This window comes from Neocloeon triangulifer, unplaced genomic scaffold (genome assembly GCF_031216515.1).
Source record: "Neocloeon triangulifer isolate White Clay Creek 2 clone unplaced genomic scaffold, ASM3121651v1 ptg000015l, whole genome shotgun sequence".
Taxonomy (NCBI): domain Eukaryota; kingdom Metazoa; phylum Arthropoda; class Insecta; order Ephemeroptera; family Baetidae; genus Neocloeon; species Neocloeon triangulifer.
The window spans coordinates 17,986-162,164 of NW_026775557.1; the positions used below are offsets into that span (position 1 = coordinate 17,986).

Below are 144,179 nucleotides of genomic sequence, written 5' to 3' on the forward strand. Positions count from 1 at the left end.
CTGTGAGGCTTTCAAAGGTGATGAAATATGACACATTTTTGTAGAAGCAACTCGCTTTTGTTGAGTGCAAAGAAATTGTGTACATATTTGAGGCGTTATTCGAATGTGCTTGCAATCGGAGGGAAAAATTTAGCATTCGGGTAGCGGTAAGATTTGTGTGCGGTCCAGTCCATATTGATCGGGCTGCAGGCATTGGTCGGTCCGAGCGTATCCTCCACACACTCGCACGCACACATATCGGCCGGTGGGTGTGATGAATGGCCACCGGGGGCCCGGGAAACGTTGCAAAAGTCCTTCCTTTTGACTTTCGCACGCATCGGGGAAATATTTTATAAAAGAGCGGCCTGGGCCGGTCTGGCTGCCGTCGGCATTAATCCGCGCGCTGATTAAAAGAACTCAAACTTTTGCTCCCTTAGCATATAAGAACAAAAGTAAGTCCCGAGGGAGACGTGGCTGATGGAATCGGCGGCCCTGGAACATTTTTCCCTTATCCTCCGAGAGAGACAAGAGGCGGCAGTTTCAAATCTTTTGATCTAGAGTGGCTAAATCCGGCCTCCTGTCGGCGACAAGAAAGAAAGAAAGAAAGCAGCGCTGTAACTCTTTTTGTGTCGGCCGTCAATTTATTGCCCGAGATCCTGCTCGGCACAATGGCTTCCTTCTGTTCGCAATCATCAAATGAAATTGCAACAGCGCATTTTAAGACCCACTGCACTTTTCTATAGAAACACGCCTTTGTTTAGTTTTCCACGACTTTGAAAATAAACATTTATTTAATAATGCATTTTCAAAACCAATCATATTATATATTTTAAAAAAAATTTCAGGTGGAAATATTACATGAAAAAAATGGTGACCACTGCAACAAAGAAATGTTTTTAAATTTTAAATAGTCAAATTCAAGATGAAATCTGCTGAGAAAATGAACTTCTATTTTAATTTTAATCGATCTTCAAAGATTTTTTTAAACTCAGCCTCTCTAAACTTTGCCACTCACATTATTAAGAACAGAAGAGTTTAGCTCAGAAAGGGTAGCTTTGAAGAAGTGATTGGTATGTAAATCTTTTTCTTTCTTAGCCACCAGTGATTTGATGTTAACGAGATTACGGCAGCGCTCCCCTTTTCGTCACACCATCAGCGGCAGATGGTAAAAGTGCGCCAACGGCGAATTACTCAGTCGCGCTATTAGAATATTAAACGAGGCTGCGCGGAATCGAAGAGTGGGTGCGGATGAGAATAATTAGATGGAAATTGGAGCAGACAAGTTGATCGTTGATCCAATTTCTTCGCGGCGAGCAAACGAGTTCGTTTTCTCCATGAAACAGAATAAAAAGGCAAAAGCTAGCAATGAAAATTTTGGCTGCACGCAAAGCCCCTCGTTTTAATTCAATTTACACCTCTTGCGAGGGTAGAAAAATATTTAACCAGAGAGAATATCTGCAGCGCCCATGTCTGTTTTCTTTTGAAAAAAAAAAATTGTTGTTGTTTTATTAGCAAACAGAATGCACAAGGGGATGCTCTGGGCAGCAAGCTAATTTATCCGCGCTCCAAAAACTTGGGGAGCGCTCTGGAATAAATTCCAATTCTTTGGCCTTTGAAACTTTGCACTTCATATTCAGGCGCTGAGGAAGGAAGTGAAACTTTGCATTTGAAGAAAGAGCGGCAGGCACTTTGTTTTTATTTTTATTGGCGAATTCATTATTCCCTCAAACACTTTGTACTACGGTTCACTTAAAATTCAAGCCAGCTCAAAGCCGACCACGAACTTCTTCTGTCAAATACATATGAAACGGGCCGACGCCACTGTGGCCATCTCTAGAAACTTTCCCGAGACAGTTTGTTGTCAAGCGGGCTGCATTGTACAGAGTAAAATCGAAGCACTGTTTTATTTTTACAAAGCATAGAGTTGAGACGTTTGTCGATTATTTGCTACCAAGTTAACTATTTATAAAAAAAAAACAATATTAAAAGAAAATAAACAACAATTTAAAATGTATTATAAATTGAATAATTTGGAAGAAAATTGTTTAGAAAAATAAATTTTTTGATATTATTACCGCTTCTGGGTATTAATTAAATTAAGCCTCCAGCATATCTTTGATGGCGCTTGAATTATAAATAAAATATTATGATTTTCCTTTTTTTTTTACATTTGGTAAAAACCAAAAAAATCATCATGAATATTTAATAGAAACGTTCAACGTTTATTTTTACCATTTGCCTTTGTACTAAATAAACACGTACTTTGCTCGTGCCAACAACGCAGTAAACTTGGCGCTGAGGATCCATTTATTGTTAGATTAAGCACACCTTTGTGGAAGTTTTCCCTCATCCACCCTAGAACAACAGAGTCAACAAAAGTTGCGAAATCTTGAGTTGTGCGGGGTCGTCGGAGAGAAAGACAGTTTTTTGCAGTGGCGAGAAAAAATAAGCCGGCCACAAGAGGGCCGAGTACAGTTGAAAGGCCCTTGCAAGAACTTGTCTACATCTGCTTTATTTACAACTTGGTTACGGCGGTGAGAAGAAGAGAGGCTGCAGGGTGGATGCACGGCTGAGGGTGGGTGATGACGTTCTCAGCTCTTTCATACCTCGGGCAGGCATTTTGCTTTTACGAGAGGCCTCAGCTGAATCGGTGAGCGTGCGACCATTACAGGGACGCTATTTCTCTGTATTAGGAGCTGATTAGGGTGCAGCTGCTTTCGAGGGCCAATAATTATCATTACCCGGCGCAGGGAGGTCGCTTTTTGGCTCAATACACAGGCTCTCATTAAAACGAGAGGAAAATAAACACAAAATAAACCAGCAGCAAAATATAATTGGATGTGACCTTGTTAAAAGAAAATGAGTTGCCAATTTGTACCATGCAGATTTAAAAAGTATACATATAAAATATACTTATTTTTTATGTTATTTTACTCAAAGGAGAAACACATTTTTTTTTTTTTTTAAATTCAATAATATATTTCATGGAGAAATGAAACCGGGCAATGAAAAAATAAAGGACAATAAAGGACTCCAAAGAGCGTCCTGCGGTCTGCTAGTACTTTAAAAAAAACCCTGAGGTTTATTATCTCTGAGCTAAAACTAATTGTAAGTGGGTAGAATTCATAAGAAAAAAATGGGGAGGATTTAATTTTAATAATAAACAAAAATTGCAGAAAATTAATTAGGTAAAGGAGTTAGTCAACAGCCCAGGAAGTTTCAAAGTCACAGTATGAAGCTATTGACTGTCTCCTTTGCTTTTAATTAATTTTCTGCAATTTTTGTTTACTAAAATTAAATTCTTAATTTTTTATTATTCCTCTCACTTAGTTTAAGTTTGGACACGACAAAACCCTAGGTTTTTAAAGTACCAGCAAGTTGCCATTTGAGGTCAGTTATCCTTTATTTTTTCATCTTTTCTTTGCAACGAGGTTCAACCGGTTTCAATTTTTCATAAATAAATGTAATTTTTATACAAGATTTATTAGAAAATTTATTCCAAGAAGCAATTTAATCAAATTTCAGATTTTTGTATGACCTTTTGATATAAAATTTTTTATTTGTCATATTATTAAAAGTTCAAATAATATTAACAGTAAATTGACCAAAGCAAATCAAAAGAATGTACCTTTTAGTACATAGGGATTTTATTTTCATTTTAATATAGTTATTCAGCATTAATCAGCAGTATTGCTTTTAAAGAAAGTAATATTGTATTTATTTATGAGGATAGTATGTATTTTAGCCATATTTTTATGATAACACGTAAACATGGGCGTTCAATGCCTTTATAAAATACTTCATACGTTAATTTCAAAGCAAATATATTTTAATGGAAATGAAATGAAACATATAATATATTGTATGGAAATATCAATTCAATCTCACCAAATGAAATAGCGAAAACAAATAACTCCACAATCAAGATTCGTTACAAATGCTGTACCATTCCACAAAGATATATTCAATCAGCGCTGCTAAAACAAACGAGTCGGGACGGCCGGACGGCTGGTGGCCTCAATTTGCGTCAAGAGCAGCACAAAAGCAATCAGAGTCGTGACAAACACAGCTGAATATAATCAAGTAAAGTGCACGTACGATTCCCGAGTATGATCTTTTCGAATATGCGAGAGCAGAAAATAATTTCTGGCTGGCTTCATTTCCATCCGCCAAATCCATGCAGTGCGGTGGCGGTCTTTTAAAACCGCACTGGCAAACAGAAATTATTTCAATCAACTGCAAATGTGGCAATCTGCCATTTCTGCTTCACATACTTTTCACCCTAGCAAAAGAGCGAGCGTTGACGGAGTTCGCCCTCCTCGGAGCCATCAAATTTAATATCCAGCTCGGCAGCTCGCGCGCGCAGCAACTTTTCGGTGGTGAAATGATACCCTTCTCGCAGCATATGCAGAGTTGTAGAATTTAATGCGGCAAAGGGGTCGTCTGGTGTGACATTTAGTGCCTGGTTAAATCAAGTTTTATGCTAGCGACGCTGTCAAACAAGGGCAGAGTCGAAAGAAATTGGTGCTCTGCTCACGCAAATAAATCAATTAACGTGCCAATAAGGAGAATGGCACAAAACGTGGCACGTTGCTCTGACGACGAGCTCAGCATTGTGTGCCTCCAGCACGCGTTAAACAAAGCGGAGCGACGAATTGGATTAGTGACGCGAGGCGTTGATCCGAAGAGAACAAGTCAACCTAAAGCACCCAATCCTTTCTCATAATGGCAGCCAGCGACCTTATGCCGAGCAGGCAAATGCAGAAAGTGAATCGTTCCGAATTTATCTAGATGCAAAAAATTTGAAATTAAAATATAATTCATTCTTAGGAGCAAAATATTCTAACTAATAATAAAATTTACCATCGGAAAAATAATTATTACAAAAAAAAATTGCAAGATATAGGAATTTAAAATATAATTTTTTTAAGGAATATAATTTTCTAATTAATAACATAATTAAGCGGAAATAATTATTGAAACAAAAATTGCAAAAAAATTCAAATTTAAATATAATTCTTTCTTAGGAATATATTCATGAAGTAATAATAAAATTTATTAGAAAAAAATTACAAAAAAAATTCAATTTAATATACAATTTTTTTTTTAGGAATATAATTTTCTAATTTATAATAAAATTTATTGGAAAATTGTAGTTTTTTGAAAAAAAAAAGATTATTTAAAATATAAGTTATGAATGATATTATAAATAGAAGGTTCTGTTTGTGATTTAAATGAATAGGCTTGATTTTATTGAACTTGCGTTTGATTATGATGTTGTCCCGAGTACTAGCCATTGATGTGGAACAGTGAATTTGGTCGTGCATTTGAAACATTTTGGACGCGCAGTAATTGAGTGATTTGGTTTTATTTGAGCGAGCTCTGGTAATGCTAATACCTCTCATTCGGAATTGTTGACATTATGCAACCATGAACATGCGTAAATACAAATCCAAACAAAGAACGCTTTAGGCTTTACTGCATCACAAATTCCAATCAAAAACGCAAACAGCGACCAACAAAATATTTTTCCTGAAAAATGATCAGATTATTTATGCGAGATGGGATGCTGAATAATTGTCAACGAAAATAAGTGGGAATTCCATTTTTATTAATCTTTTTTTACCAAATATACCAACACTATTTTGAAATTTCAATGTTGCTTACAGTCAAATGCTTTCAAATGATCTTTTCGCGCAATGGTGAATTATTAACTTCCGCCAGGAAATACCTAAACCGATTCAAGTTTTTTGCTTTTCGCGTTCCGAAAAGTGTACAAGTAAACACAGCAAATGAGAATGGAATCTCTCCTTCTTTTTATCCGTAAAGGACAGGGCTACAAAGTCATAAATGTATTCAGGTATATTTTACATTGTTGCAACTATACAGCAGGAGACTCCGGCAATTGAAGTTTGACATCTCAGTGATAATAAACACCATCCTTGAATATTATGTTTATTATGATCAATTTTTTTTAATGCTTTAGTTATACATTTGGGGGTTGACAATCAGTATCTTTGCTTTTTTTACACCAGGGAAAGGAATTATTTGATTTTACTTTTATTTAGATTGATTTATTTAAAGTAGCATTTTAACCATTTGTAACACGTCATTAAATTCATTCTCAGCCTCTTTTGAAATAACGCTTTACACATTTCTCTGATATTCAAAAATATCTGCCCCCGTGCAAGTCGACCCATCACTTCGTTAAAAATAGAGATATGCTGTACAGTAAAAATAACCACCAAGAATCACGTCTCATTCACTCTCGTCACACTGGTAACTGGTTTGCCATAAATATAAAACGTCAAGTTGTATGAATGTACAAATTGTTCGCATAATTTCGCACACTTTAAAAGGGCCATTCTATATTTACATAAATGTCGCACTAAAGACGAGAACAGTTCTCAAGGAGCCGAATTTATCGTGAGCATCGCAATTCATTTTCATTCACTAATTGAAAATAGGCAGTCCATTTTTTTTTTTAATTTACTTCTTGGAGGCTTCCACAGGCGCCCCCGCTTTTTTATGTCATATTTCGGTTCCGTCCTCGCCGAAGCCTTCGTCGGGGCTCTCATGTTGCGTGTTGGGCTGCCCGGTCACCATCGCGTTTATCGCGCTTTCAATTAAATTCTGCTGACTCTCGGAAGTCTTCGCCGAGCTCGATTGCGAATAGCCCGTCCAGGCTTTGTTCGGGCTAATTGGGGCGGCCGGCGATTCAGCTTTGATGCCGTCGGCGCTGCTTTCGGTGGTGTCGGATTTGTACGCGGCAGGTGGGGAGGGAATGAAATTGTTGATGGGATCGGGGAAAGTTTCGTTCGGAGCGAAAACGGGCGGAGCGGAGGTCGGATAGCCTTCGACCGAGTATCGCACGTCCGTGGGGGTGTCCGCGTACGCCTCGTACACCGGCGCCGGCAAATACTCGGCTTCTCGGGGGTAGCTTTTTTTGTGGCCGCGTTTGTACGGAAGGGTTCGATAATAGGCAGCGGGGGGCGGAGGAGGAACTATGGACAGCGCGATGGGCGGCTGCGAGGACATTTTCGGCAGGCCGTAGTCCGCAGGGTATCCGTCCTGGTCGAGGAACCTTCCCGGGGAAAGGTGCACGTCGGCCGACAACTGATAGGCCTGCTCCGGTTTGGCGATCATCCTGCGAGGAAGGGTGGAAAAAGTGCTGGGCGGCGCGTGCTCGCGCATCGGCGTCAGCACTTTGAGAGGAAAACCAGCTTCGTCTCGCCACGTGACTCCGGGTTTGCCCATTTTCTTAGGCTCGGCCGCCTCCAGAAATTCTTCTATCATGTTGTCCATCGCCTCTTGATAACTGTTGCCGCAGTTGTCTCGGTCCACCTCCTCGCCGTCGCCCTCCTCCCTCCGCCTGCCGCCCGCGGTCACCCTTTTGTCCTTGCCCACACTTTCAGTGTCGTTGATCAGGTCTGGATTTTGCTCTTGGTAGGCTCGATTGGGGCTGAGCTGGTAAGGGTCGAGGCGCCCAGGAACCTCGGCCGCGCCGCTCCGGATCAGCACTTCGTGGTGCCTCATCTGCACGTGCCGCTCCGTAATGATGGCGCCGTTCGATTTCGCTGGAACGGCCCCCGTGCTGATGAGCTTGTGCATTCGGGTAATCGCAATGTTCGCCTCAATTTCGTTGGATTTGTCCGCACCTTGCTCGGGCGACTGAAGCGCGACGGCCTTGCTGCGCTCTCTCTTGCGTTTGCGGCTTCGCTGGCGGCGACACCGAACCACGATCAAAACGAAAATAATGATCACCAGTATACCGAGAACTGCGATGGCAGACACAACGGCGACCATATACTCATAAGGGAGAACGACAGGAACGGCCACGTCTTCTCGCACGATAATCCGAATTGTAAAATTTGATTGCGATTTTCCGGCTGGATTTTCCGCCACGCAGATGAACGTGCCGTTGTCGTCGGTGTTAGTATTAAAAATAAATAATTCGCTTTTCTTGTCAACTGCTCCTTCCTCTATGTAATAATATAGGTGAACTCCGGGCGCGACCATGGTATCATTTTGTAAAACCCTTCCCTGAAACCACCAGGAAACTCGAGCCTCGGGAATGGCGGAAACTTGGCAGAGAAGGGAAACATTTTTGCCCTCTCCGATTTCGAGATACATGGTTGTCGGTGACACATCTGGTAAGCACGCGAAATCTTCCACATCCAGAGATTTAATTACCGCGTCCTGCAGCCTCTGCGGCGAGTTGCACTTTGGTTCGATAGACTGCGGAATGTTTTTGTAATTCAATAGCCACGCGTGCAGCTCTGTCAACTTGCAGTCGCAATGCCACGGATTATTATCAAGAGCGACGCCGCGTAATGAGGCTGGTAACAGATACGATCCGCGAATGGTTGACAACTTATTATTATCAAGTTTCAGCCACTCTAACCGTTCCAGGCCGTAAAACGCGTCATTCTCGATTGCCTCTATCTCGCATTTGCTCAGTTCCAGCGTTGTTAAAAAAGAGAGCGGCTGAAAGGATCGCGTGCGCAGCGTTTTAATTGGGTTTTCATTCACGGTCAGCCTCATTAAAAGCCGAAAGTCGCTGAAGGTCTCGGTCGGGATGCGAGTGAGCAGATTTTCGCTCAGATCAAGTTCCACCAAATTGGTCAACCCTTTAAACGACGTGTCGTCGATTTGAAACAGTTTGCATCTGGACAGGTAAATGCGCTGCAGGTTGACAAGATTGAGGCGCTCGAACCGTTCGCGTGGCAAAATCTGCAAATTGTTTCCGGCGAAATCGAGCACCTGCGTGCCCGCGTCCATGCCCTCGGGAATTGCGATCAGTCCTTTGTTGACGCACTCGACAGTTTGTTTGCCCCCCTTCCATTTGCACACGCACGCGGACGGACAGGCGACGCTGATGTGAAAACACCATTGCATGAGCAGGAAGGTGAGCCAGTGATGATGCAGCAGCATTTTGCTTTTCATGCCACTCTTTTGAAATACATTTTTCCAGAACCTCACAATGATTTCACTTTTAAATTAGATCTGACGAAAACAGAAGGGCGCTTTCATTGTTCTCCACTCGCTGGGCGCAGCGATCCAATTTTTGGTTCGGCGCTGATGTCTACTGCATAAATTGCTCCTTCGATGGGGTGGCAGGAACAGCAGCGGCGACGGACAATCGTGCAGTCATGCGTGCGCCCCGGCCGAAAAGGTCAAACGGCGTGCGGTGTTCTGGAACAAAAAAGAATTGGTCACACAAAATATATAAAATAAAAAGTATTTTATTTTCAAGCATTCAAATTATCTTAAGTTACAATCATTCACATTCATAAATTTATTTCATAAGCATAATTATCACCTCTTTTTGATAAACTCTAATTATCATTTAATGTTTCTCCGTTTGGGAAAATGATCAATCTGGTCTTTTATAAATTTTATAGTTTTAAAAACTGATTATCTGCTCAAATTATCTTGCTTCAGATTATTGTAAATAATTCAGCATGTTGTTGAGGATAATTTGTTATAATTGTTGTTTATTTAAATATTGATTGTTGTCAAAAAACTAAAAAGAAAGAATTGCACATGAAAATAGTAAAATATATAATGCAATTATAAATATTGCATATTATATTTTTATATATTATTAAATTCAAGTGATTATTTATGCTTTTCTAATTTCAATTTATGTTCATAATATTTTAAATAATTATTTTTTAAATAAAATTATTCTATTATTTATGAATTTTCAAATATCATGTAATGTAAAAAATTATTAAAAAAAATATATTTAAAGAAAGTTTCAAGTTTGTCATTTTAACCACTTTTTTCCGCAATACCTAGCGTAACTGAAACTAATAAACTTCTGAAAACTTTTGCTGGTGTTGACTGTAAACAGCAATGATTATTAATATGAAAGTTAACTCATATGTAAAATAATTCTTCTTTCTACACTGAACATATTGGTTAAAAAATATAAATTTATCCAGAATTACCAGATTGGCCATTTGTCCACGGACGCGACAAATTAATAAACTAGTGTCTTTAAGCCCAGTTTGCTTGTTTGAGGAAAACACCAAAATTATATCTATTGATGCTTCCAGCAGAAATCAATTATAAACTTCATCGGCACTCGACACCCAATCTAGGTTCTCATTAAAACTTTACGTTTCGAGACCACGTAGCAATTATTGCTCTTCCGCAACCCCAAATTTCGAGAGGTCACACTAGAGGCTGTGGGCATTAGTAAGCGTCGTTATGGAAATTCAGACTTTTATTTTAACCAATATTGATCGCTTTCAAATCAATCTGAAATATGGACACAAAATCCAAGCGTCACTAAATTTTATTTAGAGATGACGTACAGCATCTTTATAAAGTTGCTTCTTTTTTCGTAATGCGCGGCCGAAACTTTTTAGCATACTGCGTTCCAGAGATGTCTCGAAATTCACTAAGCCACGGGAGGAGAGCGAGATGTAACAAAGAGAGTTTTATATTCGCTGCTATGATGAAGTTCTTTGAATGGAACATTTTTAACATTATGTGCAGCACCGCCATCGTCGTAACAAAAGTATTTAACTAAAAGCAAGATTACCATCTCTTTGGAGAGGCGGCTTTGTGAAAGGGAATGCGGCTTCTCTCTCTCTCATTCTCTCTCTCTCGCGCGCTCATAAAAGTGGTTGAGAGGTGTGCACTGAATTTTGCAGATCACATCTCTCGATAACTTGTTAGCAAGCTCCAGTGATCAAACGCATTGCTCGAGTTATTTCTTATTCAGTTCATGTATCAAATGGCTTTGTACATTGATAAATGCAATCAAATACAAGCTCGGCGAGTAATTTTTAGTGCCGCAGCTGCCAGTCGTGGGGCGTCAGTGCCTTCGATAAACAAAAAGTGCCTGCTGGCGCGCACCGGGAGGAAAAGGGAGCACGACTGCATGTTTGCCCGCTTTTTATTGTCAGCACTAAATCAAGCGGCAATGTCAGTTGGCTGTATTTTACCTTTTTATTGAGACGGCGACGAATTGTAAAAATTACAGGGCATTATGCGCACTGGAGCGTGCTAGGAACACCATCAGCGCCGCTTCTAAGGGATTGACCCTGCCCCCCGCTTGAGTGCGAGCGATAAAACATACAATACGACTGCTTTGGTCGCTAAAAGCATTCCAGCATTATGTTTACAGCACGCATCAATTGTTCAAGGAGAACAAATAATCAGACCAATAATAATAATGCCTAAAGGCTAATTTAAGTTCAGGTGCCACCTTTATTTTTATTTTTATAATTTTTAGATATTTGGAGAACTTAGTAATGAATCGTCAAAAATTAAATAAATTCACCCATATTAGATGCGTACATTCTCAAAATAAATTTTTTGATCATGGAGTAAATGTGAAATATTCACGCTTTTCTTATAAAAAATCGAAAAAATCTAAATCCTGAAATTTTAATATTTTGATCCTACATGCTAGGATAATAGAAAAATGTTCCAGCCTAATCGAAGCCTAAATTAAATGATATGATAAATTTTATAAAGTTACATTTTTTCGCAAAACAAATTTTTCCACAAAATTTGACATGAAATTCAACATTAAGAAAAAATATGATTTCTTTAATAATTGTGGTCAGAAATTGATATGTTTGTTTTGAGCGTACCTTTTTCTCGTCGATGGCAATTTTTTTTTTAAATATTCAATGTCAAATTTTTGTGTGATAAAATTTGTTTTGTGAAAAAATACAATATAAAAATTTTAAACATAAATATATTTTTATTAAATTTATTCAAGAATTAAAATTTTGTGTATCAAATTTGGAATTAGTGCAGACCTGGTTCAAAAATCGTACGGAACTGGTGCAGAAGCGGGTCTCGCTGTCCTGCATCAGTTCTACACCAGTTCTGCACCAGATCTGAACCAGGGGTCTAATTCTGTCAGATAGAATGGTTCAATTACCATAAATATATCATTTTCATGGATATATATTAATATATAAAATTTCATTAGTTTTTCACAGAACATTTTTACTTTGAAAGAAAAATAAATTATAAAAAGATTTTTTTTGTACTACATAATTCTTGTCAAAATGATTCCACAGCTCATGAATTATGGGTGCAGCCAAAGCATGTAGAGCGATATATTTTTTTCTTAACAACTCACAAAAACTCATCGAGGAGAAGAAGTCTACTCTAAAATCAAATTACCACGAAGCAACCCTCAATCGTGAATTTATGCTACAAAAACTCTAATATTAAGTTTATAAGTTGAAACTATATTAACGGTTCTCTGGGAACGTTTTTGAATTTTCCAAGTTTTTTCACGCAAAATCCGGCAAATAATGTGTAATTTTTACATTATTTTTCTTAAATAAATCCACGACTAATTAAAATTCAGGATTTTTTTAATACAATTAAAAAAAAAAACTAATAATATATTTTTATTTCTATATATAAAAATGATAAATCAGTTCCACGCTTTAATAAGCATGAACTGTCTGCGAAATACATGACTGGCGGCAGGTGCATTTTAAAAGTTATTCTTCTTATGAGAAAAGTTGTGCTTAACTTTCTTTATACATTTCATGAAAATCATCAGCATACGCGAGAGGAGTGGCAAATGGAGTGTGAACGCGGCGGCTGCTCTCAAAGTATTTCAATTACTGTCACCACTCGGCTGAGTAGCCAAATAAAAATAATATTCATTTGAATTTATGGCTCGTTGCAGCAGCCGAGAGTTTGGTACGCGAGCCGAGAAAGTGGCCGAGAGCCCGGCCGGCGCCGCCTTTGCTGCCGCTTTTTCTCCAGGCAGTGTCGGCTGTCAGGGGATTGAAATGAACAATAGCTGGATGTGTCATTCGCACACACTGCAGCCCAGGCGTTATTATTTCTCCGAGTCTATGACAGCTCAAAGGCTTATTGCGGCTGAATTGATGATGCCTCCAGGTCTGCCTTTCTGCAAAGCCGCCAGACACGCCAAACCGCATCTGTCAAACTTCAATTTTTCTCCCGAAAAAAAAACTGCCACTTTGGCTTTTACGACGATTCAAACGGCAAAAAAATTAACTCCGAGTTTAAAACATTGGGCGAATTTCTGCACCGCACCAATATAACGACCGAACCACTCCAGTGGTTTTGGCCCCTCCGCACATAGGAAGTGCTTACGAAGCACAATAACTTCTCTGGTGCCAGGAAAACAAGGAAGCAAAAGAAAAAGACTTCTTTTTATTGTCTTCATTCCAAAATATAATGGCCATAAAGACATTATGGTGGTGGTCCAATTCAAAATAATGCGACCGCCTAGATGAATATCTCTCGCAGTCCGTTCCTAGTTCTGCTTTTTTCTTGTAACTGATTTGTAATGGGGGACTAAATGACGCTGGACGCCCCTTATAATGCTATTCGGCGGTTTTAATTTTGCATTTGTGTCATAAAAATTTGATTCAGTTAGTTTGGTGCATTATCTAAGCGTTTCAAAGGGCAAGGAAACTGAAAAGAAAGTGGCAAAAGGGGCCATCATATTGATTGCAGCTAAAATTTTATTGCGCGTCGTCGTTCTTTTTTTCTCTCTCCCCCGCATTTAGTTTCTTTTCACCCCAGTGGCTCCACGGGAGCGGAGTAACCGGAGAAGGAAAGTCGGCTGTGAAAAGATGTGAGCTGCTGGGGCTGCTGCCATTCTCGCATATAAAATGCAAAGTCAACTGTGAATGGTAGTGTTTGTTTTCCAGGCACTGCATTAGCAAGCAAAGCTCCTAGAAATTCCCTCTGACTTTTCTCCCTCAGATTTTCTTAACGTGACAAAAAAATGTTCTGCTCTCTTTTAGCCTGACTTTGCATTTTAATTTACCAATTTTTAAAGGTCTCCGTGGAATAACTATTTAATCAGCTAGACGAGGGGACTGGAATTATATCAATTTCCAAGCGCACCGCATCGTTGCTATCATCATCAACGTAGATACTCAAGCGGCCGTAACCGTTTAATTTTATGCAAACAGCAGAATCATATTTGGCGAGAGGGCCCGCGGGCTGAGCGTGCAATATTGGCTGCGCAGGCAACCCTCATCGCATCGCCGAAGGAGCGTGTTTGCAGCCAGCATTCCATCTTTTCATTATTTCGCGCCATCGACTCGCATTTTTATGAATGCGATTTGTGCTGATCGGTGCTGATTTTCGCACCTCATCACCGCCACAAGCGGCAAAATCAAACGCCCTCGCGTTGATTGGCTCGATCGCAGGGGCTCAAGCACAACCCTTTAAAATGGATCACCAGCAACCATGTGGGCGGGAATGGAACCGAGTTTCTCATCTCTGGCCCGACGACTACCACCGCTCCTTGTCGCAGTTTCTATCCTGCGACGAGCGTGTTTTTTCCAACGCTTATCTTTCCTTCCTGCAAACTCTCTTTATAATTTAATGTATCAAACGTGTGTTTTTGCTCCGTAGACTCCTCATTATTAAAAGGCAAAATACAAAGAAAAATGTTGAAAATGGTCAGATTTCGACGTTTTTTTCTTGGTATTTAACTTTTTTGTCGATTATATAGTCTTGTATAACAAGCAATATCTATTTTTAATAAACAACAAACGATTAAAAATTCACATCCAGGAATAGCTGTTTAGCAAAATCCACAATGAACTCCTGTTTATCAATATTTTAAGAATTATTAGAACAATTAACAAATTAAAGCTCAGCGCTGAATGAAACAATTTCTTCTGCAGAAAATTTGTTGACATATCATCCACCTTTCCTTAAATTTTTCTTGCTGAAGCCACTTCATAAAATTTATTTCATTTTATTAGTATATTATGTTAACCTTTTTTTATTGTAGAAGTCCAGACTTTTTTGTCGTTCAGAAGAAATAATTTTTTTTCTGCTTTGAATCATGGGTTTTGTGAGTTGTTATTTTTCAAAATAAAACAAAATGACCAAAATTAGAGCATAAATTAATTTTATAAAATAATTATCATCAAACCATTATTTTTTTTTCAAAAGATTGTTCAGTTCAAAAAATTTACTGAAAAGAATTTTTCTAATAAATTGCCAAACAATATTAGTTTTTTCAATTATAATAAATAAACAACTTCCAAAACAAATCGTGAACAAGCCATTTTTAAATTCAAATTTCATAATTATTTTTGTTTTGAAAATTTGAAGTATTTATAACAATATACAGTACATAAGTTCACTTCATTTAATTTTATTTTGAAAGTAAAAAAAGTAGCTGCTTTTTTCTGGGTAGTAAAAATTCATTGTTCTTAGCTGGAGAAGTATTGATTTGGCCTTTGGGGTGGGCTAAAGAGCGCAGCAGCAGTGTAAAAATGACCCCTGCCTGGCAACCTCTCTGCGAAACAAGTCAGGGAGTTAAGGTAATGGCTCTATTGAGACCTAGCATTAAAGAATTGAGTCGATGCTGAATAAATGGCGGGGCTGCAATAATGATCACAGAAGGGAAAGGCTGCTGATCCACTTCATTCAATTGTTCACGCTTTGGAATTCAATGGTGGAATTAAGTTCATGCTGCAGTGAAAAGGCAGTACAATGTGCACCATAATAGGACAATTATTCCGGATGGCACTCAATTAATTTATCAACGATGACAAAGCACAATCTTGAATTTGAAATTAATCAACAAATCTAGCAAAGAAAGTTTCAAACATATTTTTATGGATATTTGATGAGATTAATTCTCTGAATTAATATAAAAATTCCACATATTCATAACATATTTTTGTCCAATTTATTAATCGCTGTGTAGGAAAAATTGAAATAAATATTTTCTGAACCACGGAAGCAATCTATTTGCTTGATCAGCCGAAATTAATATTGGCAAACAAGCGAAATGACACGTTGTTTGATTGAAAAATCGTTCGGGCAATATTTGACTAAAAATTTCATCCATAATTAACTCGGGCGCGCACAAAATGATTTCAACCGGCACCGCGTGTCTGCTTTTTTGCAGGGAAACAAAGGCAACGCACAAAACCCCGGTTGATTGGCGTTTTAATGAAAAACAGAACGCGCGCCGTGCCTGGCACAATCAACGTCATTTGTGCGCGGGCAATTTTATTTTTGCAGTCCGAGTGTGCTAAAATTACATTCGGGCCGGCAAGTCTGACCGAAAAAAGCAGCGAGTCCATAATATATCGATAACCATGCAGTTCGTGAGTTCCATAAAACATGGCCCGGGCGCCGGTAATTTATCGCCGTCGGCGCAGCGCTCATTGAAGAGTGTGTTTGGCCTGCTGCGGACAATCATATCACGTAGCTTTATTCGGCTATCGACTTGCATTGTATGTGTTTGGGACGCGCGTGCAAACACAAATCGAGAGAAGAAAAAGCGAGGTTTGATTAGCAGCCCCGCTTTTGCGAAACCTCTGCTGACGAAGCGGCCGCAGATAAAAGTGGAATGAATGAAAAGCGCACAAAAAGCGTCAGCGGTGACATGGAAACTTTGATGGCGGCTCCTTGATAGCTTTTCAATGGGAACCAACCGCGAGCATTTTTCAATAACCGCTCTCGCATTTGCCCTGACAAAGTGACACCAGCGAGCAAAGAAAAGGCTGCCGGCAGGTGGCTGCTGGATTTCCAAGCGATTTCCATGAATGATATATTAAATGAGCCACTTATATTTGATATACCTTAAAAATGGAAGATGTGAATCATTTTAATGGGATATTTATAACAAAAAAATAGTTTTTTTTTTAACAAAACTTTTTAATGAAAAATAAGCATTTTTAATATTTAAATACCACCAACGCGACAAAACTTTTACTCGGATTTAGCAAAGTTAACTAATTGAAATTAATAATTTTTACTTATTTGATAAAAATAGTTTTAAGTTTTCTTAAGAAAAAATCTTAATATTTAAAAAAAATTTAATCCAAATAAATTAATGTAATCTTATAGTTTAATAATAATATAAATAGAATTATTTTAATTATAATAATTTAAAAACATATTTCTCATTTAAGTAAATTGTGAAAAATTATCTATTTTTTTTAAACCAAAATTTTTTTTATACAATTAAATTATATATTACGCAGCTTCAGCATCAATCATCAAAGAAATTCAAGCCATATGTTATTTCAATGTTCTTGACGTTGTTTAAAATTGACATAATATTTCCAGGCACGTCAGTTCACGTGTATCTCAGATAATCAGAATGAAAGACCAATCTTGAATTGCGAGAGTGGCAAAGGCCAAGGGGCGAGCCCGGAGGTGTGATCAAATTTCCATTTGCACTTGATTTATGCCGATCGAGATCGGTGTCAAACTAATTCCGTGAACGCAATGAGGGATGAGATTAAAAGTCGGCGGTGGCGGGCGGCGTTCCTGGAGCGATAAGACGTTCGTTCGTTCGTTCGCCAGCCTGGGCGACGCAATGGAGTAACAGAAAAAGGAGCCAATTCAAATTGGGATGGCAGTGGGGCCGAGATTAAAACGAATGCTGCGGGCGGCGAGACTCACTAACTGGCTGCCTCCTTTCTCTCCCTAGTTGTAAAACAATCGCAAGTCATAATGTAGAAGTTGGTTGTAAGGCAAAACTTTTTGACATGACTTCCAATTAGCGATAAAGCCAGCTTCGTCTAATTGCATCGGCAGGCGTAATAAAATTAAAGGCAATGATGCCGATGTGGGGAGAAATTTGGCCAAAGGATTAAAGGTTCGTCGATCATTTGATCAATAAATTTAAGAATAAGAAGAGTTTTCAAGTTTTTAAAGTTTAGTTCAAATTCTGGAATCTTTTAGAGGATATTTTTTATTTATTTATTTTTAAATTGCATTTATTTACAAATTCTCAAAGGATGAAAACCGCCCCCCAGGACCGAGGGGACTTGTTTTGGTAAAATGCTGTCTAAACAAACGGTCGTCCCTGTGCCACGAAGCAGATAAATCTTTGCCAGGAAATAAACAGCCAAATTAGACGAAGTCACCGAGGTGCTATTTATAACGGGGCCGCGAATCACACAGTAAGTATGGGAGTAATAATAATCTGCAGCTTCGGAACGGTGACAATGATAGATGAAATTAATTTATATTAAAAGTGTCGCGCGCTACAGGGGCAATTTATTTCCTCGCAGCGAAAGAGGGCGGACGGCCGAGCGCGCTGCAGATCTGTTGGCTGCTAAACGTTTTTGCGGCGCTGGTTAAACATGTAAAGCGACGGCTGCACGCCCCATGAATAAAAAGTATTGTGCGATTCCTTATCACTCTCCACAGAGTGCAGCATCTGCTCGGCGAAACTTATTAAAAGCAGGGCCTTGGTCGTGTTTAAATTTAATATTCGCCACAATTTTCATCAGTCTGATAAACATCAGGTGTCATTGCTCATTTTTTATGGTTCATTTTAGCGTAGCTGCTGCCCTTTTCAAATTTATTACAAGCCCATTGATGAGAATAAACAAAAGGTTATCTTGTTTTTTACTGTAAAAATTGTACGGAAATTGAGATTGGGTTATGAATATTTACTTTAAAATTAATTTTTTTTCCAAATTACTATTGTTGTTTAATCATCCTCATTGTTATGAATAAATTGGTTAAATGCAAACGATTTAATTAAAAAAAGGAATTGTTAGACAAAATGGCACCAACACTAGCAAAAATTTTGCCAAAACTTCCAAGATCAAAACGACTCCATCGGTTGACATGTTGATCCCAAAGATTTTTGTTTAGTAAAAATTATTTTCACAAAATTTATAGATTATTAATTTCTAAGTTTTCTGATACACTAAATAAATGCGAAAACCTTTTGAGTCATGGGCATGGAACTTTATTTCAGTGAATTATCCAGTAAGAAAAATTTTGCTTTTTAGCAGAAAAGAAACATTTTTTGTGGGATATTGAGCAAGAGGATGTGATGTTGAATGAATAAAACTTTTTCTCCTTTCTGAAAATTAAACATAAATAATAATTATCAACAAGTGGTATAAAATAAAAATATCTATCTTCCATTTAATTCATATTAAAGCATGATTTTTAAATTTTCCACTTTTTTACTGTTTTTTACAAGCTTTAATTCTACTTAGTTTACCTGCCGCAGCAAACACTCCCATTCATTCTGCTGGCATTCGTTGAAGCTGGAATTCACAAAGTGACCTTAGCACTCGAGGTTTGTTCCCTCTTCAGCATGGCTTAATAGAGTATTGCATTTCCGTCTCTCTCCATTTCTAGACGACTCATCGTTTCGCTGTTGGCCATGTGCTTATGCATTAGTTTCCATGGAAACCCTTTGGCCTGGCTTAATTACCATATATTGGAGGATAGGTTGCATAAGAGCGAGCGAGGGCGCGAGAGAGAGATCGTGTGTGTTGTGAGCACCTTTACCTACAAAGCCCCATATCGGCATGTACGAACTAAACCTGTTTGCACAGAGAAAAGCTGCTGTCGCTTTCCCTTTAGTGCCGGCGAAACGTGCTGATAAATGCAAATTCACTCCGGCAGTTTTTCACCCACATTAATTGCAAGCGGTGCTGCCAGTTATTTGGAGCGCGCGAGAAACGACGGAAGTGTTTAAATGAGCATAATTGCATGCTTAGCACCCCTGCCTCGTAAAAGCATTTTATTACAAAAGTGACCCCGCATGACCTCGTTGTAATTACTTAACAACTTTGTACACAAAATACTCTAAGCACACTGGACTGGTTGAAAAATTCCTTTATAAAATTGAGTTATGAGACAAAACCACTCAATATTTTAATTTCTAAATTTGGAATTGATGGCGAGCGTGTCTAAATCAAACGCTAAACTGCAGCTGGCCATAAATTATGGATCGTCAATTAGACTGGGCCGGCGGTGGCGACGGTCGCTGCTCTCAGTCAGCTCAGCATTTATAAACGTATTAAAACAAAGCCAAAGGGCGCAGCGGTTCGTGCAAATTGATAGGTTTATCGATGATTAACTTTTGTCAGTGCGCCAGCCCGGCGATCAGACCCCGTCACTGATCCTATTTTTCATCGGCCCGTCCGTTTTAATCAAGCTTATTCGAATGCAAATAATAATAATAGCCGTGGAAAAATGGCGTGTTTTTAAACGTCGGCCTGTGTTTGTCACGAACGAATTAGCAAACGGTGATCAAAATAAAGCGCGGTCACCGAGAGCAGGACTTTTTCCCACAGCCACCGACGCGGGGAAAATCGATAACAGGGCCGTTATCTGCCGCGGCAACATTGCTAGGCAATCCGCTGCACATCGACGTTCACCCAGTTGCATACTTGCATTCGTGCAGGCTGACGTTGTGCATGCATAACTTTGTTGGTGGAAATTAATTCTGAGAATTTATAGTATAGGGGCTGCGTAATAGACTAGAAGGTGTTGAGCTTCCATGATTAAACAGCAAGAAATGCAAAGAAAGTAGAACTCGAGCTTTTAAAACTTTTGCTGTAAGAAAGTGTTGGTGTTAAGTGCTGGATTATGTAAAAATTTATTAAATTTCAAAAAAAAAAAAATATTTAAATATTACTGTATATTTAGAAAATCTGAAGTATCTTGGCCATAGTGCATTTAACTGTTGGAACTGCCTTTAAAAGCCAATTCGTTCTTTTCGTGAAAAATGACAATAAAAATATGAATAAAAAAAAATGTATTAACTTTAATGTTAAATTTTAAGATGATTTGTATTTAAAATTGGCTTATCCTGCATGGATTTTGATGGTTGTTTATATTCTAAGAAAAACCCTCAAATCATGAAATTCTACCACAAAACTTAACTTTTTAAGCTTTGCAAATGCAGGAATGCATCTGCGTGTTGTATATAATTTGCCAAGAAACTTGCTGATTAGCTTGCTTCAACTCAGCTGGCCGTAAAGTGCCTATCTAAGTGTCAGCAGCAGGCGCTTGAATCTAATTACTGGCCCACCTGACCACTGGCCAACTGTCAGTAGCACGAAACCACACAATAAAGCGACTGCCAAACTCATTTTTTGCGTAATAAAATACATCGTGTGGCTGCGGCGTTACCTCCGGGGCCGAAAAATATCCTTTCGCCACAAAGGAAATAATTGAAAATTACGCACACATCCTACTTTTATCTCGCAATAAAAATGATAAAGATTCCGCACACAAAAAGCCGCTTTTTTGGTTTTACTGCAAAAATAATTTCTCGACATCGTGCGGTGGTTCTTCTCTGTGGCAAAGACTTTTGCTTTTTGCTGGGCGCAGCGACTTCCTTTTGCCGAAATCGTGCCAACAATTATCATTAAACTTTTGTGCGGCCCAAGTTAAAAAGTTCTGGCGGTGCCTTTTTTTATACCTCGCACGCAAAAAAAAAAGACAGAAAAAAAGTTTCTCGCACCGCACCGCTTGACAAATTGCACAAAAATAACCGCGTGCGCGACCTTCTTGTTATCCCGACCGAGCAAGGTGAGCGCCGCAAACCCAAGTGCTCGAAAAATTAACGACCTGGCAAATAAAAATAATAGCCGACGCAGCGCCACAAAAATTATTTCTGGTCGATAATCTCCCGCCATTTTCCGGCCAGGCGGCAAAACGGGCGTGTTTCGCAAAATTTTAGGCCGTGAAAAATAAATGACGAGCAACGCGTCAATTAATGGCAAAGTTCTGGTGACTCTGTGGACCGAATAAAAATTCAGCTAATGGCGCCGGCGTAATTATTAGAGTGCTTATTACGCACAACTTTTGCAAAGCATAAATAAATTGACAAAGCATGGACAAACAGTTGAAAATATCAGTAGAGACAGATAAAAAACTATTTAGAATAATATTCATTCATTTCATAATATAAATATAATATCCTTTTTTTTTGGAAAAATTTTGATTAAACAATTAAAATATTCAATTAGAACTCTAAAAAATTTCTGTTATTACAAGATTTCCTATCATATTTTGAAATTATAGTTCATTTTTCATAACGCATTGAAATTATGAAGATTGAAGGTTGGAAATAATTATTTTGTTCCGAGTTATGCAACCTGCTAGACGGGCCTGCCACGCCGGTTGCCCCCGTCTTGATAAAATGCTCACTTGGGTTTTGGGCCGAAACCGAAATCTCGTCGGCCGCGGTCGTTTACTTGTGTGCATGGTCACTGAGCTTTTTGTCGCCAAAAGAGTTAAAAAAAACTGGTCTTCTTGTTAAATTAAACATTTGACTGGAATTATTCACTATATAAATTTTTTGGTCCTCAAAGTTAAATGCGAAATTTATTTTCAGGAAGGAATTTACAGGATAAAATAAAATATATCAACGTAACAAAAGGGCAAGATTAATAAGGATTAAATTATGATAGATAAAGCTCAAGATATAATAACAAACAAATTAATGAAACTAAGGTATTTTTCTGACTTAGAGCTACAAATATAAATTTAATAAAAAAGGTTAAAAAAAATATGTTTCATAATTAATTTTTGTTTATTATTTCACCCTCCTTGATAATTTAACGTTTATATATTTCTTTATTTTGGAACCATATTATTAAAGAAAATAATTTAAAATTGATAAAATATCTGTAAAAAATATTCAGTATAGTTTAGTTTATTTCAAAAAAGTAAATTATTTGATCTGAAACTTGACAGTAAAAGTGTAAGGAAGAAGACAATCAGGTGTGAGAAAAACGCCCACCAACGTCATAGGTGGCATCATATTGCGTCAGTGTGAGGTTGGCCCTCGTCGTGGCCGGAGGTGTCGGTGTGGTCGTGTGTTAGTGTCCAGAGTCTTCGGATTGGATGCTGTCCAGGGCTTGCCAACATGCAGTGTCCAGGTGAGTGGGTCGCTTCTGGGGGTGGAGGGGGGCATCTGAGGGTCCTGAGGAGGGGTAACCGCTTGCGGATAGTAAATTCCGGTTCCTGAGAAGGACTGAGGGGTGCACCGCAAAGCCCCCTGGCCCGCAATGACCCTGGTCTCCTGCTTCGGCTCGGCGGGTGGTGGATTTTCGGGGGGGTGGAGGGATTGTGGTGGTGGTGGAGGGTATGCATGTGTGTGTGTGTGTGCGAGTGTGGATGTTTGGTGGTGGTGGTTACTAATAATTTTCTTTATGTATATTTTTATGATTTATGCTGTATTATATAATTAATCATGATGTAATTTTGTCAGTGTGCATTTTTAGGATATCATCGTGATTGGGGCCCCAAGAAGAAAGAAGATTGAAGAAAGAAGAGCGAAGAGAGAAGATGGAAGAGATCGCTTATTTATATGTATTTGTAAAAAAATCATCTATGTATATGTATTTTTGGTAATTTGATGACGATGTATTTGTAATCCACGCACTATTTAGGTTTCAAGAGGTAATTGGGTCGCGGCATCGGGGTTGGATGTCTCAAGGGTACCGTACACCCTGTCAGGTTTCCGGAAGTTGGTAGGGACGCGATTTTCCCGGTCTCTCAGAGTCGGATATCGCGGTGGCCCACTGCCCGGGTTCGAGCCCCGCGCCCCAGCAGGTCACGCTCAGGGTTCATCTCTGGGTCATCGTAAGCCCCCCACCGTTCACTGTTCCCCTAAAATCGGTTGTGCCAGTGTTTATTGTGTTTCTTGTTATTTAATGGTGATGTATTTGTAATCGATGCACTAATTAGGTATTTTCGGAATTTGAGGTAATTGGGTCGCGGCATCGGGGTTGGATGTCTCAAGGGTACCGTACGCCCTGAAAGGTCTCCGGAAGTTGGTAGGGACCCGATTTCGGTCTCGCATACAGTAGTAAACACTACTACAGAATTCGGTTATCGTGGTGGCCCACGGCTTGGGTTCGAGCCCCGCGCCCCAGCAGGTGACGCTCAGGGCCTCACCTCTGGGTCATCGTAAACCCCCCCACCGTTCACCGTTCCCCGTTAAATTCGGTTGTGCCAGTGTTAGTGTGTGCGTTATTTTACGTTTTTTTTACGAAGAAAGAAAAAAGAAGAAGAAGACAGCTGCAAAAGGTTATTGTGTTGAGAATTTGTAAGTAATTGTGTTTTAATTTTTGGTTTTTTGGTTGTAATTGGGTTGAGGTGTAGTTGTAGGTAGAAATAAAAACTAAAAAAAGTTCTTCTAGCTAGAGAACACCAGAAAAATTTTTCCCTGGTCAGGTCGCGGGCCTTGTCGAGGCGCCAGGGCTCAGTAGCTAGCTTCGTTGGCGGCTAGTGAAGCTAACACGCGACAACTTGAAAAAAAAAACTACTGTAGAAACTTTTTGTTTTAAATTTAAAATTCCAATAATCAAAATGTTAATGCTTAAATGATAATTTTACTTTTGGATTCAATTTCCAAGATTTGCAAATTGTTTTTTATTACTTGATTTATACGGTAAAAAAATTGTATATTCATCGGAAGAAGATTCATTCGTAGATAACTTAACCCCTTATAGAAAGAAAGGGCTTGAAAATTGGCATGGCCATGTGACTCTATAGGCTTCTTGGAAAGTTTTTATGTATTTCAATTCCTTCGTATATTTTTCCTGAATGGTTTTAACACTTTTTGCGTTGTGATTTTCAATGAATGTGAAATATATTTATGTAAATTTAATTTCCATAAAGCTCGAAGGAAATTCTGCACATTGTATATTTTTTTATTCTAATGAGAAAACAATTATCGTGTGGAAAACTGAAACAGCGTCGCCGTCACTTGCACGCAACCTTTTATTTTTGGCGGCTCATCGTTCTTTTTGTGTGTGACATTCCGGAGCTCCCTCGCCAATGACTAGACCAAATTATACACTTTTTTCTATGTAATTTAAGAAGCAACATAATAATTTTGTGTCTATTTTTAATCAAATAATTTATTTCTTCAGGTCAATGGCTGATTAAACAAAAAAATCTATTCCAATGTAAAGTTTGCGAAAAATTCGATAATTTTCCTTTTTTTATCAGTATCTGCCAGGTTAAATTTGAAGAAAGTTTCCTTGAATCAGCCTAATTAATGCAATAAAATTTCAATATCTGACATTACATTTTAGTCAAACATTTAATATAATATCTTGCATATTTATTTGGATATTTAATTTAATTATATGACCTTGGCACGAGCATATCCATTAACAATATTGTGTTAGAAATAAATTTTACAATACAAAACAATGGGACGCTGCAAACAATAAAATTTGCAGCAATTCTATTTTGTTAAATAATTGATGGCGGACAAAAGGTGGAAGCGATTTTATTAGGCACACTTGTTTTGTATTTATGGAATTCTCACTTGGCTGTGCGAAAGTTCTCCCAATTATACATATTCAGCCCACCTCGCCAATGAAATTTCTGGCTCTGAGCGTGTTGCGCGTTGTGCCCGCTATTTAACAACCGCCTCCAGAGATTTGTTGCGAGGAACAATCTGCAACTGCACACGATCAGACAGAACAATTATTTCCTGGGTTAACTTCACGTCCCAGGTTGGCACCGGACCGAATTGCATAGCCGAGCTGCTAAAACTTTACGTTTGCCACACTAAATTATTTATGGTGTTTGTTTGGGCTACAGATTTTTCAACGACCGCTTCCATTTCATATAATTTAGCTACAAATTTGAGTTCAGAGTCATTAAAGGCGAGTAATGTTAAATAGATTGGTATAATTAAATAAAATAAAAATCTTTTCCGCAGAGTTGTTAATATTAATGCACTGAAAAATAAATTGTTGCAGCAACATTTGAAACAGTGTAAGGCGAATTAATGAAATTTTTCTGAAAAATTTATAAAAATAGAATGTACTTGAACTGACTATAAGAACAAAAAAAAGCTGAAGTGCCAGGCTAAAAGAAAAGACGAAAATAAATCCTGATACAAAACATAATAAATAAGAGAGCTGCAGTTATTGTCACGAATAAGAGCAAAAACTAAAAATAAAAAGCGGCATTTGAAATTATCAGGCAACAGGCAGTCTAAATAAATGCAAGTCTTCAGCAAAAACCTTTTAATTGCTTATTTGGCTTAATTTACTTAAATTTAATAATGTTTAAACTTTGTAATTTCTCAAAATTTGAATTGCAAGGTAAAGATTTGTAATTTTTTTGTCTCTTGATAAGCATAAAATGTAATAACTTTGAATTTATCTCTGTAAAGGCCGCGATTGCTTTTAAGGTATATAATAATAAATATTATTTGCAACTTAAATTGGCAATTATTGCAAACTGGTCAAACTAGTAGTGCCTCAAAATTTAAAAATTGTTTTTAAATTTTTAGGCAACTTATATTTTATTTATTTATTTATTTTTTTTGTTATAAATAATTTAGCTTGTTAAAAGTGAAGTTAGTTTGAATGACAGCTGTCAGGAGGAAAATACAATATTATATCGATAACTCTCCGTGGCGTTGTTACGGCGCCAGCAATAAATAATGCCTCCCTTCAAAAAGGGTACGTCACGGTGAATGCAAGGAGAGTGACTGTGGGCTTCGCTTCGGCTCTAAAAGTATTGATCCGAGCGTCAAAAATCAAAAGCCACCGACAAAGTGAGAGATCAGAAAGAACGAACTCGTCTGCGGAATTTGCGAGAGAGACGAGCGTGGTAGGTGGGCGGGCGGAGGGAAGGTGGGTGAGGCAGCCACCCCCAGCATCTCTGCAAGCAACGAGGCACAAAACACATCTCGTCGCCGTACAATAGGCCGGAAGCATCGACGGCAGATAAAAATTGAATATTCGTAGATGTGTCAGATATAAACTGCTCGGCGGATCGAAGAAATTTCTCGCGCCCCAGCGAGGCACCCTCTCGCTCTAGGGGGATGAAATAATATAAAAAGCGTGCAATTCAAGTGGCGTGCACCGCATAACGAGCACTTGGCCAGTCAAACACTTTTTGCTGCAGCGCACGTGCAGCCGCCGCGTGTGTACATATTTATGGCAGGCCCATCCGTCGTCCCAGGGCTGGTTGGTTATTCGGCGGCGGGAGAATCTCACCCTCGGCCAGACAGACCGCCAATCAATTTGCAATTCTGCCAGAGTGCCTCTTCAGTCTCCACTCTTTTTTCGCAACATCAAGCACGTGACCGACGCGCTCACTCGCTTTCCAGGGGGCTTATTCTAATTAGGTTGTGGGCGGATAAGTGTGGCAAAACTTTTGAGGAAAAAGCGAGTTGCGCAGGAATGTAACGAAAAAAACGTATGGTCGGCGAAAAAATGCCAGAGGTGAAGTGCTGTTTGTGAAAGCCGACGTACAAATTAAAGAATTAACTTGGAAAAGTTTTGGAATCTTGTTGGAAAGAGGAGGAAAAAATTGGCAAACAGAAGCGCCCAAAACTTGATACCTTTGAACGATATTAGTTAATAAAAGAGAAAACCGTTTGCTTGAGTTGTTCAGGAACTTATTATGGTATTGATTTTTGATCTATTCATATTTCCCTGCACTAAAAGGACCAAATTGGAAGTGCGATCGCGAAAAGCGAAAGGAGACGCCGCTCAAAGAAACAAAAACTAGGAGGCCCTTCATAAATTGCATTTCTCAGCAGACAGTCGGCTTTTTATCTCTAACGGCTCTGATTTCACTCAAAGATTTTGCGCCCAACTTCTCTCTGCGTTTGTTTTCGCTCGCTCGAGAGAACGCAGAAGAAAGTCTCTTTGATATTTATCAGAGGCATCGCGACAGACCTTTTGAAGATGAGAAGCAGCCAATATTGCACTGCAAGCATTAGAAAAAAAAGTGATAAGGCTTAAACAAATGCGACCTCCTACATAATAGAGCACGTGCACTCGCTCTGTGAATACCTAAAAGGTGGAGGATGTTTATAAAACCCTTGGTGTTAGAGTTAGAGCATAAACCATCTCTTTGAGCAGGAAAAAAAATTATTTTTAATTTTATTTTTCGAATAATACAGTATCACACTGAAAAAATCCTTCCCACAGTTAATCCAACAGATTTTAAGTTGAGTTAAAATGGCTGTAACAAATTTCCAGAATGAGAGATTTTAGTCATAATTACCAACCGAGTCTAGAATTTAATGCGGCGCACTTCCTCCTCTTTTCATAATTCTCAAGAGTTTCGCATCAAAGAGCTTTGCTTTTCAAGCGAAATTTTTGCTCCAAGTTTCTGCTCCGCAGCACTTCTATCTGGGAAACCTCAAAATCTCTCTCCGTCTGAATGCGTGCAAGAAGCCGGCTTTAGCAAACACAAACTTAAGGGGGCGCACTGCTGAAACAAAGCGCAATGTTTTGCCCAAATAATACACACGCGCGCACGCTTTAAGTCTGTTTCGACGCCTTAAATGCACGAGATATCGAGGAGTGAAGCAGTGAGTTGTCTAAAGAGAAAGCGAGGACCTTCCCGTCGGCCCTAAGCACACAAAGCTCTCTCGAGCAGAAGCACTTTATCAGCACAATGCGCCAGTCAAACACTCTCCGCATAAATAATAAAAAAAAGAGAGGAAGTTGCATTTGGCAAATAAAATTATACTTTATATTCGCAACTTTTCCCATTCTTATAATACTGCGCCACTTATTCTTCCTCTCAATATTGAGAGGGGTGGGGCAGAGCACGACGTGTGTGGAGCCATTTCGCCACTTCGCCAAAATTGCAACCAAGCCATAAAATTTACGCCTACGGCTTTTATAGTAAATAAAGTCTGAAATGGAGTTGGCAAATTCAAGAGCTGCGAAGTTTATGGGACTTATACGTCACCTACTTCTGAAAAGGGTGACATTTTATAATCTGCCTGATCGAGCCACCGTCACAGAGCAAATTTGTGCGAACTTCAATACCAATCACATTTACAGTTATTTTACTGGTTGAGATTTATCCTTGAAATTGCTCCGCTGGAATTGACTTTTTTAATGTGATTGGACTTTTGCGAAACATTAATTGAGCAAAGTAGAAGCTTTTTGTAATACACGTAATTGACAATTAAAACCTGTATATATTTACAAATTGAATCACCTTGTTTAATCTGCCCCGGAGCTTTTCTTCTCGTATTATGCAATGTTTCGCCTGGCACACATTCTTCTTGCCAGCACGTGCCACGAGAGCAAAGTTTCATCTCCTCGGGTATTCAAACAACATGCTTTCGAGGTAATAATTATCCAAATTTTCATGCACACAATCCAGCAAGTTGCCGGAAAATAGCTGCGAGGACATCAAGCGTGAGGAGTAGCTTTTAATAAGCCACGTCACTCATTCGCACCGCAACCTTTGTGTACAAAACTTCCCTCCCATTATGTTCAGCCTGCGAGCTCAACTTTACACTGGAAAAGTTGCCCGTGTAAACTGCACAAAATATAGCTGCAGCGACGACCTCTAAAGCTCATCTTCAAACAAAAGTTCCAGATAAAATAATTACAGGAAGGATTCTCTCATTCAAATTATTCCCTCTCTGTGGGAAATTATTAATTTGCTTTTCGGTTCGCAGGTCGGATGGAGCAAATATGATTTTACTTATTGAATTATGAATTGTGGGATGCGCCAAGGGGACGGCAGTGATGTGAATCAACTTGTGAACTTTGATGGTGGTGCCCAATGTAGTGCGAGAAATTGACGTTCGCAGGCTGGTCGGGTTCTCGTGAATTGCTCTACTGAGGGTTCAATGCGGCCACTTTGCCAATGTGCTCTGACATTGATGCACATCATGATTTCTTATTCAGTTATCTTATCGTGTTGAGAAAGTTCTGCACATAACCCTAATGAATTTTTCTAGTATATTTATGATCTGCAAAGCACAGTATGAATTATTTTGTCACATTGTTTTCATTAAATTGTTGAAATCAATTTATTTGAAAAGAAATAAATTATTGCTCAAAACGGCACCACCACTAGCAATAATTTTTCTAAACCTTCCAAGATCATAAATACAAATTTGTATTTTTAAAGGTTAAAAAAGTATCAAAATATAAAATATTAAAATGAAATAAATAATTATTTTTTATTAATTACTATTATTATCAATTTTATTTTGAAGAGCTTTTCAAATCAAAATATTCATTTTCTACAAAAAATAACCTCTGCTTAATGCAAATACTAGGGATAAAGATTTAAATTGAAAATATTTTGTTATTTAATTTTCTTATGTCAAATTTTGAGGCTTGTATGAAAAGCTAAATTAATAGTAGTTGGTGGTCAAACATAGACAATAATTATTCTAATAGAAATAAATGTACATGGAACAAAATTGTCTCGCCACACAGATTATTGGCTGTTATCGACCTAATTTCAGAATTGATTATAGGCAATTAGCGCGGATTTATGGCATTTTTGCGTGGTTTGACTCGAGCGATCGCGCCAGCTAATAAATCAAATCGGCGCTTTAGCACCAGAATATGGTGTGCGTCGAACTGGGTCGCGCTAATTATTCACAACGCAGCAGATGCACGACCGAGCTTCTTCTCGTCCCGCTCTTTTTTTTCCAAATTTTAATTAATAACCAACTTATGTAACTGTTTGAATAATCAAGTGTGCGCGCGCTGAATGTGTTTTTATTCCCGAGCGTAAATTTGCATTTGAGTGGAGATGAGCTGGGGAAGTGCCGGCGGTGGTGGAAGAGAAGAGCGCGCCAGGAATTTCTCTTAAAGGCTGTCTTGAGAATATCCGCTCGGAATACTAATCCAAACACACACACACACTCTCTCTTCGAGCATTAATTTGCAAGGCAGCCAGAACGGCAAAAAAGCCGCTTTATGGATGGCTATATATGTTGGAAGTATGTTTGGTCGAAGGTTGGCTCTTAAAACGCGGCGAATTCCGAAGCTTCTGCGACGCCTCAATTCTTTTCGCTACGCACTCCGCATAATCAAAGCGCGCCTAAAATTCGCCAACCGCTCATCGAACGAGTCGTGCGCCTTGTCAAACAAGTTGACGTGATGCGAATGGAAATAATTACGGTACCATGGAAACCTCAAAATTTCTTTCACCCGGAAAAACTCTGAAGGAATGGAAAAGGTTGGCAATGCTTTGAGCAGGAATCCTCTTAAACTTGTCAACGTTTTTTCCTAGACCTGCAGATGATTTTTATCGCAGAAAATTCTCAAGAGTCTGCTTGAGACGATTTCATGAAGCTGACCGTCAAGAGCCGACGAAACCTCAGCAAGTTTCGGAAGTTATATCTAAATGAAAAATAAGTACCGAATCATTTTTTGTTACTTTCCTCTTCAAGTGGCTTTTAAGATCTGCTGACAAGGAAGAGATGCCAAAACATACAAACTTTCACTGAATTAGTGAATTATACGAAATTTGTCTAGAAAAATTGTCTAAATTTAAATATTTGAATCATTTCCTTTTTTGCACTAATTAGTTCACAAATTGATTTTGGTGCACAATGAACCAAAATTTGTTACTCAAGATATGTGTTCCAGCTGAGAAAATGACACAAAAACTCAACAGCACGAATGCCAATATGGGGAGGGGACTGGGTTGATACGTTAACTGAATAATGCCGCGGCGGCTCGATTTCCCGCTGCGGGGGTGAAAGTGCTCGCCAGTCAAAATATCAAACTGGACGAGCGCCAGAACCAATAATGGCTTCGCCATTAGCGCCTACACTCGCAATCCACACGCCAGATTAAAAACAAACAAAAAGTTGAACGGCGCGGCTGGGGCTGGCTGAGTGACTGTGACGAAGCGAAGCAGACGCCTGAAATTTTGATGACAACACACAGAGCAAATCGAATTTTGGCACCGCCACCTTGCTTTAGTTTTTCTTGTACAAAAGAGAAAAACGCACACAGGCCTGTGCCATTCTGCATTTGGGTAACAATATTTTTTTCTGGTAATAATCAAATGACAATCAGGATTGGTTTTGGTTTTTCTATCAAGACCACTTTTATGCATGGAAAACATAAATTTTTTCACTTTTATTTCAATATCTTAATATTAAAATTTAAAAAGTTTTAAACTTTTAATGAAATTTGTTTTATAAATTCTGCACGCTGTAAGAGGTGATCTTGAAAAGCTATGTGGGCGGTGCTTTAGTAGAAAAATAATACTCTTGGAAAGTAGGCTTTTTTCTTTTCTTGAATTGCAGCCACTGTAGCCATTGGCAACTAATAATTATGTTACTATGCTGAAGGGTATTTATGTTTAAATTTATAAATATTCTTAAAATAGCCCAGGTTTAAAAATCTGTTTTCGAAGGAAAAATTCATTGTCAGAAATTTGGAGGTAATAAAAAAAAACCTATTCATCGGTCTGTTTTTAATCAAATGAATTTGACCAAAGTGAAAAATAATGAATGAAGAGAAACCAGATTTTTCCCTTTCCTTGCACAGCTGTAAGCTTTTCTTTTGCTTGAAAAGTAATTTGAAAAATAAATTTTTTATTGCAAGAAAAATTACATAATTTCTGACGTTTTTATGAATGCTTTGAAACAATATTATAATTGCTTATTTCCTCAGTTCCATGCTTGACTTGTGCAAATAAAAAGATTTAAATGCAGTACCATTCAAAAGTTCAAGTGGACTAAGTTGAAGAGATGAATTTCTAGTAAAGTGTTCTCTCACGGGGAACTTTGTACTATTACGGGTGAAACAGTCGTTTTCTCTCCCGGTCCCAGACTTATGAAGTGCACTTGGTAATGACTTGCCGCTGGTAGTTAAAGTCGCAATTTACTGGGTAGAGCACAACCGCAAGACACTCGCATCCACAGGCCAAAGTGGCTGATGCATGTACAAAAAGAACAAGAGCATCTTGAGAGATAACTTGTTGATTTATTTGGGCATAAAAAATTAGCCCGTTGTAAACAGGACAAGTACTTCTTTGCAGCTCGCTCGAGAGCAGCGCCACAAATCTTGGCCGCCCGTGAAAAATAATAGATAGAGAGGCAGGCGGAGGGCGGGAGGGAGAAGCCCTTCTTTTTATGGCCCTCGGGTAAAAAATCGTGTTCCTGCATCAGATATAAATCTTGGCCGCAGCAAGATGACTGGCCAAAGGGTTCGGTGGCCTCTGCGTGCGATAAAACCGAGATGATGAATGCCTCTCGAAACACACGGAAACAACATTGCTTAATAAAATGCAGCCATGAAGTGCACGCGGCGCCCGGCCAGATTCATTAGGCGCGGCAGCCAGAGTAATAATATTATGGGGCGATATTAAGAGTGATTTACAGGCTGCCAAACGCGAGTGCGGAACGCGCGCGCGTGCTTTTTCAGCCGTGCACACCGCCATAAATTTCGCCCCCGGCCAAGGAGCGAGCGAAGATATTTTATGCGCGCGGCCTGAGCATATGAGAAAGAGAGAGAGAGGGCGGAAAATCAGAATGGAATAAATGCCCAGTAGGAATTTATTTTCCCCTCGGCCCGCACACACGCTCGCCTCCGCCACTGCGGAAATTTTAATGTTTCAATTTTGTGCCGCGCCGATAGAAATATTTCAGCAAGGGATCCGACCACATTTCCTCGTGTAAATGCGATGTAACAACATTCTGCAGTTTATTAAAAGCGAGAGAATGCCAGAAAAAAAAGAGAATGCTTATAAATCCCTGTAGAAAATTCTAAATTAATTAAAAATATTCACAAAAATTGTTCAAACTATTAATATAATCCAACTATGTGCTAAATTATTTTTATATTGTTTTTTAAAGCTTTTTCTAGAAATAAAAGCAGAACAAGCAAATATTTCTCGTTTTTTCAATAAACAATATTTGGTGCATAATACGAGCGGAGCAAAAAACTCGGCAATGGTGCCGTAAAATTAAGTGTTATGGCTGCTCTAATTAGAAGATGGCAAGCTTTGACTAAAAGAATCACTTTTTTAATTTGTTATTCTCTATACGAAAATTAAACTTGAATTATTTAATTATTTGGTTCAATTTCAATTCTACTTTATTACCAAAAAATGTCTATAATTCAACAGTCGCTAAGGGGCTATTTTGAAAAAAAAAAATCAATAATGACAGTTTTAATTTAAAGTATTCAACAGTCATCGTGAAAAAAGCCATTAAACTTGTTCGCAGTCAAAAAAAGGTTAAAGCTAAATTTTTTTCCAGGTACTAAATTCTGCAATCCATATCCCAGGAAACCAGGGACCGATGCAGAGTTGGTGCTTGGGAATAGTTTTTGCACTGAATTTGATGAAAAAATTCTCTTTGAGCCAACTTTTTTGCTTTTAGTGAGTGCGCAATGGAAAAGGTTCAAGGGTCAATTTTGATCAATTCAAAAGGCCAAATTTAATTAAACATTGCCAGCTGTGACTCTCGATAAATGAATTTGAAAAAAATCAAACAGATTATATCTTTCCGAGGGATGGAAAAATAAACATAATATTTATGGTTTTCACGTGAAATGTTTGTTCCAGGATTAATTTAGCAGTTTTTTGTTTTGATCTGTTCAGAACCAAATTTCAGATTAATGGGAATAAGCATAAATAACTTTTCAAACTACGGATTTTCATAAATAATCCTTTTATGTGCTTCAAATCCGAAGGTGGGCGAGCTATAAAAAAATTGATGACATTTATATTTTGATAACACATTGACAATAAGCAATAACAATGATATTGTTACAAAGAAAAGGCGAGGTAAAATTATTCTTTCCACATATAACGGTAAAATTCACACGGACTCGCCCATGGGATTAATCTGTTTGGACTGAAATTCGTTTTCAGCAGCAACAATAATTCGCCGGCTCACATTTTGCAGCGGCAGGCGCGCGCGGATTATCGCCCGCCGAGATGAATGAATGGAAAGCAAGTTTAATTAGGGTTCGTGCACGGCCGCCCGCGCACCAAGCTCGCTCGGGCCGTTCAAATCTGGGACTTATTTTCAATTTAGTGCCTGCCAGGAGTGAAAGTGCGCCATCAATTTTACGAGCGCTGCTCCACTTCATATGCGAGTTGTTACTTTTTATGGGAGTTATTGATAAAAAAAGAAGGAGAAAAAGCAGCGAGGCTCCTCTGCGTGGCGCGAGGTGCATATAATAAAAATTTGATAACGTGCTCAGGGGCGCAGTCCTCTCCAGAGGGTTGCATTAGAACCCTCACCTCTGACGTGCATCCCGATATAGCTTCTGCGACTGACACGTGCCGGAGAATGATATCGGAGGAAGAAGGCATACGTGCACTCAATCATCAACTATGTGTGGAAAAGTACGCTCGCCCCATCAATAGAGAAGTTTGCATAAAAAGATGGCAGATAAGCAGCGTGTGAAAATAAACCATTTACCATTTGTTATGTGAAAAAAAAGCATGCTACAAATCAAAATTGTAAATGTTCTAAATTTGTTGAAAATTTGGAGTTTATCGCTTATTAAAATGTACAAAGAGCTGAAATAAAGCCTGAATTATAGTTTTAAGATTTTAATTTTTATGATAAAATGTGATGCATTTTCAATTTTGCTGATTTTTTGTTGTATTTTTCTTGCTCATGAAATAGGGTAGCAGAATGTGTCCGAAACTAGTATATTTTTTTAGCCATTTTGTTTCTGAATAAAAAAATTTTACAACGAGGAAAAGGCCGATTTCTTCAATTCTAAAATAAAGCAGATAGCATAAAATTTTAGTGTTTGCTCATCAATTTGTACCTCTTTAGCTGCTCTTTAGTTTGTATTTTTTATACCTGTAACAACCTGTTTTAATTATATATTTGCCAGTTTATCGATGTTACACATTAAAAGATTTAATTACAAGCAATTATAGCTTAAAATTATAAAAATTTAATTTATTCAGCGAGTAAGCTATTTTATATTAAAAACGTTTTCCTCCTCTGTTGGATTAACCAGGAATGAATTAAAATCCTGGAGCTCTTATTCCGAGAAATAAAGACTAGTTTCAGCCAAGGAAAGCTGCTTCAGTGTGCAATTAAATTTTAAAATGCAATCGAGTGCTCTTCTTTTTACGATTACGAAAGGAACGCTCGTGGCCTCATCCAGTTGCACCATTCAGGCGGAGCAAAATTTCTCTCTCTCTCTCTCTTTCCTTTCTCTGCGCATTTTCTCTCTTTTTGTTGCAAAAAAGCAGCAGCGGCGGGAGGAAGGAAGTGGCGAGAAAGCGAGTTATAGAGCCAGCTTTCCAAAATGAAATTCTGCACGCCATTATATTTTATTTGGCCCATCTCTTTTTATATATATAGCGTAAGGAGAATAAGGTATAGCAACAGTAGTGGCGGAATTATTTGCTGACAGAGCGCACCGTTCGTCACTCGGTCTCCTTTGTGCGGACGGAGGAGCCCGGGAAATAAAAGTGTTCATGAATCAAATTGTACGTGGCACTCCCTATATAAAGTGCACACGCTGAAACACCTGCTACGTCAAGCGCCCACTTTTTCTCTCGGCCGGAATTACGGACGCCCTCGCTTAATGTATTATTTGCGTAGGAGAGCTGCATCGTTATAAAATATACTTTTGTGGTGAGACTCACCATCAGTAGATGGAGAGCAGACACTCGTTTAATGTGGAAAAGGGAATTTATTTATTTACTGATATTATTGCAAAATATTTTAAAAATAATAATGAAAATTGACACAATATTTTAAACGATTACAATGAGAACGTGCAGTTTAACATTTTTCTCCATTTTTTTTTTAGTTTGCAGCCTAAAGAAATCAATTTATGTTATGATCTACATATTCTACATAATAAATTTAATAATTATAAAAAAATAATCATAAATTATTGAAAATATTTTTAATAAAATTTTTTTTTAAAATCTAAAGCTATATATGCAAAAGTTTTTGAGTGTCGTTGTTAACATAATTTGCTGCTTTTGATTTTGATTTTTTCTTCTTCAAAGTATTCTACTAATTTTTAATGTTTATTTATTGTAAATTTTAAAACTGAAAAAGGGCTCTTGTTTTCATTAATTACGATCAATTAATAAGTTTATCTAGTGTGATAATGGAGGGGGGAATTAATTACATTTTAAATACATTGAATGTTTTAATACACTTTTTTTTATTACAGTCATTAATTAAGACTAAGTTGAATGAAAAAATAGAACAGTTTCAATACTGGTTAGAATAAATATTTTAAATTTCCAAAGATTGCAAAGAAAAAACATCTGTTCAAATAATTATATACATCTTATTTTGAAATAAAAAGAAATTAACTTCAATTGAATCACTGAATTCAAATTAATAATGCTTGATTACCATTACTAAAATATTTGCTTTTTCAGTTCAATTATCCGCATCCGCAATTATCATGCGTATTTGCCTAAATTTACATATTTAAACTCTACAAGTGAAGATAAACAATCTGGACATTTGTTATGATTTCCCCGCGCCGTGCCGTGGCGTTGCATTGAAATGGATTCGCATCCGTTGAATAAAATACCCTTCATTCATCCAGTACGACTGGCTGACCGTCTGGCAAAAACTCGGTGGAATAACTGATGCGCTGCTTTCCTCGTCTTTCCGCACGTGCACCCATACATCAACGCGGGCAGTATCATTTTCCTGGAATTTACGTGGAAAATAACAACGTTTTCATTTCACCACAGAAAATGAACATTGTTTGCGGATGCGCTTCAAAAATAAAGTCTCCGAGAATAGGACAGCGGACAATGTTTTGTTACGAAAGACATTTTTTGTCATCAAATAACAAAAAAAAAAAAAAACTTGTTACGGTCATTATATAAATGACTCTTTGAATGACATTTTTTTTCTAAAATTGATGAGAAAATGAAAACGAAATAAGATTTTTTAATGTAAATTTTAATTTCTCAAAAAAGTAAATTAGAATTTTTTTACAGTATTCTTTTTATAACTCGGCCTTGCCTGCGTCATACGAAATGGAAAGGGCAGTGCCACTTTTCACTTGCGATTATCGCCGACGCGCATTCACAATGACGACGCCCTCTCATTTTTGCAAGAGTGCATTATTATGATAATACGCGTCGCGCGGCTGCGGCCCCGGCGGCGCAGCTTCGTATGGAGAGTGTATTTTATTATTAAGACCGTTTCGTTTAACGATTACGGCTCTCCATAGCGAATTAACTTTAATTCAAAGTTATGCGGACTGGCTCAAGTTAGCTGAGTACACGCGGCTTAACTGTTATGGCCACTCTAACTTAGGCCGGCGCAGTAATTAAATTTACACATTCAGCTAGCTGCATCTTAAATCAAGCCTGCTTTGCAGATTAGGCGCTGAATGATGGTGCCAGCGAGTTTTATTGTTTGCTCTGTAAAGGGGGCCACCGTTCGCGGTTAACACGTTTCACCTCAAACGACTCACTTCTTCATGCAAATCACTTTTCGCTGCAATCATTTATTCATGCACAAAATTTCAAAATGTTTCCAATTAAAATCTGACCTAGAAGTGAGTACAAAGTTGTTACCGCAAGATTTTTTTTCCAATTTTGTTCTGAACATATTATGATGGTGCTTTGTGATTGAAACGGTTATTAAAGTTATTCGCTTCACAACAACATGAACAACAATACACATCCGCGTTGAATAACTGACCTATTTTCCAATCAATTAATCAGCAAACTATGTATTGCTAGTTACAGCGCTGAACTAATGAAATCACCGCTGTCGAGGGCAAAATAACAGAGATTTCAATAATATGTATTTAGTAATTGTAACTACTTGTTATTTAAATTATCCGCGACGCAAACAATCAACACACAAATTAGTCGGCACAACACATTGCCTGGTAAACAAGGCAAGGTTTTCACTCTAATGTGCTTCTAATTAAAAGACAATATGGCAATAAAATAGGTTAATGATTTAAAATATTTGTTGACATGCATTGAACATTTCAAATTAGAAATGATTACAAAAACCGTGATGATTAATAAAATAATGAAGTTATATACAAGAAATCAACAGTAAAATTAATTAATCCAGTGAATTTCCAAATAATATATATTATATTGCCTAAATTAGAAATTTAGTACATATATATTCTTTTGATAACATTTGTCAATTAAGAGCATCAAATTATTTGGGAATTTATATTTTGAATTTGTTTTAAGTTGCATACAAAGTTTGTTGTAGAGCCACAAAGAAATTTCCACATAAATTGAAGTACGTTTATCATCACATGAGATTCAATAATACCAAATAAAAAGAAAAAACTCCTCAGAAAAATTAACTTTATTTTATATCGACCTGGAATAATAATATGAAAAATTACGTTATCAAAAGAAAAATCTATAACAATGCTCTGCTTCAGTACGGACTGATTATTATTCTTAATCATTCTTACGTATTGGAAAGTTAATTACGTTTAGTAATTTAAATTGCGTAAAATAAACAAAATAATAAATAATGATTTTGAAATAAAACTAAATTTTGAACTCAATTAAAAAAGTGCAGCTAAAATTATTTAAATTGTGTAATAATTAATAAATCGTGTCAGATAATTATGTTTTTATTTCGATGATTCTCTTCTCTTCAAAAATTTAATTACCTAGTTTAAGTTTGATTTAATCGCATGCAGTAAATTTTAATAATATGACAACAACACCATACAATATTTTATTCTGCAATGACCAGCGAGAAGAATTTCTTTCCCAAAATAAAAAAAGTCACAAAGCATAGCCATCGAGCGGACAAGCCGGAAGGAAATTTACATACTGCGCAAAAAGTAGCGCAGATCGGCAATAAATAGCGGCAGCGGCTTCAAGTGGAAGTGTATTTGCATAGCTAGTCGTGTTTTATGTCTGTGTGCTGATGTTTACGCCGGCGCGCAATCAATTTCAATTAGGCGAAACCATGCTACTTATTGTTTGCAGGCAGACGTCTGGCGTTTATTTAAGCAGGCGCTATCTTTTAGCAATCGTTTGCACATGCTGGCCCGGAACACTCGACTCTCCGAGCGATCCCTTTCGCTGCCGCCGCCTCTTTTTGCCGTCGAGCTTTTTCTGTTTTGCCAGAGTTCCGTTTGCACAGCCAGCGAGAGCAGCAACGGCATACATTATGAGCCGCGCTCGGGCATCTCTACTCACTCAGACGTACAGGCACATCCTCGCCAGCCCGCTCTGTTTGGGTTCGCCTCTGAATATTTCCCGTTCGCCAGGAGAATTCAGTGTTGTTACTGCATCCCAATTAGATGGGATTACTCGTCCACCATTTCTTTTGCAAATCACATGTAAATATTCTAATTTGGACAGAATAAATGTTTGTGCTCGAGATGAGATGCGAAAAAATAATGGCCACTTGCAAAAGCACGTCATTAATTCGTTCTTGTTTTTTGCACTTGAAAATACTTCACTTAAAAAAGACTCATTATCAGTAGGTTTTAAGAGCAAAAAAGCAAATTACAATATTTCAAATTTTATTTAATTCAAATTTAAAGTCATTAAAATTTATGGGAAAACGAATGCATTTTAATGCAAATTAATCTGAAAAATTTATCCTCATTATATGTTATTATCAAAATCAAACCCAACACTCTGATGTAAGGATATTAAATTTTCATTATAATTTATTTATCCACAGAGGAAATGTAATTTAAACTTCTTAATATCCTAAATCAATATTGCTTAAGAGGGTTTTTCAAATTAAATTACAAGCTTTTTCCTTCCTTATTCCACTTTAAATTAGACCGACAATTCCGCATATAATTAAGTTTGCCAATGTCAATTCGCAGCGCTGACTCTGCCTTTCAATCCCATTATGTAAGCATTGTGCATACTAAACAAGTTTGCTTCGCCCTCGCATTGGCGACGTAGATTGCGAGCAGAAATGCAGCACTACTTGTCTCTCGCTGTGTATGTCTGCGGTTGCAACGGAAAATTTGCAGAGCGTTGAGCAAATAATGTCAGGCACAGGTATAGAGAGACTGTGTGCCTGGCGGGTTAATTTGAGTGCTGCTTTTCCCAATAAGAGAGAACAGCCGCAGACGAGATGAGCGAACGCAAAACCGCAAACGCGACTTTCAGCTACGCTCCGCGCAGATAAAATCGCGATTGTATGTAATATTGTGTGTGCGTGCGCGAGATGAGGCGCCGCGTTTCTTATCAGCACACACGCCCTCGCAACACGAATGTTTAATGTAATGAGTTGTATGGCTGCAGGAGGAAAACAACACTCGCTTTAATGACCCAGTCTAATGGCAAACACGCTCCTGGGAGAGATGAGAGCTAGATTTAACACACCATGCACTTCTCGGTTTGATTTCAATTTCGTTCTATCTGCTCGTGGCTCCCAGACTAAATCAGCACTAGCGTCGTAAAAATGTCTCTGTCGCGCGGATTTAGTGCTTTCGAAGCGCGTTTAAGCCGTTACGGCGTGATCCGTTGCCTTGGGCTAATGCATGTGGGTTGATCAAACAGTCCGGATATATGTAACCGAGCAAATGTTGGGTTTGCTGATTGAACTTTCGACGTTTACTTGATGCTAATAATAATCGATTTTGGCTCCTTTGAAGTGAATTTAATCGGAACCGAAGTGAGCTGGAATCGAAGAAAAAACTTCTAAACTTTTTAACTATAAAAAGGAAATTAAAAAGAGGGGTACGGATGATATTTTTTTTCGGATGATTTATTATTTTTTCTTTTCTTTTTCAAAACGGACAATAGTTCTGCGCGCGCATGTTGAATCGAAGCGGCGGGAAATTAGCGCACGGCTGCAGCATTACAGTGGAAAATGCTATTATATTATTATTATTTTTTTTTTGCTTGTTTATTTTACATTTATCTCCTATATTTGCCTATGTTGAAATGTAATAAAAAAAATTATGTAAGTGCGTAAGCTACATTTTTTTATTACAAAGAAAATACTTTTTCCAACAGTATGGAAACTACTTTTTAACTGTCTCTTAAGGTTAAATTCATTGTTGAATTTGCTTAATTTTTAATTTATAAATTATTATTCTTCACTTTTCCTTTAAATTTCAAAAGTCAAAAAATTAAAGATAATCCACAAAATTAAATATAATCTTAACATTGAATGAAAAAGATGTCTAACACACATTATGAAAAATTAAATTAAGTCACATCATTATCTAATTATAAGACCATTTTATTGGTAAAAATAGAACAAAGAAGCGAAAAAGAATCGTCCCAACAAAATAGTTCTATGAGAAAAGTATATTCCGCCTTCTAAATTTAAGATTCAAATAAATAAATTTATACAATTGATTTTTTTTTTTAATGTAAGCAATATTTTTTTTAAAAACATTGTTCTGAAAAAAATAATGATTTTTAATGTTATATGCCATATATGTTTTATGATTATGACTTCTTCAGTGCCTTTAAAATGTAGTTCACAACATTTATATAAGAAAAACTTAAAGTCAACTTTCAATATTAAAACACGGATAACAGGTTGAAGTTCTCCAATTCTTATTGAAGTTTTGAAAAGCTTTTTATAAATACACTTTTGAAATTAAAGCGTCTCTCAAACTTTTATAAAACCCGACTGTCCACTTTGCAGAATAAATTTTACTTCGAAATTTATCCACAATGATAAGAGTCGTTGGGAGAAACACATTTTGTTACAAAACGCCAGCGAATATTGAGACATCTTTTATGCAAAGGAGTGTGCAGATAGGAGCCAGTGTGAAATATGGAGGTCAGCCCTATGCTATGATCGCGGGACAGCATAAAAGGCGGTTTAAGACTGTTTAAAAGACGCTAAGCGGGCTGCAGCGTGCAACATTTCCTGGTCTTATCTCGGTGCACAATTTATTACGACTGCGCATGCAGAAAGGATACAGGCGTCATAAATCGCGCGCGGCTATCTCATAATGTATCTATGCAAAACAGTTTGCTCTGCCGAGAGAGCAGCGAGCGTTTTCATTTTTTCCCTGATGCACTGGCTGCATACTTTATTACGCGGGGCGCAAAACGTGGCGTTAGCCGGGCGAAGGTGCAATTTATCAGGTCGCTTTCCACGTGTTTATTGGCCTCGTGTGCATTTCTGCGCCATGGATATTTATGTGCAACGCGACGCCCTTTCGGGAGATGAATTCGCTCGCGGTTTCATTTTGCTCGGAGAGATATGTGCGCGCATCGTGTTTACTTTCCAGTCTGGTTTGCAGTAGATTATTTATTTCTGTTGATTTTGGACTACTGGATAGAAAAAAAAACATCAACTGTAAAAGCAGAAACACCAGTTTTGTTTTCTTAAACTGTCGCTTTCAGTATTTGGCGACTTTTTTACAAGAGAAAGTTTTTGTCCGAGTAAAAAAAGAGAAACTGTTTTCTTGAAGCGATATATTTTTTGCCCTCTTTCACGTTCCGCGAGATTTTGTGGCATATTTATACAAAGTGAAGCACTTTGTGCGAGAGAACCCACGAATTCCTCCCCCGTTCCTTACATCTCTCCTTAATTAAAAATTTCAATTACTACTCGAGAAAGAAAACCTCCAGCTGCAAATTTTGTATTCAAGCACCCGCAGCTTTGTTTGCTTTAAGCACATTCAAAAGATTCCGTTCGCCAAGTCTCGGATTTTTTACATTTTTACAAAAAAAAAACTTTTCTGGAAAATTAAAAAAAAATCTTCATTCTCACCAAACGTGAACAAACATTCAACTTACCACTGGCTGTGATTTAGATCCTCTTCAAATGTATCTGATCTGAAACAAAACAAAATTTTATATTAATTAATTTTTTTAATGAACTCACAGTTCAAATGGTATAAACTGCTTTTTAATTAGCATCAAAGCCTTCTTTTGAGAGAACAAATTGAACCAATTTGCAATAATGAAATGTGACCGCGCCGAATGTTTTGGGCCATTAGTCAGCCGCTGCTAGGGACTTAATTAAAAATAAAAGCTCCTCTAATTAATTCCGCATCCTTGCGCCCACTCTCGGAGAGCGAGGCGCAGTCGAACGGAGCTGATGGCACAAGGAGTTGGAGGAGGTGGGTGGATTAATTATTAACCAACCGAGCGCAGGCTCTCCTCTTTTCTGACTGATGAAAAATAGAAGCGGCAATAATGGGCTTTTCAAGTTCGCCTCCGTCAATGTAGACGAATCTCCCTTAATTAAGTCATTTTACTTTCCAGCGTCGCGCAATCTTGTTTGCGAAATCGCATAACATTCTCCGTCGGGCTCATCCCGTTCCTGACAAAAGGAAATTGTTTCTCTGCCATTACCTGGAGCAAACTTTTCCATCTCGCTCGATTGCGAGAACGCGAAAAGCTCGTTACAATAAAAATCCACTGCCAACGGTTCTCCCTCCCTGCTCTCCTCACACATGAATTTGTTCCAACTCGGTCAATGGCTCTGTTGTTGTGTCTCTTGTTGTGTGCAGTTTCCCTGTCAAGGGAGACGGTTGACCCAGTTTTGAATTACGACGAGCGCTCTCCGCTCAGGCGACGACGGACCCGAGCTGAATCTTCATTTCACAGAGTGAATTTTTATTAACACGAGCTGAGCAAATTTCGAGAAAAGGCGGTGCATTTCTATGCGGCAAAAGTCGTGTTACAACCAACGTTGAAAGCTTTTAGCGATGCTTTTATTCCTTCCTCACTAGTCACTTATCTTTTTCTTTACATTCGTTTTCAGATATATTCGCTGAATGAATACGTGAACTGATGAGATTCTTTTTGCATCAAGGTTCAGCAAGAAAATAAATCCAGTTCTTTGAATGTGCATTTAAAAGCTGCAGAGTGCAATTTTCTTTATAAAAAGAGAAATGAAAACGATCAACTTTCAGTGAATTAAATTTCACACAACGTTTCAATAAAGACTCTCGCTATACTACGCAGTAAGAAAATTGGCAACAAAACCTAATCTCATTAAACGAGCCACTCTTTATGAAGCCAAATAGTGGAATACGAATTTCATTTGGACCAGTGTCTGCGTGAGTTTGCCCATAAATGCACGGGCGCTGTGCGGAAAAACGCCGTTACTGGCCTGCATAATGCCTCACTTTCATGGCTCATATCGCAGCCCTTATTGGTTTCATATTTCCAAAAGGCAGCGCGTAAAATTGATGCAGCCCATTCCGGCGCGCTGCTCTCCATTAAATATTTATTGAATCGCCAGCCAGCGGCGCATAAATAGGCCAACTAATAGTTCACGTGGCTCTCTGTGTGGCAAATTGCGATGGTGCCTCAAAGCTCAAATTTAATTGCATGGCAAAACGGTTGCAAATTCCGGGGGAATCGTTTGTGTCACAAGTGGGACCGTTCTGAAAGCACTCTTTTTTTGCAAATATATTTCATCCCGTGACCGGATTTTCTGCCAACGCACAAGTGGTCTGAACCGCTTTCTGCGCTCTCAAGAACCCTTTGCCATGCACTCGCTAACCCGCACACGACTTATTCCCGTTTCTTTCAACTTTCTGAATCCAGTTCAATTAGGGTGCGCTGCTTTTCTATAAAGGAAACCACCATCAATCACTGCCCGTAATTGGCTGAGTGAGGTTTTAGACGCACTCGCAAAGCATTAGTAAATAATTACTTGATGGCGCGGCCCTATTTGCTCGCTGCCAATTGCGATTGCCAACAGCAAAGAGGGATTTCCTTGTTCTTGGCCGGATTTCGGCTTCTCAAATTCAGCACCTCCTCAACAGGGTATGCGACCAATAGTTCCCCACTCTCAAGGCAGATTTAACTTTGTGTCAAATTCAACAAATTTTTTTTAATTATTCATTATTGTAAGTTTGATTGCCGGAAAATTTATAGTTGCTTACTTACAGCATTTCAATTTGGCAGTACGGTCAGTACCTACAGATATTTTCAAACGTCTAGGAACCTTGATATTTTCCAATTTTGGAAATCATTTAAGAAGTCAAAAGGCTATTTTGAATAAAATTGAAGTTATTTTTTTTTTTTATTTTAAAATATTATTTTATTTTAATTCATTCTAAATAATTAGGGCCTTTTTCTGTTTAAAAACGTTATTTAATTTAAAAAAAAATAACAACGAATTATAACAATAATTAACAATTATTAATTGGCGGGTTTCTAACTTTCCAAATATTAATTACAAATCTCCTATAAAGATAATAATTTCAAATTTTCCCAGGAACCAATGCTGCAACGAGTTCTCAAACAACAATAATATTACATTACATTATTAAAGCTTTTTAAATTGGTGCTATCAAATCTCAATCCTACATTTATTTTAAATAATAAAAAAAAAAACAACCGTGTTTATTTAAAAAAGTTAGATTAAGCCAATAAATAATAATTTAAATGGAACCAATATCTGGAAATTTAAATCAAAGCTTCATGCAAATGTTGGTAGCACTGCTTCTGAAGCCCTCAATGGGTTCTTTTGGTCTGGGGTACTATTGACCTGCACTCCTCAACAGACCTGATTTCAGATTCTACCGCGTCGTGATCGATTTCGAAAGTACTCTCGAGAAAAGAGAGAAGTAATTACCTTGGCAAAAACGTATACCAGACGGCGTGGTTTCTTTTTATTTGGCCGAGGTCCAAGTAATTCTCCAGATTATACAGTCTCCACATTGCCTACATCAAGTGTCGCATTTCAAATGAAGCTAATCTCCTTGAGAATAATCAAACGGATCGTTAAGTCGCCTTTTTGCACTTTCACTGATTTCGTTTTGCTAAAAACAATGATTGTATTACGCGATTTTTTTGTTAATTTCCATTTGGTCCTTGAATAATGGCCAATTGGAAATTTAAATCGCAAACAATTCACAAGAACATTATTTGTTTGTACCGATTTAATAAAATAGAACTCCCTCTCCGCATTTTGTGGAGCGTGCGATTTTCCAACGCTACCCTCAGCGATATTCCTGTGAAAATATTCCGCACCGTGGACCATTCAGTATACGCAGAATTGGAAATGCAAATATGAGCCGCATGGTCAGCACAAAAGCAGTCAAGTGAGGATTCATCAAGTATTCAATAAATTCAGTTCGCTCGCCGCTAAGCAAGCAACCCGAGGCGAGGGGCACTTGAAATTGGACGCTGCGAATGTATTGATTGCGTTACATCTCGGTGTTTATTTTGTTACTCGCCGGTGCAGATATAGAGAGGTGTGTGCAGCGTCGGGCTCGTAGAGATAGAAGCAGCCCTTTCACGTCCTAGGGGAGACGCTCACTTTTACTCGGGGTCTCTTTATTCTTAGCACGAATGACGGCGTGATGAGACCCGCGGATGTGCTCGGGGCCTCCATTTGCCTTTTCCCCTTTTGCTTCTTGCTTGACCGTGCCAGTGCCACCCGCTCGCGAGAGAGAGAGAGAGAGAGAGAGGATCTATTCTTCGGAGAGGAAACTTACGAGACCTCCAAGCCCGCCAAATTCCCACTCCCAATTTCGCCGGCCATCCTTCAACAATGCAAGAGTAGCCTCGTAAAGAAGCAAACTTGTACTTTTCTATCTCGAAGGCCACATTGGCGAGCAGGAGTGACACGGCTTTCAGGCTTTGTCTCTTTCCTTCCAAGTCCCCAGTCGGATCACGGCCATCAGCCGCTCCCGAACTTAAATTCGAACCGACTGAATCCGCGTCCAGCTCTGCGCAAACGAGTTTGCGGTCGCTCCACCATCATTCTGTTTTTTTTTTATTTCTCATTTTTTCGGTCCGCTGAATGCAGTCATAAATTACGACGCCTGCTGATGACATTTGCAATCTACTGCGTCGTTTTTGCTGCAAAAATATAATAAAAACGGAACGTGGAATACGCAAAATTGCAACAGATGCATATATAGGCGACCGTTCCACTAATTGCGCAACTTGTTTAGTCCTAGCGGGTGCATAAAAATATTTATCATCGTGTTTGCTTGAGAGGAAAACCCAGCGGTAGTGAATTGAAATGATTAAATCAACTGTCATATTTATTTTCCATGGAATTGAAATGAGTTTCCACACCAGTAAAGTCATTATAATGTATTGATTTGTCGATATGAATTTTATTTTTATAGGCAACACTAAATTGAGAATTCTGTGCATTCACACTTTTATCAATAATATTATATTTTATTTTTGTTATTCTAAATTATCAATCTGAATTTTTCGCAAAAATAAATAAAATAATGTTTCACCTCGTAAGTCACTGCTCATTAAATCATAATTGTCGACATATTATTGTATGGACTTATTTTAAAATTTACCATCCTCCTGTAATTTATTCAAAGTTTGATGTTTTAACTCTAAATATTAATTATTTGTGTGAGATACACTCAAATCTGTTTGAGGCACCCTGATGTTGACATCGCATCTCAAATCAATGCATCAACGATTTTTTTTCTCAATATAACAAAGATCTTCTTGCAAGAATTTAAGTACTCTAAAATAAATAAATAAATTACTTTGACAAAACTGAGGAAACGTTTATTTTCAGGGCATGAATGATTCAATTCGGAGTCAGTAAAAAATTCAAATTGAATAAATATGCTCTGAACATGCCAATTATAAATAAAATATAAATTCAAACTGAGCAGCTTGTTTAACAATTCATAAATAAATCTACTTCAAGGATGGTTGCACCACAAATTTTCTTTGCTTTATCAAATTTTCAGCGTGGGATGGCAGCACGAGCTCTCCGAGCCATGATAGATTATTCAATCTCCTCCTGCCTTAATTTATCCGGCAAATTCATTTTCTTCAGCGCGGCTTTTTGCCTCTGTAGAATATAGCAGAGCTGATATTAATTGGCGACGCTGCGCGCCGCTCCTAAATTTTGCCAACCGAAGCGCTGCGAATTTCATTTTTCAGCAGCAGGCTAACTTCATTTCCTGCGTGTGCGGTCAAAAATAAAATATAGACTCGTGGCGCGGGTATTGATCTCTTGTTTTATCAATATGGGCGCTCTGGCGTAATTAAGTCTGGCTGCTCGGAAGCAAGGAGCGTGATATTGGGGGCGGGTTTTCTCATCATCATTTCATTAAAGCGGCCAATAACTTAATAATCCAAGGTCTGCTGGATTAAACTGCGACCCGGCACGGAACCAGTTCGCCTTTATGATAATGCACTCGCCGGTCGTCATTTCCATATTTTCCAACTCGGCTCGGTGCAGCCGCCAGAGATAACCTGCTCCGGGGAGGATTAGTTGCAGACTTACAACATTAAGATCTCTCTCGAACCCCCACACGCATCTATTTAAACTTGGTAATCTCAAATTATCCAGCAGTGCTCAACTTCGATGCCTTTTAAATTATTTTCTAGTCCGTAGCCTTTGCTGTTGCCTCTGCATTCACATCATTATTATTTCCGAGAAAAAAAAGCTTTACCTATAATAGACCTAACGATTTCCTTCCCTTTCGGCTGTTGTAGGATATAAATATTTTTTTCTGCTTCTCTTAAAAAAAAAATCAATGCTAAAAATCTTTTGCCTAAAGGGATCTTCTTCAATTCGGCTGTCTGGTATTTTTATACCACCGGTTTATAATGAGATTCAGAATAGTAGCCTTCCTAACCAATAAGCTCATCGATTGGTGCCTTATTTTGCTTCATTTTGGACGAAAATAGCGCTGGGAAACGATCGCAGGGTTACAAATCTCTGCAGGCAGATATAGAAAAAGTTTCATCAAACAATATCGCATGCCAAAATGACCTTATTTTAGAATATATCAAGGTAAAGTAAATAAATCATTATTCAATAATTATGTGTGAAATTTAGTAATGAACTGTTTTTTTTTTTATAAATATACGTTTATTTCTATGTAAGGCAAATTTAAAAATTTTCTTAATTAAAAACCTCAATACAACTACCAAAGGAAAATATGCACAAAAATAATACAGAATAAAATTTTGAGGAGGACAAATTTGATAATATTTTACCTGTATTTTTATTTTTAAGAATTTTAGTTATTTATAAAAATTTCTTCGAAACTTTAATTATTTATTTTTGGCCGGATTCTTTATACATTTTAGCAATATTTGTTTTATGATCGTCATTTATTGATTATTTTACCACAAAAATTTATTTCATCCCTCATTTACAAAAATTTACAACTGTGTTCATGGAGAATCTCACGAGAAGAGCAATTTTTTAAGGTTAAATTTGTATAACGACACGGCTGTCAGGCGAAGTACTAATGAAACTAAATTCAGTGGATTTGTTACGCAATTTGTGATGACTGCTGAGCATTGTGGTTTTGTCCGACAACTGTACGTATGCTGTGGAATAGCCGGCAGCACACGTCTGTGTTTTTGTGTTGCGATTGTCGCCAGGGGATGATGGATCGCGAGGGTGTTCGGTCGCCCAGGGCCGATTATTTATTTTGTTCGTTACCTCTAGATGTGGCGCGCGAGCAGATCATTTAACCCCAGGGGAAAATTTGTCACACTATGACATCGTCATTAGCTCTCCGTCGGTGCCGTCACCAAATCTATTGTCGTCGTTTCATCTTTTGTGGTGCAAATGGCGCAACAACAAACGGAGCGTAATGACTGCAAAACGAGAGCCTGTATAAAATATTTTGTTGCGGCTTCTTTGTTACACCGATCTTTTGTTGCTTTGCTCGGGCGCTTTGATGTCATCAAAGGAATTCGACTGACAAATAAATTTTTTAGTTATTCATTTGCAGAGAATTCACTTGTCAACCGTTTGCCACAAATGAAGGCAATTATATTGATTTCCAACCTCTAATAAAATTACAGCACAGGAGCTTTCCACGTTTTATATTTAATATACATTTTGAAGGGTCCTTTAGATTGCAAAGTATCGTTCGGAGAGGCTTTCAAAGAATAAGTAGCAAAACGTATTGAGTGTGTTCACGTATGCGATCGAGATTTGGTACAAGAGCGAGAGTAATGATCATGCGAGTGCTGTGGCTTAGTGGCTGTCGTAACGCACGGAACAGGTGAATAAAAAGAGCTAATCGATTCTTGTACACCGCCAAGGATACACTCAAAAGCTTTTTACGTGGAGAGCTACTTTAAGGTATAAAAAAATGATGCTTTTTTCATGGCTGCATCACTTGACACACACGGATATGTTTGCTCACCACGTGTGTGTTATCTCTGAAGCTCACACAGCGTGGGAAGACAGAAGCACGGCTGAGTCATTGACGAGGCAGCCCTTTTCATTTGCAAAAAAATTTGGTTTATGCTCAAATTTCTTTTATCATTAGTAGGAAAAAAATAATAAGCATGGACACTTTCATTAACATTTTTTTAGGAGATTCATGTTGGCAAATAGTGATTATTCTATAAAAAAAACAACGATTAATTCACAGGAATGCGAAAATTATTTTTTAAAAAAGCCAAAAGGGTATAATTTTTTTGCTAAATATCCATAGAAAGCTAAATATAGAAACATTAAAAACACTTACTAACCCTATAAGCTCCAGTACATTGAGAGTTCCCCTTTTTGTCTACAATTTAGGATTATTCATTGTATACAAAATTTAAAAAAATTCATTTAATAAATTGTTTGATTGATTTTTTGTATTTGGTAAAAATTTTAAATGCAAAATTTATCCATATTTTACATTGACTTTGTTCCTTCGAGGGTTAGTTGGATAAACCATGGCCTAAACCCCGGTTAGGCCTTGCTTGGAATGCGGTGGTGGTGCGGTCAGAGGTGGGCTATACTAGATGTTTCGGCCATCAATGCTCGAGGGGCCGGCAATCTTCAGGCTGCCGCATTATGAACATTCATGGTAAGTGCTCCGAAACAATAGAAAACAATGTCTGCATTCTGGAGGAGCAGCTCTGCGAATTGTTTTCGAATGGCGCCGCCGCCAACTGGGCCGCTTCCGCGTCTGCCGGTTGGCGTACCCGTCGGCACCACTTTGGGTAATAATCGTCTCAGGTAGCTTCCGCCATTACTTCATCGGAGGCTTACTTTTACGGCCTGGTTGCGGCCTGGGAAAAGCCATTTCGCTGCGTGCGTTGCCTGCCGAAAACAAATGCGCAAACCAATCTCTCGTGTGCAAATTATAGATGCTCCCTTTGATCCCGGTCTGATTTCGTAAATGGACTCGCAGCTTTGCGATTTAATGCACTCTCCATTTATTGGAGTGGAAACAACCATGACCGTTGCTCAAATTTTCCCTATCAAATTAAATTTCAAAATTTTATGAAAAAAAAATCACTCAAATCTGAGAAATTTCTCTTATTCCTCTTGTACATCTGCCATTCAATAAAGCCAATAAGTGCTCACGAAGAATCTTTGGTATTTTTTGAATGGAGATGTCCCCAGGACATTTCCTTCCTTGACTTTTGTCGCAGGAGAATCCTCACAAAAGAGGCAGACGGACCGCGCTCTGCTCTCTGGTTCCTCGAAATTAAAAGATTTCCGCTCTAAATCAACATCCCGCTCCAACTTTCTTGGGTGCATTTGCTAGGGGAAGAGGGATGAATGGTTCTTTTGCCTCCAGTGTTTGGGAATAGGTTCGGCCACTCTCGCAATCTCTATACTCACTCGACTGCGCCTCAAAGTGCTGAATGGACGAGAATGTTGCAACTTTTGGAAATATCAAAACGAAACCTTCGTGTAATCTGCTTGAGGTTGGCCTGCTCGAAGTAATTTATTCCATTTCACACTTTCCGCCTTCGCGTTGAAGCCGGCAAAAAGTTGCAAATTAAAAAGCAACTCGTCCATTTGACTGCGGAGTTTAATCATTTGGTAGCACGAAATAATTAATGTTAGCAAGAGCCGCACCAGACTTTTTGCGCGCGCTCCGTGCTAATCTTCTTAGCTGACACACATCTGAATTACACAAAGTCGCTCCCTTGCAGCACGAGTAGTTATAAATTAGCGTCCGGACCCGCAGCCACAACTTTACAACAACAAAACTCTAATGCATCAGCCTCTTACTACGACTTGACATTTTTCACCATTAGAGAGCAAAAGTTCCGTAAAAAAAAACCCGGGTGAATAATTAATTGTTTATTTTTGTCATTAAGTCTTTACTTGCTAAACAAATAGATAAAAATCCATATACTATATATCAAGAAAGGCTTACTGCGGCAGATGGGGGTCTTTTTATCTCGAAAGTGGTGCCGTTTTTTCTTAACAATTCCTTTTTTTTAAATAAATTTTGTTTTCAACAATTGAATTCAAACAATGTGAACTGAAAAACAAACAGCCACATTGTATTTTTTTTTTTTTTTTTTGCTTTCAGGATACAAAATACTCAAAACAGTTCCTCTGTGGCTAACTTTCCATTTGATGTGGATGAAATAATTTCCCTGAAAAATAAGTGACCCATAGTATTTAAAACACTTTGTTGTGTCTGGTAAGTTTGACTACATAACCCGATTTTATTGCTTTTGTTTCGTGTTGAACGATTCGAGTGTTGCGGTTTGGTTCTCTCTTTTTGCCCTCGATACCAGTGAAGACTGAAATAACAAATTCATGATGAGCGCTCGAGAGTTTACATATTATGCGGTGAGACGGGAAAATGTTATTAAATTTCTGCCAAGGTTATCCTACGCTGCGCCGCTCGAGTCGAGTAATAAACTGACGGCCCGCGCCAGTCGCGAAATTAAGTATTGAATTACGCACATGCGAGAGAGAGGGATGATCCCTCGCGTGGGTGTTCGCTTTCACTTCTGCCGTCACATGCACTACCTGCGTCGAATTCATTGGTTGAGCTTCTCACGTAGCATATCTCATTTGCCTCAAGTTTAATGAAATATTCAAAATGAAATTCTATACATTAATGAGTCTGAAAACTTTCTCCCTCAATATTAACTTTCGATGTATTAAGTATTCCCAATCCTGATAGGTCTTTACATGAAGTTTCTGAAGTGTATTTGGATTTTTTTTTTTTAAAACAGATGATTAGATTTAAATTGTGTAAAATCATAACTCTTTTAATTTTGGCTTCAAAGATATTTCACAAACACAAAAACTGTTGATCTCTTTAAAATATTTGTCATGATTTTTCAAATGTGATTCTTATTTTTTTTTGCTTTTTAAAATTTGTCTGCCTCTTTATTTTCGTAAAGAAAAAAACAACACATGTTTTTTTTACCCGCCTTTTAATTCCCAAACCAACGTTTTTAAAGACCTTAATGGCTTCCATTCAGATTCGCCGTTGCCAAACAATAATCGAGAGAGAGGGACAATAATTTAATCAGCCAAACACTCGACCATAACAGAGGAAAACAATAGCGCCATTAACCATTAACTGATAGAAGCAGTCGATTAATCGTCTCTGGTTCTCACATTTTATTTCGGAATAGGCACTGTGGGTGGTTTCGCATTTATTGGCAGTCCACGCGCCAAATAAAAAAGAACGGCGCTCGCAAATAGCTTTATTTTGAACGCAACTTATTTTGATTTACTCTCGTTTGGTCGTTCGTTCGCAAACAAACAAGGGAACAAAAAGCCGACGCGCTGCGGTTGATGCGAAATAAACGAAAAATGGCTGCGACCCGCACAATGGCCTCGCTAACGACATTCACGCCTTGAAAATGGGAAACTTTGAAACCTTTGACAGCACCCGACGCGCACGCACTTTTTGCTCGAAAAACTTTTGATGTGACTTCCTGGGCTCAAATTGAGTGCGGCGGAAATTTCAAACTGCGTGAAACCCTTTTTCTCTCTCTCTACCGAGCCCGTGTTTGCCAAACTTGAAATTCCTATTTCCCTCAGCTGCAGCGCGGAGTCTCCTCCTCTCAAATATTATTTTCCTTGGCGAGGTGCGGTGCGAGTGACATGCGAGGAAGCATTACACGGGACAGGATATTGGAGGCGATTTTGCTTGTTACTCATTCGAGGCCTGTGTGCCCTCACTTCCTGAACGACTTTCCGCACGTGCGAAACTGTTTTGAAAGCACACGTCAAACTTTCTTCAAAGGGAAACCTTACAGTTTATATACACAATTATTAATGCTAAAAACTCTACTAGTTAAAATTAATGATTGAAATTAAAATTTTCTATTTTACTCAAAAAATCGTAATTAACTTTATTTTCTACTATTGATGTTTAAGAAAGAATATAATAATTATGATAAAATATTTGGGAAACTCATAATATAATTTTAAATGCTAGTGAAATTATATAACTTTTTAATATCAAATTGTGTGAATAAACCTTACAAAACTTTTTCTCATTTAATTTTTTATTTTCAAATTTTTATATCTTTCATTTTTCCCTTAAATCATTTGAATTTAATCAACATAAATATTACCTGTTGCTAAAAATCTGCCAGTAAAATAATGTAAAACCCAAGACTAATTAGTACGGTGAAATACACCATAATATATAATATTTTGCGGCTTTAAAGAAGCCATTCCCACTTTTTGTTTATTTTCACGGTTTATGTATCCCGCTTAACGGGGAGGTGCGGCGGATTGCCTATTTTAATAACAAACAGGCGCTCAACCTGCGTCATCGAGATGTTAGTTTGTTCATGGCAAGTGCGTCGAGGGATTTACTTCGTTCGTATATTATTTCTCCCGTCGTGTTTGCTTCAAAAATGTTTATTTAAAGACTCCCGGCAGAGTTACTTTCTTGGGCAGATTATGAACGGCTGGTGAATTATTTATAAATTTTTTTATATCAAGTAAACTTTTTGTGTGTGTTTACACATGTCAGAGAGCAGTGGAAGTTTCGTGCCAGCCTATATGTGCTGTGCCATGTGGGAAAGTGTCTCGGCAGAAACTTTGCTAGGCGTAGGAGGAAAAAAGGAGAATAAATTCCATGCTGAAGATGATCGTCCACTTCCATGCAGGTTGCAAAAGTTACCAGATGGGAAAATGAGAAGGCAAAAAATTCAAATGCGGATAAGATATTATTTTTTACTGTATCAAAATATAAATGAACTTTTTTACTATTTAATTGATAATTAAAATTTTTTACAGGCTTCAAATTCTAAAATCATATAAAAAATTGGCTCGTTGTTAAATATCTATATTTGTGTTTGGTACGACTGACAAATACACCCCCAGTGAAACATTGATTGCTTGACGTGCCAGGTGTCCGCTTTTGTGATTTGCTTGATTGCCTGTTATGCTGCGGGGTTTCCGTAAGCTGAACGCCTGGTGGAAAAATAAAAAATAAAAAGGATCGCACTAAACCAATTATCAGGCTTTTCCCTTTGGATATCGGTTTGATCAAAGTAAACATTGATCGTATCGTTATTATTTTAAATATCCGCTTTCAAAGTTCACTGATCGGTTTAGCGAAGGGTGTAATTTTTGTTTTGTTGAAGGTTGATTCATTGTTTTTTAATATAGAATTCGCTTTTCTCTCGTGGGTTATATAAGTCGTTTATTGTTTCGTACAAAACATAAAGATAAAATGATCTAAAAAAAAAAGGAAAAGCCGATTTCCTATTAAAACTTATATACTTATATTAATTTTTTACGGTATACATGACTGATTTGAGTGGTTCTTTCTATTGGAAAATCTCCAAGTGAAATAAGTGTGGGAGTGTGCCAGGCCCGGACCAAAGGTGGGAATACATGAAGCGGAAAAAGGGTGCGTGTGGGCTCAAGTTGGTTCTGCCAGAGGGAGATTTTCCCCCTGAAAAAGTTCGCAGCGTTTGTCTATGACCCACGGACGTGAATTTGCATAAAAATTCCCTCTGCTCGGTGGCGTCGTATGCAAATCGAGTGTTTTCGCCACCAAGAAATAAAACTTGCCTCAAAATCCTTAATCGGATTACAAGTTGACACGGCTTAAATTAGGTTTGGCGAAGGCGCGCGGCGCACAGATTCGCTTCACAATATGCATGGAGTCGGAATTATTATTGTTCGAATGCATTCTGACAATTCTCAGGAATTAGAGACAAGTTCTTCTGATACCAAAGGCCTGTTAGCAAAACAAACCCTGCGTCAATGTTTGCTTGGCCCGTTCGACATACAAATGACGCATCAATTCAGCAAACAAACAATGATAATATAACATGAGACAACAATAATAATAATATTTTTCTACGAAATGTTTCTACGCTTAAGTTGTGATTAAATAAAAAATTTATTTAATTTATATCTGGTTCTTACAGTTGAAGTATTATGACTTACTGTAAATGAATTTGAAATGCATCAAAAACTGTCAAAAACTAATCAAAATCCATTAGTTAAAAGTTTTCTATACACACAAAAAAGTATTTGAATAAACAGAAAACCAAACTAATTAAACAGTTCAGCAGCTCTTACTGACCTATCAATTATTCTGTATATGAAATTTGTAATTTCAATGGAAGGATTTATGCTTTGAAAGAATTCTAAAATACAAACCCCTCGTCAGTGAATGCGACGTGAAAGGATTTTTTGTGCGTTGGCGTACAGCATGCCTGTTTTGTTAAACAACAAAACGTTTTAGGCAATAGCTGTAGAAACGTGGTAAAATAAGCCGAGGTAGAGAATAATTCAATTTTGCTTTACGCTCGGCGGCCGTGCTTTTCAGCTACGGGTTTTGTGTGTACAGACAGTTTTTAGGCGCAAGCGGCAATAAAAAGGGGGCTGGAGAGCGTCCCCTGCTGGTTGCTCTCTCTCAGTGCGCGCTTGTTATTTAGCAGATAAACCCCGGCGGAGAGCGAGAGAGACAAGGGTATACAAAAGCGCGCTTCGGCGCTGCTCGCTGGCGCCGCCGAACAAGCCAGAGCGAGTGGATGTCGCTTTTTGATGTTTTGCATAATCTACGAGACGCGCATTTGCGTTTGCACAGATTAAAAATGATTTTCACGCGACGAGTGTGTGTGTTTTAAATTTGTGTCACGTTTCATTGTGTGAGCGCCCGTGTTATTGTTGCTTTGTCCGCCAGATATGACGCAGCTGCAGCCGCATTTATTGTTATTACGAGTAATGCTGCTCATTTATAAAAACGACACGAACACCTTTATAGTGTATAGTAGTGCGCGCGCTCCTAAAATGAATGGATTTAAAATATGGAGTAGCACTTTTATTGCTTGCACACAACTGAATTCTCCGCTCTAATTGCAAAAAATGTATTTTGCAGTGAACAGCAAGTTTTAAGTACCCTCGTTTTTAATTAGCTCGTTAGTGAATCATTGCAATGGCTGCTCGGTAGGAAAAAGTATGGCCGGGGATATTTGCACAATAGGCTCGCCTATTGCGGTGCTACGCATGTGTACCACGTATGTGTGCGTGAGCTATGGGTGTATGTTCGTGTGAGCTCCATAACACCATCACGGGTGATAAATTTGACGCTCTGACTTCCACTCATTTGTCAACTCGTAGAAAGGGGTGCGGTGGATATGAAATGATTGCCCCTAGAAAGAAAAAAATGAAAGATTTGCTGAAGGAGAAAATTTCATGTTATCTGTTGATAGCAACGGAATGGAGTATGATGAAAATAAATTGGAAGCAAATTGAGGAAAAGACAAATTCTATGCAATAATTGATACTTTTTTATGCTTTTGTAGAGAATAATAATAACTTAAAACTTTATAGAATAAAATACCTTTTTTAAGATAATTATTGTAATTAAAACTTATCAATCACAGGCGAAACTATACAGTTCAATTTTTTAATTATAAGATTTTCAATCGTATATAGGTTAATATTTAGAAAATTATTCACATTGGTGTCTTTGCTATTCAAAATAACGTCAGTCAGGGTTCTTCTGGAAAGTAAGATGTACTATAAATTTGAATGAAGATATGTCAATATCAGTCAATATATTTGCAAAAGCGTAAATATATAATTTTAATTATAAAAATAAATATAAAATAAACAGCAAAATTATTTAAATAAAAGTTGTAAAATTCTATCAAAATTTAAAAACAAAATCAAATTTTATTGAACATTAAATAATTATAACCGTTTTTATTTTGTTTAAAATTTGTGACAATCAAAGTAAAAAAGTAACATAACAATAAATTTAGCTTTTAACTTGAAATTAAATATTAACAATTGCTTGCTCTAATGCACACAATGAATAAAAATTATCATTTTTTTTATTATTATATAATTATACGAAAACGTATCTAGGTAAGTTTTAATATATTTGATGCTACTTTTTTGGGCAAAGGGCAGCAAAATGGTGGCCGGCTAAAGGACAGCAAGATCAAATCTGGGCCTTTCTTTCCTCTTCGCATACACGAGCGAGCGCGCAAATAACGTCAAAGAGAGGTAATATCATCCTCATATCCCAGATCAGCCGGCGCTTTACGGAGAGCACAGCGAATGGCACACATATTCTCCTCTATCCAGGATTATTGTATTACATTTTTGTCCGGCGAGAGGCTTATATGTGCGCTCGGACCAAAGTGTGCACGCGTGTGTGATTAGAAGTGGCGGCGACGGCGGCGTGCATCGAACGCGGAGCATGTAGATGCTGCTCGAGTGAGTTTTTGGCTCACTGGTGGAGTGCGCCGCGGATCGATCGAGGCCAACACCAGAGAATACTCCGGTCGCTGTGGCGCGCCCCACCCCGCCTTGCCCAAGCAAGCAAGATCTAACGGCGAAATCTCGCCTTTTTTCTCCCTCGCTTGGGCCGAAAAGGATAACTGACTCGCTTGTGAAGATCATCGGCCGCTTTTTGATGTGGCCCTCGGCCCGCTGCGCGACCCGACGCACCGCAAGAATCTCTCCGCCGCCGCTTTTACATGCATAGAGATGATAGGAGAGGGTGCGCTGGCCGCTCGCGCTAAAAGGGCTACGCAACTCTCTGCCGGACACTCCAAGCCAAACAATCTTGATGCCAGCCGGCCAACTGACGAAATTCTCTCGTCAGCTTTTGTGTCGGCAAACCGGCCGTGGATTAATATTTATAAATGTTTGCCTCCTCAAAGTTTGAGTGAATACGCAGCAGCTCGGCTCCTTCCTTTCATACCTATGCATACTCTCGGCGACCGTCGGCAAATTAGGGTGGTGCTTCGCATTCTGCTTGAAATCTGTTTGCTTGAATAATTCAAGAGTGCCTCAAGTTAACATTTTCCGTGTATACTCACACCAAATTTGCCTCAAACTGTCATTGTTGCGTATTGAAACAATGAAACGTAAAATAAAGATTGATTAGTACGTCAAATCCTCATTTAAAGTTTGACTGGAAGATTATAGTTTTTTTTAATTAGTTAAAATATTTATAAAAACAACTGAAAGCTGAATTTATTAATATATATAAAATTTAGTATATTTGTAATTTGAGTAAAAAACAAAACTTTTTGAATAATGACTATGAGCCGCTGGTAGGGAATTTTGCAATTTAAAACAATTCTAGAATGGTTATTAGTTTCAACTAATTGAAATTTGAAATTTAATATTTTTATTTATTCCATATATAGTTTTAGGGTTTCACAAAATTTGGAAACAAAATATTTGAATTGTACAAAAAAATTTAATAGAATTTAGTTAATAAAATCATACAGAAATTTCATTCATCGTCAAAACTCTTATCTTGAATTTGTCTTTTTTTTTCGATTCTTTAGCACATTTTAATTATCTCGTTTTCCTAGCTTTATTCATTTTAATGCATTTAGCGTAAAATTAGGTCAACTAGAAATATATCTTCTTTATATCTGACCCAATTTCACACAAAGCTTTGGAAAAATCAATCAATTTTCCCTATCGGTGCCTCTCTAATGAAGATACTTTGATAATGATATAAAATTTATGGTGGATAAAATAAGAGGCCCGGAGTTGAGGTCGGAAGTTGATTGTTTGTGGCGGTTCCGCATGCAAACAATAGGGCTGCTCCCAAGGCATTCTCTTTGTCCTAATTTCGACTGCAGACAATGGCCTTCCGGTTTATTGCACCTCCGTAATCCGCTCTAGGAGTTTACCTATACATTTATGTAATAAGGGCATTCATCAGTTCTCTACCTTGGCTTTTCAATACAGCCTTGATGCAATTCTTCCGTTAAATGGCAAACAATCATGGCTGCGATAACTCGATCGAACGCAGCAAACAGTCAGTGATGTGCTTTGTAGTTTTGCGCAATGCTTGCGTAAATAATATCTTTTGTTAGCATCGATTGATCAATCGCTGGGTCAAATTTGCACGCGACAAACAAAATCAAGGCAAACATTAACATGGCAAATAAAAGGCAAAGTCATTTTTCTCGTAATTGCTGTACGAAATTTTGTACTCACATTAGGCTATGATGATGCATTCCATCACGCCGACGGCGTATTCCGTGGGCAATCCTGCAACATATAAAAAGCGACGTTTCACACAACCTGATAATATTTCACCTTGGCGCCGTAAAAGCCTGGCCGTAAAATTTTACGACGCAGCCCCCAGGAATTCATACTTCATAAATTACTTTGCCTTTATCGTGCAGGGAATATGTATGCAACCGGTCCGTCACGAGTGCACCGAGAAAATTTATTCAATCCCGGCACTTCATATTGGCCGTCGCTTGTAAATTCCGTCGGCCAATTTGGTGGGCGCTGGAAAATTCAACTTGCTGGAGGGGGTTGCGATAAACTCGTGGGGATGCTAATTTTTGTTTTCCCTGGCGCGTGCTCGTTGATGTTTGCCTCTGAGGGACGAGTCGACGAAAATTTTGCATAACTTAATTTGCACTTTGCGCGCCCTTCTCCGTTAGGAATTCGCCCGAAGAAGAGAGAGCGTCTCTCTCCGAGGGAATCAATTGAGTAGCGGAGGCGACAAACAAAATTCTGTGGTGCTTTAAAAAGCAAACAGTCACCCCGTTAATAAAAAGAAGAAGTTTGCAGAGGGAAAATATGATGAATGCTAATTTTATTGAATCAACAATTTTTGTCTCTGGAAAACATCTTTCAACAAAAAATTGTTTGCTTTTTCTTTTCACTTTTAGCTATTTATACAGCAATTATACAAAATTTTATTCCAACGTTGCTATTTGGAAAATTCAAAGTTGTTTGCTGAGTTTCAAAAAAGGGAAAAAGAGGAAAAGAAAAATATTATTTTTAAAATTTCATAGCGTTTTCTTAATTAGCCAATTCCGTTTCGCAAACTTTAATTTTCTGGTCCGGTCAGAAATTCAAAATTAACATAGCTGGGGCTTCTCATTAAAATTGTAAGGGCCAAGTGAGCTGTGTAGTGGTTACCAGGGTCGAAAGTACCGTTAATGGATCCTTTATAATCCGGGAATTTGATACAAGAATATCAAATTTGAGCAGCCTCATAAAATTTACATTGCAAATTTCAAGCTGGATAACAACTGATATGTGAGCTAAAATTAAAAAAAAAAAAATTGCTTCTAACTATTTACAATATTGCAATTTACAAATTTTTGCGCATCCAAAATCACCCTTTATCATGCAACTAGTATTTCTCGAATTGTTGTTTGAAGACTATATTTGAGGAAAATATAAAAAATATAAATTTTCTAGCATATTAAATGTGATTAAATTATGATTAAAATTAAAGTATAAGCCTTTAAAAAATCCAATGGCAATATAATGAATTTTAAATCTGCTGTTTATACCAATATTTCAATGTTGGAAATTATTTTGTAAAATCAGAATCATTGGAATATTGATTTTACTTTTTTTACCCATTTATCTTTATGTAAAAAAGTTAAAATGTCAATAAAATAAAGGACTGATTAAAAAAAAATTTATCCTCTTATCATTAACTGACAATAAGGATAATATTCCCACTGCCTTAAAATAATTTGAACAGATGCCGACAAGTGGAAAAGTGCAAAAAAATATTTCAAGTTCAGCAGGTTGGAGTGTGCTTGTTTCATTAGCCTCGTTGGTGAGAAGAGAAACAATACATTTTCCGTCAATGTTGCCTGCTTTTGTTGTGTCGAAATCACATTAAACCTGCCGTTGGCGCTGGAAGGACACGCAATATTCCCCGCGTTTGCCTTACTTGGCCGGCCAGGTACGTACTTGGTTGGCTCTTGGGCCTGAAAAACAGATGGTCTGTGTGCCTTCTCGCCGTCCTCGCAAACAAGCCCGCCCGAAACACAGCCGGGACCAACTGCAATCCAATTTGTCTAGGGCGGCGCTGCTCAATCGAGAATAATTAAATTCTTTGCGGGACCCCTTTTTGCTCGTCTCTGCATTTCGGGCGGCACAATTCACACAACCGACGACGACGGCCGCAATTTCAGTCCCTCTCTCTCTCTCCAACTCTCCGCAATCAATACTCACGTTACGAGTTGTTTGCATGGGCTGTGTGTTACTATTTGGAAATTGCGAGAGTGGACACCACAGCGGGCTAGAGAAATTTGGCTGCAAGGTACGTCTCGCTTTGTTCCGTTTGATAATCACCAGGCCAATTTAGACCTGGGAACAAGTAACCTGTGTGGACATCCAACCACGCTTATTTTCATAGTGATCCATAGTTTTGACATGCACAATTTGAATTTATTACTGCCAAATAAGCTAATTAAATAATAAATAAGCCATAACAATTCAATCGATTCATAATAAGATTTGCTAATTTTAAGCTCAATTTAACCTTCAAATTGATGTAAATTGAATTTTATTTCGTTGCCGGAATTTTTAATAATGTGTAATAAATAATATTTAAAATTTAAAACTATATTTGCTTCTCTTAATTTAATTTCCGAAATGCATGAGAGACTTACAAAACGAAATTTGGACTGATCGATATAAGAAAAGTAAAAATAATAATAATTAAAACATCTGATATATCAGTACTTGCTATGTAGAAGGTATTTTTTTTTTAATTTTCCACGATATTGAATGAAATTTAATTCATATTCAATAAATTTGAATTAGTCTTCTGCAATTTTTTTGCTTTTATTTAAATTCATTTGTAAAATTCAAATTAATGAAGGATGAAAAAGACTCACGAGAGGTTTGAGCAAATGAAATTTTGTGAACCTTTTACGGAAAAATTTAATGAATGAAAGAAATTACTTAAATATTTAAAAAAAAAAAATCCAAAAATCCGTTTTTCTCTATTTGCTCAAATCTTGGCTGTGTTTGGTTTTTAAACTCCGCTTAATATTTTATGAAAATTTCATTCCGCGCTTTAATATATTTCAGTGCAGGAAAAATTACCTAATTAGTAATGAGTTAATTTGGCAAAAGTTCAAGTAACTTTGATGTTCATTTTCCAATGCGATTGATAATGAAACAAGCTCCAGGCGGTCAAGTGATACGCGAGTGCTTCATTAGCGGTTGCTTAATTATGTTATAAAGTTGCTCGCTGATGCAAGAGATGTGGCGATAACCAGACAGCAGGCGCACGGTTTGTTAAAAGCTCATTAGTGATTAACCCGGTTGCCGCATAAATTGCATTTGCATGCTGCGAGAGAGGGACTATCAATTTTGAATTTTCCGCGCTGAAGATCACAGGGGACCCGCGGCGTTTGCCTCATTTGCATACAGGACGCGTTTGATTGCATGCGTGCGTCCGTAATTAAGCGATTTGCCGGCTCGCAATGAAGCTGCTGCCTGTCAAAGTTCCGGCCTCGCGCCGCGGGCCAACAATAACCAATTGCTGAAAAATGCCCACGCAAGCGGCAATGTGCCTGTCCACAACTACCATCACGGAGTGGTGGACAACATAGTAATTATGAGGGCACTGAAAAAAAATATTTTTCTTTTATCCAAAAATTTACTTATTAAATATAATAAAAATTAAGATTTTACATGTGAAATTTTCTAAATTTGTAAGTAGAATTTAATCAAAATTGCTCCAATTTTTTTATGTTTTGTCTCGTTCTCTCGCTGAAATTTTCTACTTTTTTCAATGATATCACAAGAGAAAGATAAAAATGTGAAAATTAAAAACAAAATGCAACATTTAAAATAAAAATTTGATGGAATTTTTCAATTAACATCTTGAATAAATTTCTCTCCTAAAATTCCATTAAAACTTTAGTCTTCATTCCACTCTTTTCTAAGACTAAATCAGATCTCCAGTGTCTTATTATTTTTATTCTAAACAAAGTTCTGAATTGAAACGCCTTCTCTGCATGCGGAGTGAGCCAAGGGAGTAAACTCTCTTGAAATTTCTTAATTAAATGCGCCTCTTCTGCTCCACTTCACCTTCCAAACAATATTTGTCGAAGTTGGTGCGATCTTTATTTAGAGAAAAATAAGCTCGCCTGAAGCTGAGCCGAGGAAGCTCGGCCAAGGCTTAATAGCCTCCATAAATTGCTGGCAGAATTTCCGTGCGCCCGCCCGCCGCCGGATCTTTGATTATAAATTGCTAAACTTTTTTGAGCCAGGTTGTGCCGAAGTTTTTCCTGTGTACATTTTTACAAGTAAAAAGTTGGCGTTTTTAGCCCCAAGTCTTTTTCAAGCTCCCGTGTAGCTGATAGACAGTGATCTATAGGTGCTGCGTTTCTTTTAGCCCCTTCCTTAATGTAAATGCGCACGATTTTTCATTTCAGTGCCATCTTTCTCCTCTTGTTTATTCAGCGAGTCATCAATTATTCCCGGGAACTTGGAGAAATCTGCAAAATTTGCATGCCATTAGTTGGCGCACTCGAGCTCCCTCTCTCCACAGCTGCGGAACAATAAACACCGATTTTTTGTGCGTTTATCCTCTCGGGGTGCAGATTTGGAAGACTCATTAATTTTGCCTCTCGGAAAATTGCGCGGCTAATCTAAAACACTTTCCCGACTGAAACTCATCTATAAGTTGCTCGCACACAGATTTTCTCCGAAGACAAACTCCTCATGCGAACAATGGGAAAGCTGGCGCAGCCCTCTTCGGGAAAATTGTTATGAATTTTCTAGAAGAGGAGAAAAGTTTTGGCTGAATAATAATGTAAATTAAATTCTAGTATACCTATGTTTCCATGAAATAATAATGCACCAATGAGAAAATATTTGTACATAAATATTCATTATCAGTTTTGGATCTTATTCTTTAAATTGATAAATAAATTAATCAACACATAAAAAAATATTTAACAAAAACCTCTATATGAAAATATTTTTTAACCGTTTTTCTCTGAGAAAATGTTCTAGAATTTTTTCATGAATTCTCACAAAGTTGCCAAAAATGCTGGAGCTTTTTTATAATAAATAATTCTGCATTGAGGATAACTCATTTTTTTTCTTCTGGAATGATAAAAGTTGATGTTCGTCCAAGCGTTTTCATTCCGGTCGTTAAAGGATGGTCGTCAAATCTAGTTATTTATTTGCCTTTTTTTAGCGTCACTCTTGGTGCCTGTTGAAGCGATTGCAATTTATTTTGATTGAAAAATGATATTTTAAGCTCAAGCGTTAAAAAAATTTTAGGCATACTCTCAGTTTTTGCACAGCTCGACACTCTCACATGCAAATGACGAGAGCGCCTTTCAGCTTTATCAGACGAAGCAGCGGATTTGGCCGAGTGCTGTAGGTAAAGCCAAAAGCGATACAGCGAGGCAAAAAGCGGCTTTCCATAATCCATAATGCACCAAAGTCTGCACCAGATGATGCCATTAAAATTTAATTTCGCGTCAAGCCTGGTGGCGCAGCCATTTGCCGGCTCGCGCTTGCCCGCTGCCGCCGGCAATGAGCAATTTGGCCGCGGGCGATTTGTTACACAAAAAACGAACGAGGACTCACTTTTCTTGCCTTTCTTGACTCGCTGCCAGCCATTTTTGCCTAACTTGAGAAATGGCGTTTTTATTTGCTGGGTGCCGCGCGCGCGACGATATTGAAATTTATGATGTTTTCGACAAAGCACTGCACCATCGTAGAGGTACAGTCATGGCAGCGACTATTTGCTCTCGCTTATTATTCTGCGCTCATAAATTTATTACAAAAAGTGGCGCAGCCGGCGATGGCTGCAGCTGCTGCATCCCAATTGCCTCCTCGTACTCTCGGAAAACAAAAATGCAAATCCGTGCCACGCTTCCTTAGTGACCCGTAAAAGTTGCGCTTTGCTGCCGAAGGTGCTTTCGACTCGCTGATTCTCTCGGACGCCGGCCAATTATCGTCGGTGACCGCATTCTCAATTTCCCTGTCAGCGGTGAAACCAACCATCTGTACGCTCATTCTATACTCCTGCGGCAACTCTCCGGGGCGGCGCCGCACCAGCCAATTTCCCAGATACGGATTCGCCAATGCGATATCGCAAAAGAATTTTTCAGACCGAAGGCGCTCGCCGCGTCCAATAACGTGTTACAAAATTTGAGCTCGATTTGCAAGGAAATGGATTTTTGCTATATACGTATATATGGCAAAAGCAGTACAACAAACTATCAGAAAATCCATCAGAATGGCTGCTGTGTGTTGTTTTATGCAGCTGCGAATGGAAAAGTCGTCTCGAGTGTGTATATGCTCGGATTTTAGATTGCTCTTTACATTCGAACCATGCATGAAAGAGTTATTGCCCCACAAAATTCTTTCGCAGCGAGTGTATGCACAGTTCTGCGAGTGACATTAATGCCTAAGACAACAAACTCTTGCTCCTTTGCTAAACACCCTGTATCATACTTTACACACACACGAACGAACGACACATGCCCCCGTCTGAAGTGGATATGTACCCATAGGACCGGGGTTTCTTCTTTCAGCCACTTTATCGCAGCCATAGAGAAGAGAGACCTTAAAAACGAAATATCAGAGGCGCACAGCAAAAAAGCGAGCTTGCTCCATAAAATACAATCACGCTTCTTGCTCATTTTTATAGCGAGTCGTAGACAACTTTTCATCTATTTCAGAAGAATTTTGTATTCCATGGCAAGCACGGACAAAGTATTTTTTATCTCTGTGTTGCCACGAAGAAGTTACTCAATTGAAAGTCTTTCTTTATTTTATGTTCCAGAAATAAAAGCGAGCTTGAGACATCATTAAAGAATGGGAAATAAATGGAAATCTGAACAAATTGTCTTCTCTCTGACGTTTTAATAATACTAAATTTTTATAAGCAGAATGTTCCAACATACAAAAGTATAATTTGTTTATATAACACTTATTTATAAAGATGGGCATATTTCATGGGTATACTTCTGATTTCTGATAATTATACAATATTATTATAACAATTATTTAAATATTTTTTATTTTTAATATATTTAAATATTTTATTATTTATGAATAATTAAAAAGTTGTATAAATTATACTATATAATTATAAAAAAATATATATATATTGAAATTATTAATGACTTTGCAGCTAAATACCTGTTTATGAGCTACTTAGTAAGCACATTACATTTTACAACCTCTCACATTGTGTCTTAAAATAAAGTTTCAGAACAAAGTAATAATATAATAAATCTAGCATTATTAACTAAAATTTATAACTGACTGAAACTATCGACTTATAGTACTTATAGCACAATAACTAAGACGCGACTTAAACGTGGATTCGGCAAGGCATATGCATGCCCGTGGAGATTAAAGCAAAAGTCATAAACTGGGATAGCAAGAGCGCGTGGAAGTATTGGATTCCCCAAGGGCTGCGCCGACTTCCTCTGTGCTGCGGTTTCGTTTGATATTTTTGTTTGCAGCCGACTTTTTGCTTCTTGTGCTTTTTCCGAGACAGTCGTGACGCAGCCGACCGGCTCTCTGGAGCTGCGTTTTTCATCATGCTCCCGTGTATCACCAGATATATCGATCCGCCCGCGTCAGTAATATACCTTTCAGCTAAACACCTATATAGCTTTTCCGCATTTCCGTTGTAAGTCTCGTGTCGAACGCAATATATGCACGTCATTTTCGTTGACGAATCTTCTCGGATCACCCCTCGCGACATCAAAAGAAGAAATTTTTATTTTCAGCTTTCGCCAGTGAGAAGTCGATTCCCGGCGCGCGCGAGTGCCTTGATAATTTCCACCTGGATTATCTCGTGAGAACCACTCGTTCCCCAGACGCCCGGCCGATCTCATTTCACCGTCGCAGTCTGTGAGGCGTGGAAATGCGATTGTCTCCGGCGGTGGTGCACAATTTTCTCCCCGCCTTTTGTAAATTGACGCGAAACAAAAATAATCAAGGCGGCATTGAAGCAAACAGAAAGAAGTTCTCTATTAGGAGGCAAGATGGCTTTTCCTCGCTTGGTCTGAACACAAAAGGATGATAATCGTTTTTCCTCAAACACAATATACTCGCTAATCACTTTTCTTGTTCGAGGAAAGCCCGCTCTAATCTAGCCAGGTAGTTCCTGCTTTCAAGTATGATTCTCTATTATTTCCACTTGAGCTCGCGGAAGTGAGTGGCGCGGCGCAGCATCAATTTCTTTCCGCTCGGATCAGTGGCAACATCTCATTAAAGCTTATTACGCCATTCGTTTGGGCAGCCTCCTCCGGACAGGGCAATCTTCTCAATTACCAGCACATTTAGTGGCCAGCACACCGTTGCTGCCACCTCTCTCGGACCGTTTCGGCCAGTTTGTGAGCTGCACAGATACTGGCCGCTCACAGCACAAGGAGATCTATTTTCATTGCCGCACTAATGAGCCTTTCCGTGGACTAAATTGCACCCGCACGAAGGTTGCCTTGGAGCACTTTGAGGACGGCTTATTTTCCTGCTCCAGAAACCAATTCCAGCCCATTCAAATTTAAATGCTCAGATTCTGCCTGTTTATACACATTTCCGTTTGGGCTTTGTATTTAGGTAGGTTCCTTATTAAAATGGAAAAAAATTTACATTTAATCAATTTAAATTTGATTTAATTTTTATATATCACCTGGCAGACACAATTAGAAATTATTATTATTGTTGTTAATTTTTCCTGATTGTTACATTCAATTGTTGAAAACAATTTGAAAAAATAGGAATATTTGAGCAAAACGGCACCTCCAATAGCAAGAATTTTGCTAAAACTTCCAAGATAAAAAATAACCTATCCGCCCCAGTGAATCATACATGATTTTTCTTCTTCACAAATTTACGATTTGAACTCATTTTGTTATATTAAGATTAATAAATTTTGTTTGAAGTTTTATAACGAGTTTGGGTGTTCAATTCCCAGATGAGCTTTAAAAGCCATTTTATTAAGCTATGTTTAATAGAGTATAAATTTGAATTATTTTTATCTTTATTTCACTCTGCATTTTTTTTTTTGAACCCAGACTGCCTATATTGAATTATTAGTTTGCTGGTTATGACATTTTGACATAAATCGCTATGAAGCGAATAATTTATTATGGTGTGTATAATACATTAAAAAAATTACGCTTCAAAAAAAATTATTTTCTATTTATAAAAGAAGAATATAAAATTATGAGTTAAAAGTTAAAATCGTTAAAATCATATAAAAAGCTTTTAATTTCGTGGGCTTCAAAATTGTTATCACATTTTATAATCCTTGTTTTCTGCGCATCTAGTAGTGATAATCAGAAACAACTCCGAAATACACGCCGAACGACTTTTTAATACCGGCAGGGCCAACAAATGGCCGCTGAAGTACGTACAAATTGTTTTATAGCCAAAGTCGACGGCGCAATGAAACGCGAGCGACGCTGCGCGAAATTCCGTGCAAAATTAATACCCATTTGCATCACCCACAAGCTTTATGGTCGTGTTTGGGTTTAAAAGCCGAGAGAGATAGTTTTCCTCGTGGAATACATTAAAATGAAAACTTTCGTACGTAAATCTATCGCCGGGCGTAAATAACTTTTATGAAAACGGCACCGGGGCTAAACGCGCGCGTGTCACATACGAATTATTCTGCAAGAGAAAGAAGACGCTGGGGGACGAAAGAAAGTTTTCGGACGCGGTTGCATCCCTTCGGAGTGCGTGTGACGTATTAAGGACAAAAGGAGTAATGGCTGCGTTTAAAGTTTTCTCGCGCGAGCTCTCTCTAGTTCCTTCCATACACATGTGTGAGCACGTGCCAGAGTTTAGGGTTTTGCCGGTGAGCTACGTGACTGCGATGCCAAATCGGCGCCCTTTGTCAAGATTAAACCAAACCAAAATTGCCAGAGGTGGGGAATAAGCATGGAAACGTACTTTAGGCGACGGAAGTAGATTTCTAGCATTTGGCCCAAATTCCCGCGTGGTAATGGAGCCGAAATACCACGCGAGTAGGCCATACGAGTTTACCTTTTGATCCGCAGGCAAACAAAATTTAGTCGCAGAAGGAAACCGCGTTTGAATCGTTTTTTGCCGCCTTTGATGCGCACTTAGGAGCGGACGACGTGGGCGTGAAAAACCAGTCTGGAATTAATTGCGGGCGAAATTCCCCGGGGTCGGTGTGCGCGTGCTTGCTAATCTGATTACGTCGCTTTTTGCAAAACACCCTGCGGCCCCAGTCACTTACATCATTTTGATAAGCCGGTGCGGCGCTCGTATTGAAAATAAGCAGGCAATCACAAAAAGTATCTCTGCTGGCAGCCGAAAAAGAGAGAAAGATGGAGAGAGAGAGAGCAGGGCGAGAGTATCAATTTCCTCTGGCCTCTCTCTCTCTTACTCAGATAAAACGGCACTGCAGAATAAACAGTCTCTGCGGGATTCGCAATCAGGCTGCGTCCTGCTCCACTGCGTCGCTTATTTATAAATAGATATCAAGACGCACTCTGCGTTCACAGCAAATAGCAATAAGAGATAATACGGAAGCCTCCGCGCACACAGTTTGCTCCGGGAAATAGACTCCTGATATATAGTGCCGTTCTCCCAAGAACAGTAAAAAGCGTTTCAATTTCCACAAAACAGCACTGCAAATTTACTTCTGTAATTAACAGACTTGCAATTACTCTGGAATTTGTTAAAAGAATGAATGGAATGTTTGTAAATTAATTTATCTTAACTCAACACTAAATTGAATTTTGTCCATAGCTTTTTAATTAATTAACAAACTGTTTTAGAGTTTTTAGTGGACGAAGAAATAATGGAAATTTTAGTTGGCATAGATTTATGCAACCAGCTCTGGCAGGAAAACATTCTTTTAATTTGGCAGGGTGGCACAAAACGCACGATGACCGCAAATTGGAGCTCGCAATCAAATATTTAACGCAGGCTGCGCAAATTTGCCTTTCCTTATTCGAGCAAACCGAGAGGATGCGAGCAAATAAAGTTTGGGCTCTCGCGCAACAAACTGCATTATTCAAGTGTAATTTCAAATTATACTCCCTCCTGCGCACTGTCAGCGCCAGGACCACAATCGTTCATCCAAAATTCATCCTCCAATGATTCAAAAAGTTCTACCCTGGAATGGCAATTTGAAAACGGTGCTTCTGTCAAAATTTACATACAAATTTACCTTTATCTGTTTTTTAATTTCACTGGGGGCATATTGACTGCATTGATTAATTCCATGAATTATTTTATATTAGTTGCAAATTGTGTTTATTTATATTATTGGCAGATTACTAATCAAATCATAGATTTATGGAAGTTCAAAATAGTCCAAAATTCTGTGGGCGACTAAATTTAATTTAGTCTCGAAAGTGTCGCTGTGAATTTTTTTAGACAGTTGAGCAGAATTCGCAGAATTTTCACAAATAAAGGCAAAGGTAGAATTTAAATGATATTCTAGCTCATGAAATTGTATTTTCACAATTTTATCACATGAAATCATGTGTTTTTGTTGAATTGAAAAAAGCAAAATAAAATGTGTATTTTTACAATTTCCTTTTCCTGGTGGCGGAAAATGCCGTTGGGCATTGCATGCTAAATGAAAACACGGAAAGTATTGCGCAGTCTGGCCTTTGCTACTATTATTATCACAAGGACCATCAAAGAAATAAAAATACATGTTTCATGAGAGCCAGCGGCCCCGGCGTCAACACAGAGGGCAGTGCGCGCGACTTGTGAGTTGTGTCCATAATTCATATAATCGCGCTGGGCTTTGTGTGTGTGGCTGGCTCGGCTGCACTGATTAATTCGTTAGCAATCCGTGATTACATTGTTGAGAGCAGCAGCGATAAATTATTTACACGAGTCGGACATGGAGCATTAATCTCGCAGTTCGAATCTCGTTACGACGGAGGCTGTGCGAGATGACATGCCCAGGAGATTAAAGATGATCCACTCAGGCGCTAATTACATTCAGAGACCGGCATCTGGTGCGTCGATCGTGTTTGTTAGTTGCGACACGACAGTTGTCCTGCCGGCTTGTGTTGTAGCAACACAAAGTCGCCGGCCTGCAGGTCCAATTATTGCCGGACCTGACAACAGGGATTAGCGAGGCAAGAATCGCGCACCATTATTTTTTCGTTCCTACTCCGACGGAGCACGTTGGCCAGAATGACGAAGATTAAGAGCGTGAGATAGAGATGGAGCTCTTTAATTAAGCCGTGTCACTGAGCTCTCCCGCTGGAGCGACGCTATCAGTTCGCTGGACCCACGAAGCAGGTCTGTCCTTGCAGATAAAACGCGCGCGCCAGTCCTCTGGCCGGAATTGAAAGTGCCGGGGGCGCGAGCGAGGATGAATTGTTTCTTGAGCCGCTGCCAAGCTTAAGTAACTGATTATGATACTCGAGGTAATTTATTTCGGGCACCCTTTTAAAACCAACAGAGCGTCCGTCATGCGACTTAAACCAGAATAGCTCCAAAGCAGGTTTAAAAAATTCAATTTAATTTATTATAGCGTGCGCGATAAAGAAATAAACCCATGTTTAATTTTCATTTATAAGTCAAAGTTTTTTTTTAATATGGAGTAAAAGATACACCAGATTTTAATTTGCAATTGTAAATTAAATGTTTGTTGAGATAGACTGACTTTCCAACATTTGAAACGCAAATACAACGCCTACACAGCATAAGAAAGAAGTTCATTCAACAAATTCGTGGTTACTAAAATTTACATCTCTGCTTTGAGACAAGTTATCAAAACATGATGATATAAAACAACAGACTGAAGTATAAACAAAAGTAAATTTGTTTGCTATATTCCCACAACATCATTGAATTTGCCGTCATGAAGTTAGCTTTTGCTTGCTCAAATATAACAGTTTTTACACAGCTCTCGTCTTCTCTCCGCAACGTACTTGTTACAAAAATTCACAAAAATTAATTTTATGTTTGATATTAAAAAAATTTTATAAGTTAATTTAACAAGATCAGTGAATGAAATCTTTAACTGATAAAACCAATCAACTTTCTTTGATATGCTGATATAATTATGTGCATATTGATTAAAAATTAAAACAACAGATATTTAAAGTCATTGTTAAATGATACGACACGCCTAAAATGAAATGTAGCCTTCCTTAAATTAACTCGCACAAAAAAGAAATAAACATGAACCTTCAATTGATAATTGAGAGGACTGGCTTAGACTTTGCTTTAACTCAAAATACACCCTGTAGGCAGAAAACAATTTCCAACCAGCGTTCTCAGAATCATAATTCGTGGTAATGCTTATTTCCAACGCTAATATCTGCTTATAATGAATTCAGTAGCAAGCTACTTATATATACAAGCTCTTCAATGAACTCTCCAACAATAACTGCCATAACATCATAATATTATTATATTTATTTTGGTACTTGGTATTTGTAAAGCCGCAAAACTAACCTGTTTTCATCCCACGCAATAAATATCAGAGTCAAACACCAATTTCCGAACATACCATCTGTAAATTTTAAGTATTATAATAATTGCATTCCTTTTTAGAATAAAGCCGAGAAAGATCGAGTGACGCTTTGAATAACTCACTTCTGCTTCCACAACGTTATTCTCGTTTTCATACGTCTAAGGGCCGGAAGAAACGCACAAAAAAGGAAAATATACGTGGGTCGCGATATGATGAAGTGACCCCGGCTTCCGCTTTTACGTCGGCATAAATTTTAGATTGGGCTGCACGCACGCGGAGTGGGTCATCTCGCAGTAATTGGATTTGGATGGCAAAACGTATAAGGGGGGCAGCGCCCGCGCTGTTTTATGTCTTGCGATGCAGCAGAATGGCAAACAACCATCTGCTTTTTGTGTGTTGTGTGCGCTTTTTTCTTCGCCCAGCGCCCAGGTAAATAATGCATGGGCGCCGGCGAGAGGAATTTTAAAATAATGCTCCACCTGCGCGGAAAAGCGCGTGTCGAGTTTTGTCATTTGGCGCGCGTTTTTTGCTTGTTAGCGCTGCTGCGAGACGAATGCTAAATTATTCTCTAGCAGTTGTTTTGCTCTCGGCAGCAGACAAACAGCCCTTTGGCGAGTGAGTGAACTTGGGTGTAACGCGTGCCGAGGGTGGCGAGTGCGCGCATCATATTGCAAAACTGCCTGGGCGAACGTCAAAGCGCCGTTTCATTGTTCGCACGAAATGTACCAACGTACACATGCACACACGTGTTTGCATGCAGCAACAAGGTCTCTCACTGACTCTAATGTGGTGTGGTGCGGGTGGGTGATGTTTTGCTAGGCTGACGACAATCAAGTCCTTTGCCCTCACCACATGAAACCACCATGTATCAGCCCCTAATCACTCCATTTAGACCAAAACATTCGGAATAGTCTAGAAATGAAGGTATCATTTAAATTAAAATAAATAAAATTAATTAATTAATTTATAAATTTACACTTGCTTCTCCTTTCTTATATGTGAGTTTTCGTTAAAAATTAATTAACTCAGTAGACACATTTGAGAAGAAATACTTTAAAACTTAGTAATAATACTCTATGATGTTTAAAACTTAGTCAAATACAATTAAGCATTATATAGTTTATTATTTTTAGTTTTACGCGATGCCCTATTTTATTTATACAAGTTAAAAATTATTTTAAAATATTTAATTTAAAAAATTAAAATAATAAAAAACAAAATAATTATGATTTTAAGAAAAAAAAATTAAGTTTGATTTATTTTTATTTAAAATATAGTAATGTTTCTTTAAACATAAACGTCTATTTTAAATAGATTGAATTTTTATAATTTTGTTTGTTGAAAGCAATACTTTTAAATTAAAAATTTGCCTTTCATATTAAACTATAATAAAAGTTGAAAACTTTTTAGTGCTTACAATTAGCAATATGGAAATGCAATAAACATTAATATTATTTTTAGAAATTATTAAATGTTTTTATTCTATTGGATGAATTAATCAGAGACGTTTCTACCAAACTTAAATTGAAAGCTCTTACTATAAAACAAATTTCTTGCAGTTAATTTTAAATCACTTTTTTTGTTATCATTATTTTAGCATGTTTATTTTATAACAAAGAGAAAAAAGCTTTGTATTCTGAAACAATAAAAGTTTACTTTAAAATAGAGAGAAATAAACATTCTTCAGCTCTCTTTCAAGATCACTTGAACTATATAGCAATGATTTCATCAGACCGGTAACATTTTTCCTGCGCTCGCGTGCATCATGCACTTGCGCGAGAACTTTGCATGCATCTCATCGAGAGCAATTTTGAATATTGAGGAGAGCACAAATTGAATTAAAAAGCAATAAAGGGGCGCGGGCGGGTTGCTGCCGTACACTTATAATACTCCAGCGAGCGGTTCTTGCCTGGGCCTTATCACTTGGCTCAAGAGGCCCTGCAGCCCTTCGAGATAGTTATCGATTCACGCTTGAATGACTTTAAATTTCGTCCTCTCCAGTGTACAATATTATTGCAAGCGGGTTGAATGCCCTCTCGTACGCTGTTAACGCGCGCGTGCTCCTCTTCACGTAAAATCGCATTTCACAAATTATTACACTCGGAGGAGAGTTTTGGGCGAAATTTAAAGCTGCGGTTAATTGCCGCCCCGAAACGTGTAGCGCCCCTTGCGTTTCAGAAACGTAATCCTCACACTCCGCAGCGCACGGTGAATGACGATTAACGCGTGCAAAACAACAAGTCAGACGAGTTTTCTCATTAAAAAAAATTAGCCGTGCTTTTGGTTTTTATAAAAAGATTTGTTTTCTTTTGAATGAACAGAAAGTATAGTTAATTCTGGTGTTTTTCTAAACGGACTGTTGGTAGCACTGAAGCGGAATCTCCGATTAGTGCAAAAACAAACAAGAAAAAATGTGCCTTGTTTGAATAAAAATATACAAACAGCAATTAAATTAGGATAAATTATATTATTTTTTAAGAAAGCTGTACCAAATCAAAAGAATTTTTGTCACTTATTTTTATATTATTATAGATTAATAAAAAATAGGCATTTTGTTTGCATTTTATCAAGCTGCTTTCAAAATTAAGTAAATTTATAATTAAAATTTGTAACATAGTAGGATTTCTGTAAAATTATTAGTGAAATTGTTTACATATTTATTTCAAATTTGAAAAATTTGAAATTGAATATTTGTTTCTATTTAAAAAGAAAAAAAAGGAATTTGATGTTTTTTCAATATAATGAGCAGAAAACCTTCAAATGAGAATGAATCAAGTCAAATAATGGAAACATACAATATTCCTCACATAAAAACGCTAGCTTGCATATTAAATCCATTAAATTACGGTGGATAATAAATAGTGTGCGCCAAGTTGCGACAATTATGAATAAATATGTCCCGACACTGAACATACCATTTCATTTGCTTGTAGCAAATTGCACTCTCATATACATACAATCATGGTATGGAGCATTTTGCTGAAAAAAAGGTGGGAAACGACATGTTATTGTATGTACTACGTACTTGGTATGTACTGTGCACTCATTTGTACATACCATTATATCAGCCGTTGGCAAATATAAATGTTGTTTTACACGCGTGATGTTATACGCGAGAGACGAGAGTAATGTGCATCTCTCCTCTCTGTGTGCTTGGCTGACTGTAAATTTATATACACGACGCGAAGTGAGCGGCGAATGACTGCCCTGGGTCTTTCCTACTCAGAGAGTGTCTGAACTTCAAAGAGGACCGTCCTCTCCTTGTAGAGAAGACCTATTTTCTTGCCAGAGTTTCAAACACATTGCACGGCCGCTTACGTCGGTGCTTGTAAAATGTACATCAGTAGCGAGAGTGTATGTGTGTGTGTCTGGGCTGTAACACAAAACTAACATAATTTACCCTTCCGCCACACGCTAGTCCTATTTATGCAAATTTATGTTCCAGCTCTGAATAATGCTCGTTCCGAGAAGAAAACAAAGCGCAAGAGGATACATGTAAACATTCCCTTGGATCTCGGCTGAATATACAAGCTTTTGCCTCTTTTAATCGAGTTAGAGTAGTTGAATGTGTATGAAAGGAGGGGCGTTATGATTTAATTTAAATTTACATGTTTACAAAGTTTCATCGCTCAAAGAGAGAAAAGGTGCTTGAGATAACTCATGTAACATCTTCAAGACTCTATTACAGTAAATTCAGTAAGCTAACTGAAATTATTTAATGATTCTAAATTTCAACTTGAGATTCAAATAAATTTTGTATTCAATTCAATTCGTTTATTCTCTCACAACAGGTCAGACAGGTCAGAGATAACAAAATAAATAGAAAAGAGAAAATTGATTTATTAAAGATTTTTTTTTTAATAATTAAAGCTGTTTTTAAGCTGCTAAAAGTTAAAAATTTGAATGCAAATTCGTGAATTTTTATAAAAATTTAATTAATTTAAATTAAGATTTAATCACTTACGGTGGAAGATTCAAGATATCATTAGACTTCAATAATGCATTAAATACTGGCAAAAATACAATAAAAGTCAAAAGTAGAGGAATTATGCTTATTTATTTTACCTTTTCCTTGTATAGAGTGGATTAATTTATGTGAAAATAATCAATTAAGAAGTGCCTTGAGAAGAAAACCATGGCAACGTCCCAGAAAAGAGCCATCCGAGCCAGATGGCAGAAAGTTACGCGTGTGAATGATGCTCAGAATCAAAAGCGAGCAAAACCCTCATTAGGATTTTTTTAATCGCACCGAACCGAGTCACTGCTCACATTTCGTAATTGAATGCGAAAGGATGAACGTGCGTGTATACATTTTTTTTTTATATTCCCTCCGCCTTCCACTTCCTGCCCTGATATTGACGTAGCAGTTTTTGCACGAGTGACTTTGAAAAACGTCATTAGGCGTAAATACTTGTGCGCCATGCCGTGCAGAATCACACGACGTTTTCGTTCCGCGCCACTGGCCTGTGTTCTGCTCTCGTGTACAATATGTTTTTAATAAAGCCGTCGCACACCCATCGCCTCAACGGGGGTGAAAGCGGGCGGAGGCGCGCTGCAGTAATGCTGTATTGTGCGGCGCTAAAGAGCACCAGCCGAGCAGAGGCACCGCTGAGGCCGCAAATCAAATTTATCCTTCAAACCACAAGAGCTCACACTTCACCCTCCGCCCAATATTTGTCAGACAATTTACTATCATAGAGTGCAAGGCGCGAATTTATATTACATAAAGTGTACTCGCTGCTGTCCCATGAATTTCAAAAGCAGCGTCCATACACACACGCTTTCAAGCCGAGCTTCGTTCTAATTTGCATAAAGACAACCGCACTGGAACCGAATTTAATATTTCCCGCGGTAATATTCGCCCACAAAGCAATGCGACGGCAGGGACAATAGTAATAATGTGGCTTCATCAGAGGCACTCCAACAACAAACGGAATGCCTGATGCGGGAAAAAAAATTCACCACCCTTTTCGAGAACGGTTGGGAATTTATTTATCAAAAGCTCTAAATTTCCACCTCTGCAAATTGTGCCCTAAGGCCAATATTAACCCCTGCCCTCTCATTGATGACTGCGCAAACTTTCTCCAGATTCACATTTCGGCTGTTTGTTTGTTGATCCAGGGCGTCACTTTCATTTAATTAATTTTAAACACACCCCCGGCGTAATCAGCCATCGACCGCGTTCTTCCGCAAAATTTATTCAGCGTCTGCGTCGAGATTAGGCTTGAGCCAGGGACGCCTCTCCTGCGTTTTCCTATAATCTTGGCTCTACTGCTGCTGGTGAACGCTGCCATAATCTATCAAAGTGACAGCCGAGTGAAGGCGAGGGATTTCTCTCTTGAGTAATCAGCGGAAATAGAAGTGGCCACTGGACCGGTCATTAACGCCACCTGCCCCGACCGGCACCCGGCAAAAAGAACGCCCGGCGCTGTCGAAAATTGTGGCGCCACACGATGATGAATTAATTCGATTTCCAGCCCCCAATATTTGATCACCGTGTCTTGATTCAATCAATAATAGAGAGGGAAAGGATACGTATAGACAACGGCAAAACAGTGAAGCAAAACATCATCCAATAAATCAGTCAGAATTAAAGCAGGAAGGAACGGAAATAAATAGTCACTTAAAATTCTAGTGTTATATAAAATTCACAATGAATTTAAAATTACCTATAATTGAAGGTGAATAAAAAAAAATTATTAGTGTCGATTATTTTAATAAAAAAAAATAATATACATACATATTCATCCTTTTATTTTAATATTCATAAAAAAAAAATTTAAAAATTTTTCTAAATATTAAATATATGAAAGAAAGAAATGATTGAATATTTACTTGTCTTGTACAATTTAATTTAGTGCCAATTAACTATTTCATGCTTTTTTATTGTTTATTTCTCCTATAGGGCTATAATATTTGACACTTATTATGAATATTTCAAATTCAAACTTTTTATATTTTTTGACCTGATTTAGAAGGAATATGGTGAAAAATTGATTGATTTTGTGATCAAATGCATGTATTTGATCAAATCGATTGACAGGGTTATTTAAGGCCATATTATACATGTTTACCTAAAAATTATACCTAATAACCATTTACCTAAAAGATCGCTTTCAATTTAGAGGCTTTCGGCTGAATGGTGGAACGGTGGAAGCAATTAGGCCGCACGCAAAAGAACGTGCTTTTCCTCCAGGGAAACACAATCGATGCCGCTCGAGACACGGGAGGAAAATTTTTAAATTGAGCTTTTGTTACACGTGATGTGGAATTAATTTGATGCTTTGAATTTTTACGCTATACCATGAAAGCTCTTTCTTTGCATTAAAAATCCGCTTCACGCTGAATTTGGTTCAACAAGATTTGCAGTTGAAAAAGATGGGAACAGAATTTAATTTCGTGGGAAAAAATTATCCAGCTCGTTTCCGTGTGCCGGCGGCGGCGGCTCAGAAAGCTTGGCAAAGAAAATGTCTCCTTCCTCATTCGCCCTTTTCAATCATAAAAATCCTCTCACAAATGGAAAGCTCCTCTTTTTTGCTTTGCAACAATAAGCAGCATTTCTCTCTCAGTCGCTCTCATTTCAAAATTTTCCTGAAACGGAGAAACTCGGTGAGTGGGAAAAATGTTATATAAAGAGGATTGCGCGCGATATAATAAATTGCGTTGGAAGCCACGCTTGACACGGCGGCGGCGCAAAAAGCAGTCATTATGCAGCAGGAGAAAAGGTGCCTGCCCCTCCGCATTTTAGCACCAGCCTGCTGCTGCTGCTGCTTCTAATGGAGCTCTTTGCTTGAAACAGCAAAGTGATAGATGACCTGGTGCGCAATTACTCGGAGACAAAGTGAAGAGGCAGGTCACGGCCATTCGGAAAATTGCCTATATCGACAAGTCATGAACCTATTCGCGACGAGCTATTGCCACACTCCAGCTGCGAATCTGCAATTCTGCTAATGCGCGCCACTTTATTATTCAGCATTTATGGCGAAACCGCAACCGAGGGTTGACCGGAATTTCTGGCACTTCGCAGAGCGCAAAAGGGCTGCGCGCGCAATCAAATATTAAGCCCGCCACTCTACGTGATTTTCCTTGCAATGAGAGGCGAAACCTGCTCGTTCCCCATTCACAAAAGGGAGTATAAAATTTAAGTGGTGTGCAGCGCCAAACAGAGTTCAATATACTGGTATTTCACAGTTGAAATAATTAATTTCTCAGGTGGTTTCTGGTAACGACAGTTTTTAACCTTCATAAAATTTCACACACATAATATGGTTTATGTAAAAAAATAAACACATTCTGGTTAAGAATCCTGTCAATACTGTAATATAAAATCATAAATTGAGCAGCTGTGTAGTTACAAAATTTTATTTGATATTATCGGATACTTTATGCAGGGAAATTCATATTATAAACAATATAATGAACACAAAATTCATGAAAAAATGATAAAATTGTGATGACGGCGGTAATTCAATTTACTTTCATTTAAATGATTTAGTTAACTTATCGTATAATATCTGAATCCTCTATCAAAATAATATTAATACAATAATTAACAAACACCCCACGGAACACATTATGAATTTAGATGAAATAACTAACAAATATTAATTAAAAATATTAAATTAAAAAACTTTTTACTATTTTTTACTAAATAATATTGTAGTATGTAGATTAAAATAAATATTTTTAAATAAATTTTGTTTATTTAATTTTGACTTGATTTTATTTTAATTCCTAAATGAAAATATATAGAGAAATTTATAAATAAGTGTCCTGCCTTACCAAATAAAGCTTATAATTAATATTTAAATAGTATACCACATTTGTAAAATAATATAAGTTACTGATTAAGCAACATATATTTCTCAGCACGTTCCACGTTCTCTCTTATTTTAAATTCTTATAAAATTATCTTCAAATAGATTTCTCAACAAAAAGGATACAAATATTAACTTATAATCTAAAACTGAAATATGTTTGGTATGTTTTAAAAATGATATTAATTGTTATTGATGATCAGAATTATCAAGAAATTTTTTCTTCAGTCAAAATTTGCAGTGGTCTGACCTGCTTTCGCTCTCCTTTCGGTGCCTACTTGCTTGAAAAAGAAATTGTAGATGTGGGTAAAATTTACGGATCGAGCTGAGAGCAAAGTTCTCCTTTTGCACAGCTCGAGCGCACATTTTGTGCCGCGGGCCACTGCTGGTGATAAAAAAGAGGCTTTTTCCCTCTCCCACTCTCTCGTTATTTTGTTATTTACGGAGAGCAGCAACATGCTTTTATGCTGGCGCTGTTGTGCAGACCTAATTACAGAAGCCATTAGTGGCCGCGGGCTCATTTGCCCGTCGATCGGGTCTGACAGAGTTAGAGCCGGGCGCACCAGCAACTCGCCCCATGCACTCGTTCTCCCTCTCTGGCAAAAATAATGTGGTCGCCGGCACACATAGATGGACAAAAAAGCCACCACCGCTTGATTTTTTCAAATTGCTGTTGGTTTGGCACACGCGCGCCACGTAAATTCACCCCGCTTTGAAGCGCGTTTGCGGCCGCCTTTTTGCGAGTCTTGCTTTGATTTGGCGCCGAGAGCAAAAAAATACAAATAAAAAAGCAATTATTGGTAGAAGCTTAAGTGTCAATTTTGGGCTGATTGCAGCTAATTCCATAGAAAGCATTTTCTAATGAAAAGTAACGTTTTTCACTCACGTACGCTTCAAATAAGCTCAATTACATTTTAATTAATGGAACGTTTTTTTACCCAGAATGTGTCATTTAGACGGATCGAGTTTTTTTTCAATCAAGGCAGATTTCAGAGCTGCTGTTTAAATTCAAAATTTAAATTAGTTTCAGAGTTTCTGTATTCAACAAATGAAATTTTCCCTATCAATCAGGAAACAGAATTATCATTTCAATAATTTAACTATCAAAATTTAAAAATTGTAATAAAGAATAAATAAAAGTAAATTTTGAAAATAAATCAATGGTCTTACTAAAAAATAAAACAAAAATATCAGCTTTGAGTTTTGAATGTCTGAGTACTACTCTGAATGTTATCAAATTGTTGATTTTTCCTTTCAAATTTTGCTCTTTGATCATATAACATTGAAAGGGTCTCACACGAGAGTCGTATATAATTGTCGACGGCGAGGATCCTTTTGTGGTCTTTAATATCGCTGCACTGCCTGACAAATGGAACGGGATGCGTCGGACAAAAGTGAACGAGTTAAATTATCAGCGATTTGTTTACTGCCCTGTAAACATGTCAAAGACAGCAGGCCAGCACCATTAAAAGCGGCCGCCATCGCACATCAGCGGGGTGCACAAAAGTGGTCCTGCTGTCCCTGTGTTAACGATAGCCCCTGCCGCCGCCGCCACCGCACTATATGTGATTCTATTTTTCCATCAAGTGTGCGCCCGTTGTTGTTTAGTGAGTGCGCCGCACATAAATACTCATAAAGGCCCCCGCCGCCCCCGGAACGCGTTCCACCCCGCAGGCACCTAATCTTTGCCCTATAAAACCGCATCATGTGTACTCCATCAGAGTTGGGGATAACCGCGTGCTGGGAATATGTTACAGCCTGCATGCTTTTGCGGACGGCAAAGATTTTAGGCTTTAAAACTCGCCGAGTCTGCGTATGACGCGGCAACATTGATGTTTTGAAAACGCTGCTGCTTTGTAGTGGCTTAAATTATTATCAATCAAATTTTGTAGAGCTGGAATTATGTGCATTGCGGTTTATTGATTGCATGAAATTACAATTTGTTGAATTAACATAAACGATTCAATCTGATTAAAAATTTATATCATATATTATCGGAAATCAGTAACTGTATTAAATTAATAATCGTTCATTGATAAAATTAATTGAATGTTTTGTTCGAATCTTAACTTTCTTTATTACAATTAACTTTCTCAAACAAAGGCTGAACCCAACAAGAATAAATCATTTGTTGGACTGTTTTAATAGAGAACCATTATTAATTGAATTGACGATTTGAGGGCTTTAAATTATCTAAAACAAGATCTAAACTAACAATCTTGTATCAAATAAAACGTACACTTAAAATTTCTTAAATATTAAATAAAATAATGTATTGCTTCTCATTTAAACAATAAAAACTACCAAATTTAGAAGATATAAAAATATTTTGCAATTCTGGCAAATCCATTGTGTTGCTAATTTTCAATTTTTTAACAACCTCTTAGATACGATTGGAAATAAAATTTCATTCGCAGTTATTTTCTATTATTATTTTCTTGCTAAATTTAAAATGAATGTTTAACAATGGGCACTTACCGTTTCCAGTTGAAATTGGAGAAGCATTTTGCCTAAAGAAATGCGAATAATTCTCTCGGCGGGGGCTGTTGGAGACACTGGCACCTGGAACAGAGACGCAGTCGGACGTGATTTCAAATAGCAGATTTGAGCCGAGAGAGAGAGAGAGACGGGCTGTCGGGCCTAATAAAGAAGCGGGTGTATCGTTGCAACAGCGTGTGCAGCACTTTGGGCGCAGTCCTTGATAATATCCCCTAATGAGAGTTCCTGCACACCAGTATATTTCGCTTATTGCGCCATTTGCAAACAAGGGCGGAAAGAGAAAAAGAACGCAAAGTGTTTACATAATGCGCGCCCTATGTAATGTAGCCAGTGAGAGCTGCTGCTGCTATACTCGCTATGATATGGCACGCCGAGAAAAAGAAACGCACACGCTAATAAAAAGGGGGAGCGGGGAGAGAAAAATGCACACACGCACAGTTGGTATTATTATGTAAATTTGTTTTCTCCTCTCTCTGGAGTAATATTACACGACGTCACTTTTTGCCCTCTTTGTTATCATTTTGAAAAATTACACCGTCGTGCGCCGCTTCATCTCACAGTGGCATTGCCAACGAGAGCAACGAAATATAAGTCTGCGCCTCGCCGACATGCGAAAAAGCAAGATCAGAAAACAAGTCGCGAAAAAACGTACGTCGAGCCAAACAAATGAAAATAATCCTCCACTAGAGACTTTACAGGGAGAAACGCTTAAAAGCAAATTATCAAAATTAAAACCTATTTTCTATTTTAATTTTTTCTGATTTTTAATTAGGTCGCTTAAGATTTTTTACTAACTCTTTGTTGATTAAATAAGAAAAAAAAAATAATAGATAAAGTAGTGCAAACTAATAAAATGTTTACTCACTTTTCATTATTCAAATTTGAAATACATAAAACAAACAATTTTATCTCTTAATTTTTTTTGTCGCAAAAAATAAATAGTTATTCGCAGATGGATCACGGGTCAAGGGTCTCATTATGTAATTTTTGCCATCTCTACACTAAAAATTGCACAAAAAGGTTAATTGAATTATATTATATATTAAAAATCCTTATGACACCTGCAATTCTTGCAAAAAATTTCAGTTGAAATTAAACCCTTGCGCTCTTTCAAAAGTAAAAGATTCTACTGAATCACAAAGTTTTAAATTGGAGAGAAAATCATGTTTATACCAAAATTATCAAATTTGACTTACAAAACTGTACGTAGCATCTCCCTTCAAGCAATCTCTTTACAACGGCGCGTATAATAAAGCCAGACGATCCATGTTATTGTAGAACATGTTTTCAAATACTGAATATTTGCAAGCACGGCCATTAATTTTTCCGCCCTTCGAGTTTTCTAGCTTTTTCTGCATAACATGCCACAAAAGGAGAAAAACCGTTGACTGACTGAGATGTTTTTCCAAGACTCTATAGAGTATTCAGCATTTATTTCTTTCTTTGCTCCGAGCTTAGAGCAGTGGTAAAAAGTTTTGTGCGCCGTTATCGAAACAACGCTTGCTGTCATTTCTCCGTCTCGATTTTTGCGATCACTTTCAGCAGAATATAAAAGTTTGATCTCTCTCCGCCGCACAAACTTCGTCCGAGGGAGAAAGGTGCGTTTTCTTTGAGCCGGAAGGGTTTTTCAGCGTGCCGTGATCGGGAACGCGTAAAATCGAGGAATGCACGGTCGGCGCCGAAAATCCCAGAAAATCGATCCCTCTCATCAATATTGTGCTCACGTCTTTAATTAAACTTGTAACTGGTGAACGCGGCGCGCACGCACACGGCAGAATATAACTCGGCGCGATGGATGGATGGCACGCAATACGCGATAAAATTCAGACGAGGTGGCACCAATTTAATTTTGACGCGGGCTTCCCGGCCGGCCATTGATGCGCGGCCTGATTGGCAGCCCTGAACAGCCCTTGACGCAATTAGTGGCGCACACAATTCCATTTGGATGGGGATTTCACGCGTCAAGAGCGAAAATTTTTCGCAAAGTTTTATAGCTCGTTCGTGTGCTGCCTTGATTTGCACACCTCCCTGGCTCGTTCAATCAATGGCCGTGTAATTGAAAATCTTGGCACGTGATTGGAAGTTCGGCCCAAAAGACTGCTGCTTCGATTGAAAACCGGAAAAAAATATACATAAAGGTTCCTTTGACCTGAATCAGAATTGAGTATTTTCGGAGAGAACGAAAATTTGTTGCCTCCTCTGCTCGTTTGCGTTTTTCCACAAGATTATTGGAAATCCTGCTTTTGCTGCACGAGTTGCGATTTTATCTTGACAGCATGTTGGATTGGCAGGAAAAAAACTGACAGCGGCAAGCTCCGGTATAATGCATTCGTGTGTGTCAAAGCAACCTGTGGCAAATCGACTCGCGTCACTCCCAACAGAACTAATTTGCTTATCCAGAAGCCCTTGTTTCTCTAGCGCATGAATAAAATTAGTAATGAAATGACAAAGGCGAATGGAATGATGAATGGATATGTCAACGTCCACTGGCAGATGAAAATTTATTGCACATTTATCAATTTTCCTTTTCTCTTCCAATATAGTTAATTACGATAAGTTATATTAAAACATTTTACATCAGGATATTAATTAAACTTTTCAAAATCAAGTAAAAGAAGAAAAAACAACGCAATTTAACCAGTGAATCAGAAATATTATAAAAATGAACAAATAAAAATAATTTTTCCCCATTTTAATTAATTTTTTTTTTAAATTATTGTTAAGGCCTCCTTATTGACATCTACAACTTCTGTTTGCGGAAAATCGGCCCGAAATTTTTGGACCCAGATTTTTTTATAGATTCCTGCCCACCAGTGGAGTTGATTGCTCAAGGAAAAATGGGGGGTCGCGTGGATTAATCTTGAAATATGATTTTTTGAAATTTAACATGGCGTTTTATGGAGAATTTTGTTAATGGCGATTAAAAAAAATCTGCCCGAAATTTTTTGCTCAAAATTGCACAAAATGATAATTGAATGACCCTAAACAGATAAGCAGAAAAAAATTGGGAGTTCATGGGGCAAAAATTTTACATTGGGCATATGGGAGATCAAAAAAACCTCTTTGGTACTCTTAGCATTGCAATAAGGAGTCCTTAACATATAGGGAAATGGTTGGGATGAATCCTTCCAAGGAGAAACAAAAATGAACAGTTTCTCGTGACCATTTTCTTCTGCCAATATATTTTAAATCTAAAAATCAACGTGTTTATTGTGAAGCGCGTGAAGCGGTCTTGGATAGAATAAGAACCACACTATTTTAATAAGTGATGCAACACATTGTGAATTCCTTCTCACTAGAATTTCAATCTTTAATTGATTTATACTCCAATTTTGTTATTATTTCAGCTAAGTTTCATCCCTGTTTCAATGCCAATTAATATCATCTTAATTAATAGAAAAAAATGATATATTTATTTATAGTAAATATCACCACTTTCATTTAGTCTAAATTCACCAGTTTTAACACATATAAATCAATTTTCAGAGAAATTGTTCTACTTTCTCTTTTGGCAAAATCATAATTTTAAACTGAAATTTAAATTAAATTATTGTGGTTGCTTCAAATGTAGAAAACCATCAAAAAAATTTCATGCACACTTTCACATTATAAAGACGTACTTTCTTTTACTCATCTTTCTGCTTCTTCTTGTTTATTAGATTTCCAACGTAAAGGATTTCATTTGACGGCACAGCTATAGCGTGTCAAATGCGCAAGAATTGAATTTGCCAGACTTTCCAAACTGAATTTCGTCTGCTCCTCTATCTGCAAAGTGGCGACAAACTGACGGCTGCGTGAGTGGCTTAGCTCTCCGGTTAAATATCAAAGATTCCGCTTAATATAAATTTCAGGAGCTGTGACTCGAGAAACGGAGCATCAAAGAGGCTGCGAGAGGGAAAACAGTCGGCTGAACTTGCTTCGAGTCGGGGCAAATTAGTGCGCGACGAGGCTCAGTTCTCCTAGGAGGAAGGAAGGGGTTGCATTATAAACAAAATTGTATTAATTAAGTTGCTGTGCGTCAAGGTGTGTGGCATTGTGCGAGCGAGTATGGGTGCTGTCACGACTTGTGTTCATAATTCAGGCGCGCACCCGCCCGCCCGCTCACCAACGCCAATGATGAAAGTTAGTAATTAGTTTATACAGCAGGCGGCTGAAATAATGTCACCGTAATCATGTTGTCATCCCCCTTTGTTTTTACGCAAGACCGGCACTCTGATGTTTGCTTACCATCCGAACCCATTTGCATTCATGATTAGATCCCCAAGGACTATTGCTCTTGTTGGAGCATCCAATAAGGGACGTTTGTTCTCAATTGTCGCATGTCTTAAGTTGAATTTAAAGAGAAAAGCGAAAAGCGACGTTCTTGAAAATTTTCTTTTTATAATTATGCACTGCTTCATGCATTTTTTTTTACTTTTTGTGGCGTAATGAATAAAAATTATTTAAGAAATATTGCGCAATAATTTAATTTTTTTTAAACCTATCATCATTTTTCTAATCTGACTATGCATAAATATTTGATTGTTAAAAAAAAAATAAAAATAAAAAATGGAGGGAATTAAAAAGTTAATTTATTCTCTATTCAAATGATATGCAGATATAAAAACGGCAACAAACTATACATAGAAAATATAATGCTTTATTAAATGATGTATTTTGTAAATTTAAAAAATTCTTTATTACAATTTTTCATTATAAACTTGAAATTTTTTTATATATTTATTAGATTTAAATCGTACTAGAATTAATTGAATAAAAAATTGTTTGAATTGAAATTCAACGCTATATATGTACTATGACGTGCTATGACGCAGGAATATTTAATTTCCAGGAGACCGCAGAAGACTAAAATTGTTCTATCTTAAGTCCCTCATTAAATTTTAATAAAAATGATCAGAATCAATAAATAATGATGGTAAAAGAGGTCAATGAACCACTTGACATTTTACGTGCAGGCGCGGCAGGTCTGTCTGGCTTTTGTTTGCAATCCAAGAGTGTCGCCATTCCCTGTATCTCTGCTTCTTGGCACAATGTCGGCGCGAATAATTGCACATGCAACTGGCAACGCAGAGTGTGGAGCGGTATAATCATCATGGCTGCAATCATTAAGCCATTAGCCAAGCTCATCTTGCGCGAACGAATTGCAGGAGCGACGCGCTTGCATAACCAGCGCAAGCACACAGTTGTCGGCACCATTATTACAGTTTGCGTTTTACGCTTATTCCGATGGAAATGTTAAGTGTTCGCTTGTTTGAAGTGGTTGGTAATTTTTGCAATCGTGCTTGCGCTGCAATCAACTTTTGCAAATTGACCACCATCCTTGTTAATGAACACAAGCTTCGACGTTGCCCGCAGTTATTAAACTTAAAAGGGGTCGAAGCTTATTGGTTGAGATACCAATGTAAATAAATATTTTCATAGGAAATTAATAGTTTTTCTTTAAGTGTTTTTGACAAAGAGAATCTAAATTGATTCAATATTTTTTAAAGTTCATAAATCATAAGACAACTTTCACTCAAAGAAAATCATTTTATGTCCAATCATAATTTTATAATTTCTCAAATATATCAAATGAATTATAAAGAATGAGAACCACGGATTTTTCAGAGTTTACTCGTACCCTTTAATTAAAGAGATCAAAGGTCAGTGTCAGTGATTGTAAATAAAAAAAGATATGGAAACATTTTAATATTATGAGAGATATCAATTCATCGTGAAACCCTCAAAATCGCGGGGGCTCGATTCCTAGCAAAACCTTCTAGCAAAGGAGGAATTAATGGAAGCCATCAATGGATGCCTGATCAAAACCATCAATCAGACGTCTTAACTTCTGTCGTAAGCCCTCAAAATTACTTTTCACGCGCCTGACAGTCGGCTGCGAGTGCTGGAAAGCAAACGACTGATAAGCGGCTCATTCTTTGTCGCAATACGGCTATCAATCTCGAATAACACATTAATTTCTCTCAAGCGCAGCCGAGAGGCGGCGTTTGCGCTTTTCTTGCAGGAAAACGTTCAAATTAATTACACGCGCGAGCTGAAACATAAAATAGCCGGCCGGGCCATAAAAAGCAAGGCGGAGCTCATCATTCCGAAACACCGAATCCGCCGCCGAGATGAAAAAGCGGCACCAAGAGTCTCTTTCAAGATGAACTTTGACGTTGTGCATGTTAGACGTGCGCTCCGAGTTCCAAGCCGCCTGCCTGCTTTCAGTCCTTTTTGCGATTCAAATTGATTAATGAACCCTGCCAGCTGCTCATTAGTGCGTGTGTTGAAACAAAATCCTCCCAACGCGCCCGCCTCGACTTCACTTACTTACTTAGCAGGCGCGACGGGTTAGCGAACGTTCATGCACTCCCTCGCTTCTTTATGAATTTCTTATTGTTTAGGTAAAGCGTGTCTTTTGACACTACTTTCCCCACCAGCCAATTAAGGACTAAGCCGCTTTTTTGCATGGCAACTGCAGAATGACTAAATTTCCTAAATTCTGATTCAGAAATTTTGTGCTTTAGAGTCATTTTTTGACTGATTTTTTGATATTTTAGTTTGTAATCTCTTACTGTATTTTTTATAAGTATATAAATTGAGAGTATAATTTTGTATTGGTTTTTGCTACTTTTAGTACACGCTTTCATCAAATTGTGTAAATGTGTGAGAATGAGAAAGCACTTTGAAAATAAGCTGGCGCTTTAATTAATTTATATTCGTCATCAAATATTATTTTTGGCATTGCTACACCAATTGAAAATTGATTTTAATTGCAGAATGAAAAAAAATATTGAATAAAAAGTACATATATTTAAGGTCAGTAGCTGAGTAAAGGTGTACAAAACAAGGTTTAAAAATCTGAAAATGTGCCAATGATGCTATTTTGTTGGTCTTCTATAGGCCAGAATTCTTTGAGTCAATTAATTAACCATTCAATCATCGCCTTTTGCAGTTGATTTCTGAATTTAGGAGCAAAATTTGTTCCTCGCATGAAACAAACTTCAATGGCAATTTTGTAAATTTAACCCGCCTTTCTTATTTCTCAGGCCAATGTCTCCGTTTCCATAGTGAAATCCGGTTATTGAAAGTGATTCAATTCAAATTGGCTCTTTTTGAAGAGTTGGAATATTTTATTACATGCTTATTTATACCCAAGCTTAATTAAATACTAAATTATTTTCAGCAATTCTCGGAAGCTTTTAGATGAAAAAATATCCAAGATATTTTTCAGATTTGAAGTTTCCACGAAAAATCCAAAAAGAAAACCTCTCAAAGGTATTGAAAGAATTTTAATAAAAACACATCCGTGCACTCTTCAAAAGACCTTTTTCCCAAAGTCCCATAACAGGCCCTATATTGGTTGCTGCAGCGAAATTGGAAATCACTACACGAATCCATACATATTAATGAGAGGCGGCTCGCTCACTCTTCTCGTTGGAAAACTCTGATACATCATGATAATGAGAGTGGTGGCGGCAGTGGCTGCGGAAAAAAATAAAAAAAGCCACTTTCCGTCGGCCGCGTACTTGCATAATAAAAACCAGCGCACCACTCTCTTGCAATTTCAATTACAAAATAATCGCTTCGCGGCGAATGAAGTGTTTAAAAAGCGCCCAGTGCTGATTTGCATAAAAAGTTAATGAACTTGTAGCTGCGGGGGAAAAGGAGGTAAAGTAGCGAAATCCTTCTCGGCGCTGCACAATTCGCTGTGTGTAATGGGCGTGTTCGCCCCTGCACAGAGGGCTGCTGCGTGTCGCGCAGCCAGGGTGGGCGAGCGAGAGGCATGAGATTTCACGCTCTTTCGCCTCGCCAACATCGGTACACCATTTTAGCACCTGCCTCCCCAAAACTTTTTGCTCTCACGTGCTGCTTTTTCCTCCACGCATTTGCCGTTTCATCGTCCGCCGGCGCCATAAAAAGAGCCCAGATACATTCTTGCACTCAGGCAGTGCCCAGTTCATTTGATGGTCTTTGATGCCCTCGGCCATTTCCACGGCATAATGTTTTCCTGATGGATTTTGCAAACTTACTTTGTCGTCGCACTCGCCATGCGAAAGTTAGTTTGAAATCTGGTATCACAACGAAAGTAGCTCTGTGTGTTAAGCTCGGTGCCTTAAATGCGTGGAAATCAAAAGTTTATTGTGACATTGCCATAACTTTCATTTCTAAAACATAAAGCCTTTGACAGACTACACTGAAATGACCTAATAAAATAATAAGCGGATGTAAATAATAATTTTTTTTTTTAATTTATAGATCTGCTCCGCGCACGTAAAAACAATCAACATATTAATTATGATCCTCTATGAGATTGCTAAAAGGGAAATTTTGAAATTTTACCAATAAAAATTAATTGGATGAATGTGTCTGAAACAGCTTGAAAAATATTGACAAAATTTTACAATTTCAAACAAAGGCCACTCTTAAAAATTTTGCACTCGTGCTCACAACTAACAAACGTTTTTTGCAGATTCAGCAGTTCAGTATCCGTTATTTACAAAAAAATATTCAGTAATTAAAATTGAAATTTTCAACGGCTGTTTTAAAATGTCAAACAGCATTTCATAAAAAATTCATTCTTCTCTCCGGCGTTGGTAATTAGGTTCAACCACATTAGACCCCTTTGTTGAGTCACCAATTTACAAATTATGGCTAATTACGCCCTGGTGCTGTCATTTAAAAGCTCTCTATTCAGCACAAGCTACAAATTACGGGCAATTTACGAGCGAAAATTTGCCAAAATTCCCATAAATTTGGCGCGTTTTGCTGCGCGGAGAAACGCTTTTAGCCTAATGCATCAGCACAAAATTTCTCTCTTTAGCCAAAAGCGCTTGAGCTCCATTGCCAGCGAGTATAAATTTTATGCGCGCACACCTATTGTTTTATGACCTTGGTAATAAATAAAATGGGGAAACTGTGTTGCGGCATAAAAACTGCTGCATTATCGCCTGTTATCGCGGCGGCGTCGTGGGTGCGTGCTTTCGATTCCAATTTATTTAAAATACGTTCCGGCACTTTTCTCCGTGGTTTGTGTTTTTCACTCTGCGAACCAGCTCTTCCTTGGTGGCGACACAAAAGCAGCCGCGCGCTTTTATTTGATATTGATTGCGACCCTGCTGCTGGTGGAGCTTTATTTTCAAAAGCTGTAGCTGCGGAGGCGCAAACACAACAGGCAAAAAAACCTATATCTTCGCCGCTTTCGAGTGCTCAGCTGTTTTTGTATGTGCGAGAGAGAGAAAGAGAGAGAGCCGAGCAATGCGAATGATAAAAAGTGATCAGTCATCAGCATGGCCGCCGCCTCCGTCCCTGGCGAACTCACCACCCAGGCTTTTACGCAAATACACGTTACATTTTTTATACATTGTAAAAAAAACGCACAGAAAAGCAACCACTGAAAAATAATACAAGCGGCGCAGAACGCGATATTGATATTGAATGGCAACAAAACGCTTGGAAAAATCGCTCTGCCAACACTCCCCAGCGAGCGAGCACACGTGAATTTAAACAAAGCTTCTGGCCGATGGACGAGCTTACACTTGACATTTGCAAATAAAATTGGCCCCTTTGCGTGCCACCGGGCAATGGCTGCCGGACGAGCCAGTGAATAAATTTCCAACTGACGCACGGTTTGTTTGCATCAGACAAGATAATTAGGGTTGATAACTTCAAAGGTTGCAAATGGTCACCGCCGGTGTACATCAAAAATTTATAGTTTAGTGGCAGGAAATTTGTATGCTGCAGAGCAATGCTGGACGTCAACAGCAATTTAAAATACACACCCTCCGAGCACGCAAGTTTTTCGATCGCGTTTTGAGTATTATTGCGTTTCCTTTTATTTGGTTTTTCTCGGAATTTGTTTTTATGTCGGATTATCATTGTATTTCCTAAATCATGTCATAGAGATTTTATAATACCAAAAACTTATACTATAATATTATACTTTATTTTTCAAAAGATTATTTCAACTAATCTTTTGACTAAACTTTAAATTTTATGATTATGTTGTAAATTTTTTATTTTTCTATTATTATTATTTATTTTAAATGTCTTTGAGGCCAAAATTTGAATACAATCAACGCTTATGATTGATTTCCTAATTATTTTATTTTTTATTTGGTCTATATTTAAATAATCAATATACCCTCTCTTTAAAAAATAATGGTCTCCAGAAATTTAAATTTAATAAATAATCCAAAAACTTAGAGCCAAAGTAAAAAAGTGAATTGAAAATTAGGATTTAAATAAATAGACAATAATATATAAAATAATATGGTGGTAATAATTACAATTAATGTTTCAATGATTGTTTTGAATTCTGGACTTTGTTTTAACGGTTCATGAATACAAGTTTTTATTATTTTGCAATTGAATCTGGCAGTCAAAATTAGTGTAAAAATTTGGTGCTCAGAACCTTTCAAAGCTAACAGAGTAAATAATATACAAATACTAATTCTTCAAATTTTCAAGACTAGATTGAATTAATTTAATCAATTTAATATAAGTTTGGAGTTTGACAAATTTCAGCTGCGGTTTCCTTCTTATGGTGCTGGGGATCTGAAAAATGCCCTCCCCATCTAATTTTAGCGATGCGTGCTATCGGAACGCCTTAAGATTGAAATAAATCTAGTTTTTACCCCAAAGAATCCCAACGAATGGCATTCCGTGCGTAAGGGAAGACACAAGGAATTCCAAGAGGCGAGAAAGTAAATCAGTCTGGCATGCATGCATGCGAGCGGCGCAGCGTGGCTCATACATAAATATCACGAGAGCTTTCCCGTACAATACTTCCGAGCCTTGTGACAAAAGAGGGAGGCAAAAAAGCAAGCGAGGAACGGTGGTAAAAATAGAGAAACAACAGCTCTGGGAGTTGCAGAACACTTGGGTCCTGGATGCATAACTAACGCTTTCCTTTTTCTCTCAACTGCCTCTCACTGAGCAGAAAAACAACTTTTTCAGCTTTTAACTCTCGCATTTTGTAATCAGGGTTGCGCCGCAAAGTTTTTCTGATGCGGAAACAAACGTCCCCTGCCGGAGGAGGAACACTTTTTTTGTTTTGGTCTCTCTGTTGAATAAATTTGCGAGATTATCCAGCGACATGACTGTTGTCTCGTTTTTTCTCCAACAAGAAATTTCACAACGACGGAAAAAGGCGGTTATTCTAAATTACGCTCTTTTTTTTGCAGCGCCGATTAAATAAACTCGAAAATTCGTTCTAAAAAGTTAAAAAGGCTGAGAGAGGCACCAGCCGCAGTGAAGAGGGAAACCGTTTCTGCTTGTTCATCGCAATGTCAATGCTCGCAGGGGGCTGTAAAACGTAATTAATGAGTGTGGCATCAAAATTATACCGGCTCCACATGGTGCCTGCGCGCTCACTTACTTAGCGAAAATAAGGCAAGGCAACAATAAACTTCTACGCAGGGTGGATTTTATGCACGAGCTCTTATTTCTCTCCACTCCCCTGCCCTTAACTCACTCTCTTTACTACCAACTCAACTTTGCCAATTTCTCTCTACGCATTGCTTGTACCAGAGGAATTTGCATCCATAATAATACAGCTGCCGTGTTTCCCTCTAAAAACAACTTTCTCTTCTTAAAAATTATTGCTGCCTTTAATTTTTTCCATCAAGAGTTCAGTTACACTTCAGTGGGTAGTCAAATTTATGAAATTTAGCAGCCCCAGCCACAAAGGCCTCGTGGTAGGCGCGCAGAGCGACTTTGCGCGGCACTGCCGCGAAGCTTCACGAGTGACGTAACTGGGGAAGGAAAACCCATGCCGCTCCCAGCTGCTCCCATCTAAATGCATTGTTTTGCACTCTTTGCCGCGTTTTCCGGTCAAATATTGTCGATTCAAGGCGGTTTTGAACATAATCTGCAGGTGTCAGACTAGTTCGGAACCTAGGGAAGCTTTGGCAACGAAGAAAAAGCATCTCAAATCAGCTGGAAGCACGAAAAGCCACGAAAATTCGGCCAATATCTCCGTGACGGCGAAGTTGCGGCTCAAAAAAGCAGCGGAAAACTCGGATTTTTTACGTTTTGTGAGTCGATATGTGCTTCAGTGCCGGTATGTCAACAAATTAAGTCGTTTCTGATCATATTTGTGCATGTCCGATTGTTTTTTGTGAGAGAAAAGCGGAAACGAGTTTAGCAACCGGACAAGTTGTCCCACGGAATTAACCAATATCTCGCTCTGATTCAATGTTTTAGAATTTTGGCGATTGAAAAGTTTATATTTTTAGAATAATTAAAGCATGAGGAAAATCGCTGTGTTATTTATTTTTTAATCCGAGCAGCCGTTGTCTCGCTATGAGCATAATTACGCGGCGGCCACTGCTTTGTTGCTTCGCTCGGCTCTCTCTCGCTCGAGTCGCCCGACTGCTGCACTCGCGGGTGGAGAGCGGCGCGCTCGATTAATTAGACGTTTGCGCGAATTTTTTATTTTATTAGTAAGCGTTGAGATAAATCGTTCAAATTTTCAGCATTGGTAGCAAACTAACTGAATTAATTTTTTATTTTTTATTCTTAAAAAAATATTTATCTGGAGCAAAGTTATTAATGTTTCCGCGAGAATTTTGTTCTTTTAATTTTTAAATTAGACAAAAAAATTTAAAAGTACAAACCCTAACAGAAAATTGTAGCTAATTAAATTCTCTACAATTTACTTTGCATTCGTTTTGTTGTCAAAATTTTTTTCATTTACCAACGGGATGACCAAAGTCAAAACATTACTTTTTCTCATTGAAATAAATTTTTTAGATTTTTTCTGAGATAGCCAATCGATTGGAAATTTAATTTTGATTTAAGAACTAAAATTTCATCACAATATGTCGAGCCGTTTAGAAATCACAAAGTACTAACTGATGCTCCCTAAAACTGCCGTCGAGGCTGATTAGCAGGTTTTAGTTCAGACGCTCTTATTTCTAAACGGCTCAACATATTGTGATGAAATTTTAGTTCTTAAATCAAAATTAAATTTCCAATCGATTGGCTATCTCAGAAAAAATCTAAAAAATTTATTTCAATGAGAAAAAGTAATGTTTTGACTTTGGTCATCCCGTTGGTAAATGAAAAAAATTTTGACAACAAAACGAATGCAAAGTAAATTGTAGAGAATTTAATTAGCTACAATTTTCTGTTAGGGTTTGTACTTTTAAATTTTTTTGTCTAATTTAAAAATTAAAAGAACAAAATTCTCGCGGAAACATTAATAACTTTGCTCCAGATAAATATTTTTTTAAGAATAAAAAATAAAAAATTAATTCAGTTAGTTTGCTACCAATGCTGAAAATTTGAACGATTTATCTCAACGCTTACTAATAAAATAAAAAATTCGCGCAAACGTCTAATTAATCGAGCGCGCCGCTCTCCACCCGCGAGTGCAGCAGTCGGGCGACTCGAGCGAGAGAGAGCCGAGCGAAGCAACAAAGCAGTGGCCGCCGCGTAATTATGCTCATAGCGAGACAACGGCTGCTCGGATTAAAAAATAAATAACACAGCGATTTTCCTCATGCTTTAATTATTCTAAAAATATAAACTTTTCAATCGCCAAAATTCTAAAACATTGAATCAGAGCGAGAGATTGGTTAATTCCGTGGGACAACTTGTCCGGTTGCTAAACTCGTTTCCGCTTTTCTCTCACAAAAAACAATCGGACATGCACAAATATGATCAGAAACGACTTAATTTGTTGACATCCCGGCACTGAAGCACATATCGACTCACAAAACGTAAAAAATCCGAGTTTTCCGCTGCTTTTTTGAGCCGCAACTTCGCCGTCACGGAGATATTGGCCGAATTTTCGTGGCTTTTCGTGCTTCCAGCTGATTTGAGATGCTTTTTCTTCGTTGCCAAAGCTTCCCTAGGTTCCGAACTAGTCTGACACCTGCAGATTATGTTCAAAACCGCCTTGAATCGACAATATTTGACCGGAAAACGCGGCAAAGAGTGCAAAACAATGCATTTAGATGGGAGCAGCTGGGAGCGGCATGGGTTTTCCTTCCCCAGTTACGTCACTGGGAAAGCAACAGCAGCGCCAGCAAAACTCGCTCTCCCCCACCACGTCTCCTGCTCATGCGTGGCTGGGTCTGAAATTTAGCATATCATTATAAATCTTATAAGCTCAAGGAAGTGTTCATTTTTCACAAAGGAACTTGCTCGTCGAATTCTTGGAAATTTCCAGTGTGATTAAGGGTGATTACAATTGAATGGTGTCGCGACTGAAGCGTTTCACGGAGAGCATAAATGTTCATCTGGATCAAAATTGAAGTTATTGCGAGGAGTGAAAGCGCCGTCTTTTTTATGCAGACTTCGTCATGCCTTATGTCTGCGCGAAGAAATGGAAAATCGATATTGACAGTCCAGTGAAATACGATACACCTGCAGCTCCCAAAACACAGGAGGCGAGAGTGTGAGTTATGAGAAAAGGCTTGCTTGCCTGCCTGCCTGCCTCGATCCAAACCTGAAATTTATTTTTGTTGTTGTTCTATACGAGCACCCACAGCAAATATCCGAGGATGAAACGAAACAACAGCGACCAAAGCAAATATGGGCCTACGTTCCGTGCGCCAAAAAGTGTTCCATATAACAGAACAGCAAAGCAAACTCCTCCTTGATTTAATTTACTTTCCTGCCGTGGGTGTTTTTACGATTATTAAACAAACGTCTTGAGAAGATATATAAAATTAAATATGATTAAATATTTTAATGTCTGCTTGGGAAGGCAGAAGCGGATCATTATAACTGGTAAAGTGCATAGAGGCGTTTGCCAGAACAAATATAGAGAAGGAATGCACTCTGTGAGAGCGCGTAAAATTAAATTAACTCTCGAATGCACCAAAGCATGTAATCATGGAATGCTCCGGCAGATGTGTGCTCGTAATTGAATTAGACTTGCAGCTCTAGTGAATGAAATTCAATGAAAATGAGATGGCCGGACGCAAACGGGATGCCTGCCAAAGATAATCTCGCCACGCAGAGAGAATAATCCTCTCGCGCCTTAATTAATATTATAATAAATCAATAGCATAATATTCTTAGTCCCTCATTGATGCTTGATAAATATTTATAATCAATATCTATTAATTATCAAAGAGATGTGTAAGTAAATGATTCAATTTAAATTATGCATGAATCTCTAGTTTGAATTGATTTCCTTGTGCTATTTTGATTCTAACATATTTCTGAATTTGATTTCAAATAATTATCATGAAATTAACCATTTAAATATATTTCCAAAAATATAAAAACATTTTAAAGGAAAAGCAAACAAAATTTCATTCCAAAAATGTTTATATTTAATTTTTGCCTCATATTTCTGGAACTAATTGTAAGCCCAAATGTTTATATAAATATGTTGACCTTGCTGGAAAATAATCTCACTGCGTAGTTCACGAGAAACGTGAAACAATCTCAGCAGCTTTTCGAAGCCACGCAAGTTGAAGGGAACACAAAAAACATTGTAATATATAAATTTGCCTTGCTCGCATTTCACCGAAAACCCAGATGTGCGTTTAATTTCCTAATTAAAACGTCAAGCAAAAATTTAGGGCATTTTTTTTTTTCATTTTTCCACCCTTTTGGATTTATATTTTTGGCAGGGTGACTCGCAAAATGTGTGTTTCTTGGTGGGTTGGAACGCTGCTCGCAACCCCTCTCTGGGTGGAAATAAGTTCAAGCGAGAGGCATTCCGCATAGCTGGGGGTTGTTATTACTATTATCAGGCTCGTATATGAACCTGCAAAAAAGTGCTGACTGCGTAATAATGCAGCAGGGTGGTAGTGGTACACATTTAATATTGCACGCGTGCGTTGGGGAGGAAAACACATTGCAAGGCGAAATCCAGTTCCATATTGCGCGCGAGAGAGCGAGATTACTTTTAAATTTTTTTTGCTGAATCGCACAAACACACGCAGGATTCCGCTTATCTCTTGCGGGGCTTCTTTCACTTCTTTAAGCACAATGCTGGGTTCTGTGTGTTGCACGCGTCGCGCGCGCTCTTATAACAATAAGAAGAAACCCTCGCGCAACGCGTCCTGCTTTGTTTACGAGCATGCTATTTTCGCACAATGAAATCTGGCTTGAGCAACTCGGGCGTACGTGACGAAAATATGCGTAGAAATTATAAACATTGCTCACAACTTTTAATATCAACTACGTTTTTATTGCTGGTAATGAAAATAATTGAAAAAAGAACATTATTTTAATAATTAAACTTCAGGTCAATAAAATTATTCCAAATCGTCAAATAAGATCAAAATTATAGCCTGATTGATATAATTAATAGCAATAAAAATGCTAATTTTGTATTTATATAAATTTTGAATTAATTGTATATTCTTCTGAATTGTCTGATCCTGCCTAGCTCCAGTATTTAGTGCTTATCGGCTGGAAAGCCAGGTGCCGCTGGAATTTATGAAATGTCCCCCATTTGGTGCAGGAATTCCAACAACTGGAGGAAACAGAACAAACCTCGCACAGGCAAGTTCGGCACCGAACATGAGTGACGATACAGAACACGTTTTGACGCGCTAACAAGTCAAAGCCTGACACGCTTGAACAACTACGCCATCTACGCCACTCACTTAACGAAATTTTTCTGTTGCCCTAACAATAAGCACCAAAATTTTAAACTGCTTTTACAGCTTAAAAAAATAATTGCTTTTCGATAATAACATTTTTTATGTGAATTAATATAGTTTCCAAAATCAACGATAATTTTGACAAATATTAAGAATATTAAGAAATTCCATGGTGATTTTGACTTAAAAAACATACAATTTTTGTATTTTGGAAAAAAAATACATATTTAAAAGTAATAAAAGAATATATGCAAAAAATATCTACTTTCTCCATTTTCCATGAAATGTATTAGCTAAATTATAGGCAAATTGAATTATGTAAGCAGCTAACAGCGTACACACGATGAAGGATGTAGCGTGTTGATCTGATTTTGTACGGATTGTCAATTTACTATGGTGGAATGCGAATAGTTTACAAAATTGGAGCCTTAAAATCCATCACGAAGGTTCATAATTCAACAACAAACAACTTAATTGTTTAAAGTTTCCTTAATTTTTATGGCCTGAATCAAACTAAAGAAAAAACAGTATTGCTTTTACTTAAATTTTATAAAAAAAAAAAATTAAATAATCCATCCTTATCAACTTTTTTTACTGTATATTTTTTTTTTTTTAATTTTGGCTCTTTTACCTCTAATCTGCCTATAATAAAATAAAACCCCTTTGTAATGGTAACAAGCGCTTCCTGCTATAAATTTTGATATCATTTTATTTATTTTCTTTTTGTCGTGAAGCAGTCAAAAAACTCCCTTTGTGTAACAAACAACCAATTAATTTTAAATTCTGAGGAGCTCTTTTATTTTTTAACAGTGCAATCGTCAATCTCTTGCCTGCTCACGTCCCGGCAGACCAACTCGGGCCCCAATAAAATCATTATTCATCGACCTGAAGGGTGGTTATTTACGCATGGCTTGGTGAAAGCAGCGCATGTGGATCGCAGGGCCGCCTGTACTTTTTCTCTCAGCTCGTTTTTTATATTGGGCCGCCAAACGCAGACTTTGAAACACACAGTCGTAAAATCAGAGCCCGGGAATGAATAAAAGGAAAAGCAAAAGAAATAGCCTCGCGCGCGCGTTTCTTATGCTGCTGCAAAAATATTTTCCCATCATAAAATTTTACTGCCCTTAGCCTTTGATATCATTCTCGGCCATGCTTTTGTAAATTTTATGCGCGCGCTTTCTCTCTTTCCTAATATTTATAAATTCGCCGCTCTTTTACTGCCGCTGAAAGGCAAAAGATCTCTCATGCCCTCTATTTATTTGTCCTCCGCAGAAATTCGTGCCACGCGCTCCGCTCTTTGAAGAATATGGCGTTTGGGGAAAATACACACGACCCAAAAGAACAGAGGAAAAAAATTATCCAACCAAAGCCGAGTCTGAAAATGCATGTCAAAGAGCAAATAACACGTAAAAGTCGGAAAGTCGGCGCTCGTGTGAGATAATACGAGCGGTGTGCGTAGAGAAGAAAAAATATATATCTTTCATTCCACAACGGATGAGATAGACAGCATAATTTCTTCATGTTGTGTTGCACGAAAAAAACAGGATTTTTATCCAAAAGTACGATTCAAATTCTGAATGCTCAAAATTAAAAAAAAAAAATTACATCTCGCAGTCTGAAAAAAAAAAGAATTTTTTGCATCAGTTTCTTATTGAAGTTTTTTTGTAGCAAATTTCCAAATGAACAATGACGAGCATGAATTTGCTAACATAACCACCCCCGTTTCTCAAGGGCTAATTTCCTCATAAAAATATATTGATTTTTTGACTACGTGCGAAGCAATTAGGCGGTTGTTTGCCGCGACCGATCTTGCACTGCCCTGTCAACTAGCAAGTCGCTTCCCAAAGGGTTTTGTGAGGCATTCTGCGCGCACGAGCATGCATAATCAAGTGGATCTGCCAATTCTAGACGCGCCTGATTGATGGCCTCAAGGCTCAATCAAATTGCACTTGGCCGAGCACACTCCCCAGGGTCACTAATGTGGTGCGCGTGGTTTACAAAACGCTGTTTGCCCTCCCAGCTGCGAGCTTCCTGAATCAATTTGATTTACACTCTGTGCATCTGAAAGTTTTAAAAATGATCAAAATCATAGTTTCCTCGTAAACAACAGTGAAAATAAAATAAAAATTAAAGCTTAAAACTTAGAACTTGAATATCATTCTGAAGCCAATTAAAGCGGTGTGAAATTAATTATTTCAAAAAATTCTTCAAATTTCCTCTCGAACTTCAAAGTAAATAACTTAAATGTTTAAAAATTTTAATTTGAATAAAATTATGTAGAATAAATTTAAAATTAAAAAATAAATAGAAAAGCTGCAGCAGTGCTTCAACGGCAGTCCCGAGTGAAAAGAAAAAATCTTTTTGTGCACCACAGGGTCCATCTCCCCGAGATCTGCTAATTCACTTTTTCCCAGTTCGTGCTGTTGCATTGTCTGATTCCAGAGGCACAAGAGAGCCCTTTGTTACACACAGCTCTGGACAATGCGTTCCCCCGTATTCAGAGTTTGCCTCTCTCACTCTCCGTCTGTATTCACGTGGCCTGCTCTCTACATAACGTAAAGGAGAGTACATATAAAAACATTGTGATGCTTTTATCTTGTAGTGTTTATCTGCAGCCTACACAAGATCGCACTTCACACGGCCAAATTGAATGAGGCAGTCGACCAAGAGCCGCCATGTCGCCAAAAATTTGCACACACAAAATCCACTTTTCGATTATATTCCGACGGAGAAAATAATAAATCACTTTTGCTTACCAAAAAGAGTAAAAAATACAATTATAACGGTCTGGATTTGAAAAGCTTTCAACGAGCTGCCATAATCCGTGGCTGTCAATTCGATTAGCTCAATAGCACGATATATATCAACGGAGCCTTTTGTATTGGCTGTGGTATTTGGTAAAAGGCCGATTAAATTTTCGGCGCGACCCAGTGTGGCGCAATTGTGAATGTACCTTTGTTTACCAGGTCTTTCAACACAGTTTGTTTGAGTTGCATCTGATCAATTTGGCAAACAAGCCGCCGGTTAAATTTCAGCCCTTGCTTGTTTTTGCATCCAGCTCGCACTACTCGGCTTAAATGATAATTAGTACGTTAGCTAGACAGAGGCCAAGAAAAGCAAGCAGCCACTTGCCGGCGAAAATGAAGTTAGCTGCTGTTGCGACTGGTGCGGTGAGGCTCGCTTTAACTCTCGGTCCAACTTTCGCCGCGCTTAAAAATGCATGAGCAAACTTGGCCAGCTTTTGTGTTGTTAATGCGAGTATTTATGTGCCGCGTGACGAGCAAAGGGGTGCCTCTGAATTATGACCGCACACTTGACACGACGACGGACGACGGAGAAAGAGTGAGACCGGTTTGCTCTTTAAAATCGCATCATGTTTGCCTTGCCAAAGACGGATAAAGAGACTTTATTTGAGATGGTAATTGCTTTCGCTGGGTGTTTGCACAGGAAGTTATTTGACGATGAATAATTAAACCAACCGAAGGCAAACTGAAGATTATGGATTATCGCACACATTTGCATTCGATCCAGCGAAAATGTAAACACACTCAATGAAGGTGGGTGAATTATTACGTATATAATACATAATATGAACTTGACTTCATAAAATATTAAGGAGTCATCTTGAGGTGAAAGATTGAATCTGATTGAATTAATCCTGAGAAAAAAAATGATAATAGTTCTAAGAAATTTGAATTTTTTCTTGTGAAATTCCTAAAGGCATAAAATTCTGGTTTTACGATTATTATTAATATTTATTCTTCTCAGTGGACACACAAAATTTGAATTTTAAAAAAGAGAAGGAAGGGTTTACAATTAGCAGATGTCTGCTAAGACGCTCAAAATCATAAGAGACTCGGCCGCCGCGGTAAACCCACGCTATCAGAGAAAAAAGAACAATATCACAAACACTTAAATCTTTTTGTAAATTTTTAATTTAGGTAGTGGGGTACTTTTAAAGATAGTCATTTAATACGACCATCAAAAGTTATTTTCAACAATTCAAACAAGACATGATTTGTGTTATAATCTAATACATGTTAATTAGAGAGATATTCTAATTAAAAAAAATTAAGCTGATTGGAAATAACATAAAATCAAAATAGTATTTTTTATAAAAATTTAAAATGCAAAAATTTCAATACTCTTATTGAAATAAATAATTAATTGAAATAAATTATTTTGGAATAAATAGAAAAAATCGTATTTATTCTATAAAATTGTTAAAAAAATCAATATTATATAAAGAATTGAAGATATTTTATGAACTTGTGTTTCTTGGTTTCTCTGAAAATAGTGTAGGAATCTGTAAATTGAAAACGCTGCTTAAGCTGCAGGGGAGAAGGATGCGCCCGGAAGCGTGACTCTTGAGATTGAAAATCGAGCAGTATATCGGAGAATATAGAAATAAAGCAGAGCGCCAGCCAGATATGGACAAAGCACACAGCGCTTGGGTGGCATAAATATTAATAAAAGCGCGACGGCGTTCATACATATGCAAATGGGGCGAGAATATCTGCAGGCCAGCAGCTCTTTTCCTTCACGCCGTCTGCATTGAGGACGAGCACAACAGAAATATGGGTCGCTTCTGCGGAATAACACGAATGCTTGAGAAGAGGCACCGGCCAGCGAAATACATAATCCCGGCTGGCAGACGTCCAGCCAAGCCACCCTTTTGTGTGTTTAATACAGGGGAGAAGGAAAGAAAAGAAAGAAATTCATCAAAAAAAAACTTACCACTGGCTCGGTGGACGTGCGAAGTGGCGCAAAAAATGTCTCTTCTCTCCTCGCTGAACTTTCGCGAGGTAATCCAGAAAAAGAGAGTCACTTCACGAGAAAACAACACACTGATTGCGAGAGTGGGCGAGAGTGAGCGAGGGTCGTCGGTTGCTAAGCACGTGCGGCGGCGGCCAAAGCAGGTGCACCCGGCAGGACTGCAGCACCAACACTGAAGAGCGCCAGAGGAGCGACGCCGGCGCCACTGCGCCGACGCCCGGCCTCGCAGGCGCCTCCTGATTTCTGAGCGTGAGCGGCGATTCCGGTCGCGCGCGCCCAGCTTAGCTGCTTCATTCCCAGAACCCGTGTCTTGCTTTGTCTCTTCTTCAAACTTTTGCAATTTTCCCAACTTCCTTTAATTTAGCTACCTTAAAGTTTATAAATAAAAATAATTTTTAATTTGATATTTCAATTAACGTGGGAGAGAAAAATTAATGATTTTGATAATATTTTGAAAGGCTTATTGTAATTTCTTTAACGTGCCAAATTTGAATTTTTATTTAGCAGAAGAATTTCACAGCCGAGGTTTTATTCATGGCGTTTGAATTGAAATTCAGCCTTTCCTTGATGGATTTTTGAGTGGTATTTTGTTTCCGTGAAAAAAGACCAGGATATTGTTTATTCTACTAAACAATAAAAAATCTAAAAGCCCAAGGAGGAAAAGCTAAATTTAAATCCACACTTCATTTTATGATTTTTTATAAAAATATTTCTTTCCAAAATATATTTACTTATTTGCATCTTTGATTTATATTTTTCTGAAAAAGTCATTTAAAAGCGTAAGAGTCACAATGGAATCGCTTTCGTACTTAAATTACAAATTACATAATACTATCCATGAGTAAATTTTGAATTTGGAGAGAGTAAATACAACCATCATCACCGATTGACTTAAAGTCAATATTTCCACCCCCTTTTCTATTTCACTTTTCCTTCTTTCAGTGAATTGAATATTCATATTGCTGGCAGGTTCAAACTAAAAAATTTCAATGAATTACGCTATTTACATTATTATATGAGATGAATAAATTATAGTTTAAAAGTGACCTTTTACATAATTCTAGCCTAAAATGATGCTAAAAATGTTTCAGGCTTTTGCCTATTTATAAATTTATTTTTTAATATATGTTTCAAATTTTATAAATTACTATGAATTTGTGCCATTGAAAGTAATTAATTAAAATAATGATATCACGTCAAATAGAAGTAAGAAATTTCATACAGTACTTCTTAATCACGGCTTGAGGAGGGTCAATCAAAATTGCTGGAAACTAGAAGCTCTCTCGATCCACCTCACTATCTTCAGGCTTATGGTATAATGCGAGTGCGGTGTGAGGCCTAATTTCAACCGCAGCTCGCTTAGTTCAAGAGGGTTATTCTGAGACTCTGCCAGACCTCGAGGGGATGATATGACACAACTTTTAATGACGGATCTCCCAGGAGAAATATACCTGGAGGTGCGCTCACGTTCGCTTTCGCGCGTTGTCAGCGGCAAGTTGATAAATTTGGTTCATTCTCATATTTATTACCTGCCTTGGCGCGCACTTGAAAAATTTATAACCCGCCGGGGCTGCTGGCAAAATAAATGGCTCTTACTCATTTATTTTGCACATGGCAAGAGGCATTGTCTGCACCCACAGCTCACAGAGGGTGCGATCTTCAGTTGCACCAACAGCTTTATGGGCTTTCTTCACATTAAATTTGCCCTGTGAACAATACTGGAGCACGCAACAGATGTCAATAAAATAATTGCGGAAGTTTAATTTAGTTACAAGTGATATTCATGGGTACATCTCCTGGAATTATTTCCTTAAATTCAAATAATAACAATACAATTGTATATTTACATTAAAAATTCGAAAAATTCAGCAATATGAAAATCATGAAATTAAAAAATTTGATCAAAGAAAAGCATATTTCATATTCAAATTTATTTAATTTATTAAAAAAAAAATCAAAATTTTTTAATGGGGAAAAATTGTGATATGTTGGTATTCACATCAGATATTTTTATTGAAAGCGGAATCATTTCTATTTTTTGATTCCGGGAACACACAATTTATATTTTATAACTTGACATTAATATAGGAGATTGGTTCTATATATTATAAATTTCCAAGAACAGTAAGTTATTGTACTGGCAATTAATTTGACAACAAAGCTTCATCGCCTGCATGACAAAATGTTCACTCAGCAATGTCACGCACGCATTAGCGTACATTTAAAATTAGGAATGTAATTTGCTTCATTAATCAATAGCGTGGATAGCACGCCCATATTTGTTTGGTGAAAACGAAATTTAGTCGGCCCGCTTTTTGTAAACAAATATTACAGCAGTGGTGATCAAGTGAGATACTCCGTGCTGACTACAATTTTCATTTCTCCCGTTTTTATCAGTCCTTTGGACGCGTTGAAAGCAACGGCAGGAAAGCTTGAAATGTTATTCAAACCAATCAAAATGAAACATTTTTTAATAAATGTTTCCCGTTTTCATTTGTAAAAAAAAGTGAAGCGTTGATTAACAGTGTGAAATTTGATATTTTTTGTTCAAAGGCTTCATGTGGAAAAGCAAAAATTGGGCAGGGGAAAACAATTTAATAAAAAATATTTCATGGGTCTATATATTAATTTAAAAACCAAAACTTTCAACCGCAGCTCACTTGTGCATTAATTAATTAATTTCAGTCCTTTTTTTTGTCTCTTTGATTAAAATTATGCATTCCTTTATTTTTAATTAAAATTAAATAGCCTTCAGAAAGAATTTCCTTTAGATATGCAATAAGTTTTTGTTGCGATTTAATGAAGCTCTTCAGAGCCTGACGTCGATCAAATTAGCTCCGAGTTAACTTCAAGTAATGCTGGTGGCAAAAGCAGATATTATTGGAGCCGAGAATCAGGTCATGCAACCACTATCTGGAATGAGATGCACTCGGGGGCAACTCGATTAACTGACTGCACAAGCAAAACTCTCGCTGGTTGAAATCGCGTTTTCTCCTTTATTGAAATTGCACGACGCCGCTGATTTATTGCGCGGCATGTGCGATTAAAAAGAGGCGCGAGCGCGTCCGCCAGTCGGGAGTTGTTGATCAGCGGAAATGAATTATTGCATTTCGCGCACGCTGCCTCTCTCTCTCTCGCCATTATCCAGCTTTGGAACATCCACGATATTATATTTGCTTGCATTATTATTATCCGCACACATTCATCTAGCGCTCGCTGTTGCAGAGTGGCTGCTGGGACTAATAAATAATGGTAAGACATGCCAATACTCTGCGAGTTTGCGTTTATCAGATTGTACATACCGAATGGGCGCGGCGAATGTGAGCTCACTGCGTGCTATTCAGTTAATTAAACATTTTTCAACGCGGATCGTTCTGTTTGCGAATTTACTTCCCAGCCTGCGTGTTATATTATTATGAGATTCAATTTCAGTAACGGCTTTCCTCATAATTAAAGCGTATAGGAACATATCATTGGCACTTTATTTATATTCAAATATTTTTCAAATTAATTGCTATTTTGTAATTAAAAGCAAGCAAGACCTTTGAATAATTTAGAATTTCAAAAATTAAAAACAAGAAAAACTTAGTACTCGACTTTTAAGGTTTTAAGAATAAAAACTGTAAAATAAATTCAATGTTCCGATTTTTGCTATGAATGTATCAAAGCATATCAAAGAGCACAAATCTCTTTAATGTTTCAAAATTATATAATTATTTTATGAGGGTTGTTTCTCTAGCTTTGCAAAATCAAAATTTACTCATCTATCAGTCGCGCCTATGGCAATAAATAATGATATAGACTTTTTTCCCATAATTCTACAACTTTTCCACACAACTTACAATATTTACCAGGTCAAAAGAGGACTACAAAAAATATTAATTTAAAAGTACTCCAATATCACTAAAGAGTAACGCTATAAATATAATTTTTGTGGCTGATATTTCGTTCACTTTTACAAAAGACACTTGCGGTGTTTCCAGCAAAAAATATGAGAAAACATTTTTATTTTTTAATTAAATTGTTAAATTTGGGAGTTTTTCTATAAAATATCTTTACATATTACGTAGTCAAACTGAAGTAAGGTAATTAATATTAAAACCTTGAATAAATAACACAAAACAAATATCGTACCATTATTGAAAAGCAAAGTTTTTCTCGGTTTTAATTAATTATATTTCAGACTTGCTGGAGAACAGTAAACAGAATTGAAATTGAAATTAATTTTGAACATTAGCCATTGAAGCCATGCGTCATCAGTTCAGATAAAACTCCATCTGTGCCGGATATACTGGGGTGCGCGAATACATGCCTCTGATAACAATGGAGATGACGACGACGTTCTTTCACCCACTTGAGGGCTGGCTGCATTGAAGATGCTGAATTTTTGATTCGGCAAAAATGTGAAGAGGAATTCTCCGTCGAATCTGTCGCTCCTGAATGCATGCGTGGCGACGTCGAGTGATAAATTCAAGCCCTTTCCACCAATATGCCTCCTCAAGGAAATAAGCCATACCCATCCTCCTTGGTAACAAATTGTGGTGCATGAATGCGATTATTTTTAGGCTCGTTACTCACCGCTTGAAAGTTTGATATTTTCTTTGACTGGTATAAACTGGTATAAACATACAAAATAATCAATATAATAGATAACAATTTATTAAAGCCGACTAGGTTTATGTTTGTTCTTGATATAAAAGAAAGCAATTAAATTGCCTATATTTAACAAATTTATTGTAGATGTTTTCTAAAAATAAAAAAATAAATAAAATTCTGACTTTATTTGTGTGTATTTGCGTCGTAAACTAGAGTTTATTCAAGTGTAAAATGATAACGATCTGTTATTTGATGCAAGAACTTGATCTTACATTTTTTCAAGTCTTCCAGTTACATAAATTTTTATTCCCCTATTTGAATTCCGAGCAGTGGAATGTCAGGAGAATGACGATTGCTTGATTTTTATGGCTGCAGGGAGTGATGATATAAATTTAAGAATTTGTCGCCCAAGAAGAATCCTCTCCTCCATTTTTTCGAGCGTTAACAAGAAAAGTTTTGCATTCATTTTCATCACTTCAGCTACAGTCGTCGCACCAACTTTTTCCCCTGCAAACAAAATTAAGTTTCATATCTGTTCTTCCCTCTTCCATTTGAGAAGGGAACTCTCAAATTAATAGTCGCCACGTTTAAATGTGGTCGCGTTGAAAAATGTTTCCAACTTTTTACTTCAGAATTTAAACTTTTTTGTGAATATTTAAAAAAATCAATTATTTTTTTATCCTATCATCGTAATAGTTTTTACCATTTGAAGAGCAAATCACTGAATATAATGTTATGACCGCTTAATGCTTTTCTGTTTAAATTTACTTTTGTTCTTCTCGTGGGAAACTTTGTAAAACACGTTTGAATCGCTTCTAGATCGTTTGAGTCTCACTTCCATTACGAAACTAGGCAAGGCGCTCGCCAGCGAAGTGGAGCGAGTTGCATAGCTCACTCCTTTGCTACGTGCGTGGCATTGTTAACAGCAGGCGGGGACGGAAATTAATTAATTGGCTGTTTGAAAAAGAGAAATTCTCAGCAGACACATAGCATTAGCGCGTCGTAATCTATCTAAAGAGAACTTTCTTGTCCGCCCAGGCATCCTCAAGACAGCAATAGCGTTGTTTGGCTGCGTGCGTGCGCCGCTCGCTCGCTCGCTTTGGACACCGCCGCACCATTACTTACTCACTTCATCTCGGGGTTGTTGTTGTTGTGCTTCTCGCCGCACACCGGCCATAAATCATCTCGCAAAGCCATCATCAATTTAATTCCCTTTCGCTACAAACCACCTATTTCGCGACTCAAACTGCAATAAATGACAACTATAATGTGCTTGATTCCTTGAACACAGAATCTTGAAGACCTTTCCTTATTAATCTTTTATTTATAAAAGTCGATGCCAAAATGTTTTGATTTGCTTTCTTGATTCTTAGAACAATGTTAAAAATAATTTCATTCTCAAATATTTTGATGTATTCTCATATTAATATTTTCTCTTTTCGTCATTAATTTGAAGATAATTTTACTGCTACGCATTACTCGACTTCTTTGCAGTATAAGAATTAAAAATGATTCCTGCACAATTTCTCATTGGTATTTGGTGCGAGAAGCCAGAGTACAAATAGCCGCTGCTCATTAGCGTTTGCACACAATGCAACGCGCAATCCACTCTCAATTGCCGGTGACATGGTTGCAGTTTGCACCGCAGAACGTTTCATTATCCAGCCGCTCTAGAATTGCTGTTCAAGCCTAAGCTTAGCAAAATGCACAGAGTTTGCTGTCACGGCTCGCCGAGTTTCTACACAGCTTTGGCTTTTTTGCTCGTCCTGCTGCCCCGTTATCGCTACGGTAAAATCTGCGCACTGCTCTGTGAAGAGGCTTGTGCGCCCTTATTGCGTTCTGCATTATCGTTGCTGAAAATTCTCAAGCTTTTACGCTTCAAAAACTGTATACTCGAGTAAGTACAAAAAAGCTCGGTTTTAACTTTTAACGTTAAAATATATTTTTCTTATAAAAAAACACTACTTGTTATTTTCATCATCATTATTACCCTGTATTACCCCTTAACCAACTTCTTTTGATAAATTATCTATTTTTATGAATTAATTACTCATCAACTCATCATTCATATTGTTTTAGAGTAAATTATGCATTATTTTAAGTATTTTTTTTATTTAAAAAAATGTTACTGCATTTTAAAAACTGTTATATCCGAGTTGCTTTGAATTAATTAGAAGATTTTGAGGCCCTTCAAAACATTAATGGCAGTCTAAAGCAGAAATAATGTCAAGTATTTGAAATTGATAAAAAAGAAATCAATACTCTATTTTGAAACGGAAGCAGAATGACATCACTTCACTCCTTCAAGTCCTTCAGAATGACGACCTCTTTTCACGAACTTGGAAAAATTAAATTGCACCGGGAGAACGTGGCGATAGCAATGCTCTATTTGAAGCTCAAAGCATTGGAGGTGCTAGCTCGTTTAACCATCTACGCTCGTGTGCTTTTGAGATTTAATATTTCATGATAAAGAGAGCAGAGAGTTTAATTCTGCTCTTCTCCACTCACAAAGGATGTACAACAGCTCAATAAAAGTGGAGACAATTAACACGAGGCCTTCACATTTAACACCGGCTATAATTCAGTTAAAACCAGAATGGTTGAACCGAAACATCTTGAAGAGTTATTTTGAAACCATGCCCACATCCAGAATGGTCTTTGACCTTAAATGAGCGCAGAAGGGCGCTCAATGCTCCGAGTCTCTCGACCGCAGTTCCGGCGAGCTACATAATATGTATGTATAATGCAATCTGCTCAATAGTGAGGACAGATCTCAAATGCATTTTGCAACATTGTATATATGTAGAGACAGGTGCACACTATGCAAATGCTAGCCTTGCATTTCTGCAGCTGTAAAATTTTACAGCACCTTCCCTGCTGAAAAGCTCGGGAATCAAAATAGTTCCGAGAACTATATTTTGGTTCCCGGAACTAAGGAATAGTTCTCTCAAAGAGGAATATAGTTCCCGGGTCTCTCGAGAACTATTAAAGTAACCATTTCTGTTCCCGTAAGTCAAGATTTAGTTCCCGCTGTTGATAATTAGTTCCCGCTGTTGATATTTAGTTCCTGCTGTTGATATTTAGTTCCCTCTTGGACTTAGAATAAAAAAATTTGAGAACTGATGCCGCATGTATGAAATATAGATAAAAAAGATTTTATATTTATTTTAAAATTTTGACCATACGTGAATTAAAAAAAATCTTTTGAATACAGGCATATCAATTTTGTATGCTTTTTTTAAATTTTAAGTACAAACCTTTAAATAAAATTGATATTATGTTAACGATATTAATTGCATTAAAAAAATTAAGGATTGTAAATTTAAAAATCTGTTTTGAATATTAACACACTAAAATAAAGACTAATGAAAATAGAAAATTTCGGGCAAAAGCTCGTGTAATTCAGGCGCCTCTCCTTTAAGGAACGTTAATTAAATTTAATTGGTTTTATTATCTAAAATTTCCAGCGAAGGGTTTATTAGGTCTTATTATGCAAATGCGGAAGAATTATATAGTTGCAAAATTAATACAATTTGAAATATTTGTAATTTAAAGATTTATTGAGTATTCAACATCAGAAAATATAATTATAAAATACCACTTAGGTTATGGTAATATATGATAAAACGCAATAAAACGTAATTTTTAATGTATTGAATTTAAAATAGCAGGCCAACATGGAATCAAATAGACTGATTTTTGGACCTAAAAAATTATTTTGAAACAATTAAAAATATGTAAAATGGGTAATTAATTAATGATTTATCACAAGACAGGCATCTGTTGCACTTCATCACAACATAATTTTAAATTGGAAAAATTTAATCTTTGCTCAGTAATTTATCTGGCTATAAATTAATTTCACAGACATTTGGTGGTACACACAGAAATTCCTCAACTTTAATCAAATGACAATAGATTCTGCTTACATAGCTCCAAATTAGGACACCCGAATCTGTGTACGGCACAATATGTTTTATTGCAAGGTTTTCCTCGCTGTTTCCAAATCTAGGCAGCTGAAAATCTATTTTATGCCCAATAAATATGACACGATCCCTTGATTTTGCAAAGCATAATATTTTAGCAGGAATTTTTTGTCCATTATTATCATATAAAACAAAGAAAGAGCAAGTTCTTTCAGCCCTCAAGTACATTTCAGATGTAAATATGGCATTTCCCCTCTTAGCTCGAAGATAAAAATTCAATTCATAGGGCAGATTATCGTCAAAAAGTGTAATTGTTCTTGCATATTCGACAATGCAGGAGCTAATTGTATTAAGAGAAAGTGCTGAACCCAATGAATCAATTTCTAAGTGTTTGCTTGAGCTGTTGTCAACATTTGCCAAGTAAGTCAATATATTTAAAAAGTTGTGTATCCGCATAGTGTTTGAAATTTCAATGGCTACTTTTGTACCAGTTCCATGAATTACTTGTCCTAACCGGAAGTTTGCCGACTCAAATATAAAAGTTGAGTGGCTCCAGAGCGGACCAAGGTATTTAACCTTATCTGCGTAATGAAGTAGAACATGCAAATTAAATGTCTGGTCGCAAGTTCTGTACATGGAGGCATAATCTCTACAATATTCTTTAAGAGCCCTTTTAGCATCACAAATTTCGTCAGTGGTTATTTCATTTTTGAGTAGAGTATGAATTGCAAAAACTAATAATGAATGATGATTTAAATATCGATCAGGCCAAAAAAGTTGCAAACACGGCAACGAAAAGAAGAGGAGCCAATTTCGAAGCTCACTAGCTTTCCAATATTTCTTAAGCTCAAGGCTTCTCGGTAATCTCTTAACAAAATTAGGAGGACACAGTGACTTAATTTTTTTGTCTATCACTTCCACAAAATTTCCGATGTAAAAATCGTTGTTTCTATTTTTAGAATCAGTAATGGTGTAAATATGGCGTTTAACAACTCCCAATAGACATGAATGTAAATAGTCTGGCGAAAAACTTTTCGACAAATCAAAATTTTCTAACAAACCCATGCAAGAATATCCCTTAACACCTTTCCTATGGTTTGTTTTTTCGTCATTAGGCAAATGTTTTTCTGAATCTTTGATTTTCATAAGTTCGTTTGCATTTCTTAACATGGAAATGGAAGACCTAGCAGGGTATGACTGAGTCCTGAATGGATAAATTCTGGCTTGCCCAATGCCAACTTCAATACGTTCTCCAGGAATTTCACAAAAACTGCAGCCATGAGCTCCATTGTACATATTCAAATTTTGCATTGGCCCTCTTGCTTGAGCATCTACACTTGACGCTATAACAGAAATTCTGCTAATTATTTTCTCTTTAGTTATAGGGTGGGTCCATTCGATCCCATCTTTTCCAAATTTTTCCATGATATTTACAAATTCTTCTAAAAATACTGACATGTCAGGCTTAACAGGGGCGTACCAAATACTGTGCATTATTATGAATTTTGATCGTAAATTTGGGTTGATATCTGAAATAATTAGGAAATTTGGCCAGATTTGGGTCTTAGAACTTCCAGCTACTGGGAATCCATCGGTGTTCTGAATAAGGCAAAGGTCGTATTCAGAACTTCTATTTACTTTTAAATAGGATTCAGAATCAACTATATCTCTTATAACATTTGGAGGTTTATCTTTGCGAAATTGGCTATAATCATCTATCAATTTTGAAAGGCCCTTCTTTTCAAACATATTTCTTATTGTAATATCAATTTGATTTTCGAGATAAATTGCTGATCGCTTTTCTTTACAGGATGGACATTCATTTTTATCATTACCACCGTAATCTAATAGGCAGCTGCCACAGTAGTACTTCACTTTCGGTTTTTCATTGTTGGGAGAAATATCTTCCATCATTTTCATAAACAAATGCTTTGATTTGGGGAATATTGAATCAGGTGGCAGAATTTCGCTAATGAATTCTATTAGATCCCCTAACAATTTTTTTGAACAATAGTTGTCTTTAAATATTTTACAGATTTTGATTAATGCAGATCCTAACGTGTGCTGGCTGCCATCAATCAAAAATGTGGCTAGATCTTTCATTAAAAACTTGCCAAAATGATAATTTTGAAAATCATCATTGTCACTGTCTTCTGCAGATGACTCACTGCATGATGGAGTGTACCATTCCTCCATATCACTGTTTTCTGAATCTTCGATTTGTTGACTGCCCGGAGTATTGTTGACTGTGTCCAACGTGACTTCCGGTGCAGCGGCGGGGTCCAAAGTTAATGAGGTATCCATGGACATGACCGTTTCTTGAGAAATTCCGTCTGCGAAAAGAAATGTTTAAATTAAAAAACTTGCTATTTGATTTATTTTTTAGTCTTTGATATGGGACTCATTACTTACTAAAAGCCGGTCTTATTTAATTAAAAATTTCTTTCACTGCGAGCATTATCAAGGTCAAGACAAGAGGGGTTAATAAAACATACCTTCATCAGACAATATCCGCTCGTCTACACTGCTCTCGCTCTCGTCGGATATTCCACAAAGAGCGTGACGTTTAGCAGTCCGCTTATCGATCTGTAAAAATAAAAAAAGAAAGGAGATAAATTTAAATATTCATTTGCTCCAAGACGAAAAATATTTTTACGAACCCTAATTGATCTGTCGAAAAACCCCTTGTTGTATGAACCAGGCCCGCCTCTTCTACGGCGAGGTCTGCCTCTTTGCGTTGAACAACTCGCAAGATTATTCATGATGATTGAGATTATGCTAAATTTGTCAAAATAGCACAAAATCACGCGATCGACCCATCAATATCAATCAATTCACGAATCGACCGACGCTGGGACGCCGCGTCATGTAAACATGTAAACAATAAGCAAAGCAATAGGCCTCGCAGTATTGCCAATACCTAAAATTGAAATATTATTTTTTTTTTAATATCATTTCTGGTGAAATCTTGATTAAGATACTAAAATTAAAATTAATTTTATTATATAACTTCTGATAACTTTTTCTTCGTTATAATGTTAGGAAATCTTTGTTTTTGTGGATATGTTAATTTTCCAGAAGGTTGGTACTTTTAGTATTTTATTGGTTGAGCTTATCACGTGACCAGTCACATGATATTATTTCAAGCGGATTGGCGGCTGCAAAAAGCATTTACCTGGTAAAAAAAAATAAATATTAATTGAAAAAAGCATAATAGAAGAATGATTCAATTCAGTTTCACTATGATATAATAAAAAAATTAATTTCAATAATTATAAATTTTCAGGATCAATTATTGATATGTATATCGTTTATTTGTCTACAGTACGTCAAATGTTTGTTTGGCTCCGAGGTAATTTAAATTAGAAAAATTAAAAATGATAAATTAAATTTTTATTAAAATAAATATAGAATTTCAAAGAATAATTGAAACTTACTTTAATAAAAGAAAATAGTTTTTTTTAAATTTGAAATCAATAAAAAATAATTATTGAAAATACATGAAGCTTCGATTACCATTAATCATTAATTTTTTTTTTCAATAATTTTGCGACCAATTTTTTGTCATAGGTTATTTTACTACAGAGGAATAATTTTTTTTATTTAAAAAAATCTGATTTCTATAAAAAGTTTTTCGGTTTTCTTTTCATTAATTTTTTTTTTTTCATTTTTTCAATACAACAGATTTTAGCACTTTAAAACTTCCATTACATGGAAGTTTAAATGGGATGATTTTTTTAGTTTCTTCTAAAAATAAAAAAAAAATTATCTCATCATTTGTGTAACAAGAAGACGACACAAAACGGCACCTCTATTCTAATGTTCCTTTTGTCACTCTCGCGTGATATATTATTGTGAAATGAAATAGATGAATAATTTAATTTCCTAATTGTTTTCAATTTTTTAAGAAGATTATTTTGCTTGACCTTTTCTATAAATTCCTAATATAACCCAATACCGCGGTGCACGCGAATTCGATATTAAAATATTAATTTGTGATGTAACAGGGAGTATGGGGCAGGTATGGGGCTAGAGAGCCCCAACTGGGGTCGTGAAGGTGGCAGCACCGAGAGTAGCCGGTGGTGCTCTCTGTAGTGGGTGGCGAGTGCAGCATTGTTTACTGTTTTGGCTTCCCATGCTGGCATTGCTGTTTTAAGACGCCACGTTTTTGTGTTTTCAACGATCATTTTATTTTTCTGTGCTGTTTTGTTTAAAAATGACGACCATTAGGAGAAAACGACGTGCCGCTCAAGATATCCAAGAAGAGGACACGATCGAAAAAACAAACGATTACGGAATCTGGGTCTGCTTTGATATTGACAAGGCTGATTATGTTTATCGAGCATACCAACTCGATTTTTTCCGGGAACTGGAATATGAAAAGGCCTCGTCCTACGTAGGAAAATCCGTAAAAATTCGGTTGAAGAAAAAGGAATACGACGCGGAGGTGATTAAAGTGCACCGTAAGTTTTTTTTTATCGAAAATTCTTCAAAAGATTAAATTGCATTCCCTGGTAATCAAATGCATTTTGCGCCATGCTTGATTATTTTGTCGCTTAATTTGTTTATTGCTGCATGGGATACCTTTAAAAATCTAGTAAGCTGCAAGTATTGTTATTTAGATTGCAGATATTTCTTCAAACAAGAAAGAATTTGAGATAATTATTGTTATTCTCCCAGATTATCATAATGTTGGGTTTTTGGGCGCCATGATCGGTTATTTTGGGACGGGAATCGGGACCATGTTCGAGCATCTCAATCTCATGTTTTGCTTTTAAATGGGGCGGCCAACAATTGATCATCATATATAGCCTTAAATAACTGACTTGCTCAAACCTATTCATATTTACAGAAAATTCTACTTTTAACTCGATTCATTTCAAATTTAAAAAAAGTTTTTTCTTTTCTGTAATTAATATCTTATTATATGTGGAAATAAATCTGCTTTTACATATATTTAAATAATTTTTTCCAGTGGAACCTGACGTTCTGGATAAGGAGTTGGACGAGCTGTTAAGTGAGATAAATGATAAAGAGGTCTTTCAGCCTTTAACTGAAGAAAACAAAACAAAGGCTGGCCGCAAACCGAAGCCATCTATTAAGGTGGTGGAATCCACTGAATGCAAGGACAAGAAAAAACTATTAGCCGCTAAACGTTTGAAAAATGATCACAGCAAGGAAAAACGCGAGGTAATTATTAATTCAGAATTTTTGTTTTATAATCATATTCATATTTATACGTAACAAATTTTCCCTCTTTTTTTCAAATAATTGAATCCTTTTTATTTTATGAATGATTTATTTTATAAAGATGAGGGCCAAACAGAAAATTATATTTGATGAAGTTAAAAATTTAGCTGTTTTTATTTTGTGTAAAAAAATTATTATTTGTAGGCACTAAAACTGAAGGTTCATGAAAATGAGGAAAAGTCGTCCGCAATTGCTGAAAAGCTTAACCAAAAATTTTCCCACTTGGTTGAAGACGAATCAAGTGAAGAATATTTTGATGCGAATATTAAGTTATCTGTTTCTGCTGATGCCTATTCGTCGATGAAAAAAACCCGAGACGAAGCTTTGGAAAGATTTCAAAAATTGGAGCAGAAGTACGAAAGACTGACTGCCGAAAGCAAAAAGATTGCCGAGGAAAATGTCTCCCTACAACTAAAAATATCTTCCCTTGAGGACGAAAAACTATCTTTCTTGAAGGATCTTGAAGGGAAAAAAGGTATCCCCCCCCTTAATTTTCACCTTTTCACACTAATTTTTAATTTTTTAGCATTGGAAGCTGCTCTTTTAACCCTTCAGCAATTGATTTCTGATCTCAAGGACTTCAAAAGTTCTAAAAAAAATGAGGAATATTGTGAAGATCTTATACGTTCAACAATTGAAGGCAAACATCGGGTATTGTTATTTAATGGAATTTAAAAACAATTTTAGCAAATTCCTTTTCAGATCAAAACCCCCGAACTTGCCCTTTCCCCAGAAGCAGAAATTGAAGAAGACGACTCATTGGTGTTTTCCAGCCCAAATGGTCAAAGCACATTTATAAATGGTGATGATGACTTCGATGTTGACGTTGGCATTCATGAAGAAATGACCGTAATTTATAGTCTGAACTATTAATCTACATAATTTTTCCTTATATGTGATCTTTTTTAGTCTCATGACACTGAAGAGGAGGCTTCTAAAAAAGATGACAACAATGACAATTTGGACGGCTTGGATAAAAATTCCACACCAGAACCTAGAATTCAGAAAGGAAAGTTGTAAGTAATCGAAAAATAATAAGATTATGAAAAAAGATTTAACTAAAATTCCAAATAAAATCTAGAAAAAAGGCTATTCCGGTTGCTAAAATCCATAATTTCTCTGACGTCTACAAAAGATTACATAATAATTTGGAACGCCAGCTCAAGTATCCTATTGGCCATGAGATATACAACTCTAAAGAGGTAAAAATATAATTCTTTTCATTGAATTCGATAGTAAAATTTTCTTTTTAAGGAAATGAAGATGCTTAGCTCTTTGGTTGGCGTAATCAGAAGTGATTATCGCAGATTATTGCGACAGTGCCACACCCCAGGTGCTTTAATTGGAGGAACTATGAGATTAGCTGTGACAACCGAGGCCTTAACATACTGCTCTGTTATGGGCCAATCTAAAGGACGCTCGGGGAAGCCCCCAAAACCAGGACTTCACACTGTCATTACTGATTCGCTTTTGGGTAAATTTTGCTAATATTTGTTTCATTTAACAAACAATTAATACGTGTATTAAAACTTTTTCAGATTCTGTTAAAGATGCAAGACTACGTCACTTGAAATATGCAGAAAAGGTCAAGGCGCAAGGTTTTATGGACAAGGACATGGCTAATAATCCAATTAAGCCAAAGAACATGGACACTGACTGGACAACGAAAAAGTGCGAAGACCGAGCTGCCCTGAAGAGAGCACTCAACAAACTCCTGGGCAAATTTTCCTCTGACGAAGATGAAGGTGCTTCAACATCATCTCAGCAACAGCAACAGCAAAATCCGACAGAGAGCAACAAAGAAAGCAACAAAAGTTTAGTGATTGTGCCTCCTAATTAACAAAACAGAAGCAGTGTGGAGACTGTGCTATTAATTTTATATTTTTCTTTTACAAACTTATTCTGTAGTTCCATTGTGTACAAATGCCCTTTTAAAAAGTTTGTGCAAATTTTCACCATCCCAATATTTTGGTTGTATTTTACAGTCAATATCATGTATTTTAAGAAATGAAATTTTTTATTTCTTTTAATTTTTAACCAAATTTTGTAACTTATTGCGGGAACTATCAGAGGCACTATTTCATTCTCTGTCAGAAGGGAACAGAGAGGGGGAACCATTCAAGGAACAGAGAGAGGGAACTATATAGGGAACAGAGAGAGGGAACTATATAGGGAACAGAGAGAGGGAACTATTCGGGGAACAGAAATGGGGAACTAAGCGTCAAGGGAACTAAGTGCAAAATGGCTACTAAAATAGTACCCGGGAACCAAGTCTCTGAAGAACTATCTGGGGAACTATAATTTTTCAGCAGGGTTCGTTCCTCTTCAGCCACCGCAGTATCCTGCACTCTACAACACCCTTCTCAAGATTCTCAGCGCGGGCATAAATTGCGTGTAATAAGTTAAGGAGGAAGCTGCCGCCGCCGCTGAACATTCGCCACGAACAAGATGGTCGTCTAATAAATATTTCCCTAACATGTGGTTTTGTTCATTTTATTATATATACGCCGCAGACGAGTGTGTTTGTATAGCACGGGTGGCTTTATTTATTTTGAATCTCCAGTGCATTAAGATTAAGAGTGGCGAATATGCGAGAAAATTAATACTTTTTAAAGGGCTAATTAACAATATTTTTAAATTATGATTTAATTAATTTTTAAGTAAAGAGAACAAAATCATACCAATTATCGACTGATGAAACATAAAAGTTTACATTTTTATACCTTCAAAGATCTCCAACATCCTTTAAAAGAAAATTTTTCTATCACTCAAAACATGAAATTAACTTCAAATGCTAATTTTCCAAACGATTGAAAAAAAAAACATAAAAAATTCAGCGCTGATTGTGAGAGTAAGAAGATTACAATTAATACACGAGAAGAAGAGAAGAAAATATTGGTTTTAGGGATAAGAAGACAAGTCATCTTCTTCAACTCGCAATTCCCCGAGTGTGTTCCGCCTGTGGGACGCGGCGGCAGGTAGGATGAAAAAAGGCCTAAGCAAGTATATATATTTTTTTATGTTTTTTTCCTGCCTCTTTGTTTGCCTTGTTAGAAGAAAAGGAGCAGCGTCGGCGTCATTGGCCTGAGGCTGGAGCAAAACAAAAATAAAACGACGACAATGGAAAAAGCGAACGACGATGCAACCAATACACACACAGCAAACAACGCGCGGCACAAGAGGAGTTTCATCAAAGACACAAGCAGCCTCTTGTGTTTTTCAATGAAAGCCATCAGGATGATCAGCTTTTCGTCGTCGGCGGGCTCTTAATGCGTCTCCTCGCATGCTGAGAAGCAAACCCGCCTCTACGGCCAAATCGTTTTTGCCCAAAAACCTCTCGCAAGACGCGCACTCGATTACATTCAATAATAAATTGCTCTCGTGGGCCGAGAATTTGCGCGGCCTCGCTTCGGCGCCCCAGGCAGACGAAGCAAAAATTATGCAAATGAGAATTGATCTTGCGCCGAGACGGCGGTGAAGCTCACAGAAGGAACGAACCAAGAGAGACCGACTGACTGAGCAAGAGAAAGGGCGGCGGTGCTCCATCTGTTGTTCTTGCTCGGTGGCAGGAAATGAGGAGCTGCTGCCAATATCCTTCCAGTCGCACCACAAAGAGCGCAGAGATGGAAATTAATCATAGATCGTCGCGCCGGTCGAATTCAATTTCGCCAGACTAAATTCGGCACTAAAAACTTGAATATATACCATTTATGTACCAAATTTGGGTGAGACAACTGAGAGACAGAAATGGGATTGTGGGACAGACTGGACACACCTAAAATTAACCTAAAATTAGTTTTTTCAAATATAATTATTGCAATGTTCATAATTTAAAATTAATATTATGTACTCCACTTAAACAATAAGTAACGTTTTCCAAACATATAAAAATTTAAATTTTTTAAATTTAGCTTTTTAAATTTTTTAAAGTTTATTTTGTTATCTTACTAATTTATTTATCTTAAATATTTTTAAAGAAAAATTATCAAGAGTTTTATCAAAAGGAGAATATAAATTTATTTATTGTATTTCTGCTTAATTTTTTAGATAAATATTGCTGCTTGTCTCATTCTCGAAGATCTGTTCAAAAGTAAAATTGAAACTTTCAGGGGTATTTTTTTTTGTTATTAATTCTTTATCAAATTATATTATTTATAAATTCATCAAATTTTGGTATGCATTCCATACTTAAAAGTGAAGTTATTCTAACAAGTTTTCAGTAAAACCTCTTGAAACCAGTTTCATTCATTATAAGCATGAAAACTTGAAATAAAAATAACCTGTTTTATAATTTATTAATTATGTTAATATTTTCTAATCCTAGCGTCCCCTGCTAAATTTAAATTTTTATTTTGAAATAATTTAATAATAAGCTGCAAATATTTATCATTTACAATATTAATAACAATAATAACTCTTAATTAGGGATTCAACCCAGGTTTAATGTTTTCTGTTCATTGACACAATTTCAATCTTTCCTTATCACGATAAAAAAAATGATAATTGGATTTAAAAATAAATTTAAACAAAAACACTTTCATTTTTCATCCCAGAGCTCACAAGTTTAGATCCTGTTTGGAAAGGCGCGTCTGTACGTGTATAGGTGTGAGGAAATATTTGATCGTTTTAGCCGAAAGGCAGCGGTGTTATTTATATGGCGGGAAATAGGCTGGAGGAGGCCGTAACGCTAGCGACTTCCTGCCACCTTGGAAGACTGATGCCGATGAATTATGGCGGAGATCGAGCCTAGCTTTCTCTGAGAGGATTACCTTTCTCTCGAATGCGCGACGACGGCGATCATTCGGCGAAAAGGCGCCGCTGCAGAATAAGAAAATACAACGATGAAATCTCGGGCGCGCGAAAATTGCTTTTTTCCATTTCCATTTTCATGAAGATAAACTTCCCTTTGTTTGATTTAGTGCGGCTTTCTGCACGCATCCACTCTCGTACACATGCCTGCGTCTAAACGCGCCATGCATTCAAGGTGATACTTTTCATTTCCACGGGGCGGAAAATAAACCGGCGGCGCATTCGGAACGGAATGACGCTCCGTCCTTCTCATCCGCAACTGATGAACATAATTTTTCGCGTGTGCTGAGAGAAAAAGAAGCTGGAGGAAAGATCCTCGGGTTCTCATTGTCAGAAACGCAGAGAGCTACCCTTCCTTCAGTTTGTTTAGCAGTTTGTGATGAAAACGCTCACGAGACGATTGTGATGTTGAGCAAGAGATTTCTCTCTCGCACTCTTTTACCCCGGCCGCTGCTTATCTTGTGAGCCCCGAAACGAAAGCTTTATCACACACACCTGCAATTAGTGTGAAAGCTTCCGAGTATAGCGTGGGATTTCTCAAAGGCCGATACCGCAATCCATTTCATTATTATAAAGTGGGCTTCAAAAAAAAAATATGAAATATTGAGGTAAGAGCTGAATAAATGTTTCCACCAGCAATGGCAAATTTATTATACAATAATGACATATCTCCATCATTAATTCTTGTTTCGAAATGAAAAGAACAAAACAAACTTATTACACAAACTGACTAATAATTAAATCATTCAAATTTATCAAAGGTGGTTCTGATTTTGATAAATTTTATTTAAACCATTTTTAAAATATTAAATAAAACTTTACCGCATAATTTAAAATGTGTAACATAACAAAAAATGGAAAAAAATATATGTATAATATAAATAAAATTAAATAAAATCAATTTAAATTGAAAATTTAACAATATAGGATGATATACGTAAATATTTTTTTAAATATTTAAAAATTGAATAAATATTTTTATATTTTATTTTTAATGACTCAATTGAACAATATGATATTTTATAAATTTGAAATTCTCTGTAGAAAAATAGTTGATCACACTGATCACCTTTTTCACCTATTTGTTAAGCAATGGTAATGATCTAAAATGTGGTTAAAAAGACAATATATGATATCATTTTCATGAAAAACTGGCAAATTAGAAATTAAGAATCACCTATTTGATGGAAAAATTGACAAATCAGCTCGATTAATTTCGCCTATTTGAATAAATAACAACCTATCTTAGCAGTTGCTTTCCACAAAATATTTCTCTCATGAGCCATTTTTAATTTTCGTAAATAGAATTGGAAGTCAAAAACTTAAAGTCCGTGACGTAAAGAAAGATAAATGCAAATTGCTACACAGTGATTCGTCACTCGCTAAACGTTTCCTCAAATGAATACAAATTGCTGAATTGCTAACGACCATTATGTTTACTGGCCGAGCGAGCTCCTCCACCGTACACATCTTGAGTTAGCTGATTTTCACTGTTGTTAAGCGTGTAGTCGAGGCGCAAATGGCGTCTGTTGGATTTGCATATGTAACACAATTGATGTTGGCAACGCTAGCCAGCGTGAAATAATTGCCAGTGGAGCTCGGAGGAAATGAACGTGCATTATTCACGAACTATCAATTTAAATCCTAACTGGGTTTGCGCCACAATATTAGCACAAAGTTTAGCCTAGTCAAAGTTATTAAATTTCATGAAATATACGACTCATCGTCTCCGACCTGTTCATTTTTTTAGGCAAAAAATATTTTCATTTCGTTTGTTTTAAGCCGAGTGAGGTGTTTTATATATTTAATATTTTGCACCTGACGTGCGTGGCCTAAGCTGAAATTTGCATGCCGGCTGAATCCGGGTGGCTCGGGCATAAATTGCTGGCTGCTGAGCTCTCGCTTCAGCAATGGCTGGTGCACAAATGAAGAGTAAACACCAGACACATATATACCGCCGGCTATGCTTGCCGACAGCACGCGAACCCAGTCCCAGCCACTTACTACACAAACACAGTGCTTCCTTGCACAACCGTCTAATTAGACTAAAACCTCAGGAATCAGCCATGCATTAAGGGTTTTTCGCAGCACCTTCCTCCTCCCGCTCTCACCGTCCTCGAGTGCAGCTTTAGAAATAATAATGTGAATTAAAGAACAGTTTGTATGCAAACCAATTATTCCATTGTTTCAGTGAATTACGTTTTAAAAATTTCATGTTATATGTGCTTTCATCACATATTCATTCAATGCATGGCGTAATTAATTTAATTGTCCCTTGACTATAAAAAATTTTAGGGCCTATTAGAAGGAAACTTACAAAAAGATTTAGTTTTTGTCAAAAAGTATTATTTAGGTACTCGTTATTGGCATAATTAAATAAATTCTTTGACAACAATTCAAGCCAATTTCTCGACTATTGGAAGACAATTGGAAATTAAACCCGCCATTGTTGTAAAGACTTGGTCTGAATTATTAAATTAATTTGTAATTTATAAACTTGCTCCTTGAAATCTACTTATTCATTGAAATATCAGAATACATCAAATTGCAAGTTTAACATTACTTTCAATTTATACTTTTCTGTGTATTAGATTAAAATATAATTGGGCTTTCAAAAGATTTTTGGTGAAAAATTAATATAGAATTATTTGCATTAATGACCTTGTTGTAAGGCAAAAACATTAATTGTCCATAAATTATAATTATTTTAAACTATTTTTCTACGGAAATTTGGATCTAACTAGAAGTCTGATGAAACAAAGACAATAATTACCATAATAAATTTGTACACTAAATTGAAATAATAGCATTAATTTCTATCCTAATTGATATATTGTGCTGATCAACTTATTAAATTGTGTTCTAAAAAAACACATTTAATTTATCTGATATTCGCATCCAACCCCATTTTTTTTCGTAAAAAAATAAAAGATAAAATAAAAATTACAACACAGTAACCGGAATAAATCATTCCAGTCAGAATCCCATTTTTTCTTGTACACAATATGTGGGTTGTTTTTTGCCAAACACGGGGACCGTGCTGAAGTTAGCGTCATCCACATCCACATCCACATCCTCATCCACATGTGGATAGAATTGTTCCGTCAAACTCGAGCCACATATATTCCCATAAGGTTAACATGTCCACATCCACACCGTGTGGATGACGCTATCCTCATCCACATCCACATCCTCATCCACATCCTCATCCACATCCTCATCCACATCCACATCCTCATCCACATCCACATCCACATCCACACGTAAAAATATTTTAAATTGAAATTAAAAAATAAAAATAAAAAATAACTTTTTTTTAATTTTGTCAAAATTAAATTAAATTATCTTGTTATCTTCTGTAAAATTTATCACAATTAAAATCACGCTAAAAAGTGTTTATCCACAGGTGCACCCTCCATCCACACCGTGTGGATGACGCAATCCACATCCACATCCTCATCCACATCCACACCTAAAAATATTTGAAAAAAGAAATTAAAAAATAAAAATCAAAAAAAATTTTTTTTTTAATTTTTCTCAAAATTAAGTAATATTATCCACACAACAAATAAAAAAGTTATTTTTTATTTTTATTTTTAATTTCAATTTAAAATATTTTTACGTGTGGATGTGGATAAGGATGTGGATGTGGATGAGGATGTGGATGTGGATGTGGATGAGGATGTGGATGAGGATGTGGATGTGGATGAGGATGTGGATGAGGATGTGGATGTAGATGTGGATGACGCTAACTTCAGCATCATAACACGGGGGAGTACGTCATATTGATTTTGCGGCTGCGAATAATCACACCCGGATGTGATTAAGGGCGGGTGTAGCTGTCTGTGCGCGGACAGACACCTTGCTCGGCGCCCAGAGCGGCGCGTGTGTTGTCTTGGCCTGGCCTGGCTGCCGGTTGCACGATTGGAGCAGGTGCAGCTCGCTTACACGATGGAATTAAATCCATCGCTCATGTGCGCTTATGTCTGGTGCCTGACAGGCAGTTTTCTCTCTTCTCTCGCTGCCTGCACTCGGATACTTTTAAGCCTGCGAGTTGTTGCACGCGTGGATTGCGCGCGCCTAGTCTTTGCCTCGCTCGCTCGCACTGCTCGCCACTTTATAAACTTCAGAAACAGTTAGCGGTGCTGCCTGCGAGTGTAATGGCATTCTATTTATTCACGCCACTTTAACGAAATCTCGCATCGCGTCTTATTTTATGCCCCATTTGTCGGCCCCCTTTAATCCGCCGGCTTCGTGTGCGCACCTCCTGGCTGCAACGTCTGTAAGTCGGCGGGCTCTATCCTCCAGTTGACTTCTCCGAGCCAATTTTGAAACTTAAAAAGTTTCATTTTCTCACTTAACACTTTTATACATATTTTGTTAATCGTAATTAAGGGTCTTGAAAAATGATTATCAAAATAGTGCTGAAACAAAGATTACTCCAATAATTTGAAAGGCGAGCTAAAATTATGTAATTCTCTATAATAATTTCAGTCATCTCTCATCTCTGATAATTTTTTAAAGAGAATGACAAACATTGACATGAAAAATTATTTAATAAAAAAATAATGCTTAAAAATATTTATTTAACTTCAAAGAAACTGATGGTGGTGTTCTTATTTATGTATGTATGTAAAAAGTTTAATTAAAATTTTCCTAAAAATAAAGATTTATTCCTCTCATTTCTATTATAATTGTTACAGTCAAGCAAACGATGAAAACAAATCTATAAATTTACTTCTTTTGGTAATTATTTTAGAAATTGTTTCAAAATTATATACTTATGAACAAATTACGATTTCTTTTAGTCAAGGCAGTTCAATGAGAAGCAAAAGTTTGATAATTTTGCAATCTCTCTAAAAATATCTATTTTTATTTGCATGGCAAAAGCAGTTCATTTTATTTTTAACAATCGAGATGGATTCAATTTTACAACTTATTTAATTATAAAGTTTGTTGGTCTTCCATTAAAATTTATTTTAATGCGGCTACGTTAATTAAATGTGATTAAATAATATACCAGCTTTTAATTGAATTCACAGTAGGAGCACATTTCCTTTCAAGTCCGTGATGAAAGCCGAAGCAATCCAATCGTTTACCTATTCACGTGCTCTAGATGCATTCAATGAGAGTTGCTCGATCCTCTTTAAATTATTGGCCTCACCGGCACGCGAGTTCCGCTTTCCAAGTTAATTGGAAAACTACGCGCACCAGTAAAACGACCCTTTTGTTCCTTTGTCAGCAGTTCAGATGCAATTGCGGATCATTATGGACGCAAGACTACAATCACGGTTCTTTTTAATCCATTTCCTGCCGTGCACCTTTGAAGTCGGAAATGCAATTGGCATGCCGACTGACTACTTTGCCAAACCACTCTATAATGGAAATCGCCACGTCAAAGAGATCGACATAAATGCAAAAATGACACTCTTTAGTTGCTTCAGCAATCAGATTATCTGTATTAAAACTCCCGCATTTATTGTGACTCTCGTTTTTTCAACCCCTTTTATGAAATTCATTAAATATTCAGGGAGGTAAAAAAAATTTAATTTTAATTGCAATTGAAACGAGGATAACAAGGTGGAGATTCAATAGACTTAGCTCTAAAATATAATTATTATGTTCATTTGAATTGTTTTTTCGTACTAATATTTAAAGGCCTTTTCATCGAAGCAAAATTAGGCAAATAAATTTATTTCTTTGACGTTTAATGAGGGCAAAATTTCCCAATTTTATTTGTTTATCTTTTATATCGGAAGAGCTAAGGCTATTGAATCTCCATCAATATATTTCTCAATTATTATTATCTGCAATACATGGTTTGAAATATATCAAAAGCGCCGCTAACTCGAGAAATAGTCATTAAATAAAAATACAACGACTTCTGAGAAAATAATTAATTGAGGCAAGAGCTTTGGGGACTGTTTTTACTATCGTCTTGACTTTGTCTGAACAAAGAATGAAATCCCAAATCCTCTTCATCCCCCAGCAGAAACCAACGTATATTGCATTGTATTTTTGCAGCGCCGTCGGAAACAAAATTCCTCTCTGAGCAGAAGCACTTCATTATTCGCAGAAATTTCGTCGCGGTCTCTGTTAATTAGGCTGGAAGAAGTGCTTCGGTTTTAAATATATCAAATAAAAGACCCAGCACGAGGGACACGTTGCTAACATTCCCACACTGAGCCGAGCGGAGGAAAAGTTGCTGGGAATAGAGCGAGTCGCACTCGAGACGCTCTTCATCAGCCGCAGAGAGAGAGAGAGAGATGCGCACTCCTTTTGTTTGGGGACGACCAACTTTTTGCCAACTCTTTGCTCTAATTAAATGTGTCTGCTTTTCAAATTGACGGAACACGCGCCGACGGAATGATGCTGATCTTGCCCATGTCGCTTTGTTTACTCTCAACAAAACAGATAAGCTCTCCAGTTTTTCTTTGTCCGCCCCGGCTCATTGAAACTCTCGAAAGTCTGTAATAAAACTCAATCAGGATGGTTTAAACTTGGAAATGGTATTCATTATACCCTTATTTCAATGAAAACTTTCTAAGTTTTATAATTAAAAACTTTGGAAAAGAAAGCCAATCTGTAAAAACGTTAAAAAGTTTTAAATTTAATTAACAAAAAAATTAAATGATGCAATTTTTACTTACTTTTTCACTGATTAATGTAATTATTAATGATATTTAATTTCAGCTGAGAGCTTTCAAGAGTTGAACGCCGTTTAATTTTCTTTGCATCCCCCGCAGTCTCGTTGCAGCAAACCGAGCATGAAAAGTCACAGTAGGTTTGCTCCATCCACGTAAGAGAAGGGCCGAGGTGGGTGTGTGACACGTGAGCCGCCGGTGAAATATGAGTGGCCCATTAAGGCCACATAGACACACGCTGAATCAACTGCTAGATAAATCCACGCGCCGGAAAAAAGAGAGGAAAAATAATGCAATCGCGTCGCGGTGAAAAATTGCCCTGTCCGCGTGGGATGAGAAATTTCGCCCCAGTGCCAACCGACGAAAGCTCTCCGAGACGCCAGCTGTAATAGGGCAGTGGACGCGCCCACCTCTCGTTTTTGCAGCTGCCCGCCCAGAATTTAATATAAAATTTGACTGGGCAGCTCGTTTATTCACGGCAATGGCAATGGGGCTCCACCCGGGGCAACAGTTTTTGTAATTTTGAGCTCTCATCCTTAGAGTCAAAGATATCTGCGTGATCTTTGTGACAAAAAAATAATAAATGATAAACATACATGAGCAGATAATATGATTTTATTAAATTTTATCTTAGAGAAGCTAATTTTAACTTAATATATTCCAATTTCTCCTTAAATTGATTTTTCACGATATATTTAAAAACATAACAAATTTATCATTATAATTTTTAAATACTTCTATTTAATTTTAATTTTTATTATTTTAAAAAATTTTAATAGCCAAAAATCATTTTGTTGAGGTGCTTCCATTATAGTTAAAATTTTAATATTCTTAATAATTCAAAGACAAAACGACATACGTGTTTTATCATGTGAAAATGTTTTGTCAGAATAATATGATCCGAGAAAAGAGCACTTTTGCAAATCAGCCACGGGCGCATATATACATTCTAGGGAAAGAGGAAAGCTGTGCAAACTCGAGCGCGGTCTGCCGACGTGCTCTTACTTGACACTCTCCAAATTCACAAGTTCCAGCCTCGAAATCCACGGACGGCAGATGCGAGTTGAGCGCGACTTTTTTTTATCTAGCGGCTGAAAATTTTTATGAGAGAGCAGTAAATACATTTTATGATAAAAACGTTGCCCGCCGCGGGAGAAGAGAGAGAAAAGGAAGCTTGTGTGTCTCTGAAGTTTAAATCCCGTTTACAATAAAGTACACAGCGCCAGGCATAGAGGGCACAAAAAATAATAAAAACTTGTTTAGTGCTTTTTATTCTGGTCGTTCTTCTTTTTTTCTACCCTTTTCCCGTTTTTCGTGTGCGCGCCGTCTTCTTTTTTTTGGACTCTTTTCATCCCCGTTGATCCTTAAATGCAATGCGACCCTCCACCCCAGTCTGCTCACACGAAATGGCCCCCAGTGAAAATAAAACTTAGGCGAATCGCTTAAGTGAATAATTAATGGCGAGCAACTGTTGTGAGTGCGCCCACCATTATGTCCCCCAAGCTGGCGGGACAACCGGCTGACCACAAAACCTAATGCCCCCTAAGCGGCGGCGCAGATATGCATTCTGTGCGAAAAGACACGGAAAAAATTGGGACGAGGGTCGCTGGGGTTTGCTTGTAGCCACACAAGATAAGGGAACTATTGTGGACGAGTTGAGATCAGAACAGTAAATTTCAAAATGATTTCTAGAATAAAATGTTCAATATTTCAGTAAGAAAGTCCTTAATTTAATTAAACAAAAATATGCAACTCTATTGATTTATCTAAAAAAAAAATTAAAAATTTAGAACTACAACAATTTTTTTTAATATTTACCTAAAGTCGCAATACTTCTGTGAAGAACGAGCGGAGGCCGCGGATTAATCTTTAATGAAACCTAGGCAACCTGATGGGCAAGCATGACCAGCAGGTTGCGTTCTTCCCCTTTGTAGCACTTGTTTAACATTATGAAAAAAGTGACTTTGACACTTTTAATTTTTAAATGTGGTCGTAAATAAGAAACCAAAGTTATAGATAATGAGGAAATTCTTTCTTGGCTCCTCTGTTAAAATTTAAATTTATTTATACAATTTTTCGGTTGTGTAAAATTTGACATGAGTTAATACTTACTCTATCTATTTAACCCTTGCCTTGACAAACCTCACCATCACATAACCCAATATAACCCAGCGGGTGTGCACATGTATATTGTGATGTATTATTTATCATTCATACTTCCATTAAGTTTATGAAACGGCGGTACTCTCTGCGGTATTTCCACGGGGCGCAAATTGCATTCCCCATGTCAAGCAGCAGCCCCGACTCTCTCACCAAAACTCATAATAATACCCTCTCAATTTCGTGTAGTTAGCATCATATCTTGTTTCGCACGGTCGTAATTTATGTCCTCTCTCTTGTATTGCACGGTACATGCAAGCGAGTGTGGTGATTTATAAAAGGGAATTGCGTGCGTCGGCGGCTTGAAATATGAATATTGTTCCTGTTCTAAAAAGCAGCTCTGCTCATGAATATATACGCATGCATACGAGCAGCGACAAGATTGATGATGGATGATTTGGCTTTGCGTATTGGCCTCAAAAGGAACTTATTTCAGTTATTCCAGATGATCCCAACTGTTTGAGTGCAAATTCCAATTTCTGGTACTGCAATAATATTTATGTGAATGGGTTTTGTGTAATGTTGGATTCTTGATGTTCTATGACCTATTTTTTTCATCATAGCTTTATTTTAAATGCGTTAAACTTTTTTTGCAGTTAAATATTAAAGATTTGCAGTGCATATTTTCTCTATGTATCAAATTTTATTTTTTCTGCAACAATTAATGTTCCAACATTAATGTTTATTATTAGCTGTCACAATCTTAAACTTGATAACATAAAATGTAACGAAATTGAAGCAGTATATATACCCTAAAAGGCAAAGCGAAAATGTTCATTTAAACCAATCCAAATTAATTTCAATTGTCTCAGCTTTATCTTTTATAAAAATGCATTATTATTTTACAACTTAAAATATAAATTTAATGGCACCAGCAGGGCAGCAGTTTTATACAACCACTAGAAATATTTTACAAAATATGATAAATGTTAAATTTAAATTGTTTTAATAACATTTAAAATAACAATAAATAATAAAGAGACTAAATTTCATTTGATATAAATAAATTTATAATTCGCTTCTTAATAATAAAATTGTAAGTTAAAACATACAAATCTTTATTACCCAGATGTCACCAATGCAATATGACATCATTTTTATTTATTTTCATTTTGAATCAAAGGCATTTAAAAAACATCGATTTACACCTTTTGTGATTTCACGTTGATGCAAATTTTTAATAACGTGAGTTTTTACATTGCAAGTTTTTATTTCATTTTAAATACATCAAATAATACGCTGCTCTTATTATAATAATATATCAATAATTTTAATCTCAGAGATATAGTCGTCAATCCAGATTTATACCAAATATCGATTAATAATGTAATGATATAAGGATATTTGGAATTCATCTTGTCGTAAAATTATAATGGAGCGCAATATAATAAAGTATATAAGCATAAAATTCTCGTCGAATACAAGTTGGGTGAAGGAGGAAGGAAATAAAGTAAACGAAGAAGCAAGTCGGAGGCGCAGGGAGACGAAAATAAACTTTGCCGCAAAATATAAACTTCGCTCGTCTTCCGACAGCAAGACCAAGCAACTCCTTAACAGGGAGCACTTTCTACTTGGTTTAATCGTACAAGAACGGCGAGGAGTGGACAAACAGAACTTGCGCCGCGAACTATCGCCCTTTGTCAGAGAAATGATAGGCTCCAAGTTTCTTTCCCCTTCTCCAGTCACTCACTCATGCCCAAGTCTCGAATAATAATACACCCCGCCGCAGTCTTGTTTGTTTGCCAATCAGAGCAAAACAATCGAATGCAGTCGGAAGATGATGCAAATTTTTGCAGATGCAAAGCGAATAGTGATTTCCATAATGCTTATTTATTTGTTTCGAATCTCTTTGAAACTGTGTACTATGGCGAGGCGAATGCAAAGGCTCAGCCATTGAAGTACCGTGTGTGCTCCAGAGTTAATCAAGTTTCTCTCGCATATCTGCAGGCATGTGAAACCACCTTAATCTCAACACAAACAGGCTGTGTCTCGATCCATATTCCGCTTTGAGGCGAAAACATAAATTAATAATTTCGTCCGCGCGCATGGAATTATCCTTGCAAATTTTGCACCAAGAGGTGGGGATTTGCATTTTACAACTCCACCTGCTCGTTAATGAAGGTTCTGCGAGAACGAGTTCATCCGCTGGCTGCGGGTGCCAAACGTGATGAATTATATGTAATTAGTTGATGTGCAGCGACTTGATGAGACACATTGCTGCACACACGGAGCGTGTCAGACTATGTGGTTGCGGGAAAGTTAGCCATTTACCTTTAGGTGATTTACCAAAGTATGACAATATTTTCAGTATTCTTCTAAAATACCTAGAGGAAAAGTGATAAAATAAATTATAACATACAATATCCTGACAATCTTTGTAAATTTAACATAAATTATAAAAATAAAAATAAAAAAATATTAAAATGACAGCACCAAAAATTGATGACTTTAGGAACTAATATATAAATCATGATATAAATTGGTAAAAAACCGTTAATCTTATAAATAATTATAGCTGAACCGGTTTTTTTTTAAATTAACAAATTTTATACAACAGTAGCTAAAATTAAAGCAGATTTATTTGAGAAGGCCAGAGGAAAAAAAAGTTAATTGTTATGCCCTCTGCAAATGTTAAAACAATATTAAATTTTATAATATTTTTGTAACTAATTGTAAATTTCATAGTTATTAGTTGTTAGTTGTTTGTGCGGAACACCAAAGTCATGAGCTTGCTGGGGTGGCGCACTTTGCGCAGGTAAGTCTGCTCTCCTGCTCACTTATGAGGCACTGTATTGTAATAAGGTAGTCAGGTGTCGCATGCAGCGCATATTTTGACTGACAGCGCATATACACGCAGCGCTCTAAACTGGCATATCGTATTATTTCCCATGTCACGCTAACATCCGGAACAGAAATGCCGATCCTAGAACGGAATTTTGAAATCATATTTTCAAATATTTTGAAACAATGAAGCTGCAGCGAATTGCTCACGATAAATTACGCTCGAGACAAAAATATTTGTTCCTATTGAAGACTGTTCAAGATTGACAAAATTGTAGGCTCTTGAAATTTTCCTTCAATTGTCCGATTTGATTTGAATTTAAATTTCTAATCACTGTGAGCCTGAAAAGTCATACTCGCTAACGTCAATAAAAAAATAATAATAATTATAAAATTTTTTTTTTTATCTTTACTTGGTTGAACTAAAAAACTTTGCAACTCCACTTTATTTCATCTGGTATAACCTGATGCGGAAAATGCATACAGCAACATTTTTTTCTGGCTTATATAACACGATATTTTTTCCTGGTAAACATAAAAGTTTGCAAGTGCTAAGTAGAGCTAACGCAATTCTTCCTTTCTCTACTGAATGGAATAATCTGTAAATAAATGTAATTAAACCTTTATTAATAGTCGTTAATAGTATTAACATAATTCTTTTTGCGTGAGTATTTAAAAAAGCCATTCATTAAGCTTTTCTATGCTGTTTAAAAGGTGGCTTTGTTCCAACTTTTAACAAGCGTGAGTAATTTTAATCACTCAATTTTCATTCTGACGGCTAAGCCATAATTTATTTCAACGCCATACAGTGGGGCGTAATAAAACAATAAACAGCATTATATTGTGGTACAGTAATAATTCAAAAATTCTCGTTGGCACCGATTAAAGGAGGGCAGTTGTACTTTTGGCAAGCTTCTGAATCCATCTTTTTTACAGGCCGCGATGAGCGTAAAAACGCTAAATGCATAATGCTAACGATTGATAAAAAATTTTATAATGAGGCATTTTTTTGAGCTGTAATTTAAAAAATAATAATAATAATAATTTTACTATTGAGCCTAAAATCTAAAAGAGCTTTTTTCATATGGCTTGATATTAAAGTAAAAATGCTAACAGCAACTTTTTATGGCCTTCGAAACCATCGCCAGCTGGATTATGGATCCCTATTACTCTCAGACATTACGATTCTCCTCTGAAAAGTTCTGAAAGTTATAAAAAAAGTTATCCAAAAATTAGCATTAGCAATAAATATCTTGAATGCGGTCAAAATAAAAATAATCGATTGCCGCCACTGTTAGGTACCAAAATAAAATGAAGTTAATTTTAAAAGTTTATTTTAATTTTAATATTTAATAACATTGATAATTGGTTAGCAATTTGAGTTGACTTTATTTCGGGAGTAATAATTTGAAACTCGAGCTCCAGCATAAATCTTTCCAACATTTGTCACTATTCTGGAATAATTGCGAGCGTAATGTGAGACTCGGTCGAGAAGCTTTGCATTATTTACGTCGCATATTAAATTTCCACATTGGCGGTCTCAATTGTGAACTCTCTCGCGCACTTGGCAGCTCAGAAAAGGCAGAGCAACCCCCATAATGTTCTCGGCACATTCTCAGAAATGGAAGGCGAGGGCGAAAGTGCTCCCTGTTTGCAAATGATATGCTTATTCCTTATTCCATTATTATACAACACACAAGCATGTTAAGTACGAGTATTGACTGTGAGTTGTGGGTGCGGCGGTGCGGGTGCTTCGCATAAAAAGGCTTGCCAAATTGAAAGCGGATGCCGAATTTCCCATGCCAGAGAGAGCGAACGAGGAACAAACATCAGGACACTGATGGCTTGTGGGCGCATTTCGCTCAGAGTAGTTTTCAGAAGAGACAAATAAAAAAAAATTGGCCGAGTGGAAAATTTAAAATTTTTCATTTTGTTAAAATAACTTTCGAACAATTTTTAAGATTGTTTTCCTTAAGCGAAAAAATTGAAATCGTTTTTTTTTTTATTTAGAACTGATGATTTTCAAGCTTTGAAATAATTGAAAAATGAATAAGTTAATGAAAAGAAAGTTTATTTACATGAAATATTGCTCACATTGCCCTGAAATAGACTAAAAAATACAAATTAGATGATCTTGATGTACATATTTTAATTAGATTATATTCATTTTTTTTTTAATATTTGAAAAATTATTTCTTTGAATTTTTCTAGAATGTAAACCAATCAATCTCTCTTTGACAATAGTTATCAGTTAAGTGCAAGTAAAATGTAACAAAAAAATTACCTCAGGCTTATTATTTGCCGAGTGAGGATATTCATTACACAAAAATTCCTTCATTCAAAATTTTTCTAGCTCTGAATTAGTTTATTTCGATATCAAAAGTAAGAAACTTTATCCATCTAACAGTAAGCCAAGGATACTCTGCAAAGTTTTGCGTGTTCCTAAAGCTCCTGGTAGCAAAGTGCGGTGGAGTGCGTATTTTGCAAGTGCGTACGTGCAACATACGCCTACGCCTGCAGCCAGGGAGACCAAGTTCGCCAATCCGACTTAGGCAACTTTCATAACGCCCACCGACCGCACATTGCTTGGATGCAAATGCCCCATTTCGAGCAATTAATGCCGCGCTGTGAAAATCCATATAAAACTTTTACGGCCGTCGACGTGGTATGATCGAGATTAGTTTATGGCTCACGTCAAGTCACGAGCCGTGTGGTTAATAAAAAGGCGGGATTTGATTTATGAAAGGTCGTGAAACGCTGTTGATCTTTGTCTTGCAAGCAAGTTTGTTCGGAACTCTAATAAGCAGCAGGGGTGCTTTTAATTCTCGTCCTACGTTGAAAGAGCTTGATGTATGATTGAGAAATAAATTACTCGGTCTGAACATTTCAAAACCTCTCGCATTTTCCCACCTGAACTTTTCTCCAAAGACGCGCGGCTTTTAATGTCCGCTCGACTTCCTGGCAAAGAAAGAATAAAGAAGCGCAGGAAGAAGCACAAGTTGTTGGCCCTAAATAAGTCGCCCGCCTTTCTGGGGCGCTCTCTTTCTCTCTGCTTCATTCATTCTCTTTTATGTGCGTCTTTTCAAAAAGCAGCTTTCGCTATCAATTCCTCAGAATCAGTTCGGCAAATACGCTAAGTCTCCATAGTACGACTTTATTTTGACTTTCTCTCTTTTGGCGTCTGCTATCAAGGAAAGGTCATTAATTATGGCATGAACTGAAAAGTTAAGAGGATGAAAAAAGGAAAAGATCTCGGCCACTGAGGAGAGCCTGCTCGGTCGGCGGCATTGTCGCCCTCTGATTCCTTCGTCAATACAAACGCCCCGGCACAAGCAATTCATTCTTCACTCCATCTGCAGCTTTCTCACAAGTCACAAACATCCGCGCTTTCGGTGTCTGCATGGCTGCTGGGAGTGAAGGCAAAAAAATGATTTCCCGATTCCTTCTTCGGCAAGCAGGGACGTTCCTGCGATAATAATGGGGCCATTAGCAGACTTTGTTGCCTGCGAGCAGCAGCGATTTTAGCAGTCCATTAGCTGGCCCATCTCCGCAGGAAATTCTGAGAGTTCGTCTCCGCAGGTCGCAGAGACGCAATCGCCACCAGCAAATAGAATAATATTGGCAGTTGAAGGCTTCACAAAGTCACGGCTTAAATCAATTGTGAAAGAAATTACGCTTTACGAGCTGACTCATCGCCTATAAAAAGGGTTCGGCTTTTTTTCTGTAAGCACCAATGGAATTTTTTGTAGACAGTGCATGTTCTTATTGTTTGTGCACGATGTTCAATATTTAAAAATATTTTAATATCATTATTTTATTAATTACACGATTAAATTCAAAAACATATTCATCATTTTATATCCTTTATTTTTTCATTGATTTAAAGATTATATTATTATATTTATTAGTGTGATCTTTTTAAAGCATTTAATAATAATTCAGATCCAATCCAATGCAGAGCCTAGGATGAAGTAGTTTATAACCCTTTTTCAATGATCTTCTTATGATGAGCTGAAGGATTAAATATTTTACTTGTATTTAATATTAAAGAAGCATAGAATAATGATTAATAATATAAATAAACGCGTTTAATGAAACAATTTTAAAAGTAAAAAAAAAATATGTTTAAAAAATATTATTAAAATATAAAACAACTAAATTAAGTGATAAAATAATTTCCAAAACATATATTTTTAAAATTTTATGTTAATAATAAAATTAAATTGTTTAGTTTTTCTAAAACATTTAACAAAAATTTATGGTAAAAAGTAAATTTGGTCCAGTTGATTTACAAAGGAAATGACATACAAAACTGACGGGTGACTGATGCAAATACTTGAAAAAGCTTGTTATTATTAAATATAAGATTGCCTTAATGTCCTACCACCATGAATATTTTGAGAAAGAATTGCGTCAGATGGGAATACACGCGGTTCATCAACCTAAAAGGATCTTCTCTCAGCTCTGGCAAAGGCACTCCAGTGTATCTGACCCTGGTTTCTTGGCAGCATCGTGAACTCAGCCAAATAAACGGCACGCAAAATATTATTTCATCAGAGTAAAAAGCAACACAAGCGAGACTATTTGTGTGGGCACATAGGCGCCTGGTCCAACACACGCAGTTGCTGCAAAGTGCGCGCGCCTTTCACATCTGCTGTAGTGATTCTCAATCTGTTAAATTTTTTTAAATCTTTTCAGTACTCCGATTTAAAATTCAAAACGAGAAGCTTTGTAATAAGTTTTTGTACTATAGAAATGATTCAGACTTTTAATCAGATTTTATCGGTTTAGTTGGGATATAAAAAAAACGAGGCTGCCAGTTTTTTTTATCAAAATGGAATGGCGAAATAAATTAGATCGGTCTGTTTGCTGTTATCAGATGCATCAAACGAATTGCCGGTCTGATGAAAAGTGTAGCACCGATCGATGATCACGTTAAAGCTTACAAGTCGCACAAATATGTATGCAGCTCATCCAGGCGCGTGCATGCAACAGCAGCAAATTTTATATCTCTTGCTATATCTGGCCAGGTACTGTGTACAGAGCAGCTCGCGGTTTGCCCATCAGATTGAGAATTTTACAATCTGTCAAAGAGTGCTGCTGTGTTTGCCACGATCGTAAAACTCGCCGACTCGAAAAGGGAACCGTTCCAACCGGAGCAAGAGAAATAATTTGGCAAAAGGGAGACTTCGCCAGAGGCGGTGAAATTGATTTCCAAATGTTATTGACTTTTGCGTTTGCCGCTCCCGAAAATCAAGCGAAAGCTTTTACGTCCTCAAATACCCCCACACCAAGAATCGAGATTTAAAGTGTTTTATTTGAGCACACACACAGCGTCGATGGATTATACCTTTACGCGTTTAACAGTCCAGCGAATTTTCCACGTTTGTCTCACTCGGTTAAAAATATTCTGCCCTCATTTTCATTTCCATTTTTAAACACTTTTTTGTTTCCAGGCCTTTGTCATACATAAATTTGACGCTGGGGGAAAAAGTGCTTTTTTTTATTTTCCTCTCTCTCACAAATAAATGACAGACGAGATGAGATAATTATGGTCGTTTGTCATTGTCAAGGGAATAATATAACGTAAGTCTCCTCCATACCTCCAGAGTGCAGAGCTCGAAATGATGCTACCAATTAATTATGAATTAAGGAGCCCATCCATTAATCTATTTTTTTTACGCTGGACTGCAGCTTTACTTGAGCTGAATTATGTATTTAAGTAAAAACTTAAAAATTTTAGGGGTTGGCATTAATTATAAAACTAATAAAAAAAATGTGTGCAATTTTCTCGACTGCAGAAAAAAAATTGAATTTAAAAAAGAATTATAATGCCTGAGTATGTGCAGGTATAGTATTTTCATCCCTAGAGAGACAAAAAAAAAATGCAAAACATGCACCCCCGCCTCTGAAATATCGCTGGTGACACGCAAAAAAAGTGGGTGCCTGGGCCAAAAACACTATTCGCTCAATGTATTTTATTGCCGAGCATAAAGATATGAAGCGCATGCCAAAAAATCTCAACGACCATGTTGTGTTCACATCATAAAATAATAATGTGCGCTCTCTTTTGTAGTTGTACCACGAAGCCAACAACAGGAAGAGCCTCTTTTCCCAAGGGCTTGTGAACAGAGAAGTGCCTGCGATTTCCATCATTTAATTAGCCTCGGCAGATACAAATGCTGGGGACAAAATATTTCCGGTGTTGCTCGCAGAATAATATGCAAGTGGGGAACGTTGTTTTCATCTGGCTTCATTTAAGATTAGTTGTGTTTTTCCTTTTTAATTGACAATTTAGAAAACTTCAACAAAAAGTGCAAATATTCAAATCAAAACTATTACAAAGTTGCAACTTTGCATTCTCGGAGGGGCAGAAGAAAAGTATGCAAACAACTTTCGGCTTGCTTTTGAAAGGCACGTTCGAAACACTTTCCGAGAAAAGTTACATACATTCAAATACGAAATAAAATAAGTCCGCGGCGTATGCATAGAGCAGCAATCTGGGAGCGCGAGGCGGCGCTTGTTTGTGTGTGAGTTATGGCTTCAAGTTTGAGCAAACCAGGCAAGAACAAGAGCAGCAGGAGATTCAAGTTTGAAATGAGCTGCTTTACTACGCTAGCCAGGCAGCGAAGAATAAATTTTTCTTGTCACTCTTTTTTCCGCAATAAATCAAGGAAAGTTTCGTCTGCAAGTATAAGTGTGTGTGCATGTGCTTGGTGTGCAGCGAAGAAAAGAAAGCACCGGGAAAAGAATAAATAATAAAAAAGGTGGATAAGGCCGCTGAAAGGGCATCGTGCCCTTCGCCTATTGCACAAGTATAGAAACTTTTAAAATTTCATTTATTTTGAATTTTCCTGCAAAATGATGAGATAAGGAAAGTAAAGAAAATGGAAAATTCTGAAGTTTGAATTAGGATTTGGCTCTTAGCGGATTAGTGAATGGAAATTTTGATCTAAATAAGCAGAATATTAATTGAGGCGCATAATCGAAGTGCAGCAAGCGAAAGGAATTTCCATCTCCGAGCTGTACCACTCCGTTGGCTGCACAAGCACCCGAAAACATTCACCCGCTTAGTTGGCACTAATTGAGTCTCGGAGCAGCGCGCAAGTGGATGTGTGTAATGTTGGGCCACCACTCTCCACTTCCTCTGGGAAATCACTCAAGATATCAATCGAGCCACTGAAAGTCAGTCAAGTGCCAGGAGAGCACCCGTTCACTTACGGGAACCAACCTTGAGCTCGATTGCGAGAACGGGCTGAACCGCCAGTTAATTAATTATATTCAGTAGGCGGATCCTTCAATTATTTGAAACCGAAGCTCATTCAATCGTTATTTGAATTGAAGTGAAATCGCTGAGCTGATTTCCCTCTTTAATTTCCCGCTTTCTGATTAATTAAAAAAACAAATTTTTAACTTCAGTGCTTTTTAGGATTTATTCAAGACTTCATTGGCAATGGGGAGTTATTTGAGCCGCACAATGGGAGAGCTCCTTAATTAAGCTAGCAGGGATTAGAGTTTAATTTCAGCACATTAAAAGCTGCTGGAAATAAAATGTGTTTTAATGATGCTGCCGGCGGACTCAACAGCTTTTGTGCAAACTAATAAATGAGGAGCGCGCGCTGCCCCTTTTTCGGAGCCCGCCAGCCGCCTCTATATTTTCAATTACAAACACACTTCCACTTCTTCTCTTGCACAATCTCTCCTTCAAGGCGGATGTTATAAAGTTCATCTGCCTCCTGAACACAAGACTGAAATTTCTTGTTCGCCTATGAGAGATGAAGAAAGTGGGGAAGGTGAATTTTGCCTGCAAATGAGGTAGAAGCGCTTTCTGGCAACCCCTCTCGCCAGACTCCTTTCTCATTCAAACTTTTAAAATTGAATAGTTCCATCTGGGGCAAAGCAAAATCATTGTTTATTCCACGCCGCTGGGAAAAACTTTCCACCCGAGCTGACTGAATATTAAGCTTGCTACCAAGAAGGCATAAATAAGTACTGCTGTTGCAAAGTGTGTAGGTGCTTAAATTAAATTATTTGATTAAATTTTGCAGACTTCTGACATTATCTATAAAAAAAATTTGCTAGGCAAAATTTAATATAACCTTCTTGTTGTTTTAAAATTTCCAAATTCAGTATCAAGTGGAATGAATTCAGTGAAATAAAGGCAAGATTTTTTTCTTTTATACCACAATCAATTTGTCAAGTACCAAAAAGAAAGTAAAATGGGGTTAATTTTTTGCTGGCAGCATAGAAATATAGACTTTGATTTTGACTATAACACCAAAGTATTATACTTTAAAATGTATGTATGTTAAACTTTTCCTATAAATATAAAAATAATAATGTGCCAATTAAATAAAAAGATTTAACACTTTTAACTTTCATCAATATACAAACTTCAAATTTCCTTTAGATTTTCCCTATTAAGGTTTGCATAACAGTACCAGTGGCGAGCTCTAGCAAGAGACTTTGAAATCGATTTTCCAACCCTCGAGCAGTACTGCCATCTCAGTTTGGAAAATTCGTGCTTTCCCAGCGCTGGCAGGAGATGGCAGGAAACCTCTCTTTTCCACCGCGGAAAATACTAGTTGCTGAACGT

General features: G+C 37.2%; 3 protein-coding genes across 3 annotated transcripts; 1 reads left to right on the forward strand and 2 right to left on the reverse strand.

Moving 5' to 3' along the window:
• Positions 1-5,578: 5,578 nt before the first annotated feature.
• On the reverse strand, positions 5,579-105,577 carry LOC132202204 (leucine-rich repeat transmembrane neuronal protein 1-like). Its single transcript, XM_059628972.1, has 5 exons — positions 105,379-105,577; positions 84,062-84,145; positions 60,524-60,577; positions 43,177-43,215; positions 5,579-9,174 (listed from the first exon to the last, which is right to left on the reverse strand). Exon 5 carries the CDS (start codon positions 8,923-8,925, stop codon positions 6,511-6,513), a length of 2,415 nt encoding a protein of 804 aa, XP_059484955.1. The 5' UTR covers positions 8,926-9,174; positions 43,177-43,215; positions 60,524-60,577; positions 84,062-84,145; positions 105,379-105,577; the 3' UTR covers positions 5,579-6,510.
• Positions 105,578-113,540: 7,963 nt separating this feature from the next.
• On the reverse strand, positions 113,541-116,815 carry LOC132202649 (uncharacterized). The gene is made up of 3 exons (XM_059629688.1): positions 116,600-116,815; positions 116,435-116,525; positions 113,541-116,272 (listed from the first exon to the last, which is right to left on the reverse strand). Exons 1-3 carry the CDS (start codon positions 116,699-116,701, stop codon positions 113,862-113,864), a joined length of 2,604 nt encoding a protein of 867 aa, XP_059485671.1. The 5' UTR covers positions 116,702-116,815; the 3' UTR covers positions 113,541-113,861.
• An 888-nt stretch (positions 116,816-117,703) lies between these two features.
• Positions 117,704-121,484, forward strand: LOC132202423 (uncharacterized). Its single transcript, XM_059629333.1, has 9 exons — positions 117,704-118,402; positions 118,915-119,129; positions 119,334-119,664; positions 119,716-119,840; positions 119,892-120,038; positions 120,099-120,205; positions 120,271-120,391; positions 120,444-120,663; positions 120,728-121,484. Exons 1-9 carry the CDS (start codon positions 118,156-118,158, stop codon positions 121,027-121,029), a joined length of 1,815 nt encoding a protein of 604 aa, XP_059485316.1. The 5' UTR covers positions 117,704-118,155; the 3' UTR covers positions 121,030-121,484.
• Positions 121,485-144,179: the final 22,695 nt, after the last annotated feature.

Excerpts from the sequence above, each read along its gene's own strand:
- LOC132202204 (XM_059628972.1), bottom strand. The coding sequence starts at position 8,925 with ATGAAAAGCAAAATGCTGCTGCATCATCACTGGCTCACCTTCCTGCTC.
- LOC132202649 (XM_059629688.1), bottom strand. The coding sequence starts at position 116,701 with ATGAATAATCTTGCGAGTTGTTCAACGCAAAGAGGCAGACCTCGCCGT. Across the intron at positions 116,526-116,599 it reads TTTTCGACAGATCAATTAGG|ATCGATAAGCGGACTGCTAA; the intron begins GTTCGTAAAAAT and ends TTATTTTTACAG. Across the intron at positions 116,273-116,434 it reads GCGGATATTGTCTGATGAAG|ACGGAATTTCTCAAGAAACG; the intron begins GTATGTTTTATT and ends TTCTTTTCGCAG.
- LOC132202423 (XM_059629333.1), top strand. The coding sequence starts at position 118,156 with ATGACGACCATTAGGAGAAAACGACGTGCCGCTCAAGATATCCAAGAA. Across the intron at positions 119,841-119,891 it reads CAATTGAAGGCAAACATCGG|ATCAAAACCCCCGAACTTGC; the intron begins GTATTGTTATTT and ends ATTCCTTTTCAG. Across the intron at positions 120,392-120,443 it reads AGATATACAACTCTAAAGAG|GAAATGAAGATGCTTAGCTC; the intron begins GTAAAAATATAA and ends TTTCTTTTTAAG.